We start from the raw sequence: 125,276 nt of genomic DNA on the forward strand, positions 1-125,276 counted from the left end.
TATAAATACCTTGGTGTCTGGATTGATGACTCCTTCACCTTTAAACCACATATAGAGAGACTTGTAAAGAAACTGAGACTTAAACTTCGTTTTTTCTTCCGTAATAAACAGTGCTTTTCTTTTGCAGTAAAAAAACGTCTTGTCACTGCAACCTTTTTATCTGTTTTAGATTATGGTGACATTCTGTATATGAACGCTTCTTCTTCATGTCTTCTAATGTTGGACACGATGTATCATGCTTCCTTGAGGTTTATTACCAACTGTAGATATCTGACCCATCACTGTGACTTGTACTTAAGAGTAAAATGGCCTTCTTTGGCCATTAGAAGACAGGGGCATTGGTACACTTTTATTTACAAAGCTATGCTTGGATTGCTGCCTCCTTATATTTGTACTTTGCTCACAAGGACAAATAGTGGTTCTTACTCCTTGCGTTCAAATGATCAGCTGCTGCTGTCTGTTCCTCTTGTCCGCACAGAGCTGGGTAAGAAAGCCTTTGTCCACTCTGCGCCTTTTTCGTGGAATCTGTTACAGAAAGACTGGAAACTGACTGAACTGTTGTCTTTAAATGTTTTTAAAACTAAACTCAAAGGCCTACAGACTGCCTCAATAATGTGTAATTGTTTTGTGTAATTTTAACTTTGTTTGTTCGTATGTATTTGTTTTGAAATGTGCTGCCTCTTGGCCAGGACTCCCTTGAAAAAGAGGTTTTTGATCTCAACGGGACATTCCTGGTTAAACAAAGGTTAAAAAAAAAAAATAGATCTTTAATAAATTTTTAAAAAAAGAATTGGGTACAAAGGTTTGAATTAATTCTGGATTTTTTTCTAATCCAGACAAGGTCAAAAGTACAGTCATAGGCTCAAATATATATCTATATATCTATATATCTATATATAGGGGGTTCAGGCCTATGCAGAACAGCAGTGGGGACAGAGCATCTCCTTGGTAGATTCCGCACTTGATGGTGACTTGTGCTATGGGCTTGGAGTTGGCCTCTAGTGTTGTCCGCCACATCCCCATTGAGTTCCTGATGAAGGCTCTTAGGGTCCTGTTGATCTTATATAGTTCTAGGCATTCCAGGATCCAGCTGTGGGGCATTGAGTCATAGGCCTTCTTGTAATCAATCCAGGCAGTGCACAGGTTGATCAGTCTGGTCTTGCAGTCTCGGCTGACTGCTTGGTCTGCCAGTAGCTGGTGTTTTGCACCTTTGGTATTCTTGCCCATCCCTTTCTGTGCCCACCCATGTGCCTGACAGGAGCTTCCACGTGGTGCTGAGGCAGGTTATTGGTCGGTAGTTGGAGGGGACCGGTCCCTTCTGGGGGTCCTTGAGGATCAGGACTGTCCGGCCTTCGGTTAGCCATTCCGGGTGTCTCTCGTCAACTAGCAGCTGGTTCATTTGTGCTGCCAGACGGTCGTGGAGTGTAGTCTGCTTCTTCAGCCAGTAGGCGTGAACCATGTCAGGGCCTGGTGCTGTCCAACTCTTCATACTGGAGACCCTTTCTTGGATATCTGCCACTGTGATGGTGGGGACCCTGTTCGGGGAGGTTGCTGTGGTCTGCCCTCAGATCCACTAGCCACTGAGCATTGCCGTTATGGGTTGCGTCCTTCTCCCATATGCTCTTCCAGTATTGTTCCGTCTCCAGCCTTGGTGGTGCTGTTCTCATATTGTTCACCTGCCACTGAGAGTACACCTTGGCTGGTTCCGTGGAGAACAGCTGGTTTATTCTCCTGCCTTCTATCTCTCTGGTGTACCTCCTCAAGCGGCTGGCCAAGGCTGTGAGTCGTTTCCAAGGCCTCAGGTATGGACAGCTTCCTGTACTTCTTAGGCACCTTCCTCATCGCGCCTTTCTGCAACTCCGATAGTTGGCTAACCTCCCTCCATGCTACCTTGATCTTAGCCTCTAGCCTCCTTCTCCATGGAGGGTACTGCCCCTTGTGTTGTTATACATATCCTCTATTTGAGCCTTTATACATGGAATATAGAGAGCCTCTATGCCTCTATGTATACTTTTGACCCTGTGTGGATTAAAGAAAATCCCAAATAAATTCAAATTTGTGGATCCAATTCTCATCAAGAGAAAAGTTCAAAGTGACATTCATGCCCATGATGAGTGGTTGTAAACTTCTGACCACAACAGTATCTACAAGACTTTTGTTTCATAAGAAAACAAACAAACAATCAAAAATAACTAGCAGAGGTTAATCCAAAGCAATGTAAATAAGTACAAATCAAACAGGAAATGAAATGTTGGAAGCAACACAGTGTTTGCTTGTGTGTAAATGGTAAATGGCCTGTATTTGTATAGCGCTTTACTAGTCCCTAAGAACCCCAAAGCGCTTTACACGTCCAGTCATCCACCCATTCACACACACATTCACACACTGGTGATGGCAAGTTACATTGTGCGTAAAGAATAAAAAAGGGAATTTTAAAAGTTTAACAAAATAGCAATGAATAAAGCAGGACTGACAGGAAAGCTATGAGTAAAGAAAGTTTTCATTCACTTCAGAGACCAATCTCAAAGGTCCAGTCTGCTTATGTGTTTGCCTCCATGCTGCAGCCTTTTGGGGGAGTTCTCTCTTGAGTGTTTGGCTACCAGGAGGGGTCTGCTATCACCTCAGAGCCCCCTAACAGAAAGTGAGCAGCTGGAAGAGTGTGTGCATCTATGTGTATTTGGGGTGCAGGGGTATTCAAATCCTTTTTGCTGTGACGATGTCGGCCAGAGTTCGTGCCATGGCCAAAGACAACACGAGCTCACTAAAAATGGAAGTCAGATTCAGTCATCTGAAGAGCAGGTGGGGTAGAGTGAAAGATAGCTGATGGACTGTGAACGGGGGATAGGAACCAGAAAGGTCTTGGTTTGTTTAACCCGCGTTTGATTCTCAATGATCATCTGATGTTTATTTAAGCTCTCAGGGATGACATACAGCACAGGTGTAGACACTTTTATAAGCTCTGTGACAAAACTGAAACATGTAAGTGAAGGTGATCTAGGCCTCTGTTGTCCTGGAGCATCTCTATGTGTTCATCACGGCCGGTGCTTTTTTCACCTCAACACATTTAGTTGCTTAGTCTGTGAAATTTATTGGCCAGCTGCTGTGTGCTTATGCTGTACTTGATCAGAAAGACACACAGATGACTGCCGACTAGGTCTCAAAGGTCTGTCTTCTTTTTAACTCCTGCCTTTAATCGCTTCACCAGATCACTATAGCAGAACATATTGTTCATAGACTCACTCTCTCTCCCCTGATGTGTATGAAATTTCCAGGAGAGATTTTTTTAACCTCGTTCATCCTTTCTTTTAACACCCCTACCACTCCGCCGTCAATAAGTCTGGGTTCAAAATGTGCACGCACCCAGACCGCACACTCATATATGCACCCTGGGAAAATGTACACGTGCCTGAATCACATTTGGGTCATGCGAGTCAGACATGTGAATTCCCGCTAGCACTGCAGCAGAGAGGGATTATTGCAGTGCCTGGTCATCAGCATATACTTCCCAATTTAGTAAATGCCAAACATCAAGACAACAACAAAAAAATGAGAAAAAGTAGCTTCTGAAAACTGATGTATGTGTGTATGAACAGGGAATAAAATCCATTCCACAGATGCACACACCATCAAACTTTTTCTGACACCAGTTTTGGTTTATGAGAGCAGGTCATTTTGCCTTCATCTGGAATATTTGCTTGCATTTTTATATCAGCAAAACCAGGTTTGATGCAGAGCAAACACCCGTTCCACTTCTGGATCTATATGTATCCTTACATATAACTTTGGGACGCAAACAATGACTGAAATCTTACTTTTTAACTAGTTTTTATCCAGATTATGCCTTCTGCTATAGCTCAGAATAGTCCTGGAAACATGCAGACATAACTGTGTGTACACACAGGGAGGGAGAACAAAGGAAATCACCACATGAAATTAAAAATAAATAAGAAAATCATTTGACATTTAGCAGCAAATCTGTGGATCCTGATATTTTTTATATTTCCTAGTTAATCTCTGACTTTACACCACAGGGATGGCAAAACGTAACTGTTTATCCCAAATGAATTAAGAGTTAGTAATTTAGCAGTTCAGTACGCGCATGATCAAACACCTGATTTGTTTAATCCACAATGAATTCATCACATCCAGCCCACCGACTGTCAAGACGTCGCACACACTAAGCGCTATCCATCTTTCTGTCTTGAAAAGAGAAAGGCGAGTGGGCGAGTGACTGAAAAAGAAACAGAGGGGCCTGTGTTTACACTGGCAGAGTGAGCGGCCTGTGAGCCCCATGGAAATGGCCAGCTCACATCTGATGGCGAGAAAGCTCCACCATGACTGACAGGGCCTGGCTTTTGAAGCTCTGCACAGTCAGTGCAGTCTGTTTCTCTATGTGCCTCGCTCCCCCGGGGTGGCCACACCAAACAAAACAAATAAGAGAGATTAGAAGGAAAATGGTTGCCATACCAGGGAACACAGAAGGAGAGCCTTCACTGAGGGTGAAGGGGTGCATGTGGCACGGAAAAACTGGACCCTCAGTGAGTTGTCCGCTGAATTCCTATACACTGTAATTCCAGCACTAATAGAGGGGCTGGAATGCCAAGGACATCCCAGTGGAGTCATTTCTGCAACTGTCTTCATCAACAATGTACAGTATTTCATCTCCGGAGAGGAAAATGCATTTACCAATCACTGGCATACATTTTCCTTCCATGTTGTGCTGATAAGTTTCCGCCATGCTCTCCAAGCCATACTCGCCATTTAATTGCATTTAAAAAGGAAAATAACAACCAGCACAGGGCCCCAGTGGTCTCACAGCGGACCACAAACACGAACTGATCTTCTTTAAAGGGTTGCGTAAATCTTCAAAGGGGAGTTTTCAGTGTAAAGCCCACTATTACCATCACTTTCACAATACCAGCTGTCTTCCTGGAAGAGAATGGATTTCTTGTATTGCCATTTAGATTTCCAGCAACGGGCTCGGACTCTATTGATTCCCATAATTGCATTAGATGACTTTTGTCCTTTTCAAAACAGCTTTATAGCTATAGATTGGTTCATGGAGCCAGGGCATGTCAAATAAAAGAGGTCCAGCTGAAGAGAAAAGGGTTCAAGAAGTGCAAGAGCAAGATTAACGGGTGAACAGATCAATGAACCAACAGGAGAGCACAGTCTGTGATATCCACCGTTGTAATTGAAAGGATGGAGCTGAAAGGTATGGGTAAACTGTATAGGAGTTGTAACTGCATATGTATACAATTACATTCCTCCTTTGGTGTTTTTCCACACCGCTCTAGATAATCTTATATAGATATTTGAAGATAAGTGTTAAGAGTGATGGTGGAAGAAGAAAAGGTCGATTAACAAAAAAAGCTCTTATCCCAGTCATCCATGTCATCATGATAGCAGCACCTTTTATCTTCTCTTTACTCTTCTTTAAGTGAAAAAAACTTATCAAAGCTACTAAATTGTTGGTTGAGTGTGGAGTAAGTGCATATGAGAGCATGAGGGTGGGAATGGATGTTTGTATCTGTGTGTGCCTGTATGTCTGTGTCTATATGTCAGGTTGGGTGTCAGGCGCCACCTCTCTGGGGACATCTCAGGCCCTCCAAGGTATGGAGGCCTATCTCCCCCTACCACCACTTCCCCTGCCAGTGGCGGTCCCCCTCGGACATCGGTGCGTTGGTGGTTCTTTGTGTCCGGGGGTGGGCGTCCAGGTACACACCGGCTCACTCCTTGGCGGCCGCTTGTCGGGGCCTGGAGCCTGGGGCTCGCTCGGGCCACTTCGGAGGTGGGGTGCCCCCGGCCTCTCAGCCTGGGGCTCGGTCACTCAGGCGCGGCTGGCTGCCGGCGGAGCTCACGGGCGCGTCACTGCAACTCCCCCTGGCTTCTGCTCCGCGGCTGCTGGGTGAGCCCTCATCTGGGACTCTCCTCAGCTCTTTCTGGGACAGTGCTTGTTTTCTTTTTTCTTTCTCAGCAGGTGACCCAGGTGATTGATATATGCATTTTTTATTTTATTTTTTTTCTGCTCATTCTGTTGGTTTTTGTCTTTTGCCCTTCTCCCCCGTCCCTCTTCTCAGCTGTTTCTCTTTCCCTCTTTCTTTCTCTCCTTATTTCCCCCAGTCAAGTCTGTCCCGTATTCAGTAAGTGAAAATAAAATAAACAATAAAAGGTGAATCAAATGGACCATTACGGCAAGGCTGGGATGGTCAATTTGGTAAAGTAAATCCGTTGGGCATCTTTCTTTGCCTTTAGACAACAATTCTGATGGCAAAAGAGCCAAACGGGACAGGCAAAAAAAAAAAAAAAAAAGCTACTAAATTGTATGAAATTCTTCTTACAAGTCCTTCCCACCAAAAACAGCAGCTTTTATCGATTGTGGAACTGACAATCTGCAAATATGGTGTTATAGAGCAGCTTTAAAGCTGTAAATAAGCCTATGTGCGCCATCTAGTGGAGGAGAAAGAGAAAAGACATGGCAGCAAGTATTGAAAGCTTCATTAATGATAAACAACAGTGACAGAAACCACCAGACACAGGTGGATATTTTGTTTCAGAAGTGCTGTTTTTATTAAATTGATTACAGTAAAGAAATATAATAAAAACAAAATTTAACAAAGCAGTACTTTAACAAGAAAATCATTACTTTATGAGTTCCAACCCTTTCAGAAAACCTGGTAAATCTTGTGAGTATGCTTTTTCCCACAGGTGTAGTGCAGCTCACACACGATCATTTCAATGCACTCTGCAAAAGAACTAATAGAGCTACACAAACTAACATTATGAGGATTCCTTGTAACTAGGAGAAAGACAATGATGGTAGCAAACAGCTGGAAGCAGTCGCAGTGACCAACAACACGCTCAGCCTCTGAATGACTGAATAGGTTCTGTCTGCAATCACTCTCAGACAGACTGGAGAAAGTATGCTGTCTAATTTATGAACACAAACAGATTCAACACAACACAATCTTTCTGAGTCAGTCTCTGCTGAACCAGACTTCACTGCATCTCTCTGCAACTGTTTGCCAGCTGCTAATTTAAATGTGAGGCTGCCGAATGCTTATGTGACTCTGCAGCTGAATCATCGTCCTGCAGCAGCTGTGTCACCATTCGTGTAGAAATGTCTGAAATTATGCTTCAAAACTATCAGGTCCTAGCTGGACTCTGAATGTAAGTACATAATGTGAATTTCAGTGTATTGCCATTTTATCACCATCACCAAATCCACTTTAAAGATAGCAGTTGTCTGCAAGTGATCACAGACTTGGTCGCCATCTTCAAAGCAACTATTTGAAAGCCAATGAGATCAGTCAGTTGCAAAAATGTTTGGTCGTGCCGTCGTCTCCACCCACTGTTTTCCCTAGTGTGACTGTAGCATAAGATACTTTGTGGATCTCCTTCTGTGTTCCTTTTTCTCGGTGAGGAGAGTCCATTGAGTAGTTTCAGTCGACTGTCACACCTTCAGGCAGCTCCACCACAACAGGTTCACAGTCGTCCAAGTCTGAATCGAAATCCCATCTGAACTTCTTGGTCAGGTGGGCTTTGAATTTCTCTGCTCTCTTACGCAGGTTGGCATCTACACCAGGCCCAATGGCAAACTGGAAAAAATCCTGTGAAGAACAATTAATCAAACAATTTTATAAACTGGTAACTGTAAATGTGATCTGTAAAAATTCAGGTGATGCTTTGATACTGTGGTCCATTTTCTGTTTGCAAGCATTTCTGTGTGTCGTGGAGATCATTCAGGATTATGAACGTATGTTGTACGGATCGAATTATAAACTGTCCTCAGATACCAGCCATAAAAAAATAGTGTTGTGAAAGGTATTCAACACACTGGCAATTTAAACATCCCTTTCTCGTTGCATACGAATTATTATCTTTATAATTTATTTTTTTACATTTAACCAGAAGAGCATGCAAAGTGTGGAGCAAGCCCAGGTTTAATCCCCGCTGGGGTTTAAGTAGTACAAATGCAGGGTTCAACATAACCAACAGGCCAATGGCCCAAGGCCAGCAGAAAACTCTACTGGGAAAGTTGATAGCCCAGCTGCTGACCCATTTGGACCAGTGACGGTGTTTCCACTGACCGATTTACCCCTGAACAGAGCTGACCGAAATGATCGACTGTTTTTAGCTGCTTTGACTTCCATTTTATTTATTCCACTACATTTATTTTAAACCTTTATTTACAGCTTTTTTCCTAATAATCTTCTTCTTTTAGCTGCGTCATTTAGGGGTCACCACAGTGGATAATCTGCCTCCATCTCCGCCTATCCCTAGCATCCTTCTCTGTCACACAAACTCTCTGCATATCTTCCTTCACTACATCCATGAATCTCCATATTCAGCTTCTTTTGTACAATCTGGCCACTATCCCTCCTCTGCATATGTCCAAACCATCTCAGCCTTCCCTCTCCAAACTCTCAAACCTGAGCTGTCCCTCTGATGTACTCAATTCTAATTCTGTCCACAGATCACAATGTAGTCTGAATACAGCTTGAATCTACTAATAAAAAATTATATGTTCCTATAGTATAATCTTGAAATTAAACTGTCATTTTTGTGGGCCAATAAAGTCACACAAGGAGCAAGTAAAAGGCTGATCTTCTGGCTTGTTGGTTGAAAAGTGTGATACTGGTTAATGGACCCTAAATTACTTAAGATTAGTTTGCAAGAACACATTTTTTTAACTTTTTAATATCACAACATCTTAGTTCACATCTAAAATCAATTTTGCACCAGTGAGATGAATATATATTATTTAGTTAGATATAAAGGAGCATCAAGTGACAAACACTATAGTCTGATTTGTGCATGTACCTGCAGCGTGGAGGTAAGGAAGTTGTTTTGAGATACAATGTCAACAAAAAAATCAGGAGGTATTTCTCCAAGCTGGTGGTAGAGCACGGCGATGAGCCCCAGGTAGAGGTCCTTGCGCTTCAGAATGGACTCCTCTGAGCGGCACAGCAGAGCGAGGAGGCACTTCCAGTGCTCGAAGCCCTCGTACACATTTCCAAAGAGAAAACACACAAAGGCAAACTGCAGCTCACCTGAGAGAGGGGCTAAATGTCAGTACTTTTTCTTGCATAATGAATCAAGAGTAACCCATTTTTAACAAATGTGATACATACCCAGCACGTTAAGAGCCTCCTGCATGTGGTTCTTCTCCAGCACCGTCTCCAGAGCGTAGCTCAGGTCCATGCTGCACTTGGTGATCTCAGCCGGCGTAGCCCCGGGAGGGTAGGTCTTCTTAGGGATGACAGAGAAGCGCAACTCCGTACCCTCCCTTTGTTTCATCTTGGGGAGCCTGTCAAGCCCCTCTTTCATGCTCTGACAGGCCGTGTCATTCCTCGGCTGCTCCGCCCTGTCTTTGGTGTGTGTGAACTGAAGCTCGGGAATCACGTCACTGAATGCACATACTCGACCTGAGAGAGGCTGCAAGTTTTTGGCCATTTCCTCACTGATACGGTCAGTGAGGGACACCCACTTCCTCATCACCTCATAGGGATAGGGGCCCAGGTAAGGATCCAGCTCGCGCAAGCTGGCACGAATCCGACTCAACTCCTCTTCATTCTTGGAGGCTGAGAAGTCCAGATCTTCTTCCTTGGCGTCCCAGTTGGCCAGTATGATCTCTCTGGGTTTGAGAGAGAGGAAGAGGCCTGTCTTCGGGCCAATTTGTCCTCCATAGCCTGACGAGCAGTAGTGGAGGAAGTGCAGACCAGGGGGGATCATTTTAACACCCCGGAAACGAGGACCCACTTGCCAACTCTTGCAGTCGATTCCGAGCTCTGTACCCTGAGGAACACCCAGCAGCACGAGGGTAGCTCCCTCCTCGAAAAGCCTCAGGGCAACATCTGGATCCATGTCCACACTACCACTGCTGCTGCTGGCCATGTCTTTTAAGGGGTACTTAACGTGAATCTACTAACGAATTAACTAACTAAACTCTGCTCTCACCTGTTAAATGCAGATCACTCAAACGGATTTCCTCAAAAGGTCAGAGAGCCGCTGCTGCTTTGACGCTAATACTTTCAATTGATGCGATTCTCGATGACTGAAAACATGGCAAAAAATTTTTTAAAGCTACACTGTGTTAGTAACTTCGGTGTAATAGCCTTTCTCACAGCCACACTTCATACATCCAGCTGTTGACGTTTCGAGTCGTTCGTATGGTGGAAGTTGTGCCACAAATTTCTTGCTCCGGACGGAAACAGTACCATGAAACACATTTGTGTCCGTCTACTTTTAATTTAAATACATTAATTAATAAATTTAAAATGTTATAAATCGTTTATGTATAATAGAATAATTATATAGATGTATTATATGATTTGTGTATGTGTATAGTTATTGTATATTATCTATATTTGCACTTCGTCTTTTGCTTGCTGCCTGTAGGTGTCGCCAGAGATCTCACCCTATGCATCGTCCTCTGTCTCACGAATTTGCGTGTCATCCTTGCGCAGGGGCCATGCTAATCTTCTCTGTATCGTATCCAATTTAGCGTACGCGCTTGTCTCACCAAACCTTGGCATGCTCCCCTTCGCTACATCCACGAATCTCTGTGGTCTTGCTCTTTTCTTCCTCTTCATTCTTGTATCCGCGCATGTCCATCTCAGCCTTGTCTTTCTAACTTTGCCTCCAATCCACTCAACGTAAGCTGGCCCTCCAGTAGACTCATTTCTAATCTTGTCCATCCTTGTCACCACAAATGAAAATCGTAACATTTTCAACTCTGCCACCTCCACCTCCTATATTTTTGTCTGCCTTCATTACCTCTGCTCCTTGCATCCTCACCTTTACCCCCTCTCAGTCACACACATGTCTTGCTTCTTCTGACTTTCATTCCTCTTCAGTGCACACCTCCACCTCTCCAGGCTCTCACCCCTTCTCACTACTCTCACTACAGATCACAATGTCGTTTACAAACATCACAGTACACAGAGACTCCTGCCTGACCTCATCTATCAGCTTGTCCATCACAACTGCAAACTACAAAGTGGCTAAGAGCAGATCACTAATAAATAAATAGCAGATTGGTTGGGGTTTTTTTGCTACACTTTATTTAAAATATAATGATTTAGCCAGCATGTATTAATATCTGCTTTATTCACATTTAGCTTTTTCTTGTGACCTCTTTATGGAAGCTTTTTTCCGTCACTCAGAAAAAAAAAAGTAGTTAGAAGCTAAGTTAGAACTTTTTTCACAAAACGTCAAGTTACTGACTAAATGTTTTAAAATTGAGTGATTTGTCATGAGTAGAAAATTTCAAGACATCACCTGAAAATTTTGACTAACAAAAAAAAATTAAATTAAAATAAAAAAAATCTTGATTGACAGAAACAAGCTTCTATATGTTTCCATTCTTTACAATAAAGACATTGTGCAATATTTATTGAATGACATTTTGTAACACTAACATTCATTCCTTAATCAAAATAATGAAAAAAAGGATGGTTATATAATATCTTGCAACAAAAGTCTATAGCTGATACACCTATAGCACCCCTAATAATAATAATTAATTAATTAATATCATTATTACAATAACTGCATAGGCTCACTTCAGAATAGTATAAATCAAACATGTACAAATTTTATTATGTGGCATATACTCAACTATATAACCGACATAAGAACATTTTTGGGTATGATGACATGTGGTTTGCAAACACAAAACATAAGAGTTTGTACAACAGGAGAAACTTTTAAAATGGTCTAAAAGTATCTGAACGCGTCGATCTTTAGCTTATCTTTGCTTACTATATAAAGCTATTCCATAAAATGTAGCAATGCTGACATGCAGATGCTGGTGTAGCTTTTAATACACAAGACACTGAGAACTTGACAACAGTAAACATTCATGACTTTGCTTTTGAAAAATAGCTGTCTAAACACAGTCACTGATTGGTCACATGTAATATTCGCTATCTGTAGCAAGGAACACTGTGTAAATTCACCTTATGTCTTCATGAGAAAGTAGCACAGGCCTATAGGAACCAGGGAGATACATTTCCTACTTTTAAAGCACAGAGACACTTTGAAGTTTTTGCCAGCAAGTGATCAGTGCCTTGATAACTCGGATTAACCTCATCCTTTTTCTCTTCTTTCCTCGTATTTTCTGGACAGCTGAACAAGAGGTTTTATTTCCCTGAAAAAAATGGAAAAAGAAAATAGCACAAGAGCGGTTTGGCTTGTTTTCTCACTGTGCGGTGGTGCTGGGGGCTCAGAAGAACACATTAAAGTCATCTTACCAAATACTGGGGACGGCAGTTTTGCACAATTAGCTGCTCCATGCTCTCAACTGGCTTCTCCAGGTCAGATTGATTTTTGCCACTCCCCTGACACCGCATCTGCTGTGTCATACCATAGATGGAAACCAGGATGCGACGTGCCTGCCATGAGATAACAGCCCAAACGTGTAGAAAATTAAAAAGGTGGAATAGTCCATCTAGCATGTCAGTCAAAGGTTGAAAACTTCTTCTGTATTTACCCAAACGTAAATGTACAACATGTGCCACGCAGGTTGTCATTTTTACCCTGTCCATGGTGCTGAAAGTGCATATAATGTAGTGCCACTTACCTTTCCTGAGGGACAAGGGTCTCTCTCTTTAAATTTATTCGCTGAAACAGTCAGATTCTGCAAAAGAAAAAGCCCAGTGTTGAGTTATTTAAGACATTTATTTGGCTTGTGATGCAAAAGAGAGAGGGGAGAAAGAGCTTTACTTGAAGAGCAAACACTGGAGGGCAGCCTAGCACATGTTATTAACTCACAAGCTTTATCACAGCTGTAACTGATTGCAGTGAACTTGCATTTAATGGTAGTTTAGTTAGTGGGGATGTCTGCCAATACAATACTTAAAACACAATCATTTTTAAATATCTACCACAGTTAATTAATCCCACAGTCTTATGATAAACTTTGCAATCATACCAGATTCTGTAGTTCAACGGAGATGACTTCTCTGTAGGAGCCCAGTATTTCTTTATAGTTACATCTACTTTTCCCACAGGAGTAGGCCAACAAGACAGCCACCAGGACACTACGGAGCAGAGTTCCAGTCAGACACTATGAAAAGAGAGCAGTGTTACAACTCTTCACACGCAACCAAGGAAAACAGGCCACGAATCATCGCTCAATTTGGCTCCCGCTGAGGCGCACAGTGCGTTAAAAGCATCTGTCAGTTTCCAGCTGTCTGCGCCACCTGACATCTCGACCAAAGTCGAAATAACCACATTAATATACGTCGGTGTGCACGCTTCATCAGCAGCAGCTCATTTACTGCGTAAGTACGCACCAGATGTTCAAACTGCGCTTACCATTTATCATGTTTTTCTGCAGGATCTTCAGACGAGCAAACCCATCTCTAGTCGTGACCGTCTTCGCTCATGGTGAGCTCCAAACTTTCACTTTTTTTTTTCTTTGGCTCCCCTTCAGTACTTTTGCACTACCTGTGGCGGAGACGTTAATACGGCGACGGGTAGACTTCCGATGTGGCGCTCCGTGGCTTCCAACATTACCAAACTGACTGCTCCTATTTCCTTCCCCGTCGTGGATTGCTGACGCCGGGCTTAGGATTTCACCAAACTCCAGTCCGATCAAGTCAAGGACAACTTCTGCAATCAATCATTTGCCTCCATCCTTTCGGTTTCGTTGGAAAGACACGACGCGGCATTTATCCAAAGCGCCGATTTAAACTTTTTAAAAGCTTGTTGTGATAGCAAAAGAAAAAAAAGGCAGCCTACAACATAAAAAAATGGAATGAAATACCAGAGAGAGCAGTCAAAACTATGACCCTGCATGGGAACTGCTCGGGAGGATGAATGTCACTCTTAGAGTGAAAGTGTGGGAAATCACATCTCACAAACAAACTGTGCAGTCAGAGTTTGAGTTGACATTTAACTTACAGCACAAGAAAAAAAAAGTCTTAGAAACCAACTTGTTTGGGAGAAACAGTGAATTCTGCAATAAACTTTGTCTGTTTATTGGATGCCTGCAAAGTATTTTTAAACACATTTCAGAAAAGATATGTAGAAAGGACAAAAATCATGGCTACATGATATAATCCTTGAGAAAGAGTTTATATACACTGTCATGTGTTTCTAAACAGATATAGCCAAACCTGGAGAAGACACAAAACATATAATTCCACAAAAATGTAAAGTGTTTAACAAACACAGCTACAGATAAAAACACCTTAATGTGTTCAGTTCAAACATTCTGTAAATGTGAAACTGCCCTTTTTAGATAGTTCTTGTATAAAATGCCTGAAATATGCATTTATTTCACAATTGTAACAACCACATAGACTGAACTCAGAACAATAAATCAAAACAATAAAGCATAATTTTTGATTTAATAGTACATTTTTACCACCTTCAATGTGAGCTATAAATATAATTCGTTAACAGAATTCTCATGTGTGCCAAATCCAGCTGACAGTGTGCTGGTTTGCTGTGAGATGACTTGAAATGGCTGGTCACAGGCAGCTAAAGAATGATGAACAGATCAAGCATCGTGAAAGCAAAATAAGTGCTTGTCAACACACCAGAGAACACATTTTCTCATTTAAAGATTTCACAAAAACAAATTCAAGTGTTACAGAGTAGGGCTGGGTATCGTCACTGATTTCTAGAATAGATTCGATTCGATTCGGATTCACAGGGTCCTGAATCGATTCGATCCACGATTCGATTCAATTCGATTCGAATCTGGGAAATTTTGCCTCAGACAGTCAGAAATGTTATAATTCAGATCAGTACATTTACATATTTTTGTATCTATAAAAAGGAAGCTGACACTTTCCAGACTTTATCAAAGGTGTGAGCATCACAGCAGATGCCTTTGTGTCAAAGTAGCTGAAGATAAAACACAGAAAAACATGAAGGAGGTTTTCCTGGCCTGGGATTTTGTACAAATATTCTGCAGTACATCAAAAACGAAAGAAAACCATTAATCAACATATGAACATTATCTCTGAAGTTACAGTGGTTTTATTAGAGACACAGCGTTTTGCATTTTGTATAATTTTAAAAAGTTTAAATTTGTTCAGAAGCCTATTGAATGGCAGAAATTAGGTTTTCTTTTCGGAAGTAAGTAAAAGGAAAAAAAAAACAGTGGCCGACAGCGCTGTAAATAACGGTAGACTTGTGCGTAACAAGCAAGCGAATAATGCAGAAAACAGATTTCGTGAATAGACGGGAAACTGTTCTTGAAGTACACTGAGAAAGAGAGAGCTGTGCATGAAGTGTGATTTTATTGTGGTGGAAGCAAAACAGAAAAAGTCAGAGGGAGTCCATGACGATGTTTTTGTGAAGCGTAGTTGGGATCTTCTTTTGCTGCTGGTTTGGTCAGTATTGTTTGGAGAGAGATAAAACTAACAGCTTTAGAATCAGCGCAAAAAGGGCGTAAACACAAAGCGCGGACCCGCGGATCAGAATCAGCGAGCTGTCGGCTTTCAGCCCAGACCGTGTCCGTGCTGTCGGGTGAGAAAGGCGACATCTCACTGATTCTGATCCGCGGGTCCGCGCTTTGTGTTTACGTCTTTGTGCAGAAGCCGTGTACCTGCTCTCATTTACTGTTTTAAATGTTTGGTGGTTGTCAAAATTTTGTGACGTTTCACCTGAGATTCTTGAATTTTGGGCAAAATACATTTATATAAAAAAATCGATTCGGGATTTTAATGAATCGATATCACGTTATCCAAGCCAGAATCGATTTTAATCGATAAATCGATTATTAAAACCCACCCCTATTACAGAGTGAATATGGACGTTAAGTACAGACTCTCAGCTTTGAGTTAAACAAAAATATTGCATGAACTGTTGAAAAATCACAACCATCTTTCACAGTCACTTATTTTCAGCAGCTAGAATGTAATTTAATAAATTAATGTGGAATGAGTTTCCTACTTTGTGGTGTTTAGCCCAACATTTAAGTTTTTCATGACTCTTTCTGTCTTGTGTCATCACAACACTAGTGATTAGTGAAACTGGAAAGCATGTGTGTCTGTGCATCATACTGTTTCCAGTCCATTTTTTTATTAGATGCTGTATGCTTGATTTATGAGCCAATGGATGGCTGTGCCAAATTTTTTTTGTCCCGTCATGCCGGTAAAGGTTGATGTCAGTTTTATTTGTTTAAAGAATGGTGTTTCCAAACTGCTCTGGCAAAGTCTTTCCTTTTACTTTCAGGTATGGTTTGAACCTTGTCGTTAACCCTCTGTATCCTTATAATTAGAGCCCGACTGACTTAGTTGTATGCCAGTCTATTGGTACCTGCATTTGTAACAGCTCATAAATGACATAGAAGAGAGAAACGCCCTTCAACCACGTTGTGGGTGTTGATATTGCATAAGTTGTCCACCAGAGGGCACTCTGCAACTTCCCTATTCGCAACCCACCAAACGCAACAAGCAGCTGATCCGTGCAGCTTCAGGTAGGGGATAAAAAAAAAGTACCGTACACGTAACAAATGTTTATGTTTATTTTATGTCTTCTTTAAAAAAAAGAAAAAGATATCGACAAATATATCGCAATATCATATTTTTAAAATAACAAATATCAGTATCGTCCTAAATATCAGTCAGGCTCCATTTACAATGGAAAGGATCCCAGGATCATCCACCGGTGTTGTCATCCATGGAAATGTGGACTTTGTTATGTTGCAAAGTGCCTTGGTTTGTTTTTTTTCCTGTCTAAATGATTTGGCCTCTCTAATGCACTCACTATCACGCTGAAGGAGCTGTTTTTTCTTGTTTTGCAGCTGATATTTGGTCTGTTACACTTGTACTTAAGAGCTCTTTTGATGGCACGTTGTGGTTCACAGCTGCTTTCCAAACACGTCACTTGGAAACATCTCACAACCTTTTACCGCATTAACTTGTGAAGAAAAAAAAATAGAAGCAGCTCACAAAACAAAATAATAAATAAAAACAGAACACTGTAAAAACACTGGACCAGCTCTAACTCATCAGTGGTATTGGACACCCCTTGAATTAAAGCTTATAAGTCTGTCCTTTAAGTCCATATTGATTATATAACTGTAGCTTTTGTTACATTTTCAGTAATAAAAAACTGCCATCTTCCTACTTGTACACAGAGCTGAATGTTACCCAACTCCAACTCCACAAAGCTATTATAGCCTGCCCTGTTTATCTTTTGTTGCCCTTCTTCTGCCTAACAAGCAGAATACCAACACTGACCAATGGGAGTGCAGACTGTGATATTTGATCGATATCGGTAAAGTTAGTCAGGTTGTTAGCTGAACTAGGCAGACCTTTGGAAGAATTCTGTGGTAATATATTAAAATTTAGATGATGCTGAATGATCCAACACGGCAGAACTATAAAATAACAGCAGGGATTATTGGATAAAAAAGATGGGAGACACTCTGCATGACTCTAAACCAAAGAGAAGAGAACGGCAGATTTACTATGACATAATCATTTATTTAATAAACCTGAAAGTAACCTTTTATACTCAGTAATATTCTAAAAAGGTGGATTTAAAAATGAATGAATGAATCACTAGAATGGGTGTTTTTCTCTTTAATTATTCAATGCACATGCGACAGCTGCTTACTAGATGATTCATCGGTTGCATCTTCACAGCAGAGTTGCAAAGGGAAAACAATGTATTATTTGCCAGAAGGCGTGTGGGACCTGAAGCAAAACAAAATTCAATGTTTTAACAAAACAAAACAAAACACACCACCTCTGATCTTCAACATCAAGCAGAGCATGACTCAGGAGGTTTAAATAATAACAGAAAAATGCTGTGAAATCCGAGAGGACACCTAAGGGTACTCTTCTAGCACTTTTAGGAGAGTATAAGACAAGGATTTTAACAAAGAAGCCAAATCACAACGATAGCTGAGGCCACACCTTGAAACCCCATACACACAGACAGATCAAAAACGTATCCACAAAAATCTCACATCGCAGCCAAAGATCTCCTTACTGCATATCAGGATGAAGAGGGTAACCATCAGTCACTTTGATTTTTTATTTTTATTTTTAAAAAACATCCACAGATTCCGTCACTTTGACGTCAAATCATTACTTTCTCCTGACACATACAACAACAAAAAAATGTAAGGGCGTGTGTAAATACTTTAAATCTGCCAGAGATGGGCAAGTCCTGTTACAGAATAAGCATGTCAATAGCTGCTCACTTCTATACTGGTGACTGCCAGAGTCCTCCAGGTGTTTTCAGTCCAAATTTCCCCACTCTCAGAATGTGTTCTTGATCTTGCTGGCTACCTGTGCTAAGATCTCTCCTGTCTTCTTCTGCCAGTTTAGTACATGTTTGGACTCGGCACACCACAGCTCTCCATGACGGGGCTCTGCATTCTCACAGCGTTTTCGCACCTCTTCCTGCTGCTCCTGAAGCATACAGAGCAGTAATGTTATACAATCACAGCACAACACATGGACCGGCCACACAAACAAGTGACTACCAACTTTGTGAAGAAAGGAAAAAAAAGCAAGAATGTATACCATAAATCATGCAGCTGGAAAAACTAATTACATGTTTATCATGTATGATTTCACATGTTTTACTGCACATTTTAACGACTGAACATAAATCTGAAAATTTTAAGTTTATAGCAGCTGACATATCCACTTCATACAATAACACTAAGTAATAACAAACAATTGATTCACAACCAACGCCTGGAGTAAAACTGGACCAATGCAATCAATACTGAGGAAAACTCACACAGCTACATGAAGAACTAGAAAACTCCACACAGAAAGCCCCCAGCCAGGCAGCAGGTTTGAATCAAACTTCAAATGATTTAATCAACTTATTAATGCATGAACAAAATAGCACAAGTCTAGACACCAGATCCTTACCTCTGTGCCATGCTGCAGCTCAAACTTGTAGAAGAAAGCCCAAGCATCCCCCAGATCTGGCTCAATCTTTACGGTCCTGAGGAACCACTCTCTAGACTTGGTGATCTTACGCTCACTCCAGAACAACCTGACATATGCAGAACATCTCAAAATGTTAAGAGTTTCATACAGAAAGGTCTGCTGAATGTAAAACACCAACAAAATACACATTTTTATATTGTAGGTTATCACAAAAAGTAATAGCTATTACTAAAGGGAGTGAAAAGTTCAAGTCATACTTGGCTACAGCGAGCAAGACGTGTGGATCATGTTCACACTTCTTCAAAGCATCCACACTCTTTGTCTTCCTCTGGGGCCTGGCCTCCAAAAACACTGCCTCAGCCCACAGGATACCTTTGAAGGAAGAAAATAAAAGGAGATTGAAATTTGTGCATTAAAGTCCAATAGTGCCAGTGCAATGAACGAAAGTTAAGTCTGCATAAACGTGAAGGGCACAGAGGAAAACAAACCATCTAAAGCAGGGATCACAAACTAAATACCCAGGGGCCAGATTCGGCCCGCCAAAGACTCCAATCTGGCACAGCCTACTTCAAAACGATTTTATGTGGTACACGGCGCTCGAAAATCTGTCAAATGTTTTAGCAAGACTTTGCTAAGCTACGAACCTGCACCGCTTGATGGATTGTCTGAGTATTATGGCTATCGTAGGCAGGAGCCTCGCGGAGTGATACGTACTGTGCTTCAACATAATATTGCCGTATTGTGTGTGTTTAACCTCTTTTAAGTTTTGTGGATATTATACATGGTTATGCTGAGGATATGTCGGCCAATTTCCACTGGAAATGCCTTTTGGTTAAACTGTCAAATTTTTATATAACTTTAATCCACATAAAAAACAGTTGCTTGTTTAACTGAAAATACATTGATGTTGGGTTTTTTGCACTAATACAGGTTCAGAAAAACAAAGCTTTTCCATCTATAGCAGCATTTTATACACACCTGAATTTGGGCACTCCTGCAGGGCTTTGGCCATCAGCGTATTGGCAATGTTCTTCAGTCCAGCCCTGTACTCCAATCTGACTGACTCCAGCCTGATTAATAAGATCATATGTACTTTTAGATGCCTTTATTTCAGAATTTATGGCAATAAATGGTGTTGGTGTTATATATGTTCTTGATGTGCCAGTTTCGGTTGATGTGGTTTTGCAAAAGCAAATTAAGCCTGCTTCTAGTTTGGAGGCACAAATATAATGTTTTCCAGCTGTAACTTTTTACAGGTTTTCATGGATAGGAGAGAAAAAAAACCTGCATATGCTAAAATACACTGCTGCGCAGGTGACCTTTTCCAAACTCTTCCTAGTTCCTTGTTGTCGTGTATTTTCTTACCACAGCTCAGCGGTCTGGGGATTCTTGAGCCGCGCCTTCTCGAGGATTGCTCTGGCTCTGGTCAGCTGTCCCACTCTCTCTTCCAAATGTGACAGCAACAACCACAGTGGCACAGAGTGGGGACACTTCTTTAACTGTACCAATGAAAATAAAAATCCTTAACCCTTACTCTGGTTTTTAATGATACACTCATTTTCATCAAAAAATAAAACACTTCCTTCCTTTGCATTTGTGGTCAATCCAATACTACCGGTAAAACAAACCCACGCCCCAAACATAACCCCATCCTCACCCCTTGGTTATAGGCCTCTCTAGCTTTATCCATATTTTCACATTGCTCCTCGATTTGGCCTCGCATCATCCAAAGCTTAGGGAAGTCCTCGTAGTGCTTCAGGGCCTCGGTGCACAACTCCTGGGCAGCTTCTATGTTTCCCAACACCCACTCCAATTTCACTGACTTCATAAACACCTGTAGAGATTACAAATACAAATGAGACCTATGAAGTTTTATATTTGCAAATGCATTGTAATACACCTGAAACAGAATAATGTAAAACAAGGAAAATGCTTATACTGAACCCCAGTACTTGCAAGTCTATACATCAGTTTTATCAAATGCCAACTTGCTAAGTTTTTGCCTAAATGCTTAAGTGGTTAACACTAAAACTTTGTGTTATCTGATAGGACAAGCAGTACAGCAAACATTAAGGCAGATTCTCTTACTCACATCTGTCAGCATACAACAAAGATAAAGGGGAGTGTTGCCAGGTCACTTGACAGAGTGGTGGTTTAAAAGCTTGGCTGACACATCTGTCAGCCTATGTGGTACTTAACGGCATAATCTGTGGAAAACCTGCAAGCCTGAACCTGACAGTGTTCCCAGAAACAACCTCAAGGAAATTGCACCATTATGTAGAGAGCAGTGGTTTCAAAACAGAAAAATAAACTAACACTTGAATCACTCATCCAAAATGTGTCAGAGTTCAAAAATTAATAACACTACATGAAAAACACAATGTAGTACAGTTCATAAAAGGCCAGTCAAAGTGAAAGGACAGGATTGATTCAATGCAAACGCAGTCATACTCAGTGCAAGTGACATGAGATAACCTGAACAACTTGATTTCATTAATCTTCTTATAAAAATATTCAGTTTCCTTTAATAGCTTTTTAGGCAATTCTATAATTCAACCAAGTATTAAAAGCTCAAACAGAAAACCAAGTATTAACTTTTATCCTTTCTACGAAGTAACCTTTACAATAGTTCCCTACTCTGAAATTCACACAGATACACTTACCCTGGCTGTTGGTGCACTGCTGCGGGCCTTGGCTAGCAGTCGACGGGCTCTTTCATACTCATTATTCTCCGACTCCAGTTTGACAGCAGCAAGCCAGATCTCTTCACTGTTTGGGTTAGCCTATGAAAACAGACAGAGGAGGACAGAGGGAGAGGAGAAGCAGAAGACACAGGATAACAGAGTTAGACATAGGTATACATAGATTACTCTAATATTTGACATGCTGTATCGAGAAGTGAATGCTTTTTAATTACCTGGAAGGCCAGAGCAAGGATGCTTCTGGCTGCTGGCACATCCTCAGCAAGCCACTTGGACTTGGCACCCATTAGCCACAATACCTCTGCTTTGGGGCAGTGAGCCACAGCCCTCTGAAGTAAAGCCTCCAAGGACTCTCTGAGAAATTAAATGTGCCATGAAAGAATAATGGATGCGGCGGCGACGACGAAGCAGCAGGTCATAAAGCACAGGAGCAAAAAAGAATAAATAAGTATAGTGATGCGAAACAGCAACTGTCACCTTCTGACTGCTAATGTTTGCATTTGGAAATTAAAGATTGTCACCTGGTGCCATGGTTCTTCTCAAAGTAGGCAGCTCTAAGCCAGACACTTTTTTTACTTGGGAATACTTGGAGAGCATGGGCATAGATGGCCCTGGCACACTCCAGCGCCCCATGGGCCACACACTGAGGCACAAACACACAACCATCTCATTGTTAAATTTAACTACAACAGCAAGTATGTAAAAAACTTATTTTAAAAAACCCAAACTAATCTCTCTATACTTACACTCTCGGCATCTTCCATCCAGGTGTGTTTGCGGTCCTCCTCCTCAATTCCAATCCCTATGACAGCCCTTATCACAGCCTGGCAGGTAGCCACACTACTTGCTTTGTCACACTCCTCTGCGTCCTGCAGGGTATGAACAAGCATTTAGAAGGATAGACACTTTGGTAGAAGAAGAAGAAGGGTGCAAAAATTACTGGATGAACTGCTGGTATCAATTCTAGGTAAGCCATTCAAATGAAATGATAAAGTGATTAACACAAAAATAATTCTAATATTAATTAGAAAGAAATTTTAAAACTGACATCAGAACACCTGCAGATTTATAAAATAATAATAATATTAAAGCTGACAGACATTAATAAGCAAATATTTGCGGTGACAAGAAAAAAATACCACTGGCAAAAAAAAGAAAAAAGAAACAAATAAAACAACTATGCAAAAGAGGAATTTCAGTTAAAGCCAATTACTGCAAAACAGCTGTGTACTGCACTAAAGAAAACATTAGACACAGTGGTGTGTTGTTTTGCATCCAGATGAAACATTACTGGCATCTCTTTGAGGATCTTGTGTGAGTTGTTTGCTGTTCTCATAAACCATTCATTTAACATGTCCCACACTTGGCAAGTGGATTGCTGGGGAGCCAAGGAAGAGTAGGGTTGACTTCAAAGTTGTTTGGATAAGTGTTCCGCATATTCTGGCTAAAAGCCGTTTTCTCTTCACAACAGTGAGACAGGTAATGTGTAAACAGGCAATTCTCTGGAGCCTTTAGGGGACTCTAGTCATGTAAATGTAAAATAAATCAGTAGTTTGTCTTTGCAAGGTTTTAATTTGCTCTTGCAGACTTACAAACTTAACTCCACAGCAAAGTCTCTAAAAGAGTAAGTCCAACAACAACCAATGAACAATTCGCAATAACAAGTTCGTATGAAATCTCCCAAAACAGATCCTCGCTTCAAGTTTAAGTGCAGCAGGCTGTTCAGCGTGAATCTTTGGGCCTTTTCAGAAACAGGATACGTCACATTATTGGCTTCCTCACTTAGTTAACCCTTTAAGACCTACCATAGAACCAAGTCCGCCAGAGCTTATATTATATTTTTACATGCTGTAGAGCCATTTTTGGGAGCATTTCAAGTTGATATACATCAATACAACCATTATAGCTCAAATTTAAATAATATGTCTGCATTAAGTGCATAGTAATAACATAATTTGCAAAAAAGTGCAATAAACTACAAAAAAAATTTAAAATCGTTTTTGTTTTTTTTAACATATATTTCTAGTTAGAGAAATTTAAGAGGCTTACCCCTCAAAACTGCAAATACAAAAAAGTTGCACAAAATAGTTTCCCACCACAGGAAATTTATTTTAAAAGTGTCTTCATAGTTTTATTTTTGAAATACACCAATTTTTATATACTGCAGGAAAAATGAAAATAAATATTATAATGCAAATTTGCAAAAAAAAACAAAACAGCATATGCATCAAAATAAACTATTTCCAGCAGTGCAATACGAGTCCTAAGCATCCCAGAAACGACACAGAAAGTCATAAAGTCAAACATAACTTTTAAAAACACCAGTATAGGCTCATAAGGCCCTGATGGTAAAAAAAACTACATTTCCGCAAAATGACGTCACTTCCAGTTTCGGGCAGGTCATGGCGGACATGCGATAGTTCGCGCTGTTGGATATAGGAAGTGTTACAAATAGCTAGAGCTGGGCGATATAAGATTTTTTCATATCACGATGTTTTTTTCATTTCAGGCGATAACGATATCTATCACGATATAAGCCAAATAACTATATTTGTAAGATTTAAATGTGCCGTTGCTCACAAGTAAAATGTGAAATAATCAGCAGCTTGTTTTTATTTAAATATTTATTTCCCATAATAAGTTCAACAGGGTAGATGTACTTAAGGAACATGAGACTTTTTCAGATAAATAAAGGCAAATATTGCAAACTACACAAAAGGCAGCCACTAAAGCGTTTAAGTTTCAAAATAGAACAAATGAAACAGACTAAATTGTCAATTCCACTTAGAAACAAAATATTAATTCTAAAAATAAATCTTAGTTTGTTTTACAGAAGAACAGACAAAACTGACTAACTTTTGTCAATATCAAATAAACTGAGAACTAAAAGGAAATTCTCAATCTCTTCTTGTTGTATAGCTTAGCTTTTCAAACAGTTTTAACAGTTACTTTAGTCTGACAAAAGCCGAATGACGAATTAGCGCTTCCAGTCAGAGACTGAGGCTACCGTCCACACGTACACGGGTATTTTTGAAAACGGAGATTTTCCGTTTTCGTTTTAAAAAATAATCCACACATAATCCACACACCGTCCACACATAAAGGCAGAAATGAAGGAAAACGCTGCTATGAACATGCCGAAGCAGCAGGTGGCGCTAGATTCCTAACCGTGCAGAAATGTTGGCCAATCAGAAGTCTAGAAGCCTCGGTGGGAAATAGTAAACAAAGCTGGGGCATAGAAGCAGAACCGAGTCGTATGTGTGGAGGGACAGTAACTGTGTGTATATGTAAGCATTTAAACACTGCAGAGAGTACAAGTAACAGTAACAGTATTGTAGAAATTCATTTCACCGAAACAATAACGTGGCGCACAGTGTGACGTCAAAAAATGCGCACACCTTTGACGCTGCGTTTTCTCCGTTTTTCTAGTCCACACGTAAATGCAAAAACGGGAGTTTTCAAAAATCTTCGTTTTCAGTGACCAAAAACGCCGTTTACGTGTGGACGAAAGGTGCAAACTAGGGCTGGGCCATATTATACCGTTCACGATAATACCGGTATAAAGTTCGGCAACGATAGGAAAATGAAATATCGCGATAGAATGTGGGCAAAATGCGCATGCGCAGTGCCTTTGTTTTCATACGCACATGGCAGAAAAAGTATGGCGGCAATGGAGGATGACACGGACGAAGGCGCGTCTTTGAATGAAGCGGGTGAGCCAGAATTGGTCAGTAAAAACGGTGCAACTTCGGTGGTGTGGAAGTGGTTTGGTTTTCGTCCATCGGATACCCACCAAAGCAAAATTTTTTGTAGAACATGCAAGCGGGCCATCGCGGCGAAGGGAGGAAACACTACAAACCTATTTTATCATTTGAAGCAGAAGCACTCCTCTGAGTACAAAAAAGCCATTAAAGCACGTGAAGAGTTGTCCGCTTCAACTAGCGAGGTGGTAAGACCAAAGAAGATGACTCAACAAACAATCTACGTAGCTTTAAATAGCTCCATGCCTTATGACAAAAGTAACAAACGCTGGGGGGAGCTAACTAATGCAGTGACACATTGTTTAGCCAGGGATATGATGCCTATTCAGAGTGTGGAAAGAGAAGGTTTCAAAAAGATGCTTAAAACGTTCGATCCACGCTACAAGCTACCCACAAAGAAATACTTCTCTAAAGTCGCCTTGCCTGCTTTATATGAAGAGATCCGTACTGAGGTGTCAAATGCGTTATCTTCGGTGGAGTTTTTTGCGTCCACCACGGACATGTGGTCAAGCCGAACATCAGACCCCTACATGAGCCTCACAATACATTATGTGGACAAAGACTGGAAGCTACAAAACAAGTGCCTCGAAACATGTTTTTTCCCCGAGGACCATACTGGGGAAAATATAGCCAGAGTCTTAAAAGAGTTCCTCAGCTCGTGGAATCTTCAGGAGGAAAAACAAGTGTGTGTGACGACTGACAACGGGGCCAACATTGTGAAAGCCGTCGCACTCAACAACTGGACCAGACTTTCATGCTTCGGACATCGCCTGCACATTGCAATAGGTACGTTTTTTTGGGGTTTTTTTTGCTATAGGTAAGTTAATTATAACGTCAGATTAAGAACTTATTGTATCAGTTTAAATGATGGTAATAATACTGTTTGTGTTATTAATCTCTGAATGTGGGTAGTTGTACTGCAAGAGAGATGTGTGTGTAAATAATTGTGTGTTATACAACTTAAATGTCACATTCCACACCGCATTAATAGTGCTGTTGAAACTGTGTTTCCTTTTAAATGTATGTCTTTTAGAAAGAAGTGTGAAGGACCCAAGGATCGAACGAGCAGTTGGAGTGGGAAAGAAGATTGTTGCTGCTTTTGGCCATAGCTGGAAGCGCCAGCGAGCTCTGCAGGCTGCCCAAAAGGAACTGGGCCTACCGGAACACAAACTCATAACTGAATGTTGCACTCGTTGGGGTTCAAAGCAGAGAATGATCCAACGGCTGCTGGAACAAGAAAAAGCTATAACACAGGTTTTAGCTGCTGATAAAACCACAAGGCACCTCATGTTGACATGGCAAGACATTGAAGTGCTTGACTCGGTCAGCACTGCACTGAATCCACTCCTAGAGTTTACAGATGCTTTCTCTGCTGAAGAGTATGTAACCATTTCATGTGTTAAGCCTGTTCTTCAGATGTTTAACAATGACATGTTAAAAGTAAAAGAAGGTGACACTGAGCTGACCAAAGACATCAAAACAGCAATACTTGACTACATGAACAAAAGCTACACAGACAGTGTCACAGAGAGGCTTGTTAACATGGCTTCTTTCCTTGATCCACGGTTTCATACAGAATATTTCAGTGAGAGAGAAAGCAAAGCCATCAAAGTTCAAGTCATGAGTGAACTAGAGCATCTTGTCCCACACCAGGGTATCACAGGTTTTTCAGAAACACTTCATACATCTACTGGTGACCAAACAAATCAGGGAGCTGTTAAAAAGCAAAAGAAGAGTCTCGGGAGTTTTTTGAAGGGACCAGTTAGTGGCAAGATGGAGGTAACTGCAGAGAGGTTATCATCTGAACTGAGATGTTATGTGAATAGTCCACCAGCAGACAGTGAGTGTGATCCTCTTTCGTGGTGGAAAGTTCACACAGTAAACTTTCCCCACATCAGCAGATTAGCTAGGAAATACCTCTGCATTCCAGCAACTAGCTCTGCATCTGAAAGGTTGTTCAGCACAGGTGGAAATGTTGTAACTTGTCAAAGGTCCTCCCTTAAGCCCGCATCTGTGAACATGTTAGTGTTTCTGACAAAGAATCTTAAAACTTGAAATGTAGAAAAACTTCCAGGAGCAGTAGCATAATTTATCTGTTTTTTGTTTGTTTTGTTTTTACTCAAGAGTTTGTGCAATATTATTATTTGACTTATTGATTTTGCACACTGCACTTTTGTTACAAAGCACCTCTTAAGTTTTGTGGATATACATGATTATGGATAACCATGTATATAACAGGATAACCACTGTTGAATTTTGTGTGGCTGTAATGCACGTTAAAATAAACAGCTGCTTGTTTAAACAAAAACAAATTGATGGGGTTTTTTTCCACTAAAAAAGTTGTAGAGTTGTATTTTGTTTTGCGTCAATTATATCGTCAGTTATATCGTTATCGCAAATTTTCAAATCTATATCGTGATAAATATTTTTTGCCATATCGCCCTGCCCTAGTGCAAACGCATAGAAAAATCTGCGTTTTCAAAAATACCCGGGTACGTGTGGACGTAGCGCATGCACCAGTTTATTGTATTTCCAGACTTGCTTTCGGCACAATTTACAGTGCACGCTACTCTGTTTTTTGTCAGACTTGAAATAGCCGAAATACCTTCACACTACGGAACTTCTATGGCTCTTCCGTTCGACAATCTCTCCGGCATTGGAACCATCATCTGTTTTCTCTTCGGTAACCTTCGGTCACGCTCGGTTGATTTCTCTAGTCGGCTCACTCTTTTCCTTAATTACCCGGGCGGTAGGGTGGCTGGCTGCTTCCCAAACAAATACACATGTGCGGCTTGGCACTTGTGCTGTACGTAACAAGTCACGTGACGTGACGCTGCGGCTGTGATTGGTTCGGCTCTGCGCTACGTAATTTGGATTGGCTGTTCTTTTCTTTTTTTTTTTTTTAAGAGGACAAGAGCGGCGAGGTCTATCGCGATAGTTTAATTTTTCTATCGAGAAAAAGTTATATCGCGATACATATCGTTATCGTTCTATCGCCCAGCTCTACAAATAGCTGATCGGATCGGCAAAGCGTGTTTCTGGAATATTATGTTTTTGTTGCTGCAAGTGCTTTTTATGCAATTTTTGCAAAGCTATGCGTGGAAGGAAACTGCGACCTAGGACAAGCTGATGGCATCAAATGTAAGTTCAACTCCTCCGGTTTCATATGCAAAAAAAATTATTGCACTAGCTTAAACGGTTGCAGTGCTACCGGGATTTAAAAAAAGTTACGCAAAACGGAGCGTGCCTGCTCTGACCGGCTTTAAAGGGTTAAAGTGATTCCCTCATTCAGGCATGACTCACTTTTGTGCTAGTGTTTTTTGTGTGCTGTAGTGATCTTACTGTTGCCATCTTGGTTAAAAAATGGGATGTGACAAAGACGAATGAGCATGCCTGTGAAATGGCTTGTTTATTGGCTGTTGCCTGGTCAATCACAAGTTGTTAGCCAATGAGCATATCCTCTTTTTTTTTTAAGGAAACATACTCAATTTTTTTCCCTTCAGCATGTCCTGAAATGAGTGACTGATCCCATTAAATCATATTGAAAATTTAAATGCTAAGAAAGCCATTTTTTCCATTTTGACTTTTTGAGTCCTCAGCTTGATAGCTGAGGACTCAAAAAGTCACAAAAAGTCTGTTAGCCTTCAGATCGAATGCAGGTTTAAAGCACCTCACAGTTCAAAGTGGGAGCCACTCATTTATGAATAAAAATAACAAGCAATTTGGTCTCCCTTTATCTTCTCAGTCATTTCAAAGAAAACAGAAAGCCCCAGAAACAAACCTGTATCCACTGTTCTCTGTTGATCTCCACACCATTGGCACGCAGAGAAGTGATGGCTCGGTCAATGATCTTTTCGACCATCTGAGTGTTCCCATTGGCCTCCTCCAGCTTCGCAGCAGTGATCCAGATGTGGCGATCAGTGGGGATATTCTCTCGAGCTTTGTTCAGGACACGACGAGCGTTCTCATACGTCTCTAACCGGGCCAGTGCCAGCCAGAGCTAGAGAGGACAGAGAGTTAGTTATAAAGTTCATTGCATATGTTCATATATTGTGCTGCACTCTGAGACATTCAGTCCAATTTCCAAATGTTCATGTTGGTGAAGTACCTCCACACTTGTAGGGCAACACTCCACAGCTCTGCTGAGCATGATCCTGGCATCCTCTGGTTCCTCCAGTTCAACAGCTGTCTTCCACAGTCGAACTGACTTGGATACATTTTCCAGCGCTATGACAGGGAACAGTTAAATAAGTACTAAGTTATTTTGCTGATGCTTTTTATTTTGAATAACTTCAATGCAAGAATTCATAAAAACAAGAACACAAAAACTATTTAACAAAGATCCTATAGAGCTCAGAGAACACACAAGCACAGACAACAAAAATAAATAACATATTTTCAACAGTGTCAGCTGGGATGGGAGTGTGCTTTGTATGTAACTGAGAAAAGTAGAGCAGAGGCAACTGAACATGTAGAGGCGGAGTAAGCTCTTCCTCAGAGGAAACGCTGATCCATCTCTGTCAGTGGGGTATGCTGCTGGGAAGTGTTAATAAGCGTTTGTGTGTGTGCGTAAGTTAGAGCATTGACACCATGGTCTCGCTTTGACAAGAAGCCAGAAACACAGCTGCCAAATGTAACTGTGATAAAATCTTTTGTTGCAACCTTATGAGTAAAGAAAGTGAGCAGATCTGTGCGGGTGATTTTATAAGAAGATAAACAGATTGAGACTGGTCTTGAGTTTTGGCCCTGCAGAAATTAAGTTTCTTTCTTTTGGCAGAAATGGTTCATTCTGATATGCATTGCTGGGAAGGCGCATGAACTTCGGCTCATATCATAACAGGAAGACGAATTTCTGGTAATCTGTGAATAAATAAACACAAACACACAAAAAAGCTTTTTGTTAAATATTGGAGGGGATAAACGACAACCTTACCCTTTCTGAGGACTCGTTTCTTAGCCCTGACGTCTGTCTCCAGCTCTGCAGCTCGGATATAGATGCGCACAGACTGTGGAAGGTGACGGACAGCCTGGGCTACCACCGCTTTGGCTGTGTCACCAGGCTGGAGCCTGGCAGCCTCCAGCCACACATCCTCACTCTAATCCAAAGGAAAAACACTTATTTAAACAGGAAAGCACAAACCATTGCCCCCATTTGCAACTTATTCAAGAAGTAATGTTACGTCTTAAATTTAAGCAGCTGTTACATTATAATACTAGCGATATACTAATACCATATTCTAAGAAATGCAATCTTAGAGATTATAGGGTTAATTTGAGCAAAATATCCAGAAAACATCAGCATCCTTGTGTTGTCATTTAATAGTTTTATTGTACTGTTTAACTTCCTTTACCTTCGGACACATCTCTGTGCCTTTCATGATCAGGTTTCTGGCCACCTGCAACTTCCCAGTCACCTCCTCCAGCCTGGCAGAAGCAATCCAGGCAGGTGGGTGATGGGGATTTGTTTCCCTCACTGATTTCAGCAGCAGACGAGCCTTCTTGATGTCACTGAACAAGCAGAGCCACAAATAAGCGATTAAACACATATACACACAGCAACTTCTTTTACACAAATATAGCAATCTGATGCTGTCAGTGTCTCTCTACCTGATGTCTCCTCCATAAGTGGGGATCATAGAGTTAAGATCTGTCAAGTAACCCTTGGGATCCACTACTGTTTGTCCACTCACTGAGTCAGACACCTGAATACAGAAAACATGTAGACAAAGGGATAGAGAATAGTTAAGTTGTTTCTATCAGTATAATGGCAGCAGCATGAATCCTAGAAGAAAGTAAAAGTGAAAGTTGCGCTAGGTGATGCATCATTTACCTGACTGAGCCTCATATCCATGAGTGTGTTTCTGGCCTGACCAATTTTCCTCATATCCAGTTCTCCGGTCCCTGGTGTCATCAGACCAGGTGTCATGCTTCCTGGATAAGGTGTGTTCAGACCTCCCAACTAGTAGAGATAGGAAACAATGTCAACAGAGAGGAGCAACACAGTCTGTGAGAAGTCTGTCATGGCACGTTTAAACAGCTCTTGAAACAAAAGCCTGAATCATGTAACACTTTTCTAGCCAATGCAAAATGACACAAATTACTTCAATCCTTTAATTTAAAGTCAAGCAATGACTTTTTCTCTGTTAGGAGGCTATACCTCTTAAAAAACTCAACTTTTTAAATCAGCACGCATGTCTCCATTTTCAATTCATGGACGTCTACCTGCATGCACAGGTCAATGAAGTGTCCCTTTCAAATGTATTTTAAATGCCAACAAAGTTCGTGTGACCAATTACTGTAGCAACAGGTGTCCAGTCTGTTAAACAGAGAAAAACTGAGCAAACTGCTGTAACTGGAGAGTAACTTTTTTTCCAAGGAGATATCCTGACTCCTGCTGGGCCATAGTGAAACTACACCCTGAAGTTTAGTGAAGTGCACTTGGAAGTAAATATGAGTTACAAAAATTATTTCTATTTGTATACACAGTATACTGACCCCTTGCAATGGGTCAACAGAGGTGTGGTTCTCTCCACTCTGCAAGTGTTTGGAGAAGAAGCTGTCGGGGACAGGGGTGAGCTTCTCATAGCGGGGATTCCTCTGGCGCTTGTTTCTGGCATCTCCCACTTCAGGAATGCTCAGCCATTCCTCCTCTGACACCTCTGCAAGCTTCCTCTGTAGAGAAATAGTAAAGAAAGATGTTGGAGAAAAGAATGGGATGTGAGCATTGCTTTCATTTACGATTGTTTGATAATACCTGAGTACCTAAGCTAAATATGATTTACTGCACAGAATCTGCAAATATCTGTACTGATTAAAATAGCACCTCTATTTTAATCAGTATTTTATTTCCTCAGTAAAACAAGAAGAAAAGGGAACACTGTTTCAGAGACAAACATGCAAGGCACTTTTCACTACTAGGCTATGACTAAGCTATTTTCACAGAAAGATCTTAGCCTGGGAATTCATTGCTTAAAAATCATGAATCTAGAGACTATAACCGATCCTGCCTGTGGCTATCTCATTGTACAATTCTTCCATTTAAAGCACAGTGTATGCTGTACTGCCTGCACATGCTTACTATTTGCACATCCTCTACAGAGAAAACAAAAAAGCACAGTATGACAAGAGGGGCACCACAATGTCAACTATATATTTCATTTGTGTAATATACTGGGACATTTATCATTAAAGCCATTTATAATTAAAGCCATTTTTTTATATTAGAGCTATTTTATTATATTGCATAACTTTGCAATATATTGAAATATTTAATTTATTTTAGTTAGCTGCTGTTCTTACAGTCTTGGAGAAACTCTGATCACATAATTTCCTCAGGCATTAAAAAAAGCCTTCTGATTCTGATTCAACCAAAGAATTGCATTGGATAATATTAATCCTTTTCTTCTGTAGATATGATAATAAAGCCAATAAAACCAAAATGCATTTAAGATGCTTTTAGTGCAAAAAGAAGACAACATTAGATTTTTTAACTCCATAAATGATACTGAAGAGAGGTTTGGAATATTAGGGTCAATCTCTTACCTTTAAATCTGAGAACTGCTGCTGAATCTTTGGTCGCTCCATACGGTATTTCTCAATTTCCTCCTTTTCTCTCAGCTCCCTAAAATACAACGACAACCATGAACAAAAGACTCCTGCAATATAAAATCCATAATATATTTGAAAACAAATACACTGTGCATTGATAAACAATTAAACAATAGACTCTTTTTTTTGTAACCTTCTTTCTTTGCGTCTTTCATCCATCCTCTTGTCCAGCGCTGCATATATAGCATCGGCTTCCTCATCATCTTTCTCATAGGGCCCACTTGAGAACAAGCTACCTGCATAACCATTAAACTACAAGAGAAACAACAAAGTATGACAAGATTATCAAATTAACTGCTCATAATAAAAGAAATTGGCTTTAAAATTGTGACTTGATCATTTAAACTCTCAGAAAAAAAAAACTTTATCTACAACAAATCACAGATACCTCATCATAGTTGGTGTCATTCAGATCTTCATCATCATCATCCTGGTTCTTTTTCATTTGGTCCCCGACCGTCCTCTTTCCAGGGGGTGCATGCCGGTCATCCACTGGATCATTGGCATCACGAGCAGGACCGATATCAGATCGGGTGGTGAAACCGGTGGCACTGGAGGGAAAAGCATTCATTTAAATGTGACATAAATAAACACAGCCAGGCCAAAATTATACCGCGAGGTCTTTACTCTTCTCTATAACACAGTGACATAACACTATTTTGATCACTATGACTTTTTAACTTAAATTTTGCTCGCTTGTCTAAAACAGATTATATATTAGATGACTATGGATTTAGGAAGAGCATATATTGACATTTAACTATATTTGAATTAAATTTCAATTTAACAGTTCACGTTTGGTAAAGCAATTAAATCATAAAACCACTAAACTATTTAAAAACTTCATAGTCTGGCGTACTTGCCATGGTAAAGGAAACGATATGCACTTTATTCACGTATAAATTATATATATATATTAACCAATTAATTAATGTATTGTAAAACTACCTTGTACTTAAATTTTACTCATTATTAACTTGGGTTAGTACGATTGAAAAAAAAAGAAAAAAAAGGGTCAATCTGGCTAGCAGCATGTAGCTTTAAGTTAGCTCACCCTCTGCCGAGACCGGGAACGTAACCGAGCGGAGCAGGCATCCCTAGAAACGGCTTTTTCTTTTTCCCCATGAGCGGAGAGGCGAGGGGCATTATCGGGGGCCCACCACTAGCCCCCGCCGCCCCGGTGCCTCCCGCAGAAGTTTTGGAGACAATTTTAGGCGCTTGTTTTGCACCAGTGCTAGCCATCATTGCTCACACGACGAGACGATGCAGAGCCGGATAAACAACAGTCGAGCTTCCGCTCCGAGGAAAAAGAGGCCTAAGGTCTAGAAACGCCTGGCAGCGCCCCCACAGGACTGGCGGATTATTAAATATTATTATTACTATCTTTATTTTACATTGTATTCAATACTATTTTAGTTTAGTTATAGCAAAACTGTTATACATTAACTATTCGGTTAATATTTATTGTTTTGAATGCAACTTGCTGTGAGACTATGTGGATGAATTTATTTCTTTACTTATGTTTTCAGCAGATTGAAATTTGCACAAAAGTCACAAGAGGGCACCACATCCTGAAAAATAATGCCGCTATGGAAACTCATTGAACTCAAGGGCCCGACTGTTGCTTCACAGCAAGAAGGTCGTGGGTTCAAATTCATTCTGGAGCTTTTCTCTGAGGAGTTTGCATGCTCTCCCTGTGTCTCCATGCCTTCCTCCAACAGTGCAAAGACAAGCCTGTTAGAATAAGTGGATGGATGGATGGTGTTGCATAAACTATCATCTGACTTTTGTGTGAAAACACCAAAAAGCTACATATTGTTTTATTCTGAGATATTTGTACTTCATTCTACTTAACCCCAATGGTACAAACATCCTGGCAGTTCCCTGATAATCAAATACCGAAATAAACTTCTCACATTATTTCATTCATTTATTTTATGGTTTTGTTTTCCCATAACAATATGTCATAAATGGACCACCTGAACCTGACCACTTGATGGGACACATGGCACAGAAACACCCTAACTGAAACACACAGTGGTAAAATAGCAGTAATGGCATTTTCAAAATGGAATACTTACATGCATACACTAACTTAGACATGTGTTAGCATATTAAAGTCCCAACCTATTTAACATTATGAGGGAAAAATATCCATTATCCTCTATATAATGTGGATATTCAAACTTGAGACAGGAAACTGTAATAGTGGTAATTACATATTAATATGGCATTTCTGGGTTTCCTCCCATAAGATGAAATTAGTCTATAGGCTACAACACTGCGCTTCAATCACATTTAACTTCACTGATGCACAGTCTGAGCCTCGGCTCAGGCTTTTACATTTTTCTTCATTTACATCGCCTGAAGGGCAGACATTATATTACTCCCGGGAGAAGATGCTATGATGAAAATGGACTGTCAGGCACATTAGCCGATATATAGCTCACGCAGGACTAATTTAAACACGGAGCGTAACTCAAGCCTTTATTTCATCCAGCTATTGTATGGCCTATTTTATTTTTCCCTGATTATTTCAATGATTGTTTGATTTCAACCGGAGGATTTTTATAGTCACACATAGAAATCAGAATTATGTCAAGCCTGAATTGACAGGGAAAGGTGGTAGAGAAAACCCCACATCATATATCTACAGTCTCTCATAGTCCTGAGCCATAATCCACTTCAGTCTCATTAATGATAAATTGTCTTTAAAGTATTGGCCTATATTAAGAGTGAGAATTTCTCAGAGCCTGATCCAAGCACACGTGTAGTACCAAGATTAATTTGCACAATAATTGATTCATTATTCTCTGCTACATGAGTAATGGTTACTATACCTAAATGAATAGAAAAGGTGTCTCCAATAATCTGATTTACATATTGGTAACAAAAGTGTGTTTCCATAAGCATAAAGCACCTAGCAGGAATCCACAAACCACCTTACATGCAGAAACGAACACATTCAAATCTGCAGTTGTGATGGCAGTGGAAGCAGAAGATAGCGGATATCTGCTCCGGGGCTGGGAAGACTGACTGAGTAACGGCGGTCTCGCCAGAGATCATGCTATCATCATTTCCTTTGATGTGCAGCCATAAAACATTTGGCAATGCTTCCTGTAAATGCAACTGTGAGTTGGAAGCTGTGTCTCGCATTAATAAAGTTTAAAAAAATGACAAAAAAACAATTTTTTTCCTACTTTACCTGCATCATAGACAACTTGGCATCATGACACAGAAGTCTAAAAGGGACTCATTTGACTTCTACAACTCATCTGCATGAAAAAGACAACTTCCTATATATGTTTGTAAGCAAACAGATCATAATGGAGACCAAGATTTTGACTGACAAGCCTTTTTTTTTTGCCTAGTCATTGTTATAGAAACCCTTTTTTTTTTTAGAACCAAGCAGTGCTGAAGGACAATAATTTAATGGCTTTTTTTTTGTTGTTTTAACAAAGACTAATCACTTCAATTAGCAAGAAAATGCATTTTGTGTTATAGAGATTCACAAAATAATATCTCTAATTTCATAATAAATACTTTAATTTGTGATCTGGTGATACACTGATGCTTGACAAACAAAAGTGTAATTGGAAGAATAAAATGTGCTCTAAACAAGTGAAATTACAAAGAGAGTAATTGTGAATATTTTAATGGGTGCAAGCATACAGTAATGTGTGCATTCTTGCATGCTTATTCATTTACGTGTGGGCCAGTTTGCATGGATGCATAACTGAGTTTAATCTATTTTTTCAGTGCACAGAACTCAGGATGGAGAAAACAGTGGACTTTCTGCCTCAACCTGTACTACACCAGATGTCTACAGTGTCATGTGAATGCAAAAGAATGGGTCCACAGCGGTTAATAGGAAGATACCGAGAATTAAAAAGATGCAGCATCTCAGCCAAAAGCAGCATGTTTACGGTCCACTAATTGAACGAAGGCTGCTGTTTGGAGGAAGAAAGCACAGGAGGGCATATGTCAAGATGACAGGTTTATTGATATGCTTAATGCATCACCTACAAGCACACACCTACACTCACAAAGACACACATCATTCATTTTGCTGGGATTCATTGTGAGTTAATATTAGCTCATTATATTTTACAATACATTGTGGACAAAGGGAAAAAATAGGACACAGACAAAACCATTTTTCAGTGTGCAGACATACTAAACTGAATGACTGTGTCTTAGCTGAAAGCAGTCTACCTTAACAATGCCTCATTTCATACGTAGAAGAAAGTCCTGGGAGGATAAATGATTTATTTAGAGCTGATTAGTGGCTGTTTATTATTTTGAAACAAAGAGAAGTGTCCTTGTGGAAGGACAACAGTAAATTCCTATTAGGGCTTTCCTTTTGGAGTGGCTATCTACAGCTGTTTTGGCCAACAGATGTTCAAATAGAATTTCATTGATCCACTGAGTAAAACAAGGCTTTGGATGAGGATAGTCCAATAATGAGTCTAAGGCAGGATCTGCGACACTGTAAAAAGGAGGGAAAAATGGTGGTGGTTTTTGTGATGTGAATACTAATGCATTGACAGTTCAGGCAGTCGTGGCAAATGCACATTGCAGGTCAAAGTTAATGCTGCATTAGGCTAATTGCTGTGTAAAGAAAAAGACCCCTCCACTCCTCTCTTTAAGCAGTAATAGGATCACCACGAGTCTGTGGGAGGAGGCTTGTTTGGCCCATGCACACATGCCATGTTACATGTCTCCTTGTAGGCATTTAGTTTTTGCTCAGTGTGGGAGAAGAATGGAAGCGTGTGAATTACCCTCACTGTGGTTTGATAAGAGGTTTCTCATATTTTTTGCATTACATTTGACAGCTAAGACAATCCAAAGTACAACTGATTTGTTTCCCTGATGGGTGAATAGATAAACGAGATTATTGAGTGAAGCTGTTCTCCTGCCACGTTGCCTGTTGTCTGCTCAAGACGGCGGGGTTATTTAGACACGGTGAATCGGTTCATGATGCCTTGTGTTTTCTCTGCTGCTGAATTTCTTGAGAGGAGAAGAAATATAGATTCTCTCTGATCATGGAGGTCTCAGGGGACCAAACACAAAAGGGTCTTCATTTATATATATATATATATATATATATTAGGGGAGCAACGATACTCGCATCGATATTGAACCGTTCGATACAGTGCTTTCGGTTCCGTACGCATATGTATCGACCAATACAGAATTTGTAATTTATTTTATCAACTTTCCTTCTGACGATGCTGTCTGTATTGAACGCTCAGTGAATCTGCATTCGACTACTCCGCCTAGGCTGCACTGTCAAGCGCAGATCCACTGAGAGCTCAACACAGACAGCATCGTCAGAAGGAAGAGCACAGGGCAAGCTAGCGAGACAGAAGTTAAGCTCTCCTTGCAACATGGCAAATTGAACCTTCCCCACCCTCATTCAGATCTGGCGTTTGGAATTATTTTGGTTTTCATATCTAGCCCCACACACAGGGGGACCAGGGGTAGCTCGTTAACGGAGATTTGCCGTGTTGCGGCGTTAACGTCATTTCAACGAGATTAACGCTGACAGCACTAGTGGGAACACAACGAATATGACTGCACGTTTACGCCGACATTATCCTAGTGCAAAGACAAGTGGAAGCAGACAAAAACAACAAGCATGTATGCTACAAACTTTACCCGAGTCATTTAGACAGTCGTTAGCACATGATTCTCCTTATGGGCACCTGATATGTTTAATATTGTGGCGAGCTCAGACAAGGTGGAGACGGAGGTGTTGTTTGGTTCCCGTGAGCTAGCCAGGGAGCACAGCCGTTTATTGACATCTGCAGAAGAACACTGCCGCTAGCTAACTGCTCAGCGCGGCAACCGCACAGCAACAACAACAGCAACACACAGGGCGCCCTCTGACCCCGGAAGGACACACCGTCGCAGCGAGAGGGCGTCACCCGTCACTATGGCAACATAAACAAAACATAACTGTACAAACAGAACCCCGAACAGCCCTGACCCGCTACAATATGCTGCTGGGAATATAGCCCAGAAGAAGCGTATAGTATAGCTTTTATTTTGGAAAGAGCCATTTCTCTGTAATAAACTCTCTTTTCCAAAGATGAGTGATTCCTCAATCAGATACAGGGCTCGCAAAATCGCTAGCCCAACGTCCATGGGCTAGCGATTTTTCCAGTCGGGCTACCAAAATCTATCTCTGCCCTGCCCGTCGGGCTATTGTAGGAAGTAAAATATATGTCAATGCTTTTGCATTCTTTTCGGAAATGTAGCTGGCTAATTATGTCATTGGCATCGATGAGCCACTGTCAATATGTGACATATTGCAGTACTCTTACCAAAAGCAGTAAGATTTTGATAAAATTATAAAACCATTTGGTGTTTAAGTATTACAGTTTGGTGTAATTCTTATATCACAAACATCATTCTCACCACTCTTAAGGCACTGCTCAAGACAAGCATTTTTTCCAACACAGATTCACTTGTGCAAAAGACACTAAAACAATAAAAACCTTTTCGCACATATGTAAAAACATGGAAAGTCAGTCACTGAGTTCAACTTGGTGATCAACAAATAAAAACCCTTGCATGAGGAAACACAGTAATGCACTGGAAGAGGTTTACACGGATCAGTCGTCCTGTCCCCTTGGCAGAAAAACAGCCCCATAGCATGATGTTTCCACCCCCATGCTTCACAGTAGGTATGGTGTTCTTGGGATGCAACTCAGTATTCTTCTTCCTCCAAACACGACGAGTTGAGTTTATACCAAAAAGTTCTACTTTGGTTTCATCTGACCACATGACATTCTCCCAATCCTCTGCTGTATCATCCATGTGCTCTCTGGCAAACTTCAGACGGGCCTGGACATGCACTGGCTTCAGCAGCGGAACACGTCTGGCACTGCGGGATTTGATTCCCTGCCATTGTAGTGTGTTACTGATGGTGACCTTTGTTACTTTGGTCCCAGCTCTCTGCAGGTCATTCACCAGGTCCCCCCGTGTGGTTCTGGGATCTTTGCTCACCGTTCTCATGATCGTTTTGACCCCACGGGATGAGATCTTGCGTGGAGCCCCAGATCGAGGGAGATTATCAGTGGTCTTGTATGTCTTCCATTTTCTGATGATTGCTCCCACAGTTGATTTTTTTCACACCAAGCTGCTTGCCTATTGTAGATTCACTCTTCCCAGTCTGGTGCAGGTCTACAATACTTTTCCTGGTGTCCTTCGAAAGCTCTTTGGTCTTGGCCATGGCGGAGTTTGGAGTCTGACTGTTTGAGGCTGTGGACAGGTGTCTTTTATACAGATGATGAGTTCAAACAGGTGCCATTCATACAGGTAACGAGTGGGGGACAGAAAAGCTTCTTACAGAAGACGTTACAGGTCTGTGAGAGCCAGAGATTTTCCTTGTTTGAGGTGACCAAATACTTATTTTCCACCCTAATTTACGGATAAATTCTTTACAAATCCTACCATGTGAATTCATGGATTTTTTTTTCACATTCTGTCTCTCACAGTTGAAGTGTACCTCTGGTGCAAATTACTGACCTCTGTCATCATTTTAAGTGGGGGAACTTGCACAATCGGTGGCTGACTAAATACTTTTTTGCCCCACTGTATATATATATATATATATATATATATATATATATATATATATATATATCACAGAATTTAAGGTCTTTATAATCACAGAGCATACAGAGAAAAGTACTAAACTGAATCAATTTCAGCTTTTGTTTCTCGTGATGTATATTGTATTAATAATTAAATTTCATTATCTGTGTCTTTACCACACAGGTGTAGATACTGTAGGTTCAGTGAATGCTTAAATTGCACTGATTAGAATATACTGGACATTCAAAGCTAAGATTCAGCGCACTGTGTTAGAGGCTGGGATTTGACTTCATCACATATACAACCTTTGATCATCGTTTATGTCCAGTTGAGAATGAATCTGTGCACTCACATATTAAATGAACTGAAACCAGTAGTGTGATCTCCAGTCTTGATATAAGGAATGAGAGAACTGATAGCTGTTATTTTAATGAGCCTGCCTCAGTTGTTTTAACTCCAAGTACCACAGAGTAATGTGGTAACATCTGGACTGACGAGTTTACTGTCAGCATTTTAATCGCTAGTTTAAAGGCTATAGGTTGCAGCCATTGCTCTAACACTGTATGGCCTCAGTGCTGGTTCTAATAGTCTGAGCTGCTTCCAGCTTTATGTGTGAAGAGCACAGCAGCTTACAAAACACGTAGCTAGCTCATACAGCTGCGACATAAAATTTTCATAAACTAAGATCACCTTAAAATAACGGGGCTACGTGCGGTGATGCTAGCGTTAGCCATGTTAGCACGTTACCTTCAACAGGTGGTCAGACTGTGAAAACAGGCACTCAGTCAGAGGTTGCGCTCTCCGTTTCGCTGCAGGGTCTAGTAGTGATGGGTCGTTCGCGAACGAAATGGCTCTTAGAGCCGACTCTTTGACGTGAACGACGCGAGCCGGCTCCTTATCGCGAGCCGTCACGTGGGTTTTTTTTTTTCTTTCTTTCTCTCAGCCTCTCTCTCGCACTTTTTTTCCGCTTCACTCTGCACGCGAGCCTTGTGCTTTAGGCTGGGCAGAGGGGGGAGGGGCGGTAGTTACACTCAGTAGCACAGGAACAGAGCCAGAGAGAGAGAAAGAGAGGCAGGGACAACAACATTAGAAAGGTATAGTAATCATCCACAACTATTTTCGGTTGCAGATGATAAAGGATTGAGAAAGTTTATTCATGCAGGTCCATATGACAGAGAATATGCATGTTCTTTTTGTTTTCATATTATAATTTATATTTAATTGTGTTGTGGTTTGCAGTGTTTTGTGTTCTTTTCACTTTAAATTTGTGAAAGGAAAAAGCTGAAAATTTAAATAGTTAAAACTTGAAATGTGAATAGTTGATTTTTGTATTATATGATTTATTTATTACATTTTATGTGGAGTGAATAAATAAAAGTATATTTACGGTGGCCCCTAGAGACAAAGCACATACAAACTTCAAATCACGTACGAACTCTGAAGCATGTACAAACTCCAAAACACGTAAAAACACGTACAAACTCCAAAACACGTAAAACCTCCAAAACACGTAAAAACACGTACAAACTCCGAAGCACGTAAAAACTCAGAAGCACATAAAAACTCAAAACACGTACAAAAGACAACAGAAGTGCTCCAGGATGCTGGGCGCAGTGTTGAGCCTTTGTTATCTTGTGGCTACACAAGCCAGCAAGTACCAACGACCGGATTTGGTGTGTGGTAGTAACAGGTAAATGAACTTTTTTTTTAATTATTTGAATATATATATGAGTGCCTGTGTATAAATACACAAACAATACACACATGCTTTCAATTGTGTAATTTAAGTGATCTAGTAGCTCTGCTTTGGAAGTTCAGTTCATGCTAGAAATGTGTTTTGGAGTTTGTACGTGTTTTGTCTCTAGGGGCCACCGCATATATTTATATATAAACATATATAAATAAAACCACTTGTTTTTACGTTAGTAATTCCTTTTGTGCATAATTTTATATTATTGTTAATAATAAATTAATTAAAGCAACAAAACAACCTGAAGAGCCGGTTCGGAGCCGAAAGAGCCGGCTCTTTTTAGTGAGCCGAACCGAAAGAGCCGGGTCTCTAAAAAGAGCCGGAAATCCCATCACTAGGGTCTAGTGATGGGACGTTCTGTATCGAGGCTTCGGAGCGTGTGTCGAGTAATGGAGGGGGCGTTTCCGCGAAGCGCGTATCGAGGCTTGCTTCATTTATGGGAGGAGCTGAAAATGATGACGTCCGAAGCCTCGCTGCCCGGCTGTACCACGTGACTGGTTCATGAAGTGGTTCGAACTTTGCCGCGAGATATGACAGCGATATAAACCCCTCAGACTTCATTCAAAAATGTGGGTGTTTGATGGAGAGTTGCGGTTAGTGAGAGTTTGGAGACCGTATGGAGGTTTATGAGAGTGAGGAAAGTCAGGAGAGAATGGAGCCAGCTAAGAAGAGGAGGATGTCCTCCCCTGTGTGGGAACATTTTGATCTTATTCCTCCCAACAAGGTATGTATTTTCATGATACTGATGGTGCAATACAATTTATGTTGAGCTGTCTTGACTTTTGTACAAGGTGAAGTGTTTGCTATGTGCCAGGGAGCTGGGATATAACAGCAACACCTCATCCATGCTTAGGCACTACAGAGCTTTGCATGAGAATAAGGGGGACACCGATCGTGGAGCAAGACCAGGTGAGCCATCAAATGCAGTGATAATATAGGATGCAGTAATGTTACTAAATGATATAACAATATTATACAACTGTTATAAGTTACGTGTGTGATATTTATATTTGTGCTTTATCTTTATTGTCTTTCCTCAGGAGAACAATCTCAAATAGATGAAGACCTGGTCAGCATGGTGATTGAGGACTCCCAGCCATTTAGCATTGTGGAGGACAAAGGATTCAAAAGATTTGTTAAATCATTAAATCCTAGCTATGTTCTCCCCACTAAAAAGGTCATAAAAGCAGTGAAAATTTAGTTTTTACAGAATAAAATGTGAACAGGCAGGACTGAGGCTCAAAGCCTCAGTGTAGCTGTCCATACCTCAACGTTACAAAAGCACAACCACTGTCCACACCCCAACCACACCTCACCTCACAGTAAATGATCATTTCCATTTCAAGCATTTCCAAATAATCATTTCCCATACTGCCACTATAAATATACACAGTATACTGCCATCACTACAATATACATGTTTTACACACTCCTTTTGTTGTTGACATTTACAGGCTGTGTGCAAAATGCCACACTCTTCAAATTCATGCCAGCTATTATTTTTACGTCCAGTAGGTGTCCTGCTAGAGCAAATGAAGCTTCATGAAGCTTCGCGTTGGGGTGAACCAATTGGATGAAAAGCTTCAGTGCTTCATGGGGCTTCATCTGTCCATCACTAGCAGGGTCCCTTCATTCTTCACATATCCGCGTGTGTTGTGTTGGGCTCTTGAATAAAACTCCCCGCTCAAGCGATAACGTGGAGCAACAACCATCTTTTATTTTAGCTTACTCTCGTCTGATTACATGCCATCATTTCCTGACTAAAGGGTAAGTACTGCCGCCTAGTGGCGCATGATGTACATCAATATAGATTACACCACATCCCCCTTACTAAAGTTAGGCTGGTACATTCTTTTGCTCTTCAAACAAAACATAACTGCATAATTTTTTTTTCAATACAGACATACCCCAACATTTCAGGAAACATAAACTCGGTATTTTCATAAACACTTTCTTTTCTCTTGTAACAGATGTCCAACCATTTTCCCTTTTAAACATGCTACTCTCAAAACCACAACTTAGCATTTGAAATACAACTTTTCCCTTTTCAAACAATTAGCTTCACAGATCAAGTCTTTTCGGTTTAATCACTTCCCTACCAGACCGGGTTCTAACCACACCTGGTGTATGGGGTGCGCTTGGCTCAGAAACAGTCTCTGTAGGAGTGGACTGGATCTGTTTTGCTTCGGTTTGAGTCTCTGTTTGCGGGATCGGCACAAGATGACTGTGGTTCCTTCTGATTGTCCCTTGGGGTCCACTGATGATGTACGATCGTGGAGTTGGGTGGACTGATGTCACTGTGCCCTGTGCTTTTGCATCCGTGATCCAGACTGGTTGCCCTGGCAACAATTTATCCAGTTCTCTTGTTCTATGTCTTTTGTTAAAACATTCGGTTTGTCTCAGCCATTTCTCTCTCTCTGAACAACAAACCTGCTGAAAATCAGGCAGACGGGGCTGTAAGGTTTCAGGAAGCATTGGCAAGGTAGTACGAAGCCTGCGCCCCATGAGAAGTTGAGCCGGGCTGTAGCCATTCGCCAGTGCTGTTGTTCTGTATGCCAGCAATGCCTTGTATGGATCGCTAGCTTTTTTGAAGAGATTCTTGATGGTCTGGACGCCCCTCTCTGCCTCACCGTTGCTCTGCGGGTACCTGGGACTACTGGTGGCATGCTCAAAACAGTAGTCCTTTGCAAAGTCTCTCATTTCTTGACATGCAAATTGTGGGCCATTATCGGTAATCAATGCTTCAGGTATTCCATGGCGTGCAAATATTGACTTTAAATGCACAATCACATTGGCTGAACGAGTTGGGCTGAGTTGAGCAATCTCGACATATCTCGAGAAATAATCTACTACCAACAGATAGTTTTTGTCTTTTAGTGTGAACAAATCAGCTCCTAAATTCTGCCATGGCCTCTCAGGTAAACGTGTGGGCATAAGAGGTTCCCTCACATTAACTCTCTCCTGTATGCACAGCCTGCACTTAAGGACAAGTTCACTGATCTGATTACTCAAGCCTGGCCACCACACTGCTTGTCGCGCACGTTCTCTACACTTAACTACCCCTTGGTGTCCCTCGTGTATTTTGTCCAAAACTGCATTTCGCATGTTTGCAAGTATGACCAACCTTGTGCCTCGCAGTAGTAGTCCATTGTGTACACTCAAAACTGCTCTTTCAGACCAGTAGTGTTTTACCACTCCCTGCAGCTGGTTCCTGTCCGGCCAGCCCTCTGCACAGAACTTCATGACTTGGGAACAGACGCTGTCAGACTGTAGCTGCTCACGGAGATCTATCAAATCAAATCACTTTTTATTGTCACATCACATGTGCAGGCACACTGGCACAGCACATGCGAGTGAAATTCTTGTGTGCGAGCCCCACAAGCAACAGAGATGTGCAAACACAACAACACAAACGAGCAAAATACAAGAATGGCCAACCTGAAACTAATAAATATATGTACAATATATAATAGTGTATGCATTTCTGGATGTGTATACTAAATATTTTCCTACGTGTGTGTGTGTGTGTGTATACACATTTTTACAAATTAAATAGTAAAAAAATAAAATAATAATAATAATAATAATAATAAAATATATAAAATATACAGAGTTGAATATGTGCAAAACAAGTGGCATTTATATACAGTGTGGAGTGCATAATGTTGAAGTTCCAGTAGTGAAGCTGAGGTGTCTATGACGTGTTCAGCAGTCTGATGGCCTGATGGAAAAAGCTGTCTCTCAGTCTGCTGGTACGGGACCGGATGCTGCAGAACCTCCTTCCTGATGGAAGCAGTCTGAACAGTTTATGGCTGGGGTGACTGGAGTCCTTGATGATCCTCCCCGCTTTCCTCAGGCACCGCTTCCTGTAGATGTCTTGGAGGGAGGGAAGCTCACCTCCAATTATCCGTTCAGAGCACCGCACTACTCGCTGGAGAGCTTTACAGTTGTAGGCGGTGCTGTTGCCATACCAGGTGGTGATGCATCCAGTGAGGATGCTCTCAATGGCACAGCGATAGAAGGTCCTGAGGATGCGGGGGCTCATGCCGAATCTTTTCAGTCTCCTGAGAAAGAAGAGGCGCTGCTGCGCCTTCTTCACTGTTTTGTTTGTGTGTACTGACCACGTAAGATCCTCAGCCAGATGTACGCCAAGGAACCGGAAGCTGCTCACTCTCTCCACAGCAGCGCCGTTGATGGTGATGGGGGTGTGTACTTCTCTGCACCTCCGGAAGTCCACTATCAACTCCTTTGTCTTTGCGACGTTGAGGGTGAGATGGTTGTCTTGACACCAGTGGGTCAGGGCGCTGACCTCCTCCCTGTAAGCCGTCTCATCACCGTTGGTGATAAGACCCACCACTGTAGTGTCGTCCGCAAACTTCACAATGATGTTGGAGCTGTTAGTGGCTGTGCAGTCGTAGGTGTAGAGTGAGTACAGGAGAGGGCTCAGTACACACCCCTGTGGAGCACCAGTGTTCAGTGTGATGGGGGATGAGGTGATGCTGCCCAGTCTGACCACCTGGCGTCTGTCAGACAGGAAGCTAAGGATCCAGCTGCAGAGGGAGCTGCTCAGTCCTAGATCCTGCAGTTTCCTGTCCAGCTTCGAGGGAACGATGGTATTGAATGCTGAGCTGTAATCTACAAACAGCATCCTCACATACGTGTCTCTCTTCTCCAGGTGTGACAGGGCAGTGTGTAGTGTCAGGGCTATGGCATCATCAGTGGACCTGTTGTGGCGGTATGCAAACTGTAGAGGGTCCAGTGAGTCGGGTAGTGCAGAGCAGATGAAGTCCCTGACCAGCTTCTCGAAGCATTTGCTTACGATGGGGGTCAGGGCTACAGGTCGCCAGTCGTTCAATGAGGAGATGGTGGAGGATTTGGGTACAGGGACGATGGTGGCCATTTTGAAGCAGGCTGGGACTACAGACAGAGAGAGGGAAAGGTTGAAGATGTGCGTGAACACTCCAGCCAGCTGAGCCTGACCTGAGGACGCGACCGGGAATCCCGTCCGGACCAGTAGCTTTGCGTGCGTTCACCTTCCTGAAGCACTTCCGCACATCCTCCTCAGACACAGTGTGCGCACTGACGTCATCCGCGGTGCGCACACTGTCCGGTCTCATGGTGTTCGCTGTGTCGAATCTAGCGTAGAATACGTTTAGATCCTCACACAGAGAGGCCGTGGTCTGCGGTGTGCTGGTTTTCCCTCTAAAGTCTGTGATCGTGTTTAGTCCCTGCCACATACTCCGAGGGTTGTCAAACTGTTGTTCCACCCTGTCCCTGTACTCACGTTTGGCTGCTTTGATCGTCTTCCGGAGTTGGTAATGTGCGTGTTTGTAGTCCGATGTGTTCGCGGAGGCAAAGGCGGTGTTCCGTGCCGCCAGTGCCGCGCGAACATCTCCGTTAATCCAGGGTTTTTGATTTGGGAAGGATTTGACTGTTCTGGATGGGACGACATCTTCCACGCATTTCCTGATAAATCCACAGACTGAGTCTGTGTATTCATCAATGTCTCTGGCGGCCACGTGAAACATTTCCCAGTCCGCGTGATCAAAACAGTCCCGCAGCGCAGACTCCGATTGGTCCGTCCAACAGTGCACCGCCCTCCAGGTTGGAGCTTCCTGTTTCAGCTTCTGCCTGTAGGCGGGCAGGAGCAGGATGGAGCAATGATCTGATTGGCCGAATGGGGCGCGGGGGAGGGCTTTGTACGCATCCCGGAAAGAGGTGTAACAGTGTAGTGATGGGATTTCCGGCTCTTTTTAGAGATCCGGCTCTTTCGGTTCGGCTCACTAAAAAGAGCCGGCTCTTTCGGCTCCGAACCGGCTCTTCAGGTTGTTTTGTTGCTTTAATTAATTTATTATTAACAATAATATAAAATTATGCACAAAAGGAATTACTAACGTAAAAACAAGTGGTTTTATTTATATATGTTTATATATAAATATATGCGGTGGCCCCTAGAGACAAAACACGTACAAACTCCAAAACACATTTCTAGCATGAACTGAACTTCCAAAGCAGAGCTACTAGATCACTTAAATTACACAATTGAAAGCATGTGTGTATTGTTTGTGTATTTATACACAGGCACTCATATATATATTCAAATAATTAAAAAAAAAGTTCATTTACCTGTTACTACCACACACCAAATCCGGTCGTTGGTACTTGCTGGCTTGTGTAGCCACAAGATAACAAAGGCTCAACACTGCGCCCAGCATCCTGGAGCACTTCTGTTGTCTTTTGTACGTGTTTTGAGTTTTTATGTGCTTCTGAGTTTTTACGTGCTTCGGAGTTTGTACATGTTTTTACGTGTTTTGGAGGTTTTACGTGTTTTGGAGTTTGTACGTGTTTTTACGTGTTTTGGAGTTTGTACATGCTTCAGAGTTCGTACGTGATTTGAAGTTTGTATGTGCTTTGTCTCTAGGGGCCACCGTAAATATACTTTTATTTATTCACTCCACATAAAATGTAATAAATAAATCATATAATACAAAAATCAACTATTCACATTTCAAGTTTTAACTATTTAAATTTTCAGCTTTTTCCTTTCACAAATTTAAAGTGAAAAGAACACAAAACACTGCAAACCACAACACAATTAAATATAAATTATAATATGAAAACAAAAAGAACATGCATATTCTCTGTCATATGGACCTGCATGAATAAACTTTCTCAATCCTTTATCATCTGCAACCGAAAATAGTTGTGGATGATTACTATACCTTTCTAATGTTGTTGTCCCTGCCTCTCTTTCTCTCTCTCTGGCTCTGTTCCTGTGCTACTGAGTGTAACTACCGCCCCTCCCCCCTCTGCCCAGCGTAAAGCACAAGGCTCGCGTGCAGAGTGAAGCGGGAAAAAAAGTGCGAGAGAGAGGCTGAGAGAAAGAAAGAAAAAAAAAAACCCACGTGACGGCTCGCGATAAGGAGCCGGCTCGCGTCGTTCACGTCAAAGAGCCAGCTCTAAGAGCCATTTCGTTCGCGAACGACCCATCACTATAACAGTGGTCGAGTTGCCGGTTTCCACGTGTGTTGAAAAGGATGTGTTGATGGAGTTTTGGTGAGACTTTCTTCAGGTTTCCCTTATTAAAGTCTCTGTAAGGTATTTGCTGCTAGTAGGAAGGCCCTGCAGCACTGCGTCAACGTAAATATCGGTGTCCTCCATAAGATCATTGTCTCTGGGAATCACGCTGCCTGCCAGCAGTAACCGTGACAGCGTGTCGGCTGTGGTGAGGCTTTTGCCTGGAATGTGCCTTATAGTGTAAGAATACCTCATTAGGCGCATGCGGAATCTCTGTATCCGTGGTGGAAGCAAATCCAGGGCTTGTCCTCCAAGTAGGCTCACAAGTGGCTTATGGTCGGTCTCAAGCTCAAAGTGTAGCCCTAGAATAAAGTCACTGAATCTTTCACAGGCCCAGGTGAGCGCCAGCGCTTCTTTTTCCAGCTGAGCATAGCGCTGCTCTGTGGCTGTCAATGATCGCGAGGCATACGCGACAGGTGACCACACGTCATTGTCTTTCTGTAGTAAGACTGCCCCCAACCCGTATGAAGAGGCATCTGCTGAGATCTTTTTGGGGTTTGTTTGGGTTGTAAAGCTGTAGTACTGGTGCAGATGACAGTTCTTGTTTTAAACTGTTAAACGCGTTTTGTTGCTCATGCCCCCAGTACCACATGTTTTTAGTTGAAAGCAAGTCTCTCAGTGGTTTGTCTTTTTCGGAGAGGTTTGGGATGAATTTCCCCAGCTGATTCACCATTCCTAAGAAGCTCCTAAGCTCACTCATGGAGCTTGGCTCTTTCATATTCTGCACTGCGCTAGTTTTGTCAGGGTCAGGACTCATGCCTTCAGATGACACAATGAATCCTAAGAATTTCACTGCTCTTTTGCCAAACTCACATTTTGACATGTTCAGGGTGACGCCCGCCTTCTCTGCACGGTCGAGGACAGCGTGAAGTCTCATGTCGTGCTCCTCTCTCGTGGATCCCCAGACCAGGATGTCGTCCATGTGGCACACGAGTCCCGTGAGGCCGGCTGTCACTTCCGTCACCATCATGTTTTGTAAATGCTCCGGTGCACTGGAAATACCAAATGGCAAACGATTGAAATGGTACCTACCAAATGGCGTAATAAATGTGGTGAGGAGAGCAGATTCTTTGGACAGCGGTATTTGCCAAAAGCCCATGTTAGCATCGAGCTTGAAGAAATACTGCGCACCTGTGAGCATGCCTAGCGTTTGGTCTACAGAGGGAAGGATATATCTTTCACAACACACTGACTCATTTAAAGGTGTCATGTCCACACAGATGCGGACTTTCTCTTTGTCCTTTTTGGGGGCTACGACCATGCCGCAACACCAGTCTGTGGGCTCTTCCACACAACTGATTACTCCCAACTGTTCCATCTTCTGCAGCTCTGTTTTGACTTTGCCCAGTAGTGGCAGCGGAACACGCCTTGGCACTTTCAGTGAATAAGGTTTAGCGTCGGGCTTCAGCTTAATCGTGTATGGTTTTTGAACAAGCCCGAGCCCATCACATAGTTTCGGGTACGCTTTCTTCACTGTCTCAAGGTCAACATTGTCCATTCGGGCAATTAGTTTCAGTCTCACAGAAGCTGTCCTGCTTAAGAGAGCTACACGCAGATTTCTGACTACATAGATTGTCTCTGTAGTGCTCCTGTCACTGTAGGAAATGTCCTCCTTTGTGGACCCAAGTACGGTCAGTGCTGCACCTCCTGGTCCATACAGTGGCTTTTCAGCTTTTTGCAAATGCTCATTTGGCTGCTTAATGTCTTTGAATGTCTCCTCTGAGATAGCTGTGACATCTGCCCCCGAGTCTAATTTAAATGTCATGCTTTTGCCTCTCACGCAGATTTTAGCAAGCCACGGGTCTTCTCCTGAATCCAGTTCTCCTAGGAAAAGTTCATCTGCACTGTCTGCCACCTCATGCACAGCTGTAGACCTACAAACTCTCCCGTAGTGTCCACGTTTCCCACAGTTGTGGCATTCTGCATTTTTAGCTGGGCACTGTGCTGCTGGGTGCATCTGTGCTTTTCCACATTTAGAACATGTTTTATTCTCTTGTTTTGTTATTCGTGGTTTTTGTGGCTTGAACTGCTTTTGCTCTCTGCTTCCGAATTTATTTGGCTGTGATTTCCTGACATGCACGGCATCCACGGCTGTTTTGCCAGTGCTGCTTTCACCTCTTAGGTCAGTTTGCTGTCTTTTTATTTCCTCAGATTGTCTCGCCATTGTGATAGCTTTGGTTAGGGTCAAATCTTTGTTGAGCTGCATTCTCTCTGACAGTGATGAATCTTTAAGACCCACAACGAGTCTATCCCTTAAAAGTTCATCGTGAAGTTCACCATATTCACAGTTTTCAGCGAGAGCATATAGAGCTGTTATGAAGGAGTCAACTGTTTCTGCTGGCTGTTGTACTCGCTTATTAAACTTTGCTCTTTCATAAATCACATTCTTTCTGGGGACAAAATGTCTATCAAATGCGTTTCTGACCGCATCGTACTGCTGGCGCTGCCCGTCTGTTAGGTCAAGTCCCCTTATCACGTCGTCAGCCTTGTCTCCCATGCAGTAAACTAATGTGTTCACTTGGTTAGCATCTGTTGAACCGTTCAGATTACTTGCCATTCTAAAATGCTCGAAACGTCTGATCCACTTCTCCCATTCTTGGGGCTTTGCGAAGTCGAACGGTTCCGGTGGCTTGATGATGAAAGTAGCCGCTGGTGGAGCTGCCATAACCGGGCCAGTTGCCGCCGGTAGAGCTGCTGCTTGCTCCGTCGTGTTTGTCGCTAGCCGTTCGCCAAGCTGACGTTTTTTTCAATTTTCTCAGTTCACCGCTTAGAGCGAGTGCACTTCTGACACCATGTTGTGTTGGGCTCTTGAATAAAACTCCCTGCTCAAGCGATAACGTGGAGCAACAACCATCTTTTATTTTAGCTTACTCTCGTCTGATTACATGCCATCATTTCCTGACTAAAGGGTAAGTACTGCCGCCTAGTGGCACATGATGTACATCAATATAGATTACACCACAGCGTGGAGCCAAGTGTAAATCCTGAGGCTGAACGGCCTTTGTACAAGCACACACGCTTCTTAGCAGGGCGAAGCTATGAGCTAGAAAAATCCAGGCAGACAGCCTGTATCTGTCCAACCAATCAGAGAGCTCCTTACTTTCCTCGATGTGGCTAATTTGAATAGCCGCAAGGAAGTTGTTAATCGAAGAGCTAATCCAGCAGCTAATCCCTGAGCGAACAGGAAAGGGAAATGGATTTTTGAAATGCAGTTTATTAAATTGGAATTCAAAAATGAATTTACAAATGCAGAATTTATTCTACAATTCATTATTTAAGCACAGACTTCTTTATTTCGATGCGCATGGCTCTTGTGGTCCTCCATATTTCACATGTACCAAAATACTTCAATACTTCAACTCCCTGATGAATGAAAAACAGATTCACCACCTTTTAAAGTCATCAAAGTGTTTAGTTTTTTTCTCAAAACCTTACTGCCTTTGGAAAAAGTCTTAAAAATGTAGGCTGAATGGGAAGTGAACATTTTTCAGGCATAAAAATGAAATGTGAAGGATTTTTAACTAAATGAAATTTGAGAAAAACAAAATAAAACCACCATAAAAGACAAAGAAAATAGATACAGTCTGTGAACATAGAACCAACTAAGGTATAGTCCAGTAAAGTCACAGTACAAACATTCAGCACCCACTTTATTAGGTATTAGGCACAGTAATCCAGATATCTAATCAGCCTTTCACATCAGCAGCAACTCAGTGCATTTCAGCATGTAGACATGGTCAGGACAGGCTGCTGAAGTTCAACCCAAGCATCAGAATAAGGATGAAAGATGATCGAATGTGGCATGGTTGTTGATGTCAGATGGGCTGGTGTGGGTATTTCAGACATTGTTGATGTACTGGGATTTTCCTCCACAACCATCTCCAGGGTTTACATGGAATTATCTAAAATGAGAAAACATTCAGTGACCAGCAATTCTTAGGGTGAAAATACCTTGTTGATGTCAGAAGAGAATGGGCAGATTACTTTGAGCTGATAGAAAGGGAGAAGTAACTTACATAACCACTCATTACAAACAAGTTATGCAGAAGAGCATCTCAGAAAGCGCAACAGCAACAGAAGACTGTGCTAGGTGCAACACCTGTCAGCTAAGAACGGGAAACTGAGGCTACATTTTGCACTGATTCCCCAAAATTAGACAATAAAAGATTGAAAAACACTGAACTCCAGTGGCCTCCACAGTCATCAGATCTTAGTCCAGTAAAACAGCTTAGAGGAAGGAGAAATTTGGATGAGCAGCTGACAAATCTTCTGCAGCTGTGCAATGCTATCATCTAAACATGGAGCAAAATTTCTAAGCACATTGATGAATCTATGTCACAAAGACTTGAAGTATTTCTGAAGGCAAATGACGCTCCACCTTGAGGCTTGCAAGGTGTAACTAATAAAGTAGCAAGTGAGTATATGTATAGTATATGCTTGTGTGTAATTAACAGCGCCATGACATCAACCTGTGACACAAGAGTATGTATTTCTATTTTTTTCCAATTAACCTTTTCTGAGAACATATGTTTATATTAGCTTTCAGCTGAAGATGAGGTTCCTGTAGGTCTGTCACTGTCAGTGAAAAAAGTAAAATGTTTGAAGTAAGTAATTTGAAGTAATTTGAAAATACTCTCCAACAATGCTGCAGAGTGTTAAGGAAAGTGAGAGACACAATAGCAGTGTACAGTGTAGACAGAGACCAAATAGAAAGGCTAATGTGAGTGGGGAAATGTGTTAATTAAGAGTTAGTGAAAATGAAGTTCCTGATGTGAGAACTGCACCAAAGCGATGGAGAAAAACTGTAATTAGTAAAAATCTGTACACAGTACCTTAAAAATCATTGTATTTAACCCATGGACACATTACTGGCATCATTGACATTCAGCCACAAGGATGACATTCTTGATTTGCTTCATATACAGTATTTAACGTAAACATAAGACAAACAAGAATAAAGCTCTTCTGTAAGACTTCAAAGACCTTTGCAGTGGTGTGGAATGAGGTCATGATCCCCACGTGGTCAGCAGAGTCAATTCAAACAGCAGAGTTCAAGAAGGTCATTAAAGAGACAGCAACATGGTTACACTGTGCACATTTGCATGGGTGTGGCTACTGTGAAGGAGGTTGTGGCATCTGAATTGTGTTCCATCCCTTCCTCCTTCTGCACATGAGCAAATGTATACGTGCATACATGTATTGCATGTGGAGCAGGCGAAAAGAGGTAGTGATCAGGGAGTGGTAAAGGGAATATATCTCTCAAATGTGTCTGTCATCTTTTGGTCCACATCCGGAATAAATCTAGAAAGGGGACGCAACACTTTCAAAGGAGGCCTCTCCTCAATATGCACACAGAATTGCCAAATACTCTCCCAAGTCTTTGATTAGGAAAGCAGCTCAGGGCCACAACTTAACGCTATAAAGTGGATTCCTCTCTATCATCTGCACTCATCTCAGTGGAGTAAATAGCTTCCTATGGGAATTCATTAGATTGCTTTCACTTTCACCAGAAAAAAAAGCATCCCCCCTTTCAGATCACATTAAGTGTAGAGAGAAGACGACTCTTCTGTTTTACTGATATCCAACCTCTTTGAATCTTTTCTGTTTCTGAGCCATTTAGATGCACCCAAGGTTTATCCGGTCTTCCCTTGGCTGCCCTTCTCTATCCATTTTACTGTTGTATTTGGCACTATTATTCTTCACTGCCAACTCAGGGACAGCCGCTCACCATGACACCAGCTTTGGTGAGGCTCATGCCACACTCCACTATCAATAGCTTCTCTGTGCTTCTTGAGGAAGGGCTCTCTTTCTCCCTCTCTCTTTGAAGGGAGCTCTAACACAAGTCCAAGACACTCCTTTTTCATCAGCAGCTGCAATCTGGTTGTTAGCAGTACAAGCATACTGCTTGCTGCTGTTGTTTATGTTGTTGGAAAGCTCTGTCTGCTTTTCAAAAAGTGCATTTTTAAATGGCATGCGTGGATGTGTTTGCGTTTAGATTTTGCTAGTTTTGCACTGTCCGAAGCAAAAGAACCCAAAGAAAACAAATGGCATGGAGTTAGGGTTGATAATGCTGGTACAGCATTATCAGAGAAATATTAATGGTTTCATATATCAGTTATACTGAATATTGTATTATAAAATAAATGGAGGCAAACACTCTCTTAGTCACCATCACTCTAACCTTTCACTGATACTGCTTATCTCACTAAAAATGCTTTAACAAAACTCTCAGCTTGTGCTCCTGCTGCCGACTGAAGAATGAATTATAAAAAGTAATGAATGACTACAAACAATAACACTTTTCATGCCCCTTTGCTGTTGTTCTCTTCTTTATCTGCACTGAGATACCTCTACTCCCTCCCCCGCAAGAGTTACTCATACTTTAGCTGCTGTGTTGCTGTCACCTGAGACCCTGTGGTTCTTAGCAAGTTTGTCCCTCTCTTGATCTCTGTTGGACCCGTTCTATTCATTATTCAGCACACAGACCACCCTCTGAATTAAAGATCCAAGGGTTCAACCGCTCAATTTTTTTTACATGACAAAATGTCCTTACAGGCATAGAGAACACACTTCTAAATTAAGCTCTGACTCTGTGAGTGTGAGGGAGTGAATGCAAATGTGTGTGTGTGCATGTGTGTGTATGTGTGTATTAACATTATGTATACAGTAAATCCGTGCATGTGTGTGTTGGCGTGTCTGGCAGGCTCACTCCCAATCAGCATGTATTTTGGTGAAGCCCTGATGGACCAGCTAGTCCTTTGTTCCTTGTTGTTCACCCTTTGATGATCCAGTGCAGTGCCTGAGCTTTAGGGAGGGCCCCCATCTTCTTCCGCAGACTGATGGAGTCTTTCAGGGACATATCTCTCGACTGTTCTACACACACACAAAAAGCACTGGTGCAGAGCAATCTGCATGTATCTGAATGCCAGCAGAATCAATTAGTCGGATATGCTGTGAGATTATATTGACAAAGACACGTTCACAACTTTCTCCCATATTCTCCGCTTTGAAGTGAAGCTCGGTTGTTTGACGGGCAAATAGCAGCTGACGTGGATGTCTACAGGGGGATGGCTGTTTTTAGGTTTTGCTGCCAGAGGATCTCTCCATATTTCTGCTTCTTGGTTTGTGGTTTGAGACCTTCTGCTCACATAGATGGTAGCAAAAACACGTACTTAAAATTTCTTCTGTTCTTTCCACTCAATGCAGAGGACCAGTTTTTGCACACACACAGACACACAAATAAACTAAATGAAACACTTCATTCATCAGCGTACTATTGTGAAGGCAAATAAAGATCCATAATGTCTTCTCTGATTTGAGTGGCTCTAATGTAGTGATTTGCACATTTGCCTAACAAGCAAAAGATCTGGTTTGGTTCTAGACACAGATCCCTTGGGAGGAGTGCGGACAGTGATAGATTTACTGATGGTTAGAAGAAGTGTGCTAATAATGGCAGGGAAAGAACGAACGGATGAAAAATAACATATCTATTGTAAAGTCTTTCAGCACTTCTTCACTCTATATTTGAACTACATTTAAACGTTTAACAAAATTGGTATGAGGAAACATGTTTAATATAACAGGTAATATCAATATTGGAGCAGTCCCAAAACAATCAGATTAAATTTAGGCAAAGAAAGTTACAGTGACAATGTGGCTGCATAATTTTCTTTAGATAACATTTGTGTTGGTAGCTATAGTAAAAAGTGAGCAAAACTCACTGACTATACTGCCCCGCTGATGCTGTTTTCATTTTGACCGTTCTTCTTCCTCCTGTCGGACCCTTAGTGAAACCACAATGCTGCAGTATATGATAACCAGGCTTTCTGTAATGGGTCATTTTATCCGATTGCTGTCCCAGTGTGCAGAACTTGGAAACTTTAGGTTGAGGAAACTAGAAGGTTTCAAGCAAACATCAGAGAAAACTTCTATATTATTATTATTATTATCATTATTATTATTATTATTATTATTATTATTATTATTATTATTATTATTATTATGACAATAACAATATAGTTGGAAGACGAAAGTTTTTCTGGACATTTTTAAGAAAAAGGGGGTGGGGGGTTCTGTGTTATGTGAATCTCTATCGTCGCTCGTGATTTAACAAAAAAGAGGCGTGGATGTGTTTGTGCATGGGGTGAGAGAGAAAGAGAGAGAGGGAGTGAGAGAGAGAGCGGCGTCTGTGTCCTATAACAGCTGGTGTCGGGGCGTAATGACCTTTTGTCTCCAGCCGGTCAGGTACGGAGGGAGGGGGGGCGGAGATACTGAAGGAGCAGTTTCATAGCGGACTGGTCCCGGCATCCCGGAGACCAAATGGCCGTGAACCGACAGAGAGGAAGAGTGTGATCTAGGTTTTTCTTTTCTCCCAGTACTAACAGCAGTAAGAGCTGTCTCCATGCTCACATAGGTTAGAAGGGGCAGGAAGCGCTCTTCATCTCTCACGCTCAGTAGCCTACATTTTATCCGTCTGGCAGAAGAATGAGAGAGTCCTGTTGACACCACGGAGAGATACACGCTGAGACCGACTATGGCTGTGGACGGTAAGAGCGCCTACTATTCCCTTTACTAGAGCATCTTACCCATATCCACAGTGGGTATTCATACGGGGCATGAGCTGGTCTCTAACTGTGACTTTATAAGCTACTTTGGGGTTTTCTTTGACACCATATCACATTTGCACCACATCTATTGTTTTTTATAGAACATTTATGATGCTATTTTTGGTAAAGGGAAATAAAAATGCCTTTAAGTAGCAGGAAATGTTTCTATGGAGATTATTTTATATATGTTTTCTTTATTGTGGAATAGCCTCTAGATTTCAACTATCCTCAGGAAAAATAAATGAATAAGTAAATCTGCAAAGTTGTTTCTGACAGGATTTCAGGTAAGAACTTTTCAAAATAAATGTGGATTTAGTCTTCTCTGTCATGTTAAATTTACCTTTGAGAAAAAAGACTTTTAAACTTGCATGTAGTCAAAAATACCCAGCTGTAACGTCCAGTTAAGTAGCCAAAGTCTTTGTTTTACAGGAAAGAAGACTGTATTGGAGGTTCAGTGTTACCTATGGTTTCTTTGTACTTGATTGTATTTGTCCAGCGTCTGGCTCACCTGAATACATTACCAGCTGAAGAATAACAATGATGCTGTATTCTTTGTTATTCATGCTTTTGTTTTGCTGTTACACAAGTATGAAATATGACTTCATCAGTCATGTAAGCACAATAACCCACCCCCATCCTTTCAAAGCACCACCAACCCCACCCCTCACAAAACAGAATTTGTTGCTTTTAGATCTGGATTGAAAGGATGGCATAAAGAATGGCAATCCATAGCTCTCTCTTTTCTTTTAAATCTTCTAATTGATCTGATGACTGTTCTTCATTCATTAATTACTGTTTGTTTTATGAAAAGCTAGAAAAGAAACTGATAGTAAACTACAAAAGCCGTTTAGCAGCTTTGTTTTGCTTGGAAACATGACTGAAATTTAGATTTTGCGTATCAAAGTGATGTCTTTAAAAACCAAAATTCCCCTGAAAACATGTTGAAATAAATCCTACCCATTTTTTCCTTTTGTTTTTGTTATGAGGTCACATTTTACGCAGCCTCAGCTCAAAACAAATTTCTCTTTGCAGAGCTCTGATTGTCTTCCCCCCCCCACCCAGCCCACTTACCCTAGCTTCAGGGGACCAAACGAATTAGACATTAATATACTGTGCAAAAAAAGCTCTTCGGTGTTTTTTTGAATTGTTTGTACCCTTGTTTTTTGTCCTGCCACTTTCTCTTTCCCGCGCTTGGGTGGTTGGTGTTAGCTCCAGGCTAACTAACTTAAGTGAAGCCTAATCAGAGCCTCTCTTTGCTCAAGGGCAATAATGTGTGTGAGAGCGTTGGTGTAGTGCCAAGTGGGGTTTCCATCTGTCCTCTGTCTACTGAAGCAGGTTAGCTCTTCATTAGCATGATTGCAAGGTGGAGGCTCAGTCAGATATGCATACGTGCATACTGACACATTGGACAATCCATAATTAATCCATAGTTTACTTAAGCATCATTAATTTACTCAGAGCCTTGGGCGCTGATGCCACCCTGACACTGCTGTGCCACTTAAACTTTAATGAATATGGGTCCAAAAAGACTGTATCACTGCTTGAAGACATGCATGGGGATGACTATACAGCTAGGAAACGATATCAGACTTACTAACATCTGCAATAAGTTATAGGGCACGGATACTTATTTAAGAAGATTTTGTCTCTTATTTAAAACTTTTAGAAAGAAAGTTTAAGAGTCTATTTGAGGAATTTAGATAATTGTTAACCGAGTTTACATCCAATTTGTGAACTGTGATTACTTTCAGTTGGGTACGTACAGAACCAAAGCGACACTGACTGATAATGCATTGCATTGATTTTCATATGCCAGGAGACTTTAGTGTTATTGTGAGGTAGGCTCTCGGCAACCGGCCTGTGACACTATCATTTACAAGAGCTGATCTGCATTTTAAATGGTATAATAGACATTTTGCCTCATCTTCATGTAAATTGCTGAGGGAATTACATTTTTCTCCTTGCTGCCTGCTGCACAGCAAGTCAAGCTATATAATTATATTCCCCTCTACGTTAGGCAATTCCGATTTGATGAAATTCATCAGATGTTTGCTTAAATCATCCAGGACATCTGGCTCTGTTGTCATATCTGAGATAAGCAGCCATACAAATGATCCAAGTGGGCCACTGTGCCGTCCAGTGCTCATTGTTTAGGATGAGCAGGATTTTTTTTTTCTCCAGAGGAGAGGACAGCAGGCTTCATCCCATGTTCACATTAGCGATAGACATGGGGGCAACCCAGTGTGTGTCCTCCAAAAGGCAAGCCTGGCCAAGCCCAGCAGCAGCATATCCAAAGATTTTGGGCAGGATAGAGCATTCCAGCATGGTTTCCATCCATCCATAATACAGCGAGACATAAGCACACACACTCAGACATACAAAAAAAAAAAGCCAAAAGCCATGCCCACACCACCAACCTGACAGGCCCACACAGAGACAAGCGCACAGCTGGATCTGAATCTATAAACAACACATTTATTTGTGTCTCTCTCTGGGCATGTTGGTAGAAAGCCTGCCAAAGAAGGGTCGATAGTGGCTGTTCGCCATGGTTCATGATGGACACCTACTGTAGGATGGGGGCTTAAACATGAGGAATGTTTGTACTGTAATTTTCTTCTAAAAGACAGACATGCTGCAGCATTATTTTCTTTTAATTACTCTGAAAATGTAGTTCTACCATAAAATAATTCATAAAAATGAACAACTATGGCCTAGTTACACGCTCCTTGAATAATCTATTGTGTTGTCCTTCCTCCAAATGATGGTTAACCCTTTCTTCAAAAGCCCCAAAGCACAAATAAGTAGCGTTTCTTCAGATCAGGTCACACCATTGTGTGCTCATTTGGTTTTAAATGAACTGCCCCTTTCCACTGAGAAGCCAAATATGCACACATGCTTTGGTCAATGCATCCATTTGTGTTTGTATGTGTGAACATGTTGATGAAGCATAAGGGAAGCTAACACCCCTCTGAGTGAGGCGCTGTGGCAGGAGGAGTGTTAGCTGTAAACAGACAAACTTTGTTGTTTTCCTGGTGTGTGCTATATCGCCTGCTAGAGAGTGCATCCATTTGGTGCTGGAGCCAAATGTGTTTGGGGCCTCTGTAGTTGGGTAATATGGTAATGGTGTGCTAACCCTCTCAGCTACAGTGGCATGGAGGGGTTATACAGCAATTTCATGTGTTTATGCTTGTCAGGGAGCGTGCAAGCTGTTAACCTCTTTGCCGTGTCCATCATCATCCCGTGCTTCCTCACAGCAGGAGGGTGTGCCACTCAATATAATGCATGGAGAATCCTCTTTAACACACGCATGCACACACACTCATGCACTCCAGTCATCCATCATCAGCTCTCTGATCCACTGCTGCCCTGCAGCTGCACCTGGTATGAGCATGTGCATTTTAGACTCGCAGAGAGAGGAATAAAGGCTAAATTGACAGAAGGATAGAGGAAACAGGGGGGCTACCATTTTTTTCAAGTGATGATATTCTTGTAGCTCACTCAAGAGAATACTGAAATGATTATGTCTGTACATAGTAATGTATGTTTATAATAGAAAGGTTGGGCCATAATTTTGTAGTTTGTCCTTTTCCCACCTTTTTCATATATTGTAGCTAAATCGACTGGATAATATGAAGGAAATGATTATCTCATGAAACATTTGAAATGTTATTTTAAAAGAAAAGTATGATATATGATATGACATCATCATGCTATATGAGAAAAATGAGAAAGTGACCTTTTCATGAGAAAATATTGATATGAGAGTACCAATGAAGCATTTATTATTAGAAAAATATGAGATGTGTATTCAGTCTTAATTTTATTTATTTTTGTCTATAAAGGAAACCTGTAATATCTTTGCATTACTTAAATTTTAACTTTGTTTTTTAAACCAATTCAGCTGCTGATAATTTGATTAGAGATTGTAGTATGTTATTCGAGAAGCCTCAAGTGTCATCCACTATTACGCTCTCCAAAATAATGAGATATTTTTGTACAAAATAATTTTAATTCCTCAATAAGCTTCTTACCCCCTTTTTATATGTTCTTGTTCATAATGATATTTCTGCCTTTCTGGGTCTCATCACTGGTGAGAATAACTTTTGGGCAAAACCACAGACTTTGGTTTTGACTTACTCAGGTAGACTGTGGTGTTTAAATGATGCTCAGTTGGTACTAAGGGGCCCAAAGATTGCCAAGAAAATATTAAATATCCCCCACTCCATTACACCAATGATACAAGGCAGGATGGAATCATCTTTTCATGGTGTATGCACAAAATTTTGACCCTGCCATCCAAATATTGTAGCAGTAATCAAGACTCATCAGACCAGGAAACGTTTTTTATTTCAATTTTCTGTTCTCCAATTGTAGTGAGCCTGTGTGAACTGTACTTTCCTGTTCTTAGCTGACAAACAAGGCATCCAGTATGGTCTTCTGCTGGAATCTGCTGCAGTCTGTTCATTCTCCTTTCTGACACTGATTTGGCCTTTTCACTCAAAGAACTGCTGCTCACTAAATATATTTTCCCTTTTATGGACTTTTCTTTGTAAGCTTTAAAGATATCTACACAGGAAAATCGCAGTATATCAGCAGTTTCTGAAGCACTTACTAAAAACCTTGATACTGAAAACATGTTTCTTTCCCATTCATTTGAAACTATGCCTAAATGCATTGAGTTGCAGCCACATGATTGTTGATGAGATATTTGTGTTAAAGAGCAGTTGAAGAAGTATACCCAATAAAGTATTAGGCGAGCTCTTGTACTTGTTACGTTAGTAAAGTTTTAGGTAAGTGAACTTCTCTTGGCTTACTGTTTTATAAAAAAAATGTTCAAAGCCCTAAGCCGAGCCAGGGATATATATATGTATTATCATTCAGATGATTTCCCAACATGGCTGCAGGTTGGTAAGACTTCCTTCAAGATGAACTCTGGTAAAACTAGAGAAACATGACTTAAGTTGCACAACTCACTTGGTAATTCAGGGTGAAGCCAGTCGTATTAGTAACACAATATGAAGTTTAGATCAAACTCAGGTATCCATTAGAGCAGGGGTGTCAAACTCAAATACACAGTGGGCCAAAATTCAAAACTGGAACAAAGTCGTGGGCTAACGTTAATATTTATTGAAATATATTTATTCCTCCAGATATAAGAATGAATCTTTTCTTATGGACTCAAACAGGTTTTGCTGAAAAACTGAATATGGAACAAGCAAAGCTTAATACTAAACAATATATATATATTAGCTGTATAATACCAGTAGACAAGCTCTGATAGTAATTTGGTATGGCTTCGCGGGCCAAATGTAATTAGGCTGCGGGCCAAATTTGGCCCGCGGGCCAGAGTTTGACACCTATGCATTAGAGTGTTGCTGTTGGTGGAAAACATTTTCTGAGATAATGATGTAACGGGTTTTTTTGTGGCTCCGTGAGACCAACCGCCAACTGCTTTAACCTTTGACCCGATGTGTAGGACTTAGATGGACTCAGTACGGTTCAGCGGATAAACATTTCTGCTTTAATCCTGCAGGCCTTTCGCAGATTGATGAATGAGTAAAAGAGGAGAAGCCTGTTTCGGGGTAAATAAGTCGCGGATTAACAAGAGCACAGTGCGGTGGATTTCTGAAAGATTCTGTTCTGAGGCGTCACACCTCAACTGTTTTCATTGAGTCTGCCCTGTGCCCTCATTGATACCAATGCCATGCCTGTAATACTCTGCCAGATGACAAGGCCTCACCTTTCCCAAATTCTTGTCCTGGCTCCAACTTTTCTCCCGCCTCTCCCCCCTCACTGCTTCCTTTCTCTATCCTCTTGCTGAATTAAAGTGCGCACAGGCCCATATCCAATTTCTGTATTTTAATTAGCCTTCTGCACACAGAGAAGGATCAAGGGAGAGGAACTGAAAGGGTGTAGGGACAGAAGAAAAAGAGAGATGTAATTTTTCTGAAGGATTGCACTAATTAGCTTTAATTTCATACAGTGGTTGTATCCCCCATGCATCACTCTGTTGTTACTTACAGACTTAACTCACTGTATTTTCCCTCACTCGCATACTTGATCAATTTAATTACTGAATTTTGGCTGTTGTGATAAAGCATCTGTGTAGTTTTATTTTTGACCATTATTGCGGTAGTTCAGTTGTAATGACTCGCATTATTGTTTATTTCTGCTCTCCATCATTACCATCGGTCCCGAGAAAATGAGATGGCAGCAAACGGGAGGCCATGTTCCACTAATATCTTTGTGTCCTCAGCCTCATCCTTGGCCAGATGTCTTTCAGTCTGCAGTTTCAAGGAGAGCAGTCAACCCCTTTCCCTCAGTCGCTAACTCTCCCATTAGAGTCTGCTAAACAAACAGCCTAATTAAGTGTGGCCTTGTGTGATAGGGTATGCTTGGAGCTTTTTACTCTTTTTTAATAGGTTGGCCTGCTCCTCCTACCAAATGCTGGGGGTCAGTGAAGCTTGTGGAGCAGATTGCCCATTACACCAAATGGCTAATGGCTCCAGCTACACCCTAACAATGCATACCTCCTTGCATAGTCAGGAGCACAAGTCACATCCATTCATCCACTCGAAAAACAATTACATTACTCCTAATAATAACCTAGGAGCGTGTGGCAGGGTCCGTCTGCATGTGAGATGTGTCTTCTACATCGGTTTACGTGTATATATTAAGCCACTGAAGTGTGCTTGCGTGACTTTGAAATTGAACAAGTTTAAATCTCGTTCCTCCCGCACCTCTTCCAAAAATAGAAATCAATTTTGTGTTCCGTCTTCCCCTCTTATCAGTCACTTAGCTGTTCCCTCGCTTTCTCTGCTCCAGCCTATAAATCACGCTTTTTAATCACTCTACCTCCATACGGCCCACCTTATGTTGCGCTCCTTTTTCCTTCTGTCCATATTCCACTCTTTCCCTTCCTGCTCTGTTCCCTGATGTGTATGATTACAAAGTTCCTTTGAATATACAGCAACTGGCAGGGTCTATAGCCTCCTCTGGCTGTCACGGTGCTGTTCGAATAGGCCCTCAATTTACCATGTCAATAGGCAGCCAAGTGTCAGCCGAGGTGGAGAGGAAGAGATGTTTAAATGCAGCTCAACGCACAGTGACTCTCTTTAAGCCAAGCAGTATGCTCTCTAGTTAGCTGCATTTACCCCCACACATTTATACAGTGTTTTATTTCCTAATTTTATATGTTCTCAATATATCTTTCTCAAATGCACTTAATTTCCACTTCCTTTTCATCATCTTTAAAGAGATTTTTGGAAACATTCCTGTCTGGCTCTTCTCTCTTCCCTATGGTACCTCTCTGAAGTTACATTAAAAAGAAGCCCCTCCCCAGCCACGTCAGTTCGACAATTCTTTGCATGTTCATTGAACATGTGACATTTTCACTTCACAAACTTTTTTTTTGTATTTCCTTTTTTCACTCCCATGCTTACCAAACCCAAGGGAAGCTCTGGCTGATGAAAAAGCCATATGGCGCTATCGAAAAGTGCCTCAGACCATGGAAAATACACATTACAGTGATTTATAACATGCTCGAAATGCACTGATAAATGTGAGTAGTTTAATATGACATTCAGGTTCCCGTTTGTGTGTACATGTGATCCGATTTTCTGCAATTAAGTCACAAATAAGAACTGACTTTAACGTCCAAGCCCAGGAGATGTCTGGAGGCTGAAAAGAAGAAATTCTGTAATTTTAGCTTGAATGTAACCCACTTTTCCTCATGTGGCCCTTCTTGACTTCTTAAGTGATTCATTCTCAAAAAGAGATTGGGGCTATTATGTCAAAGGCAATCTCTCATACGGCACATAAAGATCATGTGTTGAAAAAAAATGTTTCTATCTGCGCTTGATTTTGAAACAAAATCTTCTTAGATTCTTACCTGTCTTATATTATTTCCACTTCTAGCCCTGGTTCTCTATTAATTTGTGGTCGTTTTGATCCTTTACTTTGATCGCTGACATCACATGGTGGAAACACTGGGCTTTAGCGTGGCACTCTTTGTGTACAATACTACGCTTTTAAGTGATTGCACCCTTTTGACCTGATTTAGTTGAATCCACTGAGACATGCGGCTGTTGCAACTTATCCTTAGATTAGGATGGATGTGTCTCGTAAGAGTTATAGATAGAAGCTGCTGAAAGTGATTGCCTAAGTGCTGTATTGGTCATAATGGCTGTTAGAGCAAAAGACAAAAATCCTGTAGCTATATATAAATTTTTTTTTAAGCACATAGAACAATCTAAGACTTTTGCAGTTCTTTACAGTTGCTTAAGGGAATAAACAGCAATCAGTTTGTCAGAGTCCAATTATATCTCCCTCAAAACATCTCCTCTCATTCCACTTCATGTGCTTTTGTCCTCCGGTTGTAGTCTTATGCTTTTATAGAATTTTGCTCCAGAAATAGCTGTTATATCAAACTAGGAATGACAGACGTTAAAATGGAACCAGGACCAAACTATTGTCGTGGGAGGCAGCCGAGGTTACGGCGCTGTCAGTCAGAGTTAGTGGGGGCGGGCTCTAAGCTGTCATCCCAGTGTGTCGGTCTCGCCCTACATATCAGGTCACTGGTGCTCTGCAGGCTTTGGATCTCGGTAGAAGCAGACACACACAGAGATGCACATACACTACTTTTAGGGATATAGCTATGTGGGGTATTGTATATACAGTATTTTTTTCTTCCTTCCACTTGTGTGTGCACAGCACGTTTGCACTGATGGGCCGAGTCACCGAGTCTGGAACAATGCTGGAAATAAAAACTGACACAAGTCAGGAATAATTCTTGTAAGAAAGTCCCTGCCTTCAGTGGATTTTCGAAATGGATGACGAGATGAAACAGATCTGACCAACAGATTTGACCAAAAAAAAAAAACTGATTTAAATTTCTCTGCAATGACTGAGAGAAGAGAAAAGCACAGCCAGTAAATGTAGGGATATCATGTGAGATGGGTTTGAGGTGCACTAATTTGACAGAAAGTGATGTAATTAAGGTCTGTATAATAAAACTCTTCTCTCCCAGCCTGTCTCATCTAAAGTGAAAATGGTAGACAATCAGCCAGTGCATTAACATCAATAGATGTGATGGCACAGAGATAGGGCTGTGTGTGTATGTCTGGGAGATATAACGCAAAAGAAGCAAAATGGGTCACTCACGCTTGTGCCATTAATGCCCTATTGTTAGTGTGATGTATCTGTGGAACAACTAGTATTTATTTGTGTGTGTGTGTGTGTGTGTGTGTGTGTGTGTGTGTGTGTGTGTGTGTGTGTGTGTGTGTGTGTGTGTGTGTGTGTGTGTGTGTGTGTGTGTGTGTGTGTGTGTGTGTGTGCATTCGTATAAGTGTCTGGCTGTGACATCTGAGTAGCTGGGTAATAATATGAAAATGGTTCAGTAAAGTACAAGAGAGCGTAGCGCTGGTTTGGCACTGCAGTTTTGGAACGCAATTACTGAAACTACTGAGACTGTAGTTTCAGTAATTGTAACACTTCTGACCAAGAAGCACTGGTGTTGGCGCTTAACAAGCATACACGCACACACGGGGGTGATTAATTGGCTGGTTTCTGAGAGGAGCCCAGAGCAGTTTCTGCTTCTCTATGAAACATCTGGCATCATTAGAAGCCAACATTAGGGAGTTATCAATAGAGAGCTGATAGTGTTTGAAAACCTGTTATTTACGGAGCTTTGTGGTGCATTAGCCACGGAAATGGGCACAAAGACAACTTACCAAGCTCGAAAAAGATATTTGTTTGAGTAAATGCTTTAAAAAAATAGCCTGAAGTGTCTAATTAGTGTAACAACATGTGTTAGTGCACCTCAATTTGACCTCTTACCGGAAGCTTTACTCTTAGTTCTAACCAATGCCCTTTCCCTCTCTCTGGAATTCAACATGTGTCCTTCTCACTTGGATTCACTTCATCTAGGCGGCTCTCCCATTTCTTTTTTTGTCTCTTGTTCCCACCTTTGATGCACTGATTTAATATTTGGGTTTGCTACCTGTCCAATTCAAGCCCAAAAATCTAGATAGGATATCTGTGACTATGAGGCAATCCACTGGCACGATCTATTCAATTCAGTTCTATGTTATTGTGCGTTTGCTTTGCCACTGAGCTGCAGCTAGCGGCAAAGCTAAGGTAGAATGGAGCTAATGACAGACAGAGAGCAGTTTGGAGGCACATCACGAAGCTACAACAATATATTTGAACTCAGCCACAGCCAAGATATCAGTATCAGACTGGACCAGGAAAAAGCTGGATCAGGCAATCCCTACTTTTGTAGACACCATCAAGTCTTAGTCTAGAAAACTTTTTTTTCTTTTTGTTTTTTTGTAATTTTTTTGTAATGCTATTCTTTTTTTCTTTTTTTTTTTCTTTTTAAAGTGCCTGCTCTTATAAACACTAGGCATAATTGCAACCATAGATGGATATACACTCTTAGAGAAAACAGCCATGGTTATAAAAGTGCAAAAATATCTGTGTTAGATTGCAGAGGCAAAGCAGGAGACAAACAGGAGAGACATTTTCTCTCGGTGCCGAGATGGATCAATGAACTCATCACACACTAGGACAGCTGACTGTCAGCACACAATATCCTCAACATATTTCCATTTGTTTTGCAATTTTCGAGTAGGGCCATGCTTTAGCACTATATTTTTGAATAGACGTGAGGGGTAATTTGACCTGCATATGCCTATCCACTCGATGTCATCCTCAGTCATGCTGGTTACCATGATTGTTGCAGATTCACTAAATTACTTTGAACTGAATAATTAAACTGAGCTTGCACTTCAGTAACTCACAGGCGATGTGGGTGTTTTCCATTATCACACTGTATAAATTAGTGTAACTTATAGCTGAAGTGGAATTCAGCTTAAGGGGCACAATGACTTTATTGGATGGAGCTTAAGTTTACATGACACTCATGTAACAAAAATTCTTCAGGACTATTTTTGTTTTAATCTTTTATATTTATAGCTTATAGAAACAAAAAAACAAGTTTCTCACAATATAAATTCTGAGTTTGAATAAATTATTGTTCAAATAGTATAAATACCTTGTGTCTCTTGGTTTAGCTCAGTATGTGTAATCACAGTCATGGGAAGACAGTTGATTTGATGGTGTTGGAATTAAATAATTTTCTAGATGATAATCATGACAGTCAAAAGGAGGGTAAGACACAGAAGATCATTGCTTCGAGAACTCAGGGAAGTTTCACAAGGAGCGGTCTGATGCTGGTGTCAGAACATCAAAGGCCACCATACACTGACATCTTTGGAATAGAGGCAACGGCTTAAGCATTTTAAATGTCAAACTACACCCAAATGAACGACAATATCTTACCTGCGCTAAGGAGTAAAAGAACTCGATTGTTGGTCGCTGGTCCTCTTTACAGATAAAAGTAAATTTTGTGTTACAATTGAAAATCAAAGTCATAGAGAGACACAGAAGTCAAGGGTTTTGATGTAGTGTGTGTACGTGCTGCAATGTGATGGTGTTGCTGCAGGACTACGGTGTTTTATCAAGTCCAGAGAAACATAGCTGTCTGCCTGGAGATTTTAGAGCACTTCATGGTTCCATGTGCTGGCAAGTTTTATGGTGATGCTGACTTCCTTTTCCAGCAGGTGTTAGCGCCTGCCCTCAGTGCCAAAACCAAATTGTTTGTTGATCGTGTGTGGTTGATTGGTTGGCCAACTCGTTTGAACTGAACACCAGTGAGAATTTACTGTATGGGGTATTGTGAAGAGGAAGAGGAGACCAGCACACCTGATCAAACAGATGAGCTTGTCAGAGCTAGATATTTCTAAACAGTCAGTTCTTTATTGACGGAAATATTCAAGTAAAATGAGTTGCTCTATTGGAGGTAAGATGGCGCCGGTGAGGTCGGCTGCCGTCACGACTGCTCCGACCACTTTTTCTTTGTCTTTGTTTTTTAAGTTAGTTTTCAGCGTTTCTAAATCGGCAAAATCACCACCATTGGGTACATTAGGTATGACAGTGACACTCTTGTTTCTATTGGTTTACAATGTACTCACAATTCGAAGTTTTTAACTCCGGATCCGAGCTGGCCGAGTGAGATCTTGAGGGAGAACAAAGGGAAGCGGCGGCGGCCTAGAGGGAAGCGAGCCGGCGTCAGGAACAGGCTGAGAGCTCGTGCACACCGCACACCTCTGCCTAGCATCCTGCTCGCCAACGTCCAGTCACTGGAGAACAAGCTTGACGACCTCAGGGCCAGGATAAAGTTCCAGAGAGACATTCGGGACTGCAATCTCCTCTGCTTCACCGAGACATGGCTGAACCCAGCGGTGCCGGACCACGCCATCCAGCCGGCCGAGTTCTTCTCGGTTCACCGCATGGACAGGACACGGGACTCGGGGAAGTCAAGGGGAGGCGGCGTGTGTTTAATGGTGAACAACAACTGGTGCAACAGTGCGAACGTTGTTCCTCTCACACGCTCCTGCACACCAAATCTGGAACTACTGTCCATCATGTGTCGTCCTTTTTATCTACCTCGGGAATTTACATCGGTCATTATAAGTGCCATTTATATTTCATCACAAGCGGACACGGTCACCGCCTTATGCGAGCTGCATGAGGCACTCACACAGCACCAGACACAACACCGGGACGCTGCGCTTATTGTGACGGGGGACTTTAATAGCGCCAACCGCAAACGCGCAGCGCCGAACTTTTGTCAACACATCTCCTGCCCCACCAGAGGTGAAAGGACACTGGACCACTGCTACACTACGGTCAAGGACGGCTACAAGGCACAATCCCGCCCTCCTTTTGGCAAATCTGATCACGCCGCCATCTTCCTCATCCCAAAATACAAACAAAGGCTGAAACAGGAAGTTCCGGTTCAGAGGAAGGTCGCGCGCTGGACGGATCAATCGGTGGCCGTGTTACAGGACGCACTCGATGACGCAGACTAGGGCATGTTCAGAAACAGCTCCGATGATGATGTCAACGTGTTTACGGAAGCGGTTGTGGGATTCATCGGGAAACTAGCGGATGATACCGTGGAGACAAAGACTATCACAACGTTTCCCAACCAGAAGCTGTGGGTGGATAAAACCATCCGCGACGCTCTGAGATCCCGCACCGCTGCCTACAACACGGGACTCATGACGGGGGACATGGACCCGTACAAAGCCGCGTCATATAACGTGCGGAGGGCGGTGAAAGAGGCGAAGCAGTGCTACGGGAGGAAACTAGAGTCACAACTCCAACAGAGTGACTCTAGGAGCCTGTGGCGGGGACTAAGGACAATAACGGACTATAAAGCACCAACAACCGGTATGACGAACGCGGCCGTGACTCTGGCAGACGAGCTGAACACTTTCTATGCTCGCTTCGAGGCTGCAGCTAAGGACTCCAACAATGCTAGTGTTAGCGGCGCTAACGGCTGCAGACAGGAAGATACTGCCAGCACCGGAAATGTGCTCGTCATCTCCGAGCATGAAGTAAGGAGAGCCTTCAAGAGAGTGAACACCAGGAAAGCAGCAGGACCAGACGGCATCCCAGGTCGTATCCTAAGAGACTGCGCATACCAGCTAGCTCCTGTGTTCACTGAGATATTCAACATCTCTCTATCTCAGTCGGTGATCCCCACATGCTTCAAAGAGTCCATCATTGTTCCTGTCCCGAAGAAACCCCACCCTTCTTCTCTCAATGACTATCGCCCTGTAGCCGTCACCTCAGTAGTGATGAAGTGCTTTGAACGCCTGGTCAGAGACTTCATCATTTCTTCACTACCAGACACACTGGACCCACTACAGTTTGCTTACCGTCCAAATCGTTCCACAGACGATGCCATCTCTCATCTCCTCCACACATCACTCACTCACTTGAACACTAGAAGGGGGAATTATGTTAAAATGCTCTTCATAGACTACAGCTCTGCATTTAATACCATAATTCCCTCCACACTCACCACCAAGCTGGAGCATCTGGGACTCAGCTCATCTATGTGTCAGTGGATCTCCAACTTCCTAACTGGCAGACCACAGGCAGTAAGGATGGGCGGACATGTCTCAGCCTCCACCACTCTCAGCACTGGAGCCCCCCAGGGGTGTGTTCTGAGCCCCCTGCTGTACTCTTTGTACACATATGACTGTGTGGCCACTACCAGCTCCACCACCATCATCAAGTTTGCTGACGACACCGTCGTGGTGGGCCTGATCTCTGATAACGAGACGGCCTACGTGAAGGAGAACTGGTGCCAGAGGAACAACCTCCTTCTAAACGTCAGTAAGACAAAGGAGCTGATAGTGGACTTCAGCACTAAGCAGGAGAGGAACTACCAGACCCCCGTCATCAACGAGTGCCCAGTGGAGAGAGTGGACAGCTTCAAATACCTCGGAGTTCACATCACGCAGGACCTGTCATGGTCCTGTCACATCAACACCGTGGTGAAAAAGGCCCGACAGCGTCTCTACCACCTCAGACGCTTGAGAGACTTCCAACTGCCCTCCAAGGTGCTCAGGAACTTTTACTCCTGCACCATAGAGAGCATCCTGACGGGAAACATCTTATCCTGGTTCGGGAACAGCACCATGCAGGACAGACGAGCTCTACAGAGGGTTGTGCGGTCAGCTGAGCGCACCATCCGCTCCGAGCTCCCTGACCTGCACTCAATCTACAGCAGGCGGTGCCGGACCAAGGCCAGGAAGATCGTGAAGGACCTCAGCCATCCCAACAACAGACTGTTCTCTCTGTTGAGGTCAGGAAAGCGATTCCGCTCCCTGAAGACCAACACAGAGAGACTGAGGAGGAGCTTCTTCCCGCAGGCGATACGGTCTCTCAATCACACCACCACACAGTACTGACCCACACATACAGTTCTTACACACACTGGACATTCTGGACATTGTTTCACTTCATTACTTAAATCACGCTGCTGTTATTGTGTATATATTTATTTATATTTCTTCATACATTCTTATATAGTTCTATATTGTGTATTTTGTTGTACAGTTATTTTATTTTCAACTTTAATTTATATATTTTATCTTATTCTCCCAGTTAAATTTACCCTTCATTCTAATTTGTGTTGTACAGTTATTTCATTTTTAACCTTAATTTATATTTGATTCCTTCCTAGTTAAATTTACCCTTTTTAATTTTTCATATTTATTTCCTATCTTATTCATAGCCTTTTCCTTTTTTGTTTTCTTTAGGTCACGAGCAGTTGTCCAAGCATTTCACTACATATCGTACTGTGTATGACTGTGTACGTGACAAAAAAAATTTGAATTTGAAATTTGAATTTGGTGATTTCCATTAGTGTGATTGAAGTACTCTGGTAATATTCATATTTACCTTTCTATCTCACTTTTGCATGACGCTAATTTAAAGCCACTGAAGCTATACAGCACAAGGTTTTAATCTGGTTAGTTTGTTTCAATACATGACAACTGTATGCAATAATTCAAATGATGGTGCACAATTTGGTTTGCTTTTGTCAGGATACTATGGGTATATGTTTGAGTTGCCTGGCTGCTGCTCCAGTCCTTCCTGGTTTAAGTAAAAGAGGAAGCTGAGGGCAGAGCTGGTTTAAGTGCAGAGGCCAACAAATGGACTTAACCATCTGGTGACCACACAGGAGAATGGGGTGTCCTCTTGCAATGTGTTTAGCTATTGTGTCTGTGGTTTTTCCCTTTGATGTTTAAAATGGTTTATTCAGTTACTATATAAGTTGCTAAGTATTTTTTGAGTAGAATTTTGTTTTCTTGTTTTCTTTGTTTGACATCTTTTATGGGCCCACTTAGTCCTTAAAATAGTTTGTTTCCATTACTGTAAATTTTTGTAGTAACGTCTTTTTTGGGGTATAATAAAACCCATTTTTTGAAGATTACACCTGTGCCTGTACATTCTTGGCTGATTGGTCCCTTATTTATTAGTTATATGCCATAATCAACAATTTCTTTTTTAAAAAAGAGAGAATATTTCACTTGATATGTTACTTCACTTGAATACAGAATAATTTACTGTTTTGAATGAAATTACAAAAACAGAATACATTTTTCATGATATTCTACCTCTTTGAGATGCACTAGTATGAGCTCAATGTTATAAGTGAAACAAACCAAAGGAAAATGCATCAAAAGAACCGTGCATAGTGCAGGTTGTGTAGGCAGGCAAAGGCACCCTCATCTATGGGGCAGGTGAAATGAAAAGAATACTGAATTCTAGGCAGATGTTGTGCATTACGGCCTGTACTTGGCTTGACACTGAGGCAATTCTGCAACACTAACAACACAGAGCACGACAGCAGAGAATTTGGTTTCTTCTCAAGATATTATTACTATTGTAGCTGTGGATTTCAGCCCATTCAATTACACTGCCTCTCTATGAAATGCAATATAAATATTATCCATGTGCTTCTGTTTCTCAGTTTCAGGGAGGGTGACGGTAAATGAGGATTTTCAGCACAGGCTTGAACCTTGACAGTTTTATTTCCTCCACCAATGCATATGTGATAATTGCAGTTTGAGTGTGTGTGTGTGTATGTGTGTGTTTATTTGTCAGCAAGACTACATAGAACCACTAATCCAAATGCCATAAAACAGGGACTGTTTATTATGCGTTATAATACATAGTCTGAAAATTGAAGTGCAACTCCACGACTTTGCTTTTATTTTGACATTTTGGTTTTGGACCTTTTAGAGCTGCTAGTAGGAGATGGAGAGAGACATTTCCATCTACTGCCAATCTCTAGACATGACACTGATGTCAATTCATTCCTAGAAAGGAAACTAAGAGAATGCATGCAATTTCAAACTGCTGAATAATGCCCATAAGAAGAAGGGAAGGCAAGAAATGAAATGGGTACAAAGTGTGTGTTTTGGAGTAAAGGATTAAGAGGAGAGAAAGTAGAAAGGTACCCCGGGGATCTTTGGCCCCGACAAGAAACTCCTGCTGAGACTTTATTAGATTTGGTGTGTGTATTTTTCTGCATGTGTACATAGAGGTGGTGCAGAGATTTGATTCCTTTCCCCTTTTTTATTCCAAACTACCCGCTATGTATCAGCTGCTGCGGAAGCTATTTGAGTGAGCAAGAACAAGTGTGTGTGTGTGTGTGTGTGTGTGTGTGTGTGTGTGTGTGTGTGTGTGTGTGTGTAGAAGAGCAGTAATTGGCATGTCCACCTGACTGAAAGGCCTGGGCGAAGTGGCAGTGCCGGAGTGGAGCTGATAACATGGCAATTAGGCTGCGAGAGTCAGACCCCCAATCAGCTCAACATGGTACAGAGACTTACAGAGACAGGTGGGACTACAAGGACCGACAGAGACCAGAGAATGGGCGAGTGCCCCCAGGTGTGAGCTAATTTGTCATGCTGCTATACTGAAATCAAGCAAGCTCCGCGAGGGCTTCTGCCAAGCTATCCGTACAGGATGGCGCAGGCAGACAGCTCACGTTCACGCAGAAAACACCTGCTGCGGCTGCTGACGAAAACCTTGGTTTTATTGCGTCTTTTTAAAACTCAAATGGCACACTTTAAAAGGATGAAGAAAGCGGGCAAAGGTTTACATGCTCTGTGTCTCACTACTAATGCACAGATAAAAAAAGAGGAGAGTAATTTCATGGCTGTGTCTGATTGTTTTTGCCAGTGGTTCTTTCTGTCTTTCTTTCTTTCTTTCTTTCTTTCTTTCTTTTTCTCCTTTCCCTCCCCTCCAGGAAAGATTAGAAGAAGCCTCCTGGATCGCATCACATGAGCATTGCAACAAACTTTTAAAACTTCAAAGCGCTGAGTTATATTTCAGTTGGCAGACAGAAGTGTTAACACTATCACCGCCTCTATTGCTGAGTTTCTAATCATTCATGCTGCTTGCAAACTAACTCCCTGTCTGGAGCCTTCAGTCTCGACCCATCTATCTCAGCTCCAGATTCATTGGCACATTTTCCTTTTCGCCTCACTGTGCTCTTTTGTCTTTCTCTGTTTACCTCTTAGCTTCTGCAGAGCATTAACTTTTATCTCTTTTTCCCCCCCACACCAGCTCTCCACTCTTTTGATAAGCCTACTCCCCCCTCCTCTTTATCATCTTTTATCCCCTCATCCTGGCGTCTTTGTATGGATTCAGGGATGGTGTAGAGCAGATTATCAACTAATGCTCACAATGGTCATTTATTCACCTCTTTGTTTGCAAATCCTCTGGTGTTCAATAACCTTTGTGTTTATTTATGCAGAATAGTGTGTGTGTGTGTGTGTGGGTGTGTGTGTGTGTGTGCTTGTACATTGTGTGTTATTGAATGGTTATTATGGCCACGCTATGCTCCGATGTTTCCTCTCTAATATGTGGCGAAGGCTTCATGAGTGCTGACATACATAAGCAAAAGCGGGGTTTGTGTGACAGTAAAGCTTTAAGGACACTCAATAACATATTGAGTACTGAACCCAGACCGCAGTGTGAGTGCACTGCATTGATTTACAGACCACATGACAATCACAAATAAGTGCGGCTCATACTCACCACTGTAGGCCACTGTGTGTGTGTTTATGAGTGGCAGCTTGTGCACAGACTCCCTTGCATCACTCCAGGAGCTTTTAACCCTTGTGGGCGATCGTGGCTCAAGAGTTGGGAGTTCGCCTTGTAATCGGAAGGTTGCAGGTTCGAGCCCCGGCTTGGACAGTCTCGGTCGTTGTGTCCTTGGGCAAGACACTTCACCCGTTGCCTACTGGTGGTGGTCAGAGGGCCCGGTGGCGCCAGTGTCCGGCAGCCTCGCCTCTGTCAGTGCGCCCCAGGGTGGCTGTGGCTACAATGTAGCTTGCCATCACCAGTGTGTGAATGTGTGTGTGTGAATGGGTGGATGACTGGATATGTAAAGCGCTTTGGGGTCCTTAGGGACTAGTAAAGCGCTATATAAAATACAGGCCATTTGTGGATGATCACCACCTCCATATGGAGTTATCGTGTAATAGTATGAAGAGAGGATTTCTCTATGATCAGCAGACAAAGTTTAGCAAATTCCTGCCGGACAGCCTTTCAGGCTATCACTGAAGGTATGTGTGAACTGGGAACTACTACCATACTGCATTTTGCTTTTTCAAATTGCTTCTTTAATTTCAATTTAGAGGAAAAAACAAAACAATAATAACGAGAAAACCTATTAGTCTCATTGCTTGAACCACTTTAGAGTTCATTAGCACGCCATCTGGCTTATAGCTCTTGGTTCCAGTGATAGGCTTAAACTGCTCTTTAAATGAAAAGATAATATTTTGACATTGAGATGAATGCTGCTATTGTTTTGCGATAACCTGTTAAATGACTAATTTCCTGCTGGCTTTATCGAGGACATGGTTGTAAGTTGAGGAGGAAATTGAGTTTTTCAGAGCTTTGATATTTTGCACCCAAGCATCCGTTAATCCACTCACTGAGGATGTTTTGCCACTCAGGGGAACAGCTGTAAACAAACACCGCATGTTTAAGAAGCCAATTTTGTTCTTAGCAGAGACGTTATGTCATTTCATTTCCATCATTATTTTGGATTATTTCCTGTGGCGTAGAGGAGGACGGCACGTTTGACAAACGGTCTCTCTCTGAAACATCTGAAAAAGTGAATTCTAAACATGGAATTAAATCAGCAAAGTGCACAATTCTGGATGGACAGTTCTGCATGTTTGAGTTATAATATTATAACATCTGCCTGGGGATACCACTGCCACTGTCACGAGTATTTGAAAATGTATACCACGCTTTGCTCGGTCTGAGCACCTCAAGTAAATTTTCATGCCTTGTCTAATTTCCCTTGATTAATTTCTAAGTCCTAATGAGGCTAATTTGATTACATTTGTCAAAGCTTTTCACACATTGTGAATGATAGCAGTTGAGTAGATGTGAATAGGCAGATTGATCTGTGTTACCTCTGTAGTTCTTGTTAAATAATATTTTACAAACATGTACATAAACACTGATACTGGTTGCCGTGTGACACTTGAGGCTTTAATGGAAAATCACTGATTCATTGTAATGATTACTCTATGGATTCATTATGTAAGTGGATGCCTACTGCAGACTGCCAAAGTGTCATACAGTAAACGGTACATATATGTAGGCCGTATAGGTGAAGTAGTACTAGATCTACAATGTCTTTACTTTCAGTATTTGAAACATTCACATGGTAATGTGATTTCAGTTGCTGGATAGTGTCCTCACATGCCAGCCAGGTCTCTGTCAGCCAGTTCTGACCAATCCACACTCACACAAGCTTGATGATGTATGAATGCTGTATACTATTAATATCACACCCTTTTGTTACTTGCCATCTGGCATTTGGTGCAAGGCGGTTAATGTACACTGAGTTTTTCACTGAAAATGGCTAATGACTCAGAGGATAATTTTCTGTAGTTAATTACTACAACCAACCCGCTTGCTACAGTCTTACTGTAGTTGCCTTTATGTTAGGATCTTTTCCATTTTATAATGTAAAGGGAACTACATATGGTCAAAGTTTGAAATAAAGAGGTCAGGCCAGGATTCAGACTGTTTCTTATTCTTGGGTTAAGTTTATTTTTCAACTCTTGGATTTGTATGATGTCAGAGAGAGTGGATATGCTGTGGGGCCACAGCATGATGATGAGCCACAGGTTTGCAGAAAGGTCAGTATCAGATAAATGAGGATTATTTTTAAAGTGTGAACGATCCAAAGCTACTGCACCACGGCGGAGTCAAGTGTAAAAATACGGGGCTTGAAATGAGACCCATACAACAAGCCCTCTTACCTCAACGACATAATACGTCATAATGTACTCTAGGGCTGCCACAAACGATTATTTTGATAGTCGACTAGTCACCGATTATTTTTGCGATTAGTCGACTAATCAGATCATCATCCATTGGACGTAAAACGTACAGCATATTGCACCAGCAGCATCTGCTCATATATAACTATCATTAGCTTACAGCTTTAAGTGTTTAAGGTCTGTGCTAACTAAAAATAAAGACAAGATGATAGTTTATTAAATTTTAATGAATTTTACAGATTGTTTCGGTGAAGTTTAATAAACTCCTTGCTATCTAAAATATAACAGGACACCGGAGTAAATTCTCGAGCATCTCACACTTCTGATAATCAGCTGTCTGCTTGACGTTTATTCAGCTGTGTAAAAACTATAACTTTAATCTCAGCCAAACCGATTTACTCAGGAACAAATAAAATACAAAAAAAGCCAAACAATAACATGTTTAAGTTATCTAAGTGACTTATGTATGTTTAACCTGAGTAGCGAAAGAAGGCGGTGGGTTTGAAAACGATTTGCCGGGAGTCCGGTGTTCTCACGGGCTCTAGTGAGCCTAGCTAGCTATCGAGCTAGTGGGTAACAGACGTCTCCGAAAACGTCGGCGCGCTTTTGAAAATATGTGGCATCTTGATAAACTGAGCAAATATTTGAGGTTTACACAGCTACGTTTATTTTGTGACCCAGAAAAGAATAATAAGAGTAATTTTAAAACTAACTAGCTGCCGCCGTTGTTGGAAATTGAGCTGGGCTGCGCTATGAATTCTGGGACACAGCTTCTTCTTCTTCAGGGTTTAACGGCAGCTGGCATCCATGCAGTGCTGCCCTCTTCTGTTTCAGTCCGTTATTACACTCTTAAATCCTACTACTCATTCCTGCGTCTTTTGTGATCTTACAAAGCTTCAAACGACGCGTCGACTATTAAATCAGTCGTCGACGATTTTGATAGTCGACGTAATCGTGACTAGTCGACTAATCGTGGCAGCCCTAATGTACTCTCAAAGCAATAATAAAGGTGTGTTTACAGAAACAACACATGAGTGTGTCCACATTTGAAGGTGGAGGCGGTGATGATGGCACAGCAAAGATTTTTAACCAGAAACAATTAAGAGACCTGAGTTTGCAACAATGTGAAAACAGTAAAAGAATTAAAGATTCAAAATAGGCAGTTTGATGATTTTAACTACATTTCTTTATACACAGAAAACAAATTCATACACATTTGTGTTGAGTGTTGAGCTAGTTTTGACGTTATGCAGCATCCTTGTTTTCAGGCTGCTGTTTTTTGCTCCTTTCATCACTTTGCAATGAAACACACGGGTACCAGAATAGTTATGCATTGCCAAAGTCAAGTTTTAAGTTTCATTTCAGGGTGTAGTTACTATAAAATTGTTTATAACAAAGCATGTTGTCTGTTCCCTGGTTTGCTCAGCCCTGGTCACAACTCAAATTCTATTATTCAAGCTCATCTCCTCCCCCTTGTCCTTCCTCATCCTCCCTCTGCCTCTGACATTCACTCTGGATTATTGATTGTCAGTGAGATCTAATCTGTCCTCCCATGTCATCATACAGGAGCTTGGCTGTGAAGGGGAGAAAACAATAGACATGCATGATCTCCACAAACTCATCTTCTTAGCAGTTCACACCTTCATTCTTCGCCCCCCCCTTCGTTTCCTGGTGCAATTAATTTTAATGCTCTTCTCTAAAGCTTCATTTTCCATCTATTCTCTTTCATTTGTAAATTGCCATTTCGCCTAGTTCCCTGACGTTCTATTTCTCCCTATACTCTGGGTTACTTTTCGTCATCCACTTAAGAGAGCATGACCGTGTCAGACCCTTATATCCTGTCTCCTCTTCCTAGTAGTCCTTCGTTTTCTTCCTCTTGTGTGAAACATGTAGGAAGTTCCTTTGAACAGGAGTGGATATGACAGCCAGTGACCTCGATTGGAGGAGTTAGGTGGTCTGTGTCTGTGCCTGTTTTATCTAAAGTGATCTGTAATTGTATGTTCTCTGAAACAGTGATGGATAATCAATAGTTCTGTCTGTCTCTGTGAGAGTGTGGTGGTGGCTAGAGTTAGAGAATAAAAGTCATTTTGTCCTTAATGCGGGACCATTACAGAGCTTTTTTTTTCTCTCTCACACCACTGCTTGCAAAGAGGAGACCAAGGTTGGCCTGGCATTTCCTATACCAGCTTTTGTTATTCTCTGTTAGGTGCTCTCAGGGTAGTGCAAGCTCTCACTGGCAAAATCATAACAGAAATGGCAACTCCAGCTGCGTTCTTGGCTGCACTGTGCACTGTAAGCCATAACTGCCCTGCAGTTTGAATCCAGAATCCAGCCTCATATATACAGCCTCTCTGCAGCTTGACTCAGATCCTCTGGCTTAAACAAATACAGACAGGGGATTGTACAGATGTGTGAATATATGAGTATGCATCCTGGCATTGTGAGGCCCATTAATGTATGTATGTGTGAGTATGCTGGCATTTACTAACACCCACAATCAGACACACAGATTAAGTTGGCATTTCTCTCGTCTGTGCCCTGATCAGAGTTGATGACGGGACTTGGAGCCTGTGTCGTGGATGTCCATTGTTTACTACCAATTCTCTGTTTGTGTGTTCCCCTGACACTGATCGCTTGTGAAAAGTAAACCTCAGCCCTAGCCTCTGTGACAATGTCTCGTGTCACAGCGGATAATAGACTGCAGTGCATCATGGGAAAAACCCTGGGGTCCTGGGTTTTATATTTATTTTTAAAGCTGCGACCAGATTCTTCTTCTCCCCCCCCCCCCTCCTGCTCGTTCAAATGAAGTAATTTCATGGCTCATTCCTGGGGTTAAAACTGGGTCTGGTGGAATGGATGAGATGTAAATAGCCCCATGCTTTACCTCTAACATGCTATAGGACCAGCAAATTGGGATCATCGGTAAACGTGTTGGCAGCATTGGTCTGCTGAATGCTGTATTTAGGAGTCCAAGTTTAATGTGTTATACAGGCATGAAATCACTGTGTGATAGAGTTTCACCCGCTTGAAGATTACAGAGAAATGAGGGTAACTGTGATTTTTTTTCCTTTCCTCTTTTATATAAAACTTGGACTGCAAATAGAAATTTTATCTTAGAGTTGACTAAAAGGTGTTTGGTGGGGAGGTACTCGATGCCAATATCATGCTGCTCAAATACACCGTGGCACCGTCTCTGTGATGCCTGAAATAAGGTGGATAACCGGATCACTTGCCTCATCCTCCATGCATAAGGATGAAGCAAACACATATTCAGATGCATCCTAAAGTTGAAGCCAAGGTTATGCAGAAATCAAACTTCAACAAAAAGCCTACACAGCAAAAGAGTCCACATGGACTCATTTAGATGCTCTTTTTTAGAGTCAAATGAGCAATGTTCGGTGACGCCATGTTAATCTACTGAGGGATTTGGCTTGGAACGACCTTCCTGGGTGCTGTACCTAACAGCTTAATTACCTTTTCAAAAGGAAATACCTCTGAGAGTTAGCAGCCACTCTCACAGCAGATATGCTGCTCCGTCAAGAGGAGGTGATATGAGGTTACACTTCACTGGGCTGAGTCATATTGACCTACCTGTCCTCTACACACACACATACACAACAGACGCACACACCTGTCCGACACTTTGCCCTTGATTTTGGCACCTTCACTATACACATACCTTTTTTCTCAGTATGTGAAGCTGGAGGTACAGACTTAAATTACACTCCATCACTGTATATCTTCTTTTTCAGCTACCCACAAGACACATATCTTGCTTTTGTCTTTCCATTCTGCCTCCCACCATCCACCCTCCATCATTAGTTGTCTTCTCAACACTCCCTCGGCTGGAAGTGAAAAAAAGTCACCAGCAAGGGCAGCGAGAGATAATGCAACACCAGATAGTGACAAATAGGACAGTGGAGATAGTGCGGTTGTCGAGTCAGATCAAATTCAAGCTGAGACAGACAAGTAAAGGTGACTGATAACACCTTTTTTTTAATGGTAAGGGTGGTAATCACCCCAGATCATAAAGATCTGAAGGGCTTTAACACAGATAGATGATAGTGCACGTGCATGGTCTTAAAGCTTTGCGTCCCTAAAAGCAAGCAGTAGAGGGATATGGTGCAATGTCATTTCAAAAGCGATGTCAGTTGAAAGGTATGGATATTTAATCATCTTTGCCTCATCTTAAATTCTCTGCAGTATCCTGTCCCAGGAGGGAGAGCCTACAAAGTCCATTAAACCACAGAATGAGCAGTTTGTCTTCATTTGTACGTAACGGAAGTGGTGAGGCCTGGCAATGTGGCAAAGGTGGGATTTCAGTGGCAGAGGGAAGTCACGATCCTGTTAAAAGTGATGTCTGCTACATCTTATACCTTGAAAGCTTGCTCTTTAACAGCTTGTAAAATTAAGTTGTTCTGTGGTCTATTAATGTGTCTCCCTGCCTTCTTCTGGAGCTCTTTCACCTTTATAAAGTTTGATCGGTTTGCATGAATCTGATGCTAATTTGCAGCTTGGCTCTCCCGCCTCACTTTGTTTTCTGTCTTGCTCTTGCTTGTGCACTTTCTCTTGCCTCTTTTTGTGAGATTGGCAGGTCTTTAGGGTTGTGAGGCACTTAGCTTCCCATGTTTCTTCCTCCTGTCTCCTCCCCCTGACTGGCAGTAATTACATCAGGTTTGGGCCTGGTTTTTCCTGACAACCCCAAAGAGCTGACAACCAGAAAGCTGAAAGAGAGTGAGTGAGAAAAAGAAAGATGGGAAACAAGGAAGATACTGCTTAAGAAGACACAAAAGTGGCAGCATACAGAAATGGGGAAAGCAGGAGTGAAGTGCAAGACAAGAGTGCAGAGGGAGAAAACCGTACACGAAGGGAGAGAAGCAGAAAAGGCTACACATCAGTGATTCCTGACAGGTCTTTCTTCTTCTTTTTCATCTCTACCCCCTTTTGTTAGTCTTCCCATCATGGCTGTGTGAATTCTGTATTCACCACTGCTCACTTCGACCGACGTGTAGGATGAAAAAAAAGTGTCCCCTCCCGACTCGGAGCTGCAACCAGCTGTTTCCCACCATTTTCAGCTGTCATACAGCAGGTCTCAGCAGGCCTTTATTTAATTCTAATATGGAAATGGAAAGATTATAATCCTTTGTTAGTTAATGAACTTTCTTTCTTTCTTTCTTTCAAGATGACCAAGTGTCAAAAGTCCCTTAAAGACAGAAAAAAAATGTAGAAAATTGGTAGACTGATAGATGAACACATCAGAAAGATCAGATTCAGCCCAGTTCAGTTTCTCCCTTCTCTCTTTGGACGAATGAGGAAAAGAATTTAAGAAATCATTCACAGAAGATGGCATTTTTGTTGTTGTTCCCTCAAAGCACGTGCTTTTGTTCTTCTTTTGTAAAGAGACTTTCAGATCAATAAGTAATGAATACAACATTTATTATTCCACATTTCACTTTTACTTCTATCATCAGCAAGTCTGTCTCCATCTCACTAACGGTTTTCACATAGTCAGATAAAACTTGTGGTTTGAAGTAGAAGTGTTTGTCCACCACTACTGTCTCCAGTTGAATAGCCATCACCAGTTGTGTCTGTATCTGGAAGTCCCACAAGACCCTAGCTTGGTCATTCTTAACAACCCTATGGGTGTGTGCCATTTTGACCTTTTGTGGACTTGCAGGCCATACTCAGCACAGATGTTCCTGTATACTATGTCAGTCGCTTGATTGTGTTCCATGTATGCCCTGCCTCCTAGCATCTTGCACCTTGCTGTTATGTGCTGGATTGTCTCAGGGACATTTTTATACAGCCTGCACCTGGGGTTGTGTTTGGTGCCTCTATCGAGCTTGTGCTTAGAGCTCATACTTGTGCTGCAGCCACTTCTTCTATCTGCCGGTGGTATGTACAGTGCAGGGACCTGTCTTTCCATAATGGGTCCTGATGTTGCTCCTATTCTTTCTCATGGTATGTACTAAGCATGTGATCACTTGTGGCCATCTTTCTAATGTAGTCATGGATGTTCGTTGTCTCATCCTGGATAGTGGATCTGACACACGCTAGTCCTCGGCCTCCATCCTTCCACTTAGTTTATAGTTACAGATTGCTGCATTTTTGGTGAAACTCTTGATGTAGGTGGCTTCTATCACCTCCTTTGGCCAGCTGATTATCCCAGCAGGGTATCTGGTGAGTGGTAGGATGTAGGTATTGATTGCCCAGATCTTGTCCTTCCCATTCAGCTGATTCTTCAGGACTTGCCTTATTCCCTGCAGGTATTTGGTGGTTGCAGCAAAGATGTGGTCTCTTTTCAAGTGCTTCACATTTGTCTGTGGGATTCTCGGGTACTTGTATCTGTCCTTGATGTCTGCAGTGTTGCCTTTTGGTAGTGCATTCCCCTCAGTTCAGACTACTTTCCCTCTCTTAGTTACGATCCAGCTACACTTCTCCAGTCTAAATGGCATTTTGATGTCGTTGATCCTAGTCCTAGAATTTATATCGTTTTTAACTTATAACATACATGATGTTATCCATGTAGAGGAGGTGGTTAATGTTTACTCCATTCTGTATTCGGTACCTGTAGCCAGTCTGGCTGATGATCTGGCTAAGGGTGTTTTTTAGGCCGTTTGCCAAACAGCAGTCGTGACAGAGCATCCTGGTATATCCCACATTTGATGGTGACTTGTTCAAAAGACCATGTTGATCTTGTATAGTTATAGACATTTTAGGATCCATGTGAGCCATTGAGTCATTGGCTTTCTTCTAGTCTATCCAGGCATCAAATTCTGACTCCACCACCCAAATGTTGCAGCAGAAATCGAGAGTCACCTGACCAGACAAAATTATTCCATTGTTATTCAATTTTGGTGAGCGTGTGTGAATTATAGCCTTTCCTTTTCTTAGCTGACAGGAATGGACACATACCTGTAGACTATCTGCTTCAAAGTTTGACATATGCATTCTCTGATGCTCTTCTGGATACCCTGGTAGTAACAAGTGGTTATTTGAGTTACTGTTGCCTAGCTATCAGCTCAGTCTGACCATTCTCCCCTGACCTCTGGCATCAACAAGGCATTTTCACTCAGAGAACTGCAGCTCACTGGATATCTTCTCTTTTTATGACCAGTCATTGGAAACTCTAGAGATGGTAAAGATGGGGGGGAAATCCCAGTAGCTCAGCAGTTTGTTAAATGCTCAGACCAGACATCTGTTACAAACAGTTATGTCACGTTAAAAGTCCCTTAAATCACCTTTTCTTCCCCATTCTGACACTGCCTAAATGCACCGAGCTGCAACCATGTTAGTGTCTGATTTGATGTTTGCATTCATGAGAACTTGAATAAGTGTACCACAAAATGGAAATTAAACAAATCTTACTCGACTGGCAAAGAGCTTGCAGTCAAAACGTAAATATTATTTCATTTTTGTTTGAACCAAAATAATCAAGAATGAGTGTATAAATGATTTACAGAATATCAGTGGTTGCATGTAAACAAGGTTTCTCATTTACCACTAATAAGCAGGTTTCTTATCAATCACTTTTTTTTTAATTACCGCAAAATGACTATGTTAACCAGTTAATTGTCATCAGTTCTCTTTCTGTTTACACACCCTCTTGACCTTTTTACCCCTCTACTGCCTCCTGCCGCCTAGCCTCTTATTATTTGCATTACATCACATTAAATCAATGCTTAGGTAAACTGAGCAATGACTGCATGTCTACGCTTTGAAATAAATCCATGGCTACAGATGACTAACCGCAGTAAAATAGCTCATTCAACTTGATGTGAACTGTAGAAGATGCCCTTTGGCCTTCACAGAACTATACTCTGACCCCGCACTGACAACTTGTCTGCTTCAGTGTCTCATAGCAAGCATTTAGTCTTGACAGGGAACGGGGGTAAAGATAGAAAAAGAAAAAAAATAAAATATTCATGAAGTAGGATTTAAATAATCAAGGACTAATCTGAAAGAGAGACACAGTTCCAGAAATCATGCGGTGCCTCTGTGAATATGCACTCAGCATAATTGGAGATCACACTGTAGTTGCACTGCTGCCCACCACCATCACCAAAACAGCCATCTGTTTGTAGCTGTTATAGAATCAGAACACACAGCATGTAATCTGGGGTGAATGCTTCCTGTTAAGCTCCTAGAGGATTATCAATCATTTATTTTTGTTAGGTTTGGATGTTCTTGTTTCTTAGTCCATGGACCTTATGAAAACCCCTTTCGTAAAGAAAATACAAAGTGAGTGCTTATCAGTAGCTATTATTTCTCCTCTGCTTGTTTCCTTCTGTTTCATTTGCTGGTTCTTCTTCTTTGCTCTCTTGTCAGCGGCGTCCAGCTTCAGTTTTTGCCGTGCCTCCCTGGAGCACACGGTGTCTGCTGAGGAGCTGAGTTACCAGCTGCCGCGTCACGCCGGAGGCAGCAACCTGACCTGGCACGACGGCCGTGGCCAGAAGACAGCACACACACGCACCGTCAAACTACTGCAGCAGCCCGGCACAGAGGGCATCCAGGTATGAAGATGTCCACACACACAAACCAAAGGCAATGCGGAGGAGTGTTTTCAGTGCATGTGAATAACTCTGAAGGGTTTTTGCTTATATTTTTATTTTTATTTTTCAGAATTAAAAAGGCCAGTGGGCAATTTAGCATCTTAGAAAAACAAATTTAAGATCCCTCCCCCTCTATGTCAACACACTTTGCAGTACCCTTAGGGTCAGCGCAGTCAGTCAGTTACAGTTTACTCTTGTCAGTTCATTTTAATGACATTTTTATACAGAAATTTAAAGTTTCTCTTTCTTTGGATATAAAATAGCAATTCCTCAGTCACACATGCCTTGAGACAGGTTAGCGACCGGCAGTCACTGTTCACAAAGAAATGCCCAAGTGGTTGCTGTAGGTAACTGGTTGACACTTGTGATTGTTTGCAAAAAGAGTGCTGTACCGAAAACCTTCTTGCGATTGATTTGCTCACAGTTGTATATAGTTTGAATGAAATACTGCAAATACTCCCCATTTTACTGTGAGAGACTGAAGCACGAGAAAGTGCGACACTCTCTGGAAATAGGGAATGTTTGCTTTCAAAGCAAAAGTTGTACCCTACCACTGCAACCAACACATTTCAAGTGAAACCTTTATTTCCAGACTGCATCAGAGTTTTCAGTCATTCATCAGTGCTTGATGAGTAGTTTGCTAGTATTTGCAGCCAAGTTTATGTCTGCCATGCAAGCTACAGGCGACCCTAGCAACCTGCTAGCAATCAAAGCAATTGCAAGGATGTTTTGATGTAGCACCAAATACCCCTGTGCACTCAATTTTGCGACGGCTAACCACTCGTAACCACTCGCCAATCTGTCACAGAATACACTTGCATGCAGGTCTCTGAAAGGCTTGCATGAAGAGGGATTTGACAATCAAATTCACAGCAACTGCCACCAACCACTCGAACCACTGGTCATGAGGAAAAATGTGTATTCTCCAACCAGTGGTTGCTACATGATCGCTAACCAGCCTCTAGACCTGTGTGATTGAAGCATTTAAACATAAAGCATTCTTACTACTTACTATGCCAACTGTGGTCCATTTTTGCTGTAAATAATGTTACATGTCACTTGCATGGTGTTATATTACATTACATTATAATGAAATGCTTTAGTAAAATTATTTGGAAAAAATACTTTTTCTTTGAGTATAATTTTGTTGTAACTTGGAAGTAAATAATATGTCACAAAAATGTATGTAATTTCAAAACAGTGTCTAAGCTCATGCAGAAGAGTGTGGTGCAGCGAACCTATCCACACAACGTATCATACAGCAAGATAAAGGAATGTGCACAAGCAACGGGAGCTTCACCTAAAGCGATCTAGTCTAGTGGGAAAGAGGAAGACTAATTGTTTAATTTACATAATGTTGGCTCGCCTCATCTTAGACTGTGGTGGATACCATCAGAGAAAAACTTATATAATTCAGGAGTGGCGTGAGAACTGCCTTCTGATGTAACTATTCTTGTACAGTCCAAGCAAGCACATACTGCACAGGAAATAAACTCCCAGGAGCATGCAATTTATAGTGACCTAAATGTCTCAGATCATGTTTTTTTTTTTTTTTTTTCAGGCCCCCCTTTTTTTATGCTCAGCAAAGCTTTAGCGGAACTGACTGGCATAAAAACTACATATTGAAGTTGTTTCACTGCTGATTGATGGATGCAGAATGTGTGTCTGGCGGCTCTTAGCAGTATCATTTAAGCACAGCAACCGGAGCATCGTTTTCTTTCACACATTACTTTGTGCAAAATGAAATCCCATCTGTCCAGCACCAGAGACAGTCTAAACAAAGAGAGAGAAAAAAAATCTATTTTAAGGCTTTCTGTCTGTGTTTACCCAAAACCAGCACATGACACAACAGCTCCTGTCCTTTCTCCTACTCCTCAAATGAAAGAGACCAGATAGGCTAGCGGAGGACATTTGCTCTGTCTCACCACTGGTTTGAAGAAAATTTGCAACCTTGAGGCCTTAAGATGTACATGTGCACGACAAAATGTGTTCAATAATTCATAAAACAGTGCCCACTCAGCTATAACGGCTATAAAAGGCCTAATGAAAGACGAGTGGGAAGCTGTTTCCATGTGATTACACAGACACCGGATAATTAAACCTCCTCTATACCATGAGAAGCAAGGCTTATCATTTCCTTGTGGCAACAAGTCTCTTAATGCATTATTCAACAAATGGGAGAGCCGTCCAGCTCTGTCTGATACGTGTGCGTGTGAGAATGAGTGCCTGCGCATTCAGAAAGTGTTTCAGAGTCCATTCGTACATCTATACATTTAAGCACTGGTGTATATTGGTGCGTTTTTACTGTCGATTGTTTTCTATGTATCCAGTTCTCTCAGGATGATTAGATTATGCTCCATTACACTGGTTGTGCACACATCAGCTGTAATGAGGAAGCCAGTTAAGTGAAACACAGCTTGTCTTCTGTATAAGGTGGGACCTGGGGAATTTCTTGATCTGTTTAACAAAGCTTATATAACACATTGTGCACTGCTATCCAAACACTCAGTCAGTGGAGACAGAAAATAGTGACAGCAGAGTGGGAGGACAGAAATCTTTGATATTTATTGGTGTTCATGCATGCACAAAAGGGGCCATTATTACAAAAGATGCCCTCAGCATTAAAATATTTTCAATGCAAAAACTATATCAAAAATGTAATTTTTAAAAACATTTTTTTACCACGGTGCACTATATTCCAGTTTTTTTTTATTTTATTAAAATGAAAGCAAAGGAAAGACACCAAGAAATGATTATTAAAAAGGTTGCAACGGGTAGACAATTGCACTGAAAACAGCTCAATTTATATTGTAAACAAGTTAGATATTGTCTGCACACAGTAGCAGCTGGCTCAACAGGAGTCAGCAAAAGCATATGTTGAAACAGAGATTATATACTCCTTTGCCTTATTAAGTTTAGGCTTACAGAGATCTGTCTTCTGACTAGATTTTCCAAATAATTAGTTATTGCGTAGTTGACGTACCTTCTGTGCCATCCCTGAATTGGCTGTTTAGATAGACAGATGGGGTGAAGGGAGGGGTTTGTGGGTGGCTCATTTTGCCGTCTGACTCACAGCTTGTGGGTGAACCTTTAGATGAGACTGGGGAATAGGTGGAATAAAATGAATGCAATCTAGGAAGGTATAGAAGCCACTGTGTCTCCTTTCTCTAAAGCAGGACCAAGTGAGTTACTGGAAATGAGGCTTTTATTCACGCTATGCTAGGTGGGCAAATAAAAAAAACCCACTTAGTGAAAATTTTTACCACTATCCTTATTGAAGACAGTTTCTGACCTGAGCTGATACAAAAGAGTATATTCCCTATTCTCACATATATAATAGTGTTCACTTTTGCGCCAATAGCACCAATGTATGTTGTTTCATATGTTTCTGTATTACGTACTCACTTCTATCATGTATGAACATGTATGAGATTGCTTAGATTATCGTGGTCTGCTGTAATAAATTAAGGCACACGCAAACTACTTGTACAATGTGCATCATAGGCTCCTTTCAAAGTGCTAGGTTTTTAGACAGGATAATAGCATGGTTCTACAGATTCCACAGTTGGTCTGTCAGTCAGTTCACAGCTTGATCCAGATGAATTTCATGAAACTTTTTTCAGACATTCATGGTCTAAGGGTATGAATCCTGATGAGGTTTGTGAAATATCGAAATTCTGGCGAACCACATCTGTACTTTCTTTTCAATGGTAATTAGTTCATGTCAGTGTAGTAACATAGTAAGCCAGGATGAAAGACATGGCAATCAATTTGCCACCCTATCACCAGCATGTTAGTATTTTCATTGAGAGTTTCATCCATCTATTGAGTCCACTAAAGCTCATCTCTTCCTATATGGAAACACTGTGGCATTCCCAAGCCAACAAAGAAACATGTTATGGGCGTGCCAGAGGATCTCCTCCCAGTTGGACATGATTAAAACAAGCTCACCTGGGAGGTGGGCAGAAAGCATTTTGGACAGATGCCCGGACCTAAATTGGCTTCCTTCAGTGTGAAGGAGAATCATCTCTGCTCTGTGCACCTTCTGATCACCTGCTCTACCGGCAAAGGATACGTTAGACACTCTTAAGTGGAACCTAGTCTCTGCTGCTTGTAATTGCAGTCTTATACTTTCGGTCACTAGCCACAGCATGTGGCTATGGATGAGGGCAGGGATGTAGCTCAGCCAGTAAACCAGACCACATTGTGAGTTTCCCAATGTAAAGCATAACTTTGGAGCCCGTCGGGTGCACTGGCGTAGTGCTGATGGTGAAGGCTAGTGGTTCACACCGAAACACACAGAGATAAGTACGAGTGGCTTTGCATCGAGGCAGAAATACTGTAGACTGCATTGTCCTTGTCCTGCCACTCGGTGATGTGTTGCCCTGCCTAAGACACATGTTTGACTCATGCTAAATAGAAAGCTTTGTGAAAATCCCATCTGGCTCTTTGTCCACCCACTGAGAGACTGTTCATATTTGCATGAGTGCAAGCCATTTACGCACTCAGTGTCCTGAGGACAACCAAAGGCAGTTTCACAAAGCTGACAGAGGTTGACAGTTCGCACACTCACACAAAGTTACTTGCACAGGAACAATCAAGTAGACACTCACAAAAGCTTCTGAAACATTTTCAGAATCACAGTGACACACTCAAACACACAAATGCAAAGGGCTAGATATAGCAGTGGGAGACACAGGGGTGCTAAATGATGCAACAGAAACTGCTCTGGAAAAGGGATGGGGTTCACTGTTACTAGAAGAATGAAAGATAAGAAGTGTGAAGAGACATGAAGGAATCAGGGAAAGGATCTGTCAGGGTCTTTCGGATTGGAAAGAGAGGATAAATATGCAATTATATGATGACATTACAGCAACTTTTAGATTTGTACAGTAAATGGAAGAGAAACAGAGCTGTTCGGTCAGAGGGGAGAGCATACAGGACACGGGTTGAGTGTTTGCTGTCCTGTGATGAGATAAAGATACGGTAGGAAATGCTGCAGAGCAGAGAGGGGCAGCAGGTGATATATTTATAGTATGCATGTCATGTACAGATTATACAGTACATGACATGCATCCTATAAAACATCGATTCACTCATTCACTTACACCCACCTCCAGAGTTTTACTGCTAATTGGCGTAACGTCATTGATCAATCTCAGGCAGGGTCTGGCTGCGCAGAGACACAGGCAGTGATCGGAAGAGAGGCGTTATCGGTCACAAAGAGTGATTTTTAAGGATTCCCCACGCTCCCTTGACTTTAAGCTAATCCCCCGATTCGGCTTCACAGAGAGGCAGGGCATGCACGTACGCGCACAGATACTTGCAAGTCCACGCGCACCAAAACCCAGGCACTAATATGGACAAAAAGTAGCTCAGTGCACAGAAGTCAAAGCAGAAAAAAGATAGAAGGGAGTGAACATGTGAGAAGGAGGGGGAAGGGAGGGTGGATAAAATTTGTGAGAAGCTAGTAGAAGTGGGGAGATCAGAGACATGATAGAACAAAGTACGCTGGGAGGACAAATGCTGTGCGAGGATACAAACAGAAGGATCAATAGAGAAGTGGAGAGAGAAAGTCAGAGTATGGGGTGGGTAAGAAAAAATTATGCAAAAAATGATGAACAGATAGAGACAGAACTTGTGTTGCTGAATAAATTAATGCACCTAATAGCATACTCAGTTATTAGAATTTATTATGTGCCCTTGTGGCAGTTTCTGAAAGATGAAGTCATAAAAATAAATTATAGATTAAAAGAACAGTAGTACATTTTAGGCTACTAACACAGTTACATTAAAAGGCTGATACAACTTGAAAAAAAGGTGAACATATCCCATATTTGAATGAACAACATTTCTTTGAAACAATGGCTGTTTGTTAAAAGCAATGTTCTGAAACAAGTGATGCATTAAATTTACACTTTGTTTCATAATTCAAGCAAATCTTAAAGAACAGATTAGTTATATGGAAGAAACTGAGGACACTCTTATATTTGTTATACTTTCAAATTCATAAAATTTAAATCAGATTCCAGGTGCCAATGATTAGAGATTCTTTGGGGAGTCATCATATCAAGATGTAAACAGAATTCCTATGAGTCCGGTAAGGAATATTCAAATTATTCAGTAGTTATTTGAGATTAACATACAAGACTTCAAACAACTATCCAAGATTGGTCACCCTGGAAACTTTGTCCCGAGAGCAAAACTTGTCCAATTTTCTTAGCAAGATCTGAGCCTGATTAGCGCTGTTTCCTCACAGGAAGAAGGTTCTGGTGTTAATCTACCAGCAGGCTTGGCTCCTCCCCTACACTGAGTCTGTGCAGAGTCTGCATGCTTTCCCTGTGCATTCTCTCCGGGTATCCCAGCCTCCTCCCACAGTCCAAACATATGCTTGTTAGACTAATTGGTGATTTTAAATTGGCCGTAGGTGTGAATGCTTTTCTGTCTCCCCGTGTTCGCCCTGTCCAACTTGCACCCCCTGCATGACAGCCAGGATAAGCTCCAGTCCCACTGCAATCCTGATTTGGATAAGTGGAGGAAAAGGTATAAATCTGCCACTAGACATAGCTTTTGTTGTCAAAGTACAGGTGTCTAACAAAGAGACAGCACAAATTTAATCTGCATGGACACTGTGCCAGGAAAAAGCTTGTGTGTTAAAAAAAACAAAAAAAAAACATTAGAGCAACACTACAGTTTAACAATAAACATGTTCACCAAAGACTTGCTCAAACAGAAGCAATGGAGGGTTATGTAAGGATTTAGTGAAAAAAGGGCAAAGTCTAAATCTCAATGATATGTTATAGAGGGATTTTAAATGCACAGTACATGCAAGATATCTGAAGTAGTTTTGCATGAAAGAATGGTCGGAAGTTTAAATAAATGTCATGGACAAGTAGCCGTCTGTGCAGTTCTTAGTTTTTCCTCAGAGGGAAACCACATGTATTAATATCTTTTTTAATGGATGAGGTGTATCAAAAATCCATTTTTTCTGGGTGCTGTAAAAAAGAGAACCAAATGTGTCCAAAAAAGTCCAGAGACAACTGTTTTACTTTTTCACATCTATGGTCTGTAGCTACACATCTGTTTGCTGCGTTTACCACACTTAGGGATTTAAATACTCTTCTTGCTAACTGCAGTGTATGATTGCATTTACAGTATACTATTTTCCGCCTTTCTGTCTCTTTCTCCCTCCTCTCCATCCTGAATTTCTCCTTACACTTGCGCTCTATATACAGTCACCACTTTGCATATGCCTCCTCGCCAACTCCAGCTCCCTTCCCCCCCCCCCCCCTCCCCCCTCCTCTTCTGTATGTAACAAATGAGGGACCTCCTCCAGCTGGACAGAAGTAGGTCTCGGGAGGAGGAGGGAGGTCGTAAAAGGGGGGAACGGCGACGAGAGAGAACTGGCCAGAGGAGATACAGTCTGGATGGCCAACAAACAGAGCGAGAAGAGCAAGGGAGGAAAAGGAGAGCAAGCAGGGATGATGGGAGCGATCATTCCATTTCCCTTCTGTCTGGCTCCTTGATAATGAAGGCCATTACTCATAAGCATTTCACTCTCCTGGCTCACTGTCTTCTCTTTCTTTTCATCATTTTATTTTCCTCTTTGTTCACCCTCTCCATCTGCCTTTGCATCTATGCCTTTCGCTGTCAGTTTCAGTACTTATAATGAACAGTTAAATAAATGTCAACAAATGTGAGTCATAAAATATTCAATAACTAATTATTACAGCCGAGGCATTTATAAGCAAACAGAGACCTGTATCCGTTTCCCAGATTTGTTATTGTGCAAAACGATCCTTCATTGCATCTTAAGGGCTTATGATTTCATCTCTAATATGCCAGCACTCCTGTGGCTTAGCTAATCATTATTACAGATGGTGGGGTCATCCTTTCTGGGAACGTGGATATTCTAGTTATTAAAATGTATATTATCATATTTAATAAATATGAACTCATCAAGATTTTTGCTGTTGAAATGAAAATGGGGTAATAAGCTGTTAGAATCAGAAACCACAGTGCTATTTGTATTACCTTCACCCATTTTAGCATCTCTTTATTCATGTAGTACTCTTTATGTAGGCTACGTTAAAGCCCTGTTAGTAAAGAACAGTGCTGCATTTTGAAATTTGATCCAGAATTCATGTGGCTGTGGCATCTGTAGTCCAAGAGTTAAGTAAGTTGTCTATTAATAAGAAGGGTGGTGGTTCCATTCTCCTCCTGTCCCAAAGCATCCTCAAGAAAGACACTGAAACTAGAGTGTGAGTGTTTGAATGATAGGTTAAAAGAGCTCACCATAGAAAAAAGGCACTTGTGTGAATGGGTGAACGAGTCTTCTTCTACTAAGAAAGCACTTTGAGTGTTGCATAAAGACTGGAATAAGGGAAATAACGGAAATTTCAACCAGTCTACAGTTATATTACTTTAATGTCACTAATAAACGTGTAAAATGGTACATATCTTTGGTCTTTACTGAGTTTATTTGTTATGCTGTGTCTTTACAATGCACAACATCTAAGAAAAAAGGGGAATAGGAGTTAATAATTTTTTGAACTTGTAACAAGTGGCTTTTGAACTTCCCTCAAAAATCAAACCCCTCGCTTGTTGTGAAGACTATTAGCCCTCCAGGTCACGTGATTATGATTATGTCCTTTTTTCATCCTGAGAGAGCAAATCGTAGACCGCTGACTTAATCTTGGCAAAAAATCTATTGGTCTTGTTAAATTCACAGAAGTGATTGATAGTCCAAGCGTTCACATCCCCCAGCGACTTCGGTATTTACTCAACTATGTCAACACGAGAATAGTAAAAAATGATAGACTAATTCTGCAGGGATTTCAGCTGCAGCTTTTACTCTCTTTTGGCCACACTCAATCATCTACAAGAGTGGCCATTTCTACATGTCTCCTAACTTTATCTCAATTAATGATTGGGTCAGAGTTGTAAATTTAGGTTATTAAAATGGCTTTGGCGCTCCACTGAGTCAGAGTTGAAGTATGTGTGTGATTAGGAAACCACCAAACACATTGGAGCGGAGAAATTGAGTTGTTTTCAATTAAGGCCTACAAAGCAGAACGCACTTCGCTAGTGGACCAGCCAGAAGTTGATAGGCCTCGTTGGTGTTTAAATTGATTGAAGGAAATCTCATTACAGCGGCTGGCAAAGATGTAAATTTAGTTAGTTGTGAACAAACTCATGTCTGTCACCTTTTTTGTGCGTGAAGGCATTCTGTGAGTTGCTCTTCGTATCATTAATAAGAAAGGGGTGGGGAAAACATTAGATATGAAGCTACAAGAGCAAGCGAGTGTAAGTTGCATTTGTGCATGTGACATTTCAGCATACACAATCCTATTTAATACGGTCAGTTATGGAGTGGAACATTTGGCAGCACTTCTGTGTTTTTCTGTTGAAAATCAGCCAGAGCTTTTGTCATAGAGTTGGCTCAGACAGAGCATGAATAAATGGATTAGATATGAGAGTAAGTCAGACAACAGAGAGAGAGTTGATGGGACGAGGAAACGGTTGGGGTTTTTTTGCTTGTGAGAACTGGCTGTGGCTTTATTAATGTTCCTATTAATTCCCCGCACATGGCATTGACCTATGGGGGAAAGAAAAAAAAAAAAAAAAAAATATATATATATAATATATATATATATATATATATATATATATATATATATATATATATATATATATATATATATATATGCTGGGTGTTTTTATAAAAAAAAAAAAACACCCAGCACGCCCCTGCGGGCGGTTTATCCTTCAAGCTCGGGTCCTCTACCAGAGGCCTGGGAGCTTGAGGGTCCTGCGCAGTTTCTTAGCTGTTCCCAGGACTGCGCTCTTCTGGACAGAGATCTCCGATGTTATTCCCGGGATCTGCTGGAGCCACTCGCCTAGCTTGGGAGTCACCGCACCTAGTGCTCCGATTACCACGGGGACCACCGTTACCTTCACCCTCCACATCCTCTCGAGCTCTTCTCTGAGCCCTTGGTATTTCTCCAGCTTCTCGTGTTCCTTCTTCCTGATATTGCTGTCATTCGGAACCGCTACATCGATCACTACGGCCGTCTTCTTCTGTTTATCTACCACCACTATGTTGGTTAGCCACCACCATTTTGTCCGTCTGTATCTGGAAGTCCCACAGGATCTTAGCTCGGTCATTCTCCACCACCCTTGGGGGCATCTCCCATTTTGACCTCGGGACTTCCAGGTTATACTCGGCACAGATGTTCCTGTACACTATGCCGGCCACTTGGTTATGGCGTTCCATGTATGCCTTGCCTGCTAGCATCTTGCACCCTGCTGTTATGTGCTGGATTGTCTCTGGGGCATCTTTACACAGCCTGCACCTGGGGTCTTGCCTGGTGTGATAGACCCCAGCCTCTATGGATCTTGTGCTCAGAGCTTGTTCTTGTGCTGCCATGATTAGTGCCTCTGTGTTGTCTTTCAGTCCAGCTTTGTCCAGCCACTGGTAGGATTTCTGGATATCAGCCACCTCCTCTATCTGCCGGTGGTACATACCGTGCAGGGGCCTGTCCTTCCATGATGGTTCCTCGTCTCCCTCCTCTTTCTTGGGTTTCTGCTGCCTGAGGTATTCACTGAGCACTCGGTCAGTTGGGGCCATCTTCCCGATGTATTCTTGGATGTTCGTTGTCTCATCCTGGACTGTGGTGCTGACACTCACCAGTCCCCGGCCCCCTTCCTTCCGCTTAGTGTACAGCCTCAGGGTGCTGGACTTGGGGTGAAACCCTCCATGCATGGTAAGGAGCTTTCTTGTCTTTATGTCAGTGGCTTCTATCTCCTCCTTTGGCCAGCCTATTACCCCAGCAGGGTACCTGATCACGGGCAGGGCGTACAGTGGGGCAAAAAAGTATTTAGTCAGCCACCGATTGTGCAAGTTCCCCCACCTAAAATGATGACAGAGGTCAGTAATTTGCACCAGAGGTACACTTCAACTGTGAGAGACAGAATGTGAAAAAAAAATCCATGAATTCACATGGTAGGATTTGTAAAGAATTTATTCGTAAATTAGGGTGGAAAATAAGTATTTGGTCAATAACAAAAATACAACTCAATACTTTGTAACATAACCTTTGTTGGCAATAACAGAGGTCAAACGTTTACTATAGGTCTTTACCAGGTTTGCACACACAGTAGCTGGTATTTTGGCCCATTCCTCCATGCAGATCTTCTCGAGAGCAGTGATGTTTTGGGGCTGTCGCCGAGCAACACGGACTTTCAACTCCCGCCACAGATTTTCTATGGGGTTGAGGTCTGGAGACTGGCTAGGCCACTCCAGGACTTTCAAATGCTTCTTACGGAGCCACGCCTTTGTTGCCCGGGCGGTGTGTTTTGGATCATTGTCATGTTGGAAGACCCAGCCTCATTTCATCTTCAAAGTTCTCACTGATGGAAGGAGGTTTTGGCTCAAAATCTCACGATACATGGCCCCATTCATTCTGTCCTTAACACGGATCAGTCGTCCTGTCCCCTTGGCAGAAAAACAGCCCCATAGCATGATGTTTCCACCCCCATGCTTCACAGTAGGTATGGTGTTCTTGGGATGCAACTCAGTATTCTTCTTCCTCCAAACACGACGAGTTGAGTTTATACCAAAAAGTTCTACTTTGGTTTCATCTGACCACATGACATTCTCCCAATCCTCTGCTGTATCATCCATGTGCTCTCTGGCAAACTTCAGACGGGCCTGGACATGCACTGGCTTCAGCAGCGGAACACGTCTGGCACTGCGGGATTTGATTCCCTGCCGTTGTAGTGTGTTACTGATGGTGACCTTTGTTACTTTGGTCCCAGCTCTCTGCAGGTCATTCACCAGGTCCCCCTGTGTGGTTCTGGGATCTTTGCTCACCGTTCTCATGATCATTTTGACCCCACGGGATGAGATCTTGCGTGGAGCCCCAGATCGAGGGAGATTATCAGTGGTCTTGTATGTCTTCCATTTTCTGATGATTGCTCCCACAGTTGATTTTTTCACACCAAGCTGCTTGCCTATTGTAGATTCACTCTTCCCAGTCTGGTGCAGGTCTACAATACTTTTCCTGGTGTCCTTCGAAAGCTCTTTGGTCTTGGCCATGGCGGAGTTTGGAGTCTGACTGTTTGAGGCTGTGGACAGGTGTCTTTTATACAGATGTTGAGTTCAAACAGGTGCCATTCATACAGGTAACGAGTGGGGGACAGAAAAGCTTCTTACAGAAGACGTTACAGGTCTGTGAGAGCCAGAGATTTTCCTTGTTTGAGGTGACCAAATACTTATTTTCCACCCTAATTTACGAATAAATTCTTTACAAATCCTACCATGTGGATTCATGGATTTTTTTTTCATATTCTGTCTCTCACAGTTGAAGTGTACCTCTGGTGCAAATTACTGACCTCTGTCATCATTTTAAGTGGGGGAACTTGCACAATCGGTGGCTGACTAAATACTTTTTTGCCCCACTGTACGTGTTGATGGCCCGGATCTTGTTCTTACCATTCAGCTGACTCCTCAGGACTTGCCTGACCCTCTACAGGTACTTGGTGGTTGCAGCTTTTCTAGCGGCCTCTTCATGGTTCCCATTTGCCTGCGGGATCCCCAGGTACTTGTAACTGTCCTCTATGTCTGCAATGTTGCCTTCTGGTAGTTCAATCCACTCAGTTCTGACTACCTTCCCTCTCTTTGTTACCATCCGACTACACTTCTCCAGTCCGAACGACATTCCAATGTCATTGCTGTATAGCCTGGTAGTGTGTAGCCAGACCTGAATGAGAGTGGGGGAGGTTCAATTTGCCATGTTGCAACGAGCTTAGCTTCTGTCTTGCTAGCTTGTGTTGCGCTCGGTGGATCTGAGCTCCACAGTGCAGTCTAGGCGGAGTAGTCGAACGCAGATCCACTGAGCTCTCAACACAGACAGCATCGTCAGAAGAAAAGTTGATAAAATAAATTTAAAAAATTGTATTGTTCGATACATATGCATACCAAACCGAAAGCACTGTATCAAACGGTTCAATATCGATACGAGTATCGTTGCACCCCTAATATATATATATATATATATATATATATATATATATATATATATATATATATATATATATATATATATATATATATATATATATATATATATATATACATACATACATACACATATATACACACACACACACACACACTTACTTTCTGGCAACTACAAGGATCATAGGAAGGTGTGTGAAGAAGAAGAGGAAAAAAATAGAGAATGAAACAAAACGAGACATGCTTTCATGTAACTGAAAGACGACATTGACAGAATCATATTAATGCTGCGCTGACTGTATAATGAAGCACCGCTGTCAGGGAAAATTACCTTTGGAAAAAGATCCTACCAGTCACAAAAAGACACATCAACACCCATAGAAAATGTGGAATGTAATTACTCTCTCAATATGTGTTGCTGACAGATGGTTAAAATGCCACAAATGTACAAAATTAGAATAATAAAATCTGTTTGAAGCTATGTGCCAACAGAACATTTAGATGGATGGATGGATATATTTATTGATTTCACAAAGGGAATTATTAAATATCTAAATTTCAGTCACAAGGTGATGAAGTTTATTTATCCAGAAGAGCATCTGCTTACCCTTCTATGCCTGCAAGCTTTTAAACTGCTGATTTTTCTTTTGCCATTTGCACTCATGTGGACTTGATTTGTTTCGTACAATACAAAGTCATAACCCTGCTAAATTTTAAATGGACACTTAATAAGCTTCTTTCCATTACATGATGTTATTTGCACTCGCTGGGTGGTTTACTACCAGAACTGATTTTGTAGCAGTCGTTGGCATTAGAATGCATCATCCCAGCTGAGTTCACATTAATGAGAAAATCGTGCATGCTGCATATTTAAGTAAGCTAGAGCAATTACAGAGTGTTTATTTGAAAAAGCAATAAAAAAAACAATGTTTTAAATTGCATAATATAGTAACTCAACAAATTAAAGTGCAAACATACAGGGAGTGCAGAATTACTAGGCAAATGAGTATTTTGTCCACATCATCCTCTTCATGCATGTTGTCTTACTCCAAGCTGTATAGGCTCGAAAGCCTACTACCAATTAAGCATATTAGGTGATGTGCATCTCTGTAATGAGAAGAGGTGTGGTCTAATGACATCAACACCCTATATCAGGTGTGCAGAATTATTAGGCAACGTCCTTTTCTTTGGCAAAATGGGTCAAAAGAAAAGTCAAAAATAGTGAGCTATCTTGCAGAGGGATGCAGCAGTCTCAAAATTGCAAAGCTTCTGAAGCGTGATCATCGAACAATCAAGCGTTTCATTCAAAATAGTCAACAGGGTCGCAAGAAGCGTGTGGAAAAACCAAGGCGCAAAATAACTGCCCATGAACTGAGAAAAGTCAAGTGTGCAGCTGCCAAGATGCCACTTGCCACCAGTTTGGCCATATTTCAGAGCTGCAACATCACTGGAGTGCCCAAAAGCACAAGGTGTGCAATACTCAGAGACATGGCCAAGGTAAGAAAGGCTGAAAGACGACCACCACTGAACAAGACACACAAGCTGAAACGTCAAGACTGGGCCAAGAAATATCTCAAGACTGGTTTTTCTAAGGTTTTATGGACTGATGAAATGAGAGTGAGTCTTGATGGGCCAGATGGATGGGCCCGTGGCTGGATTGGTAAAGGGCAGAGAGCTCCAGTCCGACTCAGACGCCAGCAAGGTGGAGGTGGAGTACTGGTTTGGGCTGGTATCATCAAAGATGAGCTTGTGGGGCCTTTTCGGGTTGAGGATGGAGTCAAGCTCAACTCCCAGTCCTACTGCCAGTTTCTGGAAGACACCTTCTTCAAGCAGTGGTACAGGAAGAAGTCTGCATCCTTCAGGAAAAACATGATTTTCATGCAGGACAATGCTCCATCACACGCGTCCAAGTACTCCACAGAGTGGCTGGCAAGAAAGGGTATAAAAGAAGAAAAACTAATGACATGGCCACCTTGTTCACCTGATCTGAACCGCATTGAGAACCTGTGGTCCATCATCAAATGTGAGATTTACAAGGAGGGAAAACAGTACACCTCTCTGAACAGTGTCTGGGAGGCTGTGGTTGCTGCTGCACGCAATGTTGATGGTGAACAGATCAAAACACTGACAGAATCCATGGATGGCAGGCTTTTGAGTGTCCTTGCAAAGAAAGGTGGCTATATTGGTTGCTGATTTGTTTTTGTTTTGTTTTTGAATGTCAGAAATGTATATTTGTGAATGTGGAGATGTTATATTGGTTTCACTGGTAAAAATAAATAATTGAAATGGGTATATATTTGTTTTTTGTTAAGTTGCCTAATAATTATGCACAGTAATAGTCACCTGCACACACAGATATCCCCCTAAAATAGCTAAAACTAAAAACTACTTCCAAAAACATTCAGCTTTGATATTAATGAGTTTTTTGGGTTCATTGAGAACATGGTTGTTGTTCAATAATAAAATTGTTCAATAATAAAATTATTCCTCAAAAATACAACTTGCCTAATAATTCTGCACTCCCTGTAGACTCACTGGTGTCGTCTTACTGTCTGCTCACATACATGTGCGAAAGTGTGAAGCCACAGCTGGTTTTTAAAAAATGGAAAATTGGTGCAGCAATTTACATATAAACATGGGAAATACAGCATATTTTTGTAAAATTCAACTGAGCTGTGTTTTAGAGATGGCTGTAGATACTCATTGTTAAATCTGATATCATTCATACAATATGAACTACAAACTAGAGATTTTGATTCATCACACTATAAGCTATTGTCACTTATTTTTGTGTAATTTCACATACCCCAGCCTTTTCTCCCTGTTTCCCTTCCCTTCACTCTTCCACTGAGACTGAGGCTTCAGTGAAGAGTAGATGGATCAGCTGAAGGGCCAGATGTGTCCTGTGTCAGATCTTTAAAGGATTGTTTTCCTATTTCTTAAGGACATGACTGTCAGATACTGCTCATCTGCTGTAGTTTTTTTATGCCTGCCGCTTATTCTTTTGTTCTCCAGTTGTTCAGTTTTAAGGAAACACTGCACATCATGTAGATTCATAGATTCAACAAAAGAAATAGAAACTAATTTTATGTTTTTGTGGCAGACTGCAAGTAGGAACGTGATTTATAATTGGTTCCATTGTTAGCTGTCTGGTTTCTATATACATAACACTGGTCCATCCCTGGATTTTGTTGTGTTTTTGTGCTTAAATGATTCATAGGTTAGTGTTAAGTGTCATGCTGAAGAGTGATGTAGTGAGGACCTAAAGGCAAAGGTGGAAAGAGAGAGAGCACAAACAAAAAGCAAACTGTTTAAGTAGACTGGTAAGTCCATACCAATCTGACACAAAAAAAAATAAAACAAACACCCGACATAAATAGAAATTATGAGGAAAAAATTGCCAAACACAAGATGTAAGATTCACAAAATAAATACCAAATCACAGGCATAAAAACCTCATGTTCATGGCAGCTTAACATACAAACACAAATAACATTCCTCTAAAAATGGTCAAGCGCAAGGACTTGACTGAAAATGGGTGAAAAAGCAGCCAATCTACATAGGCAAAGTTTGAAAAAGCTTCAGAAATCCTGAGAACTACTTCTCAAAACCAGCAAAGTATAAAGAAATCCAAGACTTTTGCACACTATTGTACAATATGCACATTGACAAACTGCTTCCTGTGTGTGTTCTTCAGTTACGTCCAGGTGAAGCGTTCACTGTGTACCACACCAGTCCTACACTGTCCAGTCTGTCCAAACCAGTGGTGCTGTGGACTCAGCAGGATGTCTGCAAGTGGCTTAAAAAACACTGTCCACACAACTACCTGACCTATGTAGAGGCCTTCTCCCACCACGCCATCACAGGTACAGTGCACAACATGTGAATATGTAGCATCAGTTGTTACAGAACTTTATGCTGACTGGGATTGTTGTCTTTTATTTGCAGATAACGTCAATCACTATCCCTGCTAATAGTGTAAAGTGCACAAGATCTAGTCTTCTAGAGGGTGCTGTTTGTGTTAAACTTCTCATTGACCTCTGTTCCGTTCAATAAGCATAGTAGTGATGCTCATTTGGACTAAGGCATTGCAAACCAGAGCCATAAAAGGCTTAGTAAATCTCACACAAAGTTTTATTTTTAGGTTTGTGGTTCCACAGCTTAGCTTTCTCAACTGGAAACAGGTTTACACCCAAATCTCTGCAAAGGAGATTTAAAAGGCATACATGTGAGGTAACGAAAGGAGTGCAGCCTATTTTTGCAGAAGAAAGGCAAATCTGTGGAAAAAGTGCTGTGTTATCGTGTTTGAGTTCAAACAACACGCTCTCACACATTTATTTGTTAGTACTCCCACACAAATGCATGCGAGTGCTTAGATACACAAACCAAGGTAGTAACAGACATATGAGCATGTACGTGTTGACACATCCTCGTCCTTGACAGACCAGACGGTAGAGCAGTTTCTTTTTCAGAGTCTCATAGAGAACAGATTGCTGGTCTATGCTGCAGGGTCAGCCACCACTCACTTACATTTACACACACACACACACACACAGTGCATTGCATACACAGGCTTCAGGGTTAACAATGCTGCCACCATCATAGCTGCCGTAGCTCTGATCTGATCATTTCTATTTATGTATTCTCTAACAGAGAGCGTGAGATAGAGGCTTCAGCTCAATTATCCCTGTGTATTCACTTCAAGATGTCCAGCTGGATTTTATTTTGGCTCTGTTATTAGCTGATGTATTTTTCTTGTGCAAATGAGAGTTGAATATGTGTTTGTGTTGTGGATGCATTCGGTCAGCATAAAAAATAACCTCAGAAAAGACTACATACAAATTCTTTGCCTTTTTTGAAGGATGCTGATTCTCATCAGCAGCCATGAAATGGATTCTGTGTTTGTAAAGGAAAATATTTCTCTGAGCTGCTCTCAACCACTGGAAAAAAGCTATACCTGAGAAAAATCAGTGTAGCTTTCATAGTTTCTCCTGCAGTTTGAGTTGTGCATTTATCAGCACGTTTAATCTGTTTCTACTGTTTCTAGCAATAGTGAGTACACAGTATTTTGTCAGTTTTCTATATAATCTATATTCTGTAGACTACATGTGCAATTTGATTACCACGTAGTAATGAGAGTCAAACTTACGATCCCATTAATGAACAGTTTCAGGAACAGTTTGAATTGAGTACTAGAGCAGTTACAGGACAACAATAAATGCTAAAATGTGCTATAGATGTGTAAATAAGCTAATGCTAGCACTAGCTAGCTTGAATAGCTTTTTTGGAGAAAATAGTGGTTAGAGACCTCAGCAGAATCCAAATTATTGTGATGGTGTGCAATAAACTTTAAATCTTTTTGCCTTTGAAACTGCTGTTTCAAAGGCAGGGACCAAGTCTGCAACTGCTGGCAGTCAACTGACATCTTCAAAGCAGATTTAGTGCATCAAGACAGCAATAAAACGGTATTAAGATGGAATCAGTCTGCTATCAGTTTACAGTTAAAGTTGGAAATTGCATGCAATCTATTTGTGATAATGCTTTGATTAGCTGTGATAAATGACCAAAAACTGTGGTGTCTATTACAGAAATTCACATTAATTGCTTAGTCTGGCCAGAACCTCCCATATATAAAACAGAAAATAAAGACTTTCCCCCACAAATAGTGATATAGTTGCTACAGTACAGCAATTTAGCTGCAAAATAACATAGGCAACCTTGCTTTCATGTATGAATAACACCCGTCAACTATTGAGGTAAGTCTCCTATTGCAAAGAGAAGCATCGCAAACAAGTTGCACTTATAGGAGCAGGCTCTGATTGATTGCAATGTGTTGGTAAATTAGACAACAATTATTTGCAAAGCTTTGCCAATCTGTGTGGGAGTGATTATAGTTAGTCTGAGCCAGACTTTTGTTTGGAGTTTGCCTCTCTCCAGGTGACCTCTGCAATCACCTTGCAATTGAAAGTGGTCGCCCAGAGCCTGAGGGTGTTCCATGTTAAAATATAGGTGCGTGGTGGGGTACTTCCAATCAATTGTCGAATGCAAAAAGTATCAATTTTCATGGTCACAAGGAGGCTGTAGTCATATTTTTTACTCTAGTGTGCCTGAGCCATTAATAATGTGGACATGTAGATACCAAAAATGCTGAACAGTAGCCTACGTGTGAATGTTAAACAAGCCCTTGATGCACAGAATAGCCACACTCTAGAGCACACACTACTTAATTATCTGATTTACTCTTAATGGGAGTATAATTTGCAACGTGAATACTATTCTACATTCAATTAGAATAAAAACTCCAATCTGAAAACATAAACTTTGCAAAATATTTATCAAGATCATAAATCAAATGAGAAGTGGAGTCATTTTCTCAAAGTTTTCCGTACAGCAATTTTGCAGCTATTGGAGTCAGCCCCTGCAGGACAGTAGAAATACTACACGTTTAAGTAATGTCCTTCATGACTTAAATGGCTTCATCAAGCGGCAACTATACTATACTGCATGCTGCACTGCAAGTTAGAACTATGCTACCGTTCATATTAGACTAAAATAACCTCAACTCTTTTGCAAAATGAGAGGAAAACAGGGCAAATAAAACTCAAACAAGCAAAGTGTGAAAGCAAGCAAATTTCTTACTTAATGCTTTTAGAGTTGATCATGTTACATGATGTCTGTTTAAGTCAAGGATCTGAATACTTCCTCCATCAGACAGCTGTTGTTTGCAGAAGTAAATAATAGATGTGATTACACTCGATTCTAGCAGATGTGCATGTGAGTTAGTGGCAGAAAACCATTTTTGCATTGCATTAAAAAGTTGATGTGATAGATGAGATGAGTCAGACTGAGGAACAGATGAGTCACACATTCAGACCAGTTCTTTCAGTTTTGTGCACTGTCTCCTCAACATTTTGATAAGTATTTCGTAAGTACTGTACAATAGGCCAAGAGGTGTGAAGCTGATAAATTGGCACTTGCTATCCAAATCTCATGTACTGTTACTTTCTCATAACATGGCTGTATACTTCACAGACTGAAGTTTGAACACACAGAAAGCTAGACCACCTCTATATGAGGTTTTAACTAGATTGCCCCTGAAGTTGCTCCTATATTTATTTCTTATGTTAATATTCTTAGTATAATATTTTATACCAAGTATGATTAACAGATATATTCAATAGATTAGTAATATAGACAGACCACAAAGTATGTAGCCAATAAAGCAAAAGTTAAATAGTTTAAATTGTTGGTCAGTTTGATCACAGATTTAAACTAAAGGTTGCCCTTTTATAAGGAAGTCGTCCCCCCCCATGCACACACACCTTGGATTGCTTTTCAGACTGTTTTAAGAGTCATTATTGTTCCAGCCAAGGCAGAACTGCTTCCCATTTGCCCAGAGACATTGTTAATAAGCAATTTATTTTGAAGCCAAATTGAGAGAGGCGATCTCTATTGAAACAGCTTTTGTTTTTGTGTCTCTTTTCTGCCTTTGACAGCATACTTTCCCTATCTGCAGGCAATTATTAGGAGCTGTATTAAGTCTGTCTGAGGGGAATTGATTTGAGCTCCATTCATCTGCTTTGTCTCATTTGTACACATGCACACACAGACATTCACAGAGCAAGGGCAGTAGTTTTTTTTTTTCTAGGACACACTGGTCCTGCTTTTGGCAAGCGCACATGAGAGGGCTTTTGTGGGGATTGGGTAAAGAGGCCGACGAATGTGTACGAGCAGACAGAAGTGTGTGTGTGTGTGTGTGTGTGTGTGTGTGTGTGTGTGTGTGTGTGTGTGTGTGTGTGTGTGTGTGTGTGTGTGTGTGTAAGTAAAAGAAAGAAATACTGATATACCACACAAAATAAATGGAAAATTATTGTTGTATCCTCGAGGTAGTTGTGCTCATACAAATTGGGTAATTCGACTCTGCGTGCTCGAAACAGGGAGCACCTGGACTCGGAGGAGAAGCAAATAATCTCCCTTTAAACAAAAAGTGCATAGACACACATGCACAGCAAACACACACGATCCATTCAACCATTATAAAAGCTAACTGGTTTGTCATGGCCTTTCCTCCAAGGGAGAGCAGCCATACCCACAGAAGAGGGAACTATTGTCTATATTGTTGGAGCCCATCTGGTAGTAAGGAAAAGACAGGCTGACAGTTCTGTCCTCATTTGGCTTGGCTAGTTCCATTGAGAGCAGTATATCGTATATCAGAGAGCTGGGAAGTGTACAAAACACACACTGCTGCTATCTTATATTATATTCAGCTGTCTGTTTGTGACAAAGTGGGTGAGAAGACCATTTGTCTACATTCTTAGTTAACATTCTTGTTTTGATTTAACCATATTTCACATGTAATCTGCAATAGGCAAACATCTACTATCCCGGGTTTGTTTATGTTCTGCACTTTTACAGATTATATAATATAACATCTTGGTTTAAATCAATTCATGCAAGTTTGTTAAGTTAACATGTTATTTATTTCAACTGTTAATTTGTATTGTTTGAACTTACCTTTACCTACCTGTCTTCCAGAAGCAAAAGGAGGAAATGTAGTTCTACTTCCTGCTTTATACCTTCTGGGTTCATCTGAGGTCACAGGAAGAGACCAAGGGCAGGAGGGGAAGAATTCTTATAATTTAATAAAGTTGATTTTAAAGGGTTTATAAAGAAATAGATTTAATGTTGTGATATGTATTGATTACACCAGAGTTTATGTTGCCAGTCAAGAGGAGTAGTAGAGGATGAATATAATCATGTTCATCTCACCTACCTACTGAATGGAATAGTCCAGAGGAGAAAGTGTTTGATTAAGGGGACTATTTAAGCAGACGAACTCAGGTGTTTCAGAAGAAGGGTTCAGGTCAGTGTAGCTGTGTGCAGTTTGACCTTAATTTCCGTTGATTTAAGTTCAGTTATGTTTATTTGAATTGAGTTTATTATAGAGTTGAGTTTCTTATTTGTTTCTTTGTAAATATTCTTGGGCCACAGAATGGTGAATAAATCACTTGCTACACTGGACAGCATCAGTCTCCTGCACTTCTTTGACCGCTTAAGTCGAGTCCTACCACACTGTTATATAAAGTATCAATTGGCTTTAAAAGAGCATTTTTGCTGAGATAGTTCCTCACTGTTTTGCATTGTTCTAGTCTGAAATTGTATTTCAGTTTACCTCAAGAGGAAACATACCACACTCACATACCACACTCACACACACATACGTCCATAGTAGAGTATAAAAATAAGACTGGAACCAAAAGAGTAGCAGCTTTTATTTGTGAGAGTGTACTAAACGGCAAATGAGTCAGCTGAGTCATGCAGCCAAAAACATGGAAATCTGTCAAGATGCCCATGCTACACGAGCTGATGGAAACAAAAGGTTTCCTTTAGCTAAATATAGAGCTGTTGGACTCATTTGGAAAAATTACACAATCCCAGATCAGTGCTTTTATACTGGTTTTAGGTTAGATGAAGGGTTTTTGCTGTATAACTTATCTGAATTGCTGTGATTAAGATGTTAAAGAAGAATATGGTTTGGGGCATGTTACATTTTTCTTAACAGATGGTTTTAGAGGCACTCAGGCCGGGCCTGGGTCACAACAGACCTATTTCAGTGTAATGTAGCACACCATCAAATCTCTTCTCCAACATAGAGTCTGTGTTATAAAATATGACTACAGAGTCCTTTAAGGGTATTTATATTTTATGGGCTAAGAAAAAAGACAGAGGGCATGTGGGTCTAATTCTCTATCCATTTTCCCTCTTTTGATTTTATTTGCTTTTATTGTGTTCCCTTCTTTCTCCTCTGCTTTTGCACTCGTCCTACAGATTTGCTCACTGATTACTGTGGGTACATAAAGGAAAAAATTGAGGCTCAGTGTAAGTGTGACAGCAAAAGAAACAGAAAGGAAATGTGAAAGGTGTTTACAAGCTATGAAATACACACTGGTTGTACATGCAATATATAACCTGTGTGACTTTTCTTCTCCAGAACATACTTATGATGCAGGTATAGAAAAATGAAAAAAAACAAAGGTACAGAAGATATGTGCAGGGCAATGAAATGGAAATGAATAGAGTGATATAGAGAGCTGCATGAGTAATGAGTCAAATTATGATTTGGGCGTCGTACAGAGCTGCTGCAGGTATGATGGATTCCTCTTCTTTCTGCGCCTGCGAAGGACGTAGCTCTCCTACTCTCAGTAAGCTCTCTGTGTGCTGCACCTCCACACATACAAGTGTTTGATATTGTGTCTGTGTTCATGGGAGTGTGGCTTGGTTGTAAAAGCTGTTTACTGTGGGTAATGGTATGTTAAATGTGAGTGTCCCCAGGGTTAACTGCCAAACTGTAGTAAAACTTAACCATAGAAAGAGTCTGCCTGTGTGAGCCAGCCTTTTTACTGTTAGCCACCAGGTGGCTGAAGTGCTGACCAGGAAAAGAAAAAACATTTCTAATTTATGTACATAAGAATGTGCATTTCATTTGCCTTTTCTTTTTTGAGATTGGGAGAAAATTCACATTGGAAACATGTGGAACCCACAGATTTCTATCAAATGTATATTTTTCTTATTTTATTTATGTCAGCAACAACACTGCAACATTTAATAGATGCTTTATAACACTCACACGCACAAAGAGATGGGTCCTGATATGTTCTTGCAGCTACATTACTGTTACATTTTATCAAATGTAAATGTAGTAGTTAAATGTGTCAGTATTTTCCCATAGGGTTATATGAAACAATATTTCATTTACAAGGGCTAAATCAAAATTTTAAGCTGATAACACTGAAATATCTATTTTATGGCTACTTTCTGAATTAGTGGAGAAAACTATCCTGACGTTTCCCTTCTGTTCCTTGCAGGACGGGCATTGCTGCGTTTAAATGGGGAGAAGTTGGAGAGGATGGGCATTGTCCAGGAGACACTAAGGCAGGAGGTCCTCCAACAGGTCCTCCAGCTGCAGGTCAGAGAAGAGGTCCGCAACCTGCAGCTCCTTAGTAGAAGTAAGATCTCAAGATTTTGTGAGCGAATAACCACGCTGCTGTGCACTTCTGTTTTGTGCCTGTAATTGTGTGCTGGTGTATTGATGTGAGAGAGGGAACAATAACAAGAGACAGGGGAAGAGCAGTTGGGCTTGGTTAAATTGGGAGGTGGCAGCGTGAGACCATTGATGCCTGCTGTGACATACGTGGAGTTGGGCATTCAAGTGCAATTGTTTGTGGCTGTGTGGTTTTATTGAAGGGAGCCCTTGATTTGCTGCACTGCCTCTGAATGGTGACTTCGGTAAATTCTTTTATTTTCCAGCCATCAATAAACTTGCTCAGGCAGGCACTGCTGACCTGGATTCAGACGTTGATGTGGTTTGTGTCTTAAAAGGAGTGTTTTTCTTTTTATCTGCTGCGGTGATTGTTTTCTGTGCGCATTGAGGACTGGGTGGCATCAAAGGGAAACACGTGCACAGGCTCCTTTCTCTGTATGAGCACGATTATATGGTTATTTAAAGCTTCCAACATTTTCAGTACATTTTATATTCCAACTTTAGCAGAATTACCTCATCCAATAGGCCAAATGTAATGATGATAAGTGCCATAGTTTTTCTTGGTGTAAGAGTTTGTATTCAAAGCCAAATGCGGGGCACCTTCACTCAGTTTAAACACTATAATCTTCAAGATCATGACCTATATCAAGAAGCAGCAACATCCTAGCTGAGCACATACCTTGAATAAAAGGGATTCTGCAACATTTAAGGGGAATTGCAAGAAGCTTACAGCCTTAGTCGTTTCTAGATTGTTCAAGCTTAAAACAAAAAATGTCTCGAGGTTTCAGATTATCCTGAAGAACAAAGCTTTTTCTGCAAAATTCAAGAAAAAAAAAAAGCCCAGTCTCCCTTAACATGAGTGTTTTTGTCTAAAATTGATTATTTTGTTAAATCAGGCTGAGCAGTGAAGTTGTTTTTGTCATCAAGTGATCATCATCAACTGATGGCACAAGGGCTCTTATAATCACCAGTTAGATACAAACAAGTAAATGAAACACTCCTTGTACTTTGACAAGCTCTCCACTTTCAGTATCTGATCATGCATGCTGCTGAAGTTACTGTTTGGTTTTCTGCATATTCCTACTTGCTGCAGACCACTTTGGGGTAAGTGTGGGGAAAATATGTTTATGTGAATTTTAATTTTTCAGTGGCCCATACATAAAGCTGTGTACAGAGCCAGAGAGACGGAAGAGCTACACATCTGGGGCTACAGCACGAAGCTGTACAAAAATCCTGCATGGTTGTGCACTGTTGTCAAGGCATGGACAAGTTTGCCAGTTAAACATCTACAACAAACTAACAACAATAAAGATAAATCATCTTCAGTTTGAGATATAGGGAAGCAGTGAAGAGAGTTTATGTGGTTTAAAATATTATCATGTGATAGTTTGAATTTACATTCAGTAATGAAAACACTGGAGTTGTAGTTCTCTATTAATAAAAATGAATTCTTTAGAGCTTAGAAGCAAAGGTTGTGCCTGAAAGAGCAATAATGTAGATATATTCGGGGTGAGAGGTTGGGGTTGCAGAAAATGTTTGAGAGTTGCTGAATTAAGAATTGTAATTGGTATAAAACCCCTACAGTAATTAATGAATAACAAGAAACAGCACACAGGACTGAATTGGGTGACTACTAAAGACTAAATTCTAATTTGTTTCAGTAAAAGGCGCTGCACTTTCTTTGAAGTGGTAATTATACAAAATCAGTCTCAGGTTAGCACTCAGTACTGTTTGACACGGATGGACCACTCCCTCTCATCTTTTTGCCTCATTCACTTCACTTACAGATAAAGAATGTAAAAGTGCATTTGATGGCATGCGTGCCAACCAAGCATGCTGTATTAAATTAAGCTGAATTAAACTGAGACATGTGATGCAACTTACTGGTAGGCAGAATTGCTTTTGGAAACTTCTATTAACTGGAAAATGCATTGCAATGCAAATGTAATTTCCCAGTTCAGCAGCCTCTGACTTTAAGCTATAAGGCCAAGCTAATTTGGTGCACTCATAAAACACCTGAGTTTCACAGGGTTGCAGGGTATTCAAAGGTGATAAAGGCAGGTCGAGGTGTGAACCCTTGGAAGAAGCGATAATGGGGATGTTTCAGTGGCTGAAATGAAATGAGAAGTGTTATGAGGTGGTGTGATGTGATGAGGTGCTGATGAGGTGCTCATCTCAGGAAAAGGTGAAGGTCTGGACTGAAACTGGTTTAGTGTAAGATAACAATCTTGTCATTTTCTAAAAAACAAGTTAATGTTGCAATCAACTTCATGTAACCAGTGTCAAAGTCATCCACAATTTTATTGTCAGAACTTCTCAGAAGTAGAGGAGGAAGAGACACAGCTGTTTTCTAGCCTAAAGTCAAACGTCGCAGTTTATTGTCAGTGCCTCAGCCAACTTGTATCTTAACCATTCCAGTAACATGGCTGTAGAAATAAGACACCAATGGCTGTCACTTACCTGACCATTTTCATCCAAACCACTGATCCCACTGCTTTTGTATGATTTTGGTGTGCCTGTAGCTCAGGTGGTAGAGCATGTCACCTACAAATCAGAAGACTGGTCATTCGATCGCGGGGCTGCTCCAGTCTGCATGCCAAAAATCCTCGGGCAAGACACTAACCAGGTTGCTCTCCAATGCATCCATCAGAGTGTGAATGTTAGACACAAAGTGCTTGTATGAATGAGTGTGACTAGGTGAATGAGGCATGTTGTTTAAAGCATTTTGAGTGTTCAGGTAGAGTAGAGAGGCACTACATAAGAACCAGTCCATTTACCATTTGCCATAAAGCTTCATAGAGACATTTATGGCCCGCAGATTATCCTCTTATTTCCAAAAGTTCCAAAACTCTTCCTTTAGCCCTACCAAAAAAATATATATTTCAATTTTTTAGTAAAATATATTTCTGATGGAATTAAGTTTCTGTGGATCAGTCACCAGGTGGGGCTGGGTTAAGACGGAAAAAATATGCTGATGTGAGGAGAAAAGGGAATGAGGCTGACGTTTTGGCTTGTGAGTCAGATGTGGAGAAGGATGCTGATGGTGAAACGGAAGATAGAGAGAAAGAAAGAAAGAAGCAGACTCACTCAGTGGTTAATGCATATTAGGATTTAGACTTGTTCATCTTTGCTCACTCCACACACACTTCTAACTATTCTCCCTGAATGATTCGCCCAATACACTTTCAATTCTGGGGTGATTTAGCAGAGCCGTCATACCAGCTGTCAGGTCTGATTCATCTCCAGTGGATTTACCAAAAATTAAATATTGATCTCACAATAACTTTAAAAAAAAAAGGGGGGGTGAAAATACAGATGCAGCAGTAAAGCTGAATCTGATGGGAGCTTGTCTCTGATCTGAGCCGCGATAGCACACTTTAACGCAACCCTTACAAGGCCCTCACATTATTGATGTCAGGATTGTAGAAGGCTCTGTTCAGTAATTCTTAAGCTTTTACAAGCAGTGCAGACTTTCTCTGTCTCTCTCCAATTCATTAAAAAAGCTGAAACAGAGCTGTGATACAAAATTAAAGGGACAAATTATAGAAAAGAGCACCTAAACACCTGGAGGGTATGATTTGAATATGGAGAGGTGAAAAAGACAAGACTAGTGTGCCATAAAAAGGAGGACAGAGAGCTGAGACTGGAGGTGAAGTGTTTAACAGAGAAAAATACTGGAACTGAAATGAACAGATCACAGAGATAAAGAAATGAGACAGGTGAAGAGGTTAATAAAGGGACATTGATACTTGATCTGATTTCACTTTTATTCTCTGACTACGGGGCCCTACTTTTCTGCTTCTTGTTAATCTGCGTAAAGCAGGCTCAGTTGCTTAAAGCAATGTAATAACATTTCACACTCAGCCAAGAATGAGATTACTTTGGCTGCAAATTATGGTTGAAAATGCTCTTCTGCATGCGATACCCAGTGAAAAACAAAACTCTTGTCTGTGGATAAAAGGGAAGTTTGTCTGTTATTTGATGTCCATAAAAATTGTGGAAAGATTTTTTTTAAGATGTTCCCCATCTGTAAATTTTGATTATTAAATTAAAACATTTCATGATATTTCCATGCCCTGAGAAAATAGCAAAATAAAACTGGAGGTGCAGAAATGTAAAAAATAGACTAAAACACTAGATGGGATGGTTGGAGGGGGATGTTTTGGCCTCCACTGCACCAGCTGCGAATGTTCATTTTTAAGATGTCTTTCACAAGTCACCCAACTTCATGAAAGCCCGTGACTAAACTGCTACTCTGCCCTTTAAAGGTTGGCTGTGGTGACTTCGATGGTTAGGTATTTTTGGTTTCTGTAATAGCAGCCCTTCCTGTGAGCCTCGGAAGAACACATAATCTCTTAAAGTCCTCACAAGCCTTTTCTTTCCTCCCTAAACTCCTGATATTCACTTCTAAAGACTTTGCTAGATTTTTCTCATTGGCTTCTTTTTTCTTTCCTTCTACCATATAAAACATGAATGGAAACAACATAAATAAAACTGATGTTTTAGAAAACACACAGTTCATTTTCAGTCATTGCTGCAGATCCATGTAATGGATCTTGTCTTACTTACTGACCACTCAAAGCACTTTACAACTCACCTGCCTCACAGCCATAATCGATTAAGAATCACCAATTAACCTATAATTCGGGTCTTTTGATTCTAGGCTGAAGGCGGTGTACCTTGAAGAAATCTATCCTAATCAGAGAGAAAGCAAGAAAAGTCCACAAAGAAAGGCCCAAGCAGGGCAAGAGATTCAAACTAGGAACCTTAAGCAGCCTATCACTGTGCTTTAAAAATACATAACTTGTTTGGGACACTAAAAAGCCCAAGGTAAACTCTTAAGGCATACATATATATTCATGTTTGAGAAAAAAAGAACCCATCCATCCATCTTCATCCGCTTTGTCCGGGGCCAGGTCGCGGGGGCAGCAGCCTAAGCAAAGAGGCCCAGACCTCCCTCTCCCCAGCCACCTCCTCCAGCTTATCCGGGGGAATACCAAGGCGTTCCCAGGCCAGCCGAGAGATCAAAGTCAAAGTCAAAGTCAACTTTATTTGAGATATAATCTCTCCAGCGTGTCCTGGGTCTGCCCCGGGGCCTCCTCCCGGTGGGACATGCCTGGAACACCTCACCCAGGAGGTGCCCAGGGGGCATCCTTGTCAGATGCCCGAACCACCTCAGCTGGCTCCTTTCGATGTGGAGCAGCAGCTGCTCTACTCTGAGCCCCTCCCGGATGACCGAACTTCTCACCCTATCTCTAAGGGAGAGGCCAGCCACCCTTCGGAGGAAGCTCATTTCTGCCGCTTGTATCCGCGATCTCGTTCTTTCGGTCACTACCCACAGCTCGTGGCCATAGGTGAGGGTAGGGACGTAGATCGACCGGTAAATTGAGAGCTTCGCTTTTACACTCAGCTCCCTCTTCACCACGACGGACCGGTGCAGCGTCCGCATTACTGCAGCTGCAGCCCCAATCCGTCTGTCGATCTCCGGCTCCCTTCTCCCATCACTCGCGAACAAGACCCCGAGATACTTGAACTCCTCCACTTGGGGCAGGAACTCATCCCCGACCCGGAGTGGGGACTCCACCCTTTTCCGGCTGAGAAAAAAAGAACCCTACATCAATTGGCATGTTTTCAGTTATTCTTTTGATATATGGGCATTTTTGATAACATGACATGAAATTTTTTGCTTTGCAATAGCTCATTTTGCCTCCTTCACCTAATAAGATGTGTTCATGCAGTCCAAGAGTCTTGTTGCTTCTGGTTCCCCTCCAGTGCTCTTTTGAAATTGGCCAAGTTTCTCTCAGAGGGGATGTTTGGTTTCCAAGTGCCTCTTTGCCTTATTTGGCACCATGTTCATATTAGACGATTTCTCCTGACAGATGACACGCTGAGGCTGAGGGCTGCTGACATCCGCGGTCTAGCAGAAGTCATAAGAAAGGGGGATTTTAAGATCATTCCTGATAGCTTCTTCTCCCTGTTTTCAGGGGGTCTGTGGTCACATTGTTGGTAGATGTGTTTGGTTCATGCAAGAAAATGATTCATGTTCCCCTATCTGAAATCTTGTTACGCTCTTTGCTAAACCAGGGTTTAATGTGTTACGCTATGATAATTCCTACCCTCCAGAAACAACATGAAATGACTTAGTTCAGTTTCACAGAAACCTCTTAAAAAACAGGGAATAGAATTTGCATCTGAATTGGAAAAAGGGGGCCTACAGCTATCAGATATTGGATATGTTTTATTTCGTTTTATGGCATGTAAATAATAGTCAAGTAATTGTCAGTGATGAGTAATGATCAGTCAAATGAACAATAAGGGAATTGATAGTAATCTTTTGCATATAAAATACCAATCATCTATCTAACCCATCCAACCATACAGAGGCTGATTCCAGTGAGATAAATGTGTTCTGATAGTCAGGGTCCATTTCATGGTTAAAAACAAAGTCCAGCTCACAATGATGTGACTCTTGGAGCATAACCCACCTCACTCCTTTACATATTGTTTAATATTAGACTGAAAAACTTTTGGAATTCACTGTTATAAACTTTTTATCCACTTTTTAAGTCTGCAGACAGTAAGCGTTTGAAATGCAAAACATTTGAAAGAATGTAGATTTACATCCCAGCATCAAAGCTAAATGCAAATTTATACATGAGCGCATCCGTCCTGGCAGTACTATGCAGCATACAATACTGCTCTTCATGTATACAACCCTGCTACTGTTGGGAATGGTGCGGTGCCTTATCTTTTTTTGTGTGTGTGGATCTTTTATTTGTACTTTTACACACTACATTTCAAGTGTTCTCGGTAGAATTGGTTGCTTTACTTTAGTCAGCAAGTGAAAGGTAAGGTTGATGTCTTTCAAAGCCCAGAGCCACAGCTCTCTTAGGGCAACGTAAACCATGCAGGGGTTGTAACATCTTGAATGCTTTGGGAGAGAGGATTCACATCAGAGCCCAGTGGGAGATCCACCTTCCCTCTTCCTCTTAGCCACTGGTTGCGAATAATATCTTTATAACATACTGTCAGAACCCCCCCCCCCCCCCCCTTCTTCTTCAACATATCAATTTTTCATCAGTCATTCTGTGCATTTGTATGCAGCCATCTGCCATATTTTAGACTCTTTCCAGTAATTATCTAAAACTGATGAAGTTGCAATTAACCTCTACAAAACACCAGACACCACCCACCCCCAAATGCAAAAAGAAACCCTGTCAATAGCACTTTGGCTGCCTTACGAGACTGCCTTGGTAACCTTTTTGCTCTGAATCGATTCTGTGTGTTGCCCATCCTTGCACAGCTTTACTCGGAGCTCCCTATGGTGCCCGCCAGCTTAATTAGAATATGAATGAAACTCTGAGTGTGACAGACAGAGAAGAAGGAGGAACATGTCATTTCTCCTCAGAACAAATTTTGCTCAGTTGCGTTTCACCCCCATCCCTCCCGTCTTCCCACCCACCTCCCCTCCTCTGCTTCATCTAGGCTCTGACGACTCCATAGGGAGCTCATTTAAAAGAATTTCTATCACAGAAACTGTTTTCTCTTTGTCTGTGCAAGCCTCAAGTCATATCAGCGCCTCTCTGTCCTGTCTGCTTTTCCATTCTGTCCCTCTGTTGTTTCCTGGTCGAGGTTTACTACGGTTCTACGTTACATCTGTCTGTGTTGGCTGCAAATCTACAGACAGGTATTGTCTCTTCCTTGGCAATCAGAAAAGGAGGGCTTGGAGCTGAAATGCCAACAGTCTGGGAAAGAAAAGTCTGCCGTTCTGCTGACACTGGTGTCATTTTAGGATGCAACAAACTGGCTAGTTGTCAGGGAAACCACCTGGTTGAATCTGTTGTTTGAAAAGACCCAAGAATAGATAATTAGAGAAAAAAAAAAGGTTTGCTAATTAAATCCCTTTTTTGTAAAGCTTTGTAGCCTTTTCTACCTCCAATTATTAATAATTTATTCATCTCCATTTTATTGTCTTTTTCACTACTTAGTACCATTATTCTACTTCTTAGTCAGTCTGCCAGTGCTTGTCCAAATGACTGTTTGTTTTGGAGACTGTTGCTCTGTGACTGAGTGCAGAGTATTACATCAACAGAGATTAATCACAAAAGTTTCACACTAGTGTAAATGTGGTTGTATATTGTACTCGGAACAACAAGCATGAATTTTATTCTGTTGTTCGGTGGTTGTCTTTTTCCCCCACTTCTTTAGTTGAACCTATGAAAAATGCAAACAACAACACAGTTTGATAGCCATGAAATAGTAGTTTTACACCAACATGGTGATTCCCAAAGAGGTATTAGTCAAGTTTAGAGCATGCTGTATCTCTATACGTTGTGCAGTCCCCCCCCAAGAAAAAAAAAAAACCTGAGGAGACTGAACCAGGCCTGAAGACTATCCACTGCCGATGAATAGTATCTTGGTGGGGGGGGAATCTGACACAGGATTATAGAGATGTGTCTGGTCCTTCCATTTATCCATCTACAGTTCACCAAAACCACAATGAAAGGTTGCTGACAATAAGGCATCCTTACTGAGACAAATGCTTGGATATTAGAGAGACTCTTAGATACATCTGTGCTCTCAGGACAGCACAGACTTGCACTGAGTGCATACAGAACAAGCATACCAAGAGAGAAATGTGTATTAACTATTTACTGAGGTCACAAAGGAGTATGATGTAAGAACAAACTAGTGCTGCACTTTCAACCTCTTTTGCATGTGAATCCTATTTATGTATTCCCCTCTCTTCTCTCCCCTCTCTGCAGCCTCCTTTGGAAATTTCTCTTAGCTCATCCCTGGATCCATTTAGTGGCCCTTTCCCTCATCCCTTGTCACAATACGTCTCTAGGAGCCATGGAAGAGCTGCTGTCTTCAAATATGTGAGCGGAGAATCAACGAGTGAAAGGGGAGAGGACGAGCCTATAGACTACATGCCAACCAGTCTGGAGGATTCTCATTCAACACGGCCAATCGGGTTTACAGACACTGAGACAGAGACAAAAACCCCGCTCTAGGCAGGGTTACCCCCTGTAACATACGATAAGATGATAAGATGAAAAGATGAAAGATTAACAATCTTTGTGATGATGTTTGCCTGGCGCGGGTATATCTTCGGTCATAGCAAATCTCCTTTTGGTTTCCTTTCTCAGCTGGAATGCACTGATTGAGTCATTTCAGCAGTAGCTATTGAAATTATATGTATTTGACATAAGTAGCGGTTATTGAATGAATTATTTTTTGACATGGTTTCACTTAGTTTGTAATAAGCATTTGGCCCAGTGGCAAAGGAAATGTGGATGTAACCATAGATTTATAGGCAGAGCTACAATTTAGACAATGGAACCTTACATTTAATCTTTATCTCCCTGTAAAGTAACAACCATGAGCGTATTCAAAGGTAATTAGAGCTTTTGTTAAAAGCATTTGACTAATGCCAGTTTAATCAACCCCTCACCCACGTGTCACACTGCATTTTCCTCTCAGGACATCGGTGTCAGAATTTGCAGGCTTGGAAGATGAACATTAACACTTCAGGCTGAATGTCATTCCCACAATAAAATTTTTGTATTGTGACTAATCTGCAGTATTTCAGTGAGAATTTAGAAATATATATTATAGGGTGTGAGCATTGTAGAGTAACATACACTTTAATGTGTGTATACTGTAACAGTTCTTTGGTCTTTTATTAATGAAATGGATCCAAGGGGCTCACAGAGTTAATGAGATTATAATTGCTTGATAAAGCAATAATGCTAGTGCTAAAGGTGAAGAAGATGCACATCTGTAGAGATGGGATGCACCGTGTGAGTGTCTGCTGACGGAAATAAACACCTTGCCCTCTACAGTGGCAGTACTTGCAAGCCTTGTAGTTTCAGTCCTTTGTCTGTGATCATGTATACTATATGTCACCTCTTACACACAGATACAACAAGAAGGATGGGTCTCCGTTTGTGTTCCATCTTGTTTCTCTCCCTGATGTGACGCTGTACTGTCAAATGGTCAGAAAACAAGATACGGTTGAGATTCCCACTGTGAACGAAACCAGCACCTTTGATGTCCTTCTAGGCAACAGCAGACAGCGACGATGACAATGATGCTCAAGACGGATGACTAAATCAGTGAAATGAAACGTTAAAAAAAAAAAAAAAACACACAACTTCCAAAACATCTGCACCAACCATCTTCCAACTGTCCTTTTACAAGGACGCTTTGAGTAATGTGAGATATCGACTGTTAAATGGGAAGAAAACACACTTTTATTTTTAGATGAAAAAATGTACTGTAAATACTGGTTTACATTGACTGATGATTTATGACCTGCAAAAGGAGAAAATGTTTCTCTGTTTTACAGATTCAACAGTGGAATGGAAAATGATGAAAGCTGTCATCATGTTTTTTGAATAAACTAACTGAGATGAATTGTTAGTTGAGTTTTTAATCGGCAGCCTTTGAAATGCATGTATTTGACAGTAAAATAACAATGGGGGGGGGCACAACAAATGACGCTAAAAAGAGGAGACAAGACAAAGGAAGGCATAAAAGAAAGAATGGAAAAGAAACAAAAAAAAACAAGCCCCAGAACATAATCACACTTCAGCCTGATATACACCGCCAAAACCTATGAATCAGCCCTTTATTTAGTCAGTCTTACAATATAACATCCAATATTTTTCCAAGATAGAGAGATATTTTAAGTTATTTAAGTTAAAATAATTTTCAAAACTACAATTGGTTCCTCTACCCTTCTTGAAACACAGCGTCTGATTGGAAACAGATTTTTGGCAAGCAGTGCTCCCATTATCAAAATGGCTACAGAGCCAAACGATAGATTGTCCTCTCTGTTTCGACAAATCAACCCGAGTCTCTCTTGGAAAGGAAATTGGTTTGGATATTTTGAAATAAATACACCAGACACATCCAAAAATAAATGCAACGCAGTTCCATTTTTAGTTTTGAAGCTGTTAAAAAGGTTGTTTTGATGGTCAAATAATGTTTAAGACTTCTAAAAAAATGAATATGTAGCTCAAACTGTGAAATAACATTTTTATTTTCTTGCTAAACAGAGAGAAATGCAACTTGTGGGTTTCTACCTTCATTATACATAAGCAAAGATGAAAATGCATAGAAACATTTCTTTTTATTTTGTTTCACACATGGTAAAACAGTAATTCATTTCCTACACACAAACCTTTGTTTCAATTAAAATGACACTGTATCCATGCATGAAAAGAAGCAGGAAGAAGAATAAATTCTTATTAACGCCTATCTATAACCATGCAAGTAGGCACTGACAACCAAAATACACTCTGACACTATTCTACACACAACAAAACAAAACAAAACAGCAATCAGCAATGAGCAATACCACTAAATAGCAAATTAAAAAGGATAATTCTTTCTATAATTAACTCCTGTTATTTGAATCTTCTTCATATTGGTTTAACATTTTATTCTTATAGCACCTTTTAAATTGATAAACATTTGTACAACCCTTAAGATGATCATGGAGAGAATTCCACATTCTTATACCTATAACAGTTGGACTCATTTGCCTTCGAGTGGTCCGAGCAAACCTTAAAATAAAACTTCCTTCTACTATCCCCATTTTCTGAACACAATACAAATAATCTTTGTAACTTCAGAGGCAATGTTTTATTTTTTGCCCTAAACATAATTAATAATGTCTGTAATTTCACTATATCTTCTAGTTTTAATAATTTCAATTTTATAAACAAAGTATTTGTGTGTTCTCTGTATTTAACATTATGCATAATACGCAGTGCTCTCTTCTGTAATAAGTATAATGGTTTCATATTAGTCACAAACACAAACACTTGGTTTAATATGGCGTTATTTTTGTGCCACTATTCTGAGCGCACGTAAAAAAGGTTTGCAGGTGCAAGTGTTGCATTTTGAGGAGAAATTTATTTTGAGCGAAGAAAAGCTGAATTTGAGTGAACAAAATTCATTGCTGCATGCAAAAAATGTATATCCGTGTTTGCTATTATCCATATACACACGCACAATAGCAGCCCCTCTCGCTCAGTTTTTGTATTTGCGCTCGCAATGTGTCGCTCACGCTCTCAACATTTCTGCCCGTGCACGCTCAACTCTTTCTGTACACCGTTATATTTGTGCCACAAAACCAGCCAATCACAGACTTGGATGCAAAAAAATCTGATTGGCTGTTTTTGTCTCCAATCAGCTCGAAAGGACGAAATGCAATATCCCAGAATCCATTTCGTCCAAAGCTCAAACGAGGCAGTGGCGGAGGAACACAGAGTGGCGGAGTTTGAAATATTACTCTTTCTGGGACACAAAATAAACTTTTAAGATATTTTCATGTTAGAATGTAGCTGTGTGAACTTCAAATATCTGCTCGATTTATCAAGACATCACATATTTGCATAAGTGCTCCAACGTTTTCGGAGATGCCTGTTACCCACCAGCTGACCGGGTGGGAACTCGGGTTAAACATAATATATAAGGCTGAACTGACAAAAAAATCACCGACTACACCACCAGGTATTATTGGAAAAACCATAAAGCCTTTGAACGAAAACAAACGCTGTTGTGACAGTGATGTACACTGTTTTGTTGGTATATATGTATGATTTGTATCACCTTCATGTTTCCAGCTTTACAGCTGTGGCTCCAGCAAACATCAGCTGATACTAGAAATTAATTTTAAATAAATTCTAACAACAGCTGATCAATTTTGAACGTGCTGCTGTTGTTGTTTAGCGCAACATCCGCTGGTTTCCTGTTTCTGGCGCAAAGTGGGAGATAAACAAACAAGAGAGACGATCAGCTGATCATTGATCAGTTTCATGATTGAAGTAGCAACAGGAGAGGGAGGGAGAATGAGGAGAGAAGAGGCAGCTAAGACACAGAATAACTCCAGCTTTGTGTCTTTTTTATTCTCGCTGAAGTCTTTTCCCCTCAATACGGATGCATTGTAATTGGTCCAGCCCAGAGTTGATTATTACCAGCTGGCTAATCCACCACCTTTCATTGTTTATACCATTACAAAAACAAACAAACTAACATAAAAATGAAAAATCACCATTGGCCCACCGGGCAAATGCCGGGTAAATGCCCAATGGCCAGTCCAGGTATTCGGTCAGCTGGTGGGTAACAGGCATCTCCAAAAACGTTAGAGCACTTATGCAAATATGTGATGTCTTGATAAATCGAGCAGATATTAGAAGTTTACACAGCACCATTCTCGCATGAAAATATCTTAAAAGTTTATTTTGTGACCCACAAAGAGTAATATTTCAAACTCTGCCACTCTGTGTTCCTCCGCCACTGCCTCGTTTGAGTTTTGGACGAAATGGATTCTGGGATATTGCATTTCGTCATTTCGAGCTGGTTGGAGACGAAAACAGCCAATCAGATTTTTTTTGCATCCAAGTCTGTGATTGGCTGGTTTTGTGGCACAAATATAACGGTGTACAGAACGAGTTGAGCGCGCACGGGCTGAAATGTTGAGAGCGCGAGCGACACGTTGCGAGCGAGCGCAAGTGCAAAAACTGAGCGAGAGGGGCTGCTATTGTGTGTGTGGATAATAGCAAACACTGAAATACATTTTTTGCACGCAGCAATGAATTTTGTTCACTCAAATTCAGCTTTTCTTCGCTCAAAATAAATTTCTCCTCAAAATGCAACACTTGCACCTGCAAATTTTTTTTTACGTGCGCTCAGAATAGTGGCACAAAAATAACGCCATAGTTTTAAAAGGTCACAAAACTTCCCCTCAGAATCAAAAAGTGCTTCTAGAAATTATAATTTGGCGTTATTACCTTAAATGAAGTGTGTTTATAATTTCAAGTGCGTAAAAATGTTCAAAAATAATTTTTTTAAGAAAAATTAACTCAATTTGAATTACAGTTACTGAATATTTGTTCCAGAAGTCGCACGTG

General features: G+C 41.2%; 5 protein-coding genes and 1 non-coding gene across 7 annotated transcripts; 2 read left to right on the forward strand and 4 right to left on the reverse strand.

Annotated features, from left to right (window-relative positions):
• Positions 1 to 6,532: 6,532 nt before the first annotated feature.
• Positions 6,533 to 10,182, reverse strand: aar2 (AAR2 splicing factor). The gene is made up of 3 exons (XM_086278436.1): positions 9,135 to 10,182; positions 8,824 to 9,053; positions 6,533 to 7,610 (listed from the first exon to the last, which is right to left on the reverse strand). The coding sequence occupies exons 1-3, from the start codon at positions 9,895 to 9,897 to the stop codon at positions 7,443 to 7,445; spliced, it is 1,161 nt and encodes a 386-aa protein (XP_086134562.1). The 5' UTR covers positions 9,898 to 10,182; the 3' UTR covers positions 6,533 to 7,442.
• A 242-nt stretch (positions 10,183 to 10,424) lies between these two features.
• LOC147305909 (U6 spliceosomal RNA) lies at positions 10,425 to 10,525 on the reverse strand. Its single transcript, XR_015126772.1, has one exon. It is a non-coding gene; the product is annotated as a U6 spliceosomal RNA (small nuclear RNA).
• Positions 10,526 to 11,091: 566 nt separating this feature from the next.
• Positions 11,092 to 13,942, reverse strand: LOC147305910 (uncharacterized). The gene is made up of 5 exons (XM_086277154.1): positions 13,324 to 13,942; positions 12,938 to 13,072; positions 12,587 to 12,643; positions 12,258 to 12,398; positions 11,092 to 12,154 (listed from the first exon to the last, which is right to left on the reverse strand). The coding sequence occupies exons 1-5, from the start codon at positions 13,324 to 13,326 to the stop codon at positions 12,026 to 12,028; spliced, it is 465 nt and encodes a 154-aa protein (XP_086133280.1). The 5' UTR covers positions 13,327 to 13,942; the 3' UTR covers positions 11,092 to 12,025.
• A 3,657-nt stretch (positions 13,943 to 17,599) lies between these two features.
• Positions 17,600 to 41,435, reverse strand: prpf6 (PRP6 pre-mRNA processing factor 6 homolog (S. cerevisiae)). Of its 2 annotated transcripts, none has more exons than XM_086277153.1 (21): positions 41,308 to 41,435; positions 33,344 to 33,506; positions 33,089 to 33,207; positions 32,890 to 32,968; positions 31,843 to 32,019; positions 31,178 to 31,306; positions 30,955 to 31,049; positions 30,699 to 30,855; positions 30,281 to 30,443; positions 29,456 to 29,574; positions 29,129 to 29,347; positions 22,333 to 22,455; positions 22,108 to 22,229; positions 21,802 to 21,940; positions 21,548 to 21,667; positions 20,542 to 20,718; positions 20,250 to 20,383; positions 19,863 to 19,954; positions 19,142 to 19,256; positions 18,864 to 18,990; positions 17,600 to 18,389 (listed from the first exon to the last, which is right to left on the reverse strand). In XM_086277153.1, the coding sequence occupies exons 2-21, from the start codon at positions 33,398 to 33,400 to the stop codon at positions 18,237 to 18,239; spliced, it is 2,616 nt and encodes an 871-aa protein (XP_086133279.1). In that variant the 5' UTR covers positions 33,401 to 33,506; positions 41,308 to 41,435; the 3' UTR covers positions 17,600 to 18,236. The 2 variants fall into 2 exon arrangements, with proteins under 2 accessions (XP_086133279.1, XP_086133278.1); XM_086277152.1 differs by lacking the exon at positions 41,308 to 41,435 and adding an exon at positions 34,010 to 34,245.
• Positions 41,436 to 42,775: 1,340 nt separating this feature from the next.
• On the forward strand, positions 42,776 to 43,545 carry LOC147305912 (uncharacterized). Its single transcript, XM_086278411.1, has 3 exons — positions 42,776 to 43,034; positions 43,102 to 43,219; positions 43,351 to 43,545. The coding sequence occupies exons 1-3, from the start codon at positions 42,927 to 42,929 to the stop codon at positions 43,509 to 43,511; spliced, it is 387 nt and encodes a 128-aa protein (XP_086134537.1). The 5' UTR covers positions 42,776 to 42,926; the 3' UTR covers positions 43,512 to 43,545.
• A 14,082-nt stretch (positions 43,546 to 57,627) lies between these two features.
• LOC147305913 (sterile alpha motif domain-containing protein 10-like) lies at positions 57,628 to 121,211 on the forward strand. The gene is made up of 5 exons (XM_086277502.1): positions 57,628 to 57,933; positions 87,066 to 87,250; positions 104,008 to 104,176; positions 111,176 to 111,316; positions 120,117 to 121,211. The coding sequence occupies exons 1-5, from the start codon at positions 57,921 to 57,923 to the stop codon at positions 120,137 to 120,139; spliced, it is 531 nt and encodes a 176-aa protein (XP_086133628.1). The 5' UTR covers positions 57,628 to 57,920; the 3' UTR covers positions 120,140 to 121,211.
• The last annotated feature ends 4,065 nt before the right edge of the window (positions 121,212 to 125,276 follow it).

Source organism: Aulonocara sp. 'chitande type north' Nkhata Bay, linkage group LG20 (genome assembly GCF_057382095.1).
Source record: "Aulonocara sp. 'chitande type north' Nkhata Bay isolate Kocher_YH1m ecotype deep benthic linkage group LG20, A_spYH_male_GT1.1, whole genome shotgun sequence".
Classification (NCBI taxonomy): domain Eukaryota; kingdom Metazoa; phylum Chordata; class Actinopteri; order Cichliformes; family Cichlidae; genus Aulonocara; species Aulonocara sp. 'chitande type north' Nkhata Bay.

Excerpts from the sequence above, each read along its gene's own strand:
- aar2 (XM_086278436.1), bottom strand. The coding sequence starts at position 9,897 with ATGGCCAGCAGCAGCAGTGGTAGTGTGGACATGGATCCAGATGTTGCC. Across the intron at positions 9,054-9,134 it reads GGAGGCTCTTAACGTGCTGG|GTGAGCTGCAGTTTGCCTTT; the intron begins GTATGTATCACA and ends CCCCTCTCTCAG. Across the intron at positions 7,611-8,823 it reads TCCTTACCTCCACGCTGCAG|GATTTTTTCCAGTTTGCCAT; the intron begins GTACATGCACAA and ends TGTTCTTCACAG.
- LOC147305910 (XM_086277154.1), bottom strand. Across the intron at positions 12,644-12,937 it reads CCGTTGAACTACAGAATCTG|AATCTGACTGTTTCAGCGAA; the intron begins GTATGATTGCAA and ends TTTCTTTTGCAG. Across the intron at positions 12,155-12,257 it reads ACTGCCGTCCCCAGTATTTG|GGAAATAAAACCTCTTGTTC; the intron begins GTAAGATGACTT and ends CATTTTTTTCAG.
- prpf6 (XM_086277152.1), bottom strand. The coding sequence starts at position 34,200 with ATGATGGCTAGCACTGGTGCAAAACAAGCGCCTAAAATTGTCTCCAAA. Across the intron at positions 30,444-30,698 it reads GCACAGAGATGTGTCCGAAG|AGTGAGGATGTGTGGCTGGA; the intron begins GTAAAGGAAGTT and ends CCTTTGGATTAG. Across the intron at positions 29,575-30,280 it reads GAAACGAGTCCTCAGAAAGG|CGCTGGAAAATGTATCCAAG; the intron begins GTAAGGTTGTCG and ends TCCCTGTCATAG.
- LOC147305912 (XM_086278411.1), top strand. The coding sequence starts at position 42,927 with ATGGAGGTTTATGAGAGTGAGGAAAGTCAGGAGAGAATGGAGCCAGCT. Across the intron at positions 43,035-43,101 it reads ATCTTATTCCTCCCAACAAG|GTGAAGTGTTTGCTATGTGC; the intron begins GTATGTATTTTC and ends CTTTTGTACAAG. Across the intron at positions 43,220-43,350 it reads CGATCGTGGAGCAAGACCAG|GAGAACAATCTCAAATAGAT; the intron begins GTGAGCCATCAA and ends GTCTTTCCTCAG.
- LOC147305913 (XM_086277502.1), top strand. Across the intron at positions 87,251-104,007 it reads CCGGCACAGAGGGCATCCAG|TTACGTCCAGGTGAAGCGTT; the intron begins GTATGAAGATGT and ends TGTGTTCTTCAG. Across the intron at positions 111,317-120,116 it reads CCTGCAGCTCCTTAGTAGAA|CCTCCTTTGGAAATTTCTCT; the intron begins GTAAGATCTCAA and ends CCCTCTCTGCAG.